Source organism: Osmerus mordax, chromosome 1 (assembly GCF_038355195.1).
Source record: "Osmerus mordax isolate fOsmMor3 chromosome 1, fOsmMor3.pri, whole genome shotgun sequence".
NCBI lineage: Eukaryota > Metazoa > Chordata > Actinopteri > Osmeriformes > Osmeridae > Osmerus > Osmerus mordax.
This window is the reverse complement of record NC_090050.1, coordinates 12,195,135-12,334,131: the sequence shown is the minus strand read 5'-3', so window position 1 is coordinate 12,334,131 and position 138,997 is coordinate 12,195,135. Positions and strand designations below refer to the sequence as shown.

Below are 138,997 nucleotides of genomic sequence, written 5' to 3'. Positions count from 1 at the left end.
AGAAGCATGGGTCCAAGCCTAGCCATCACACACCCCTAGGTCCCCTCTAGCAGAGTGGACATCTTCTGGATCTCTGTCTACTTGTGACCTGACACTCACCTGCAGACACGTGGACACTTTGGGACTCGCGTAATCAAGGCTGTTCTGAACGTCCGCTATGTGCATCCAAAGATACTCTGTACGCCAACTGCATTAAACATTAATAGCTGTCTTAAACACACACACAAACACACACACACACAAGATGTCTTCTCTCAGACTATTAAGCCTGTTAATGTACTCAAACACTCATGTTCAGCACCACTGCCAACAGGGAAACAGATTTTTTTTGCCTCCATGAAATTAGTGATTCAACACAAGTACCACAGTAAGTGCTCCTAAAACCCCTTAATGTGCACATACAGACTCACATGAACGCTCAAACACATACTAACACACACAAGCACATACACACATCTCTCTAAGTGTTTCTTTACTGTGGCTCCACATCTCCAGCTGTCTCTGGAGCTCTTGGTCTGGTCAGACAGCTACCATACCAGCCAGTCAGCCAGCCAGTCATTCCAGTCCTTCAGCCAGCTACCCAGTCAGTCAGTCCAACCAGTCAGCCAACCTGTCAGTCAGCCAGCCAGTCAGAGAGGCTGTCAGAGAGACTAGGACACCTCAGGCACTGAGGTGTCCAAGTCTGAAACCGTCTGCTCGCCTTGACACGTTTCAACTGAAAGGCAGGCAGTAGAGGATACTTCTCTGTCAGTATGAAAGAGAAGTTTTGTAGCAGTGGGTGTTGTGGTAGTGGGTGTGTTAGCAGGTGGGTTGGGCCACATAAGCAGTGTGTGTGTGTTGTTGTAGAAGTGTGTGTGGGTGGAGAACTGCACAGTGTGTGTCTGTGTTGTTCCTGTAGTGCCTGTGTGTTTTATCAACAGTGTGTTTGTTTTGTAGCAGTGTGTTGGTCATAGGAATAGTTATAGCAGCTGTGGTAGATGTGTGAGTGTTTCTGTGTGTCGTAGTGGCTGTGTGTGTGTGTGTGTGTGTGTGTGTGTGTGTGTGTGTGTGTGTGTGTGTGTGTGTGTGTGTGTGTGTGTGTGCTGTGACTGAGGGTGCCTTGGGAACTCTGTCCAACACCAGTCATCAGTCATCAGAGGTGCTTGCTGGTGAAACCTGGATGATCTCCTCTTACATCTCCTATAACAACACATCATTAATCACACATACATACTGTACACACACACACACACAAACTCACACACACATGAATAAGCACACACAGACACACTCACCAAAAAAATACAGACACACACAGGTAAATACACACACAGCCCACAGTCCTAGTGTTCTCTGGGAATGCCCGCAGTGAGAACACTGTGGTGCTGAGTGTCCCTGGCTGAAGACACCATCAACACCAGCTCTTCTGCTGCTAGAGAACCTGCTCCAGCCAGACTACTGTCTCTCTCTTTCTCCCTCCCTCCCCATCCCCTCTCTCTCCATTCCTCACTCTCTCCCTTCCTCTCTCTCTCTCTCTCTCTCTCTCTCTCACACACACACGCTCCCTCTCTCTTACAGACACACTCTCACTCTCATCCTCCCTCTCTCTCTCTCTCTCTCTCTATTTCTCTATCATTCTCCCCTCTCTCTCTCTCTTTTTGGCACTCTGTCTCTCTCACATATGCTTAAAACTCTATTTTTCTCACACAAACACGCTCTCTCTCACGCAGACTCTCTCTATCTCTCTCTCTCTCTCTCTGCTATCACTTTCAGACTCTCTCACTCTCTTTCAGTGTCTCTACTATCGCTCTCACATCATGATCCCTCTCTCTCCTCCCCTGTCGCTCTCTCTTCTTCACACATCCGCGCGCACAGACACACGCGCAGATATAGAAACAGAGTTAGAAGTGGTGCATTGCACAATACCCTTGATCCTTCGTCTGATGACCCCCAACCGGCACTTGAGCGAAACAGAAAACATCCTCCTCTCCTCCTCCTCCTCATCCACTCATCGCTGAAACAAGAGGGGGAGAATAGCTTCGTGGCGCTTAGTAACCAGTCACATGGTTCTCCCAGGAGCTGTCGGCTCCTCCACTCTGCTCACCGAAGAAAATGCAACACAGAGTTACTCTCTCCCTCTATGTATCTCTCTCTCTCTCTCTCTCTCCCTCTGTCTGTCGTCTCTCTTCTCCCCCTCCTTACTTTCGGCACGTAAAATCTCTCCACGACAAAGAAAACTTCAAGCGCTCTGAGACGAGGTGGTTCATGGCTGGAGAAGGAATGCAAGATGGAGAGCGAGGAGGACAGACGGAATGTACAGGGAAAGGTAGAGAGCGATGGGAAAAGACACAGGTGAAGAGGGAGGAGGAGAGGAAGGGAAAGGAAGAGGGAGACAGTGGAGGAAGAGAAGATGGAGAGAGGGGAAAATGTAAGGGAAGAAGAGAAAGATATCAAAGGAGAGGCAGGGGGTAAAGACGAGAGAAGAGAAGAGACCTGGAGGGTGAAGAGAGAGGAGAGTAAATGATGTCCTCAATGGGAGAGGAAGAGATAGGAAGGAGTTGAGGAAAGATGAGAGCTTAGTTTCGTTCACAGATAGGAGAGCATGTGCTCCATGTCATTCTGTCCTTATCAACACAGGAACAACAATCAATATTTATAAACCCTCCTCCGCTCAGTGATCCCCTCTACCTTGTTCAATCCTATCTCTCACTCTCTCTCTCTCTCTCTCTCTCTCTCTCTCTCTCTCTCTCTCTCTCTCTCTCTCTCGCACTCTCTCTCTCTCTCTCTTTCTGTCTCTCTCTCTCTTTCTCTCTGTCTCTATCTCTGTCTTTCTTTCTCTCTCTTTATTTATATTATATCCCTCCAAGGCACACAAACACAGAGACACACACCTACTCTCACACAAGCACAATTGATTTAAACATTTACACAGCACAAACATAACAAAACAAAGCAGAAAAGGTTGCTGCTGTAAAACTTAAAATCTATACGGAAGAAGTGAGTTCTATGCACAAAGCTCTTGCATTTGGTACTAGCTGGAACTGTCCATCTGGTAGCACCATCAACTGTAGACGCACAAACTACTTTACTCTACTCTACTTGAATCTACTCTTCCCTTCCCAACTCTATTCTTTTCTATTCTCCTCTCCTCAGTTCTGTTCTCCTCTTCTCCTATCCTCACCTCATCGCTTCTCTCTCCTCCTCTTCTCTCCTCTCTCTTCATCATATCTCCTCTCCTCACCTCTCTCCTCATCACCTCTCCTCACCTCACCTCACCTCTCCTATCCTCACCTCTCCTCACCTCTCCTCTCCTCACCTCTCCTCACCTCTCCTCACCTCTCCTCACCTCTCCTGTCCTCTCCTCTCCTCACCTCTCCTCACCTCTCCTCACCTCACCTCACCTCACCTCACCTCTCCTCTCCTCTACTCTCCTCACCTCTCCTGTCCTCTCCTCTCCTGTCCTCTCCTGTCCTCTCGGGGGTTATGGTGCAGGGAGGATCACAGAGCCAGACAGATGATCCCCCAGTATTTATTTATACCGTGCACAGGCTCCTCAACCCCTCCATGGCAGTATTATTAACACACACACACACATACGCACTAAAAGACATGAGCACACACACAGACTCCCACGTGGACATGCGCGCACACAGACACAAAAGGATACATAAACATACATTAACACAGATCCGACTCCTCTAGTTCCGCAGGAGCTGCTGGTTAAAAGGAGATCTGATTTAATCTGGGAGCTGGAAGACTGCTAACAGATACAGGTCGTACATGCAACCTCCCACCCCTGAGCCCCCCCCTTCCCCCTGCGTCCCCCACCCCACCCTGCCCCCGCCACACCTCCCCATCCCACACTGCTTCCCTGCAACCCTCACGCCCCCCACCCACCCCACCCTCATGCCCCCCCACCCTCCGCCCGCCCACTCTGTGAGTAAATCTGGGACATTTCTGGAGATCAACACAGAGGAACAAAGACGAGCGGGGAAGCACGGAGAGAACAATAAAGACAGAGGAGACGAAGGATGCAGGCGAGAGGAGTGGAGTTGAGGAGTGAAGAGGATGAGAGAGAAAGAGACAGAGGACAGGATTAGAACTGGGGGGTTTTCTGCATGCTGACAGCCACACAGTAGAAGGTGCAGAGGCTCATGTCGGAGTGCCATCAGAGGCTAATCTCAGGATCAGTCCTCGCTTATCTCCAATTCGCTCATGCTGTTTCTCAGAACCCATATCTCAAGCCATCCCATCTGAGCCGTGGCCTCCACCTCTCCCCTGTCCTCCATCTCTCCTTGTGCTCCTCGCTCCTTCAGTCGGCTCCTCTCCTCGAGCCTCCCTCCATCGCCCCCTCTGTTCCTTTCCTCCACCGCCTCCACATCCCTTCTGCTCACATCGGCCTGCTCCTCTCCTCCGATCTCCACCTCTCCTCCACCCCCCACGTTCTTTCCCTCCGGTCCTCGCCTCCGCTGCCCCTATCCTGCTCTCCTCCCCAGCTTCTCCTCTCTTCTCCTCCATTCTCCGTCCCTGTTCCTCTCCTCCCATCCAAAGGGTGCCTCTACCCCCTTTCTGGGATCTGATCTCAGTGATGCAATATCAGGCAACATCTACAAGACACAGTCTACTCTCTAAGATCATCATCAACGTTATCTAAGCATCCTCATCATCCTCTTCACCATCAGTACCATCGTCATATTCATCACCGTTATTATTTTGATCATGACCCTTTCCTGTTATTGATGTAGCCTACTTCCTGTTACAGTACCACCCACTTCCTGGAAGAGCTAGGGTGTGTGGGAGTTCCTCGAACCAGCTTTCCACTGGCTGTGTTCTGGACACCAAAGCATCAAACTGCTCCACTCCATCCATGCCAGGTCTAAAGATCTGTCAGTTTTGTCAGGGAACGTTAGCTAGATGATCGCATTTTGTGGGGCTGATTAGCAGGGGAGATGCGGTGATGTTGCATATGTGTACATTTCTCTCTCACTCTCTCACTCTCTCTCTCTCTCTCTCTCTCTCTTTATCTCCCTCTCCATTTCTGAGTCTGTGGGCTTGTATTAAATATTCATCAGGCCAGTGCTGTGTGTGGGAGCAGAGAAACCAGCTCTTGTTGGTTTAGGAAGGATCATGTCTCTGAATGCCTCTCTGATGCTCTCTGTAGAGCCTATGGTTATATTAATTCTACTTACGTATGCAAAATCATATAGACTGTACTTATACGGAGAATACACCATTGTTTCCCCGAAGAAGTGAAAATACTATGAAAATCATATTACTGCTAATGTAATATTACAAATGTTGGGTGCCTTCTTGGATTTCTTGTTGGTCATTTTGTCTGTACCCTAGTCTCCTTTAATGCATCCTAGTCCCCCTGGTCGTGTCCTAGCCTCCCTGTTTGTGTCCTAGCTCCCCTTTTTGTGTCCTAGCTCCCCTGTTTGTGTCCTAGCTCCCCTGTTTGTGTCCTAGCTCCCCTGTTTTATAACACCTAACTAGGAGACGTGAAGTCTAGGGACGGGAAGTCTGGGTGACCTGGGAGAGTTCTTGTCACCTGGGGAGGAAGAGACAGCTGGGAACTGATCAAGCTGCTCTGGCCCTTCCTGTTGCATGGGTGGTGTTAATTAAATACTTGTTTGAAGATGCCCACACAAAGGACAGTTGACCATTTGACTGATCAACTTCTGTGGATTTACTATCTACTGGTTTCGGGAGAGATGCCACATCAAAGAACTGTGGGACACTTGGTATGGAGTCAAACTGTCACTGAGCAGTGCTGACCAATCACAGAGTTTGCTACATTGATGGATTGACCATCAGAAGAACCATTTGATCTAAAGTTTATATAAGGCAGGGTTTTAGGGTTGTTCTTCATCACTCTTGCGAACGACCTGTGGCTAGCAACTCCTTCATTATGACTGATCACAAAGTACTTTGTTAATTCTTAATTTGTACAAGCAAAATAAATTTATTGAAACCGCCATCTCTTGACTATTCAAATCTACACAGTGCCACTAGAAATGTAGAATTCTGCCATTACATCCCCCTGCCCATCTCCTCTTTCTCTTAGCTGTCTCTGCCTTCCTGCGTGTCTCCTACTCTCTGTTCTAGTGTGAGTAAATATAGCATATTTTAACTTGTACTGGGCTGTGTCGTGCCTGCTGCTGTTGCCAAAACAGCTAATTGCTGAAACATCTCCTCATGACACAACTGTATCTACTGACAGACATCCTCACGAAACATTAACAAAAACCGCACAACCTAAGAGAAACATTAACATAGCCGCATTTGCTATCTACTGAAAAACTCTGACTTACAGTTCAAGACAAATCAAGAGTCTAAATTACCAGGTCGTTTTCAAGAACTGCAGTTGGGTGGAATAGGAAGGACCTCGAGCACCATGCTTAAAAACAGCTAAAACCGCTCTCTAAAACAACTGCAGGCCAGAGGAACATTTCTGCTGATTCTGAGAGGGGAGCGTTTTGTGAGTGTGCTGGAACAGAAGGGATGGGTAGGGTGAATGAAGTGGCCTGTGTGGTGCCTGTGACCTGAAGTGTTGAATCACGTCAGGGGTGAACTTAGTTCCTTGTGACATTCCTGCACGTGTGAGATGGGTGCTAGATGTGTGTGAGATACCTGTGATGCCCAGGTGAAACGTGTGTTTAAACTGCGTCTATAGCGGGTATGAAGCTTGCACATGGTGTGGGTGTGGGGTGTGTGTGGCGTGCATAATGACATGTTTGTGTCGCATATGTGCTGTGAAGTGTGTGTGTGTGTGCCTTTTAGGAGGCATGCCTATGTTGTGTGTGCCATGTCTGTGTGCCTTGTGAGTGTCGTGTGTGCCATGTCTGTGTGCCTTGTGAGTGTCGTGTGTGCCATGTCTGTGTGCCTTGTGAGTGTCGTGTGTGCCATGTCTGTGTGCCTTGTGAGTGTCGTGTGTGCCATGTCTGTGTGCCTTGTGAGTGTCGTGTGCGCCGTGTCGTATAGGTGCCGGGTGGGAGACGTGCGTGCTCACCGCTGAGGCAGAGGCCGAGGGAACACAGGCTGTCCTGGCAGCAGTCCTCTGGGCTCTCCAGCGCCCCCCGGGGGTCCCGCGCACGCCTGCGTGGTGACATCCTCCTCACCACCCTCAAAACACGACTCACCCCTCGCTCCATGCTGGCACACATCACCGGGCTGCCCTCCCCCGCCTGGCCTGGCCTCGCCCCCTCGCTCTCAGGCCTCCCCTCTCCTTCCTTCTCTTCTCTTCGGGTGTGTCCTCTCCTTCTCCTCTCCCCCTACCTCATCAAATAACTCCTCCTCTTCTCCTCTCCGCTCCTCTCTGCAGAGTTAGCAGGGCACGCGATTCACAGCGGAGAACAAGCGAGCAGGGAGTCTGCCTCTTCCTCTCTCTCTCAGAGCTGTGAAAAATATCACAAACCCTGCCCGTTTTTTCCTCTCTTTCCTTTTCCCTCTCCCTCCCTCTCCTCCTATTCTCTCTCTTTTCTCTCTCCCACCCCCTCTCCCCCCCCTTTTTCTGCCTCTCTGTGAAGCCCTATCCCACGGCTTCTACTGAAGCAGCCCTCCCTCTCTTCCTCCTTCCTTCCCTCCCTCCCTCCTTCCCCTCTCCTCTTTCCTCTTTAATCTTTCTCCCATGCCTCTCCATAATGAGCTCATCAGTGCACAGCGATGCTGATTATCAAGACGAGGTTAACCTGTGACCAGAGACCACAGACAGAGGGCCGGAGAGAGGGAGAGAGAGAGGGGGGTGGAGAGAGAGAAAGAGAGAGTGAGAGGAAGAGAGAGACAAAGGGTGGGAGGAGAGAGAGAGTCCAGATTGACAGAGATCCGAGAGAGACAGAGACAGAGAAAGGGAGAGTGAGCAAGAGATTGGGTGATATTGAGCTAGGGAGGGAGAGAGAGAGAGAGAGAGAGAGAGAGAGAGAGAGAGAGAGAGAGAGAGAGAGAGAGAGAGAGAGAGAGAGAGGAACAAAGAGAAAGCCACCAGTGCGAGAGAAACCAGCAAAAAGTGGCACCAGAGAGGGAGAGACCACAGAAACCACGGAGACCGATCGCCGTGGAGAGTTTACTAAGAAAGAACGTCTGAATTTCTCTGTGGGGATAAACTTCCGTCCTTCCACTTCAAACAAGACCAGAAACATGGACTGACCCACTTTCCAGCCGCTCATTGACGGAGAGAGTTAGAGTTGTGTTTGTCTGTGTTTGTGGACGTTGCATTTCCGTGTGGCTCACAGCGTAGGTCAAACATCATTTACAATTGACATTTTGAGGGTATTTGTCCCCCATCTGGACCCATCCCATGATGTCAACAACAGCATCAGTCTCCTGTTTCAACCACTTCCTGGTTGAGAAAAAGAAGAGAGGGGAGAAGGGAGAGGTTTAGGGAATCTAATTGACCTGACTGGGAGACGGAAAACGTATTCTAACTCAGGACTCTTCTGTCACACAGGAGACATCATTAAGAGATACAATGATCAGCTCAGATCACAGGAACTTGTTCCTGTTGAGGAACAACTTTTTGATTCCCACCAAAATCCATGAGCACAGTGTAAAGTGTGGAGCATGGCCTAGTTTCTTTCTCTCCTGCTCTCTCTCTCTCTCTCTCTCTCTCTCTCTCTCTCTCTCTCTCTCTCTCTCTCTCTCTCTCTCTCTCTCTCTCTCTCTCTCTCTCTCTTTCTGTCTTTCTCTCTCTCTCCTTGTCTCTCTCTCTCTCTACCCCCTGCTAGTCTAAAAGAGATCAGACCAGAGAAAGAAAAAAACTGAGAGGGAAAGAGACAGAGAGAGGCAGGATCGAGAGAGACAGAGAGAGAAAGAGAGAAGGAAGCAAAAAACTCAAAGTGATGGCTCTGCACTTCTCCACCGTTCTCTTATTTCCGTTTCTCTCTTTCGTTCCTGGTTCCTGCGAGGCATTCCTCCTCCGCCTGCGCTTCTAGAAGCTTCTCCCTGACTGTGATCTCCCGTGGGCCGCAGGAAGCCCTGGCAGGTGGCTGTCTAGTACACAACGCCAGAGTGCGAATTATACAATGACAATCGGGGGGTTACGATTACAGGTAATCATCAATGGCCAATCCTGGTTGATGTTGGATCCGTGCTCACATACACTTACACAAACACACACACAGACGAGCACACACACACTTGTACGCGCGCTCATGAACTCATACACACACAAACACCCTCCCTCCCTGGAGCTCTTTTCCAATGTTTCCACTGGCAGAGCAGCAATGACTGGAGCCCAGAACTGAATTGTAGATTGGTAAACTGTAGAACACTCTAGAACACTGCAGAACACAGTAGAACATGGAGAGGAGAGGTGAGGTGAGGAGAAGAGAAGAGAAGAGAAGAGAAGAGAAGAGAGGTGAGGAGAGGAGAGAGGAGAGGAGAGGAGAGGAGAGGAGAGGAGAGGAGAGGAGAGGAGAGGAGAGGAGAGGAGAGGAGAAGAGAAGAGAAGAGAAGAGAACAGAGGAGAGAAGAGGGGAGAGGAGAGGAGAGGAGAAGAGAAGAGAAGAGAAGAGAAGAGAAGAGAAGAGAAGAGAAGAGAAGAGAGGTGAGGAGAGGAGAGGAGAGAGGAGAGGTGAGGTGAGGTGAGGAGAAGAGAGGTGAGGAGAGGAGAGAGGAAAGGAGAGTTGCTGACACCTCTGTCACATACAGGCAGACTGTTAAGTGGGTCAAACATGTGTAGGGTAGAGATACTGCTGAGCTTCTCATCACACTGACACAGGCTGCACAGACAAACACACACACACACAAACACACACATGTACTGCAAAGTCTTACACAGATGCACACACACACAAAAACACACGTTGCAAAGTCTGACACACACACACACACACAAAGACCAGTACTGTGCTCAGCTCTGTTTCACACAGTAAGAACAGGTACTGTACTCCTGTCAGCTCTGTTCTAAAACCAGAGACAGCTACCCTATGCTCAGCTCGGTTCTAGAGGAACAGGTACTGTAATCAGCTGTGTTCTAGAGGGGTACTGTGTGAGGCTGTGCTCCTGAATGGGTTGTGATGTGGGTCTGACTGACACTGATCAGCGTGACAGGAACAACCCAGCAGCCCTTTCCTCTCAACGGGGGGGGAGGGTCAAAGGAACCCTTTCCTGTTTGTACTCTGCTGGAGGTAATGGACTGCAGGACCGGGGGTATAAAGAGACAGAGAGTGAGGGAGAAAGAAAAGAGAGAGAGAGAGAAAGAGGAAGGGGAAATAGAAAGAAAAAGTGCGGGAAGAAGGAAGAGAGACAGAGAGAAGAGAGATAGATGTGTAACAGGTGAGCCTCTCCAGCAGTAAGGGCGTTCCCCTCCAATGAGACGCAGCGGGGAGCCACGCCATCCTGTCCCCAGAGACGCCGTCACACGTACAAGCACCTATTTACTGTTCAGGAAGGGTTGCTCAAGCTGACATTGCATGTTCATTCAACAAGTTCACATCACAGTCCTCAAAACAACCAGGCTGTACCTCACAGAAATAGCAGCGTGATATTTATAAAAGGAGGAAGGGGAAAAGCAAGGTGGAAAGATAGAGAAAGAGCATGAGCAAATATAATGAGAGAGAAAAAGAGAGGGGAAATAGAGGCCGTATAGAAAAAGAGTAAATGAACCAATTGAGGAGAAAAAGATTTGAAAACAGAAAAGAAACTTCCATAGAGAGAGCAAGAGGAAGAGCAAAGAGTGAGAAAAAGAGAGAAGGAGGGAGAGAAAAAGAGAGACAGAGAGGGAGAGAAAGACAGAGAGTAGGAAAGAGTGAGAAAAAGAGAAAGAGAGGTAGAGAGAAAGAGAAAGTGTGCGTGTGTTTGTGTGAAAGAGAGAGAGAGAGAGAGGGAGAGAGAGAGAGAGAGAGAGAGAGAGAGAGAGAGAGAGAGAGAGAGAGAGATGAGCTCCCCAGCTCCACTGAGCTGCGAAGGCTTTTATATCATTTACATTCTGCAGTGGCATTGATGAAGACTTTCCTCCAGGAGACATGAATAGTGGAGGATGTGTTCTCTAGTCTGATCACAGAGCAACTCTATCTCTGCCTGGCTGCCCACAGGTCAGTCTCTGTGTGTTTGCCCACCCATCTGTCTACCCACCTGTCTGTCTGTCTACCCGTCTGTAAGTCCACCTGTCTGTCTGTACACCAGTCTGTCTGTCTCCATGTGTGTGTGTGTGTGTGTGTGTGTCTTGCCTGAAGATTGAAACACAGTCAGCACAAACCAGAACAGACACAGCTCCAGAGCCTGCTTCCAGGGGACTGCACCCTGGAGAGAACCCAGCTGCAACAGAGGGGTGGTGTGTGTGTGTGTCGCTGTGTGTGTCTGCGTGTGTGTCACTGTGTGCGTGTCTGTCTGTGTGTGTGTGTGTTGCTGTGCGTGTGTCTGTTTCATTCTTTGTGTGTGTATGTGTGTGTGTGTGTGTATGTGTAGAGGGGAACGGGCGATGGGGGCAGGTCTGTGTTTCTTCTCATCCTAATCTCTGAACTCTGAGTTCCACGCGCTAGCCTGAGGCTAGAACACCTAAGAGAGAGACAGGGTGGAGGAAGAAGGGGAGGAAGAACAAGAGGTGAAGGAGGGGAGGAGATGGAGGAGGAGGAAGAGGAGGAGGAGGAAGAGGGGGAGTAGGTGGAGGAGGAGGAGGAGGAGGAGGAGGAGGAGGGGAGGGGAAAAGAAGGGGACAGGAAGAGGAGGAGGGAAAGAGGAGGAAGAGGAGGAGGAGGAGGGGTGTAAGAAGGAGAAGAGGAGCAAAAGATGGGAAGAGAAGAAGAGAGGAAGGAGGAAGAGAAATGTACATTTGATCTGTCTTAAAGCTTTGTACATAAACTGTAAGTTTTCACAGGCTCCAAAAGTATGAGACCACCAGTCAAGATCCTTCTATTTTGCATTCATTTCGAACTTTTTTCATTACAAATGATAAAATCAGTTTCATAATTTGAGTAAAAAATGTACATACTTCTCAGAATATCTTCGTATTTGGTAGGTAACCCCTTTTTTGCTTGAACAACATTGTGCATGGACTCCACAGGTTTGTGCAAAACCTGATGACCCATCTTATCCCAGGATGGGCTTTGGATTTGGCAATGTTCCAAAGAGCTTCGTGTAGTCACAGAACACTTGGCTTTCTCACTCTTCAGTTCCCCCGTGAACCGTTCAGTGTGGTCTCAAACATTTGAACGTGACTGTGTGTCATATACTGCTGTGGCCCCTCCCCTCCATCAGCATGTGTTCCATGGGGAGATGACAACACACTCAAACATTTTATTTTCAATTATGATAGGTAATTGAACTCCCTGCAGTCACAAATGCGCTCAAATTGAATATGTCAGTCACACACACACACACGCACGCGATTATCATTAATCAGAAGATCCCATCCCATGTGTGTTTTAATGGTCCTCGTTGGCTCTCCTGGGAGATGCTTGTTCATGCTGAAGCTGCTTCTCCAGTCAACAGCCACGTCACATGACTCACACTGAGGATAAATATACAAACTGGGGCAGTGAGCGTGACTTCCTCTCGCTCTCTTCCCTCCTTCCCCTCTCTCTCTTTCAACCCCCCTCTGTTTCTCGACCTCTCTCCCTCTCTCGCTCCCGCACATACACTTACCCTATCCCCCTCTTTCTCAACGTAGCACCCCCACTTGCTCCCGTCTCCCCCTTCTTTGTTTTGCTACCTCTCTCTCTGATCTCTCCATCGCTCAGTGCCGTCGCACCAGCAGGGATGCAGCGCCCCCTAGTGGTGGAAGGTGCGGCAGTGCTCGACAGAGAGACCAGAGAACCAGCCAGGGCTCAGAGTGATGATGTGATCTGTCAGGCTCCTTCACACCAGGTGGACGGGGGGGGGGGGTCGCGACCCCTGGCCTCGTCTCCATGGACACCCGCCAGGCATTGGGAGAGAGCTGAGAGGTTGCCAGGCTTGAGAGGTTCCAGACTTCAACACACACCTGGACGTACCACCGGAGGAATTAGAGCTGACATTCTTCCGCATGGGAACCCAAACAACTAACCAGCAGAATGATAACACAAAGAGGACTAGCACCTTAAGGGCTAAGGTCGCGATTTTCTTCTTTTTTTTCCTCCAAGTTAGAATAAGGCTTACTCTTCCAAACCAGTGTTGCCCCCGGAAACTGCTGTTACACCTGTTAACCTACCAGGTGTGAGTTCCTGTCAGGTGACAAATAATAACAGAATAACAAATAATAATGCAAGGATCATTTTAGCCTTTCATCCCTCCCATGCATGTCAGATGCATGTCTGCCACATGTGTTTGTGTCTGCCTGCCTGACTGCCTGTCTGTTATGTGTGTGGGTGTGTGTATGTATGTGTGTGTGTGTGTGTATCTTAGCAGAGACAGAGGGAGTCAGAGGGCCAGAGGGCCAGCAGGCTCCCTTGGGGCTCGGGGACAGACAGGCCAGGCAGAAACTACCCCCACCTGAGACCAGGACAGATGTGACTGCTCCCACTGATGGGGCTACGCTGCTCATCTGCCCCGCACACACACACATACACACACACACACACACACACACATACACACACACATACACACGCACATACACACACACACACACACACACATACACACACACACATACACACACACATACATGCATACACACACACATACACACACACATACACACACACATACACACAAACACATACACACACACATACACACGCACATACACACACACACACACACATACACACACACATACACACACACATACATGCATACACACACACATACACACACACATACACACACACACACACACACACACACACACATACACACACACATACACACAAACACACACACACACACACATACATACATTATCACTGATAGACAAGAGCACACACACACACAATCACTCAAACGTTGGCACAGGCGCGCACACACACATGCACATACACAGGGACGCTTATACACATACACACACTATTCTACACGTTGAGGACAGAATACCCACAGAGACACATGCAGACACACGCAAACACGTTCACACACATGGATACTAACAAACAGTGGACCTTCAGTGATCCAACATTGTCTCAATGTAGACAGTTGGCGTGGATTGATGAGAGAAACAACAGATGAAGGTATTTGCTTTTATGGGGGCCTGTGTGTGTGAAGGAATAGCTTCGTCATTGAACCCATTACAGTAAAGCTACAGTTTCTACAGACATCTGACAAGGAGACACCGGGCTCATTTCTGTAAATCTGAAGTGAAAGAGAGGGGGAGAAAGCGAGAGAGGGAGAGTAGAGAGAAATAGATAGACTGAGAAAGACAGAGAGGCGAGAGAGTGAAAAAGAGAGAGGATAGGAGGGAGGGAAAGAAAGGAGAGGAAGAAAAAGAGAAACAGAGAAAGAAAACTAGGAAAACCTTTTACTTTAATGATTATCTGAGGCTGGGCACAGCTAGACCAGCACAGATTAGCAAAGTTCAGGCAGTACATGTGGAGCTCAGATGGGTAATGGTGGTGAAGTATGGTCGGCAGCTGATGGAGAATGATTTCAGAAGCAGCAAACAGAAAATATATATCATTTTAAGAGCATTTTAAGGATGAAAAATGAGGCAGTCAGAAAATGATCATTGTCTGGATTTGTCTTCTATCAAAATGACCATGACTTCCTCCTCCCCTCATAGGAAACACGCAGCCTGGAGACTGGGAACCTGTCCTCTTGTCTGGTCTGAATAGAGTCACCTCCAAACACAAACACATGCACGCACACACACACATCCACACACACACACCACATACACCACACACACATGCACACACACACCACATACACCCCACACACATGCACACACCACATACACCACACACACATGCACACACACACACACCACATACACCACAGACACATGCACACACACACACCACATACACCACACACACATGCACACACACACACTCAGGGCTCCCTGCTGTTGAAGGTCCTCGGTGAGGACGAGAGCAGAGAGATCGCTAGATGACATTTCCCCTCCACCTGCAGGCTTTCTGTTATTTCCACTGTTGTACTTAAATACCATGACCTCTCTCCAGCCCCTCTCTTTCTCTGTTTCTCTCTCTCTGTCTATCCCTCTCTCTCTCTCTCTCTCTCTCTCTACCTGTCTCTCTCACTACTTCTCTTCATCCCTTTCCATCTGTCTCGCTCTCTCCCTCCATCTCCATTCCTCTTTCTCTCCATCCATTTCTCATCCCTTTTCTCCATCCCGCCATGTACCTCTCTGCTCCCTTCCTCTCTGCCAGACTGACTAATTGTAGCAGTAATGCATTTATGTATTCATGCGTTCATGAAATAATGTGCCAGTTTGCTTCTCATTATTCCCCTAATTTGACTGGGTTCAAGTTCACTCCATTTATTGCGTGTGCATGTTTGTTGGTGGTGGTGGGGGGGGGGGGGGGGTGGAGAGGGAGGGGGCTCTGAACCTAGTGTTTAGATGAACACAGCACACATAATGACAAACACACACATACACACACAGGAAGCACACGCAGCTGGACAGACACATACCATCACACACACGCACAAACAAACAGAAAACACATGCGTAGGCTGATCCGCAAACACACACCCGTTGACACAGACAAATTGACAGGCACGCAGCACAATCACGCAAGTAAGATAGGAAGGACACGGTCTTGAACGAGCCTCTAAAATTCAGCAGTGCCTCCACATCTACAGTCCACAAGATAAACACTGTAAACCCCCGGCTCACTATCCTGGCCAGTGCCTCTGCAGAAACATCATTAATAACACAATCTGTAGATCGGCCTTAATCACGGTGGGAGGACACACCAAGGAATCCCGATCTCCTCTCTCCAAGCTTTTGTCCGGCCATCTAATAATAACCTCTCACTCAGGCGTCCGTCAAGCTGATCCGCCAACGCCAGTCGACAGCTCCAGTGTTATTAACCCGAATGTGGTGCATGGCTAACGTGCTAATGTACTGTGTGGGTAGAGCGTGGACTGGTAGGCTAGGCTAAACTCAGGCCTCTAGCGTGCGGTATCAGCTCCCTCAGACCCAGCTGGAACACTCTGCAGACTGGGGAGACCACAGGCCTCATACTGGATATACTACTTCACACTAGAGCGACCCCCCACTAGAGATACCTCACACTATAGATATGCCCCCCACTAGAGATACCTCACACTATAGATATGCCCCCCACTAGAGATACCTCACACTATAGATATGCCCCCCACTAGAGATACCTCACACTATAGATATGCCCCACACTAGAGATACCTCACACTATAGATACGCCCCACACTAGAGATACCTCACACTATAGATATGCCCCACTAGAGATACCTCACACTATAGATATGCCCCCCACTAGAGATACCTCACACTATAGATATGCACCCCACTAGAGATACCTCACACTATAGATATGCCCCCCACTAGAGATACCTCACACTATAGATATGCCCCACACTAGCGATACCTCACACTATAGATATGCCCCCCACTAGAGATACCTCACACTATAGATATGCCCCCCACTAGAGATACCTCACACTATAGATATGCCCCCCACTAGAGATACCTCACACTATAGATATGCCCCACACTAGAGATGCCTCACACTATAGATATGCCCCACTAGAGATACCTCACACTATAGATATGCCCCACTAGAGATACCTCACACTATAGATATGCCCCACACTAGAGATACCTCACACTATAGATATGCCCCACACTAGAGATACCTCACACTATAGATATGCACCCCACTAGAGATACCTCACACTATAGATATGCCCCACTAGAGATACCTCACACTATAGATATGCCCCCCACTAGAGATACCTCACACTATAGATATGCCCCCCACTAGAGATACCTCACACTATAGATATGCACCCCACTAGAGATACCTCACACTATAGATATGCCCCACACTAGCGATACCTCACACTATAGATATGCCCCACACTAGCGATACCTCACACTATAGATATGCCCCACACTAGAGATACCTCACACTATAGATATGCCCCACTAGAGATACCTCACACTATAGATATGCCCAACTAGAGTCACCTACCGCTAGAGATACGTCACACTGAAGATACTTCACACTTCCCCACAATAACTCAAATTAGAGATATGAGGTAAAGATGTCTCACACTCGCGATACCTGACACCAGAGATACCTCATGATAGCGCTCTCTGACACTACAGACACCTCAAATTAGAGATGTTGCCCAATAGACATACCGAACACTAGAGATACTTGACACAAGATATATTTCAGACTAGACATACCCAACACTAGAGATACCTAACAGTAGAGATAGCTAACACTAAAGATGCCTGACAGAAGACATACCTAAACAAGAGACACTGCTTCCATTGTCGTGTTGGAGAGTGTTGCCCACCTAACCCACGTTGTCTAGTTTCTGTCAGAGTAAATATACCGGTCTGGGAAGCAATGATTGGAACTACTTCAACACAGCGCGGAATGGAAGTCAAGATCCATTACAAGTGCAGTCAGCAGATCAGCTCCGTTCAGTTCTCATGAATGAGACATGCAGAGCAGGGTGTCTGGTGTTCTGAGACTGTTGATTCAGAGCTCTCTCCCAGATCGCCCCAGGCTAGCAGCCCATCTCTCAGCCTCAGGAGCATCTAATATTCATGATCCTTTTAATGCAACAGGCTGAGAGAGCTGCTGAAGGCTACAGGTGTCTAACCTCCGCACCTCCCCTTCTCCTTGTACCACCTCCTGACAAATAATGTATCTCTTGTCCAATCTATATCCACGTCTTCCTCTCCTCCTCTTTGCTTCCCATTACAGTGTTAACCTGCTCCCTCCTTCCCTAACCACTTCCTCCATGCTCATTCTCCTCCTCTCCACCTCTCCACATCCCCTTCTCACCTTCTCCTCCTCTCCATCTCTCCACACTCCTCTATTTCTCCTCCTCTCCACCTCCTCTCCACACCCCTCTACTTCTCCTCCTCTCCTCCTCCTCTCCACACTCCTCTACTTCTCCTCTTCTCCTCCTCCTCTCCACATTCCTCTACTTCTCCTCCTCTCCACCTCCTCTCCACACTCCTCTACTTCTCCTCCTCTCCACCTCCTCTCCACACTCCTCTACTTCTCCTCCTCTCCTCCTCCTCTCCACACTCCTCTACTTCTCCTCTTCTCCTCCTCCTCTCCACACTCCTCTACTTCTCCTCTTCTCCTCCTCCTCTCCACATTCCTCTACTTCTCCTCCTCTCCTCCTCCTCTCCACACTCCTCTACTTCTCCTCTTCTCCTCCTCCTCTCCACATTCCTCTACTTCTCCTCCTCTCCACCTCCTCTACTTCTCCTCCTCTCCTCCTCCTCTCTACACTCCTCTACTTCTCCTCCTCTCCTCCTCCTCTCCACACTCCTCTACTTCTCCTCCTCTCCACCTCCTCTCCACACTCCTCTACTTCTCCACCTCCTCATTGCCTCGCTTGGTCCTTTCAGCATTTACTCACCTCTGTCCTCTCCCAAATTTTTGTGTAACCGACGATTACACAAAGAATACATTTCAATGAGATAACTGTTAAAACGGAGTAAATGGATAAAATGTACCAAATATAAGTATTTGACAATACCCTCATGCACAAGAAGTAATCCAAAATACCTCTATGTGAGCTTTGCACTTCATGCAACTAATGCAAATATAGGCAGAAGAGGGCGACTTTAAAATGGTACTTTGAGCAAAGAATGTGTGTGAAATGTGTGTATGTGTGTTAGTGCCTGTGACCATTTTGCCTGTGAGCATGTGTGTGCGTGTGACTACTGTGCTTGCGTCGTGTGTTTTTCAGTATGTGTGTGTGTGTGTGTGTGTGTGTGTGTGTGTGTGTGTGTGTTTGTCGGTGTGGTTGTGGGTGTGTGTGTGTGTGTGTGTGTGTGTGTGTGTGTGTGTGTGTGTGTAACATAAGCTCTGGCTGAAAGCCTCATTCAGAGGGATGCAGGACAATAGTATGCTGCAGAGGCTGACTGCAGGGGGATGCAGGAGGTTCAGGAGCTGAACCCAGGGAGACTCCACTCTAGAGAGACTCTAGTGTATTCTACTGTAGAGACTATACTATATTATACTGTAGAGACTCTACTGTATTCTACTGTAGAGACTCTATTGTATTCTACTGTAGAGACTCTACTGTAGGGAGAACCTAATGTATTGTACTACATGGAGACTCTAGTGTAAGTAGACTGTATTATCTTCTACTGTAGGAAGACCGAGAATCCTTAATTGATCTCATACTGTACTGTGTCTGTTTTTGTGTCCACAGTGGAAACGGTTGTGTTCCTACTGTTAATGAGGGCATGTTTTCCACCTTGGCTGTGAAATGAAAAAGGGAACAATAACATGGATGGTTGCCGCAGCCAGAGTGTGGTCTAGTCCGAGGGTCTGCCTGGGCTTCTGCTCCTCTGTAGGAAGGCTGCGCGTCTCCCTCTGTTAACATCTTCCATGACCAGGACCACTCTGACATCTGGCCCGCAGCACACACACGCACTCACACACACTCACTCACACGCACTCACACACACTCACTCACACGCACTCACACACACTCACTCACACTCACACACACTCACTCACACGCACTCACACACACTCACTCACACTCACACACACTCACACACTTAAACACACTCACTAACTCACACTCACTCACAGAGGCCCACACATACTCACAAGGCTCTCGTGCACACAGGCACACACGCACTTTCATACACTGGCAAACATACTCACACACTCTCACACACAATGGCACAGACACACTCACACACAATAAGTCCGGCTGTACCACACACACACATATGCACATGCACGGTGTACAATAGACAAGATTGTTGCTGAGTGTTGCCGGGATGAAAGCCTGTCAGAAAGCTCTCGTCTGTCTGGGTGACCTCTCTAACAGACAGCACCTCCCGCCAGGCACCACAGAGATGTCCAAACACTAGACCAGCACAGCCATGGCATGGCCATTCCACACGCACGGTGTGTGTGTGTGTGTGTGCATGTGTGACTGAGTTAAGGGGACATCCGAGAGACCAAACGACTGGTATTCCATCTCCCTTGGTGTAAATAGGAATTTCAAAACGACATACAGGGGGAATTTGAACCTGGGACCAGCGCTGCCAATCCAAGATCAAACCCAGCAAACGAGGTACAGCTGTATTTTCATAAACAGCTTGATATCCCAGACTGGACTCCTCTCATACTGTTAAATCTTGCCCTTGAGCATCAGTGTCTGTCAACACCTATACACCATGTACCTCAAGGGGTGTGTTTGTTCCACCTCTCAGGGCGGCCCTAGTCTCAGCCCTACTGTGTGCAGCCTCAACTTTCACATCTCCTCCAGACCTCCAGTAAGCCCTCCTGGTGATCCTGTGTACACCTGTGGTGGAGCTTTGGGAACAGAGGGGAGTCTGGACACAGCAGGGGGTCCCCTCAGAAGCGCTGAGCTGCCTCTGAGACTGACACATCATGAGCAGTTTGGAGGAAAGCGTCCTCTATCCCACATTAGGCTGCAGTTGCAGAAGTGGTCATGTCATCCCCTCACTGTCTCTAACACTGTCAAATGTACCTCTATCTTTCTCTCAATTTTTTCTTCCTTTCGCTCTATCTTTCTGTCTGTGTGTCTAACACTGCTATATCTCACAATGGTTGTCTCTCTTACTTAAGAACCTGTCTCTATCCTACTCTCCAACACTGCCAAACTTGTTTGTACATCTCTCTCTCTCCAACAATACATCACACTAGCCTCATCCATGCTTCTTACTTCTCACTCTCTAAGCCTCTCTCTTGCACCTTTAAATCACTTGCGGCAGGTGTGACTAGCTTGTGTTTACTAAGTCTACACATTCTAAAGGGTTTTGTTTGTTCTATATCGTACTCCTGCCTGTCCATGTCAGGATTGGATCACGTCCTTCATTTCGTCCTTCCAGGTTGAAACGAGACAAAAATAAATAACACCTGGCTCTCATGCAGTCTTCACACCCCCCACTTCCCCTTCCCCCCCCCCCCCCAATCATCCTCCATCATGTCCTGTTTTGTCCTGGCAAGCAGCTCCTTTACATGTCTCTCCTCCTCCGCCTCCTCCTTCTCCTCCTCCACCATCATTATGGTGTCTAGATGACGGTCCTCTTTGACGTCTCGCCTCCTCCTCCTCCTCTCTCCTGCTGCCTAGCACGTGTCTCTCCTGCTCGAAGTCTCTCCTGCTCATTCTCTGCTCCTTCAGAGAGAGCGCGTCTGCATGAACACAGAGCAAGCGCCAAACAAACTACAAGAACACTATCTGAAAAGCCAGGCTACATCGGTTTTAAATTAAGCCGTCCATTCAATTCTCCAGAACTTTGTGACGAGAGAAGCTTCTCTTCCCCAGCAGAGATGATGCGTCCATCTTTGAACTTTAATGGAAACTAGAGAATTCTGTCATTTAAATAATTACAAGGACCCGCGGGGGGGAGGAGGGGGTGTTCATACTGTCATAATTGACTGTTGGAGAACATTGTTAGGGAATAATTAGCTTTCTTAATTTATTCAAATGGTCTCAATGAAAGCTAATATTACATTAATATATGGTCTAATACAAGGAGGCAAAGCTGAGAGAGGACAGACAACATGGCTTTTGTAAATAGTCAACATCCTATATATCCTTATGTTAGCACAGACACAGAGAGAAAGAGAGAAAAGAGAGAAAGACTAGAGAGTACCACCTATAGAGAAAGAAAGCAGGAGAGAAGGAGAAAAAAGAAAGCAAAATTGGGGAGTATCATTCACAGAGAGAGAGAGAGAGAGAGAGAGAGAGAGAGAGAGAGAGAGAGAGAGAGAGAGAGAGAGAGAGAGACAGAGAGAGAGAGAGACAGAGAGCGAAAAAGAGAGCGAAAAAGAGAGCGAAAAAGAGAAGGGACAGAGATGGAGAGAGACTGGAAAGCAGCTGCCAGAGGGAGGGAGGTTGTTTCATAAGTGTTGCTTCAATAGGCTTTATCGATTGATCGATTCTCTCCTCTTCCCTTCTCCTCTCTTCTCTTCTCGCCTCTCCTCCCGTCTTATCTTTTCTCAGGAAGTGGCCCTCAGTAGATTAGCCAATGAGAAGATAGCTTCTGAGGACAATAGGCAGCCTGTAACAAAGACTGTGTCCAAGACCAGCAACAAGACTGTCATGTGAATTCCTTCTGTCAGGTAAGTACGCAGTTTAGAGAGACGTGGAGTAAGAAGACGTGAGTTGGGCTCAGAACTGGGTGGTCTGTGCATCCCAGTGTGAGTGTGTGTGTGTGTGCGCGTGTATGTGTGCGTGTGTGTGCTTTGGTATGGTAACAAAGGCTAGCGAGGCTAAAGTCACCAATCAAAGTCCCCATCACAGTACTATCTCTACTGAAACATCTGGAAAGGATTTACTTCCTCTAACTTCCTCTTCATTCCGGAGAAAGACTGTCCAATCACATTTGGTAATTACTTTTACACTTTTAGACTCAGGGAGAGAACAACACTAGTTCTACTGCTTCAAGTAAAGTTCAGTTCAAATAAAACTGTCTGAAACTGTTTCTGAGGTTTCAAGGAGGTCCAGTTTCTTGATGATAAGGCCTGGTGTGTTCATGTTGATAATGAAAGCTGTATAACTCTCATGATAATGTTTGGTGAGTAATGTTCATGTTAATAGTCCATGGTGTGCTCAGTGTTGAGACAGCCTGTGTAGCAGTGTGGCAATGACAGGGCTGGAAATAATCTGTCAATAAGAGGCGAAACAAACAAACCCCCGACCATTCATCCAGAAACAGAGATATTGACTGTGTCTGCCTGACACCGACTGTAATTGGCTGAGGTAATGGCTGGCTGTTACTGGTTTAGGTGATGGGTGATTGTAATTGGTTTAAAGATGATGACTGGCTGAGGACACTTGTCTTAACTGTCCAATCAGGGAGTGCAAGTGTGGTAGACAGATGACTGGTCAGTGGGACCAACAGAGGAAGAGATAATTCTGGACTAGGACACACTCCCCCAGACTAGGGCTGAGACTGGAGCTGAAATGCAGTCCTTCAGGACTAGGAATGGGACTGAGCCTGGGACTGGGGCTAGTACTACAGCTGAAACACTCCTGCAGGAAAAAGGTTGGTATCATGGCTGGTACTACGACAGAAACACAGTCCTTTAGGTCTAGGACTGGGACAGGGCTAGTTTTAGGGCTGGAACACATATTCCCAGACTGGTGCTGGGGCTGAAACGGGACCTCTTTCATTACGACTGGAACTCTGAACACATTTGCTCCCGACTAGTACTGGGACTGGAGAGGGAGACGCTGAGAGGGGAAAGAGCTGGACGTTCTGTGCTTGTGGGACTACAGTTGAACAGTGAGGTTTGAGCTTTGGGACGATGCAGCCATATTAACAAGTGTTTATTGATGCATAGTTATCGTGGCTGGCAGGAGCACTTATTGGTTCTGCGAATCCAAATGGATTCCTTTCTGCATATTCATGCTATGACATGTTTGTGTACGCATTTGTGCATTTGTGCGTGTTTGTGTGGGCGCGTGTGTGTGTTTATGTGTGTGTGACATTTTTTGAATATATGTGGCGCACGCCGTGCACATGTGTGTGTGTGCAGTGTGTATTTGTGCATACCCAGGGGTGAAGAGTGTGTGTGTTTGAAGCTTAGGTTAAATCCAGTGGGCAGCCAGGCAGAGAGGCAGTCAGGACTGCAGGGAGGAGAGGAGGAAGGGAGGAACAAGAGGAAGGGAGGAACGAGAGGAACGAGGGGATTGGAGGAAAGAGAGAGGAAAGATAGAAAGAGAACCTTCTGCTGTTGTGACTCATCAAATCACATTACCCTCAGCTTATTAGTGACCTACATGAGCACTACTCGCTCTCTCTCTTAGGCTTACATGAACACACGCACTCAAACACACACACATTCAATAATACAGTGTTGACAATAATAACGCACTTTGCAGGACCAAGCCCTGGCCTTTCTCCTTCCCACTCTAGAGCCTTTAGAAAATGACTTCAGAGAGGCAGGAACCCACACATCCATCTATCATTCGATAATGGAGGCACCCAGAGAGATACTGGGGTTATACCGGTCTCAGAGGCAGGGCTAGTTATCAAGCATTGCTCCAAACCACACACATTCTGTACACACACAGATACATGCACGCTCGTCATTTACATTTACATTTAGTCATTTAGCAGACGCTCTTATCCAGAGCGACTTACAGTAAGTACAGGGACATTCCCCCCGAGGCAAGTAGGGTGAAGTGCCTTGCCCAAGGACACAACGTCATTTGGCACGGCTGGGAATCGAACTGGCAACCTTCAGATTACTAGCCCGACTCCCTCACTGCTCAGCCATCTGACTCCCATACACAAATCCCGGTCTCATTTGTGTATGAGGTGTGTGCGGCACCTAGCACCGACACGTGTCAGCTTGAAGAGAAGACATGACATATTCTGAAGCAACTGCCGTCAGTTTGAACCTTCTAGAACCACACACACATACACACATGAATACACACAGACACGCACCACATTGTGGCTGGATGAAACCACTCAGACTAAAACACTTACAGAGGGCTCTACGGGTCAAACATATCAACACACACACACACACACATTGAAGAGCTGTGTGAATTTATGCTCCAGTGATTAATGGGGGCTCTTGTCTCCTGCTTAAGAAATAAAAACGTCTGATTTCCTCTTTTCTTCTCAGGTCATTACATCTCCAGAGCCATGAGTAATGAGTTTTTCTCTCCTCTCATCTCTTCTCCTCTCCTCTCCTTTCATCTTCCTCTCATCTTCCTCTCCTCTCCCTTCATCACCTGCTTTCCTCTCCTCTCCTCCCGCTTCCTCTCCTGCATGAATGAAGGTGTATAATAAATTAATGGGATGGATGGTAGCGAAGTTGCCGGGGAATACTTTTTCTAATCTGAGACTGACGTGACAGGAACAGGTTCCTTCTCTCCAAAGCTCCCCAGTAGCACTACACCAAACACAGACCGACAGACAGACTGACAAGAGGACAGGCAGGACTGGGACAATGACTGTCTAATAGTCAGACAGGTACGCAGCTGCCATACGAGATCGTTAAAGACCGAGAACAGCTTTCCTTATTACAGTCAAGCCATTATGTCTGAGAATGTAATGATTCCCAAAAGACAAAACGCTTAAAACCCACGTTATTCAAACTCTCCACAGTCCAAAAGCATATTTAATCATGAACTGTCACTGTGAATGGATTGAGATGTCCTGTCCGGAGCTGAGTTAATACACCCTCCAGACACGGGCCGCCAGCCAGGGAAAATCAACACAGCTGGACCTCGAGGTGGTCATAATCAATAGCCTCCTATAAAACAGCTGGAGAGCAGAACTAAATTGAGGTGACACGTGCGCATTGCGCGCGGCTACAATACGACAGACACTCATAAAATGTTTCCACTTGGTGCAGGTTCAGCGTATTGAACCCCATCGGTCCACTTAAAGATTTTGGACACATGGACACGCTCAAGCTTCATAAGCAAACAAAACGCAGCCTCATCACACACAAAAAACCTTGTCTTACCTTCCTCGTGCATCCTCTGCAGACAAAAAGTCAGGTTTCTCCTCCAACCGGGCATGGTGCGCGTGACGAGCGTTTTTATCAAAGGGGGAGAATAATGCTGTCACACTGCAAGTGCAATGACGGCGACAGAAAAACGGTAATTATGCTGATAATGTGACAAGCGGCCGCTGCGGTGATGGTGATTGCACTATGATTCCCTCCGCTGCATTACAGTAGCAGGTGAGCCCTGGGAACTATAGCCTAAAACAAACCGACCCGGGTTAAATCTCTCGGTCCATTTCTGGGGTGACAAATAGTCCGTTTTTCGTGGCCGTCGCTAAGGCACAAACACGCACGCCGATTCAGAGGCGGGGACCATGACTCAAGGTTCACTGTCACAAATGTGCTTGGCAAAGTGGATGATCCGCGCCGATGCTCTGGCAAGTCTGCGCCGCCGATATTCGCTTTGACAGCCCACTGGCTTGAGTGCGTCGTAGAAGGGGAGGCATTCAACCTTTCTAACAAAATACCCCTACAAACCCTCCCAATGCAGCTTGGTCTTGACAGAATACAGTCACTCAACTGCGCAGAATGTTTAAAAGCTATAGCCTAGTATATCATATGACTATATGCTTTCTTTAAATATAACAATAATGCTGATTCATTTCATGCACAGGTGACGATAACAATTGTTGCTCATGGTTGATAGAAGCAGAATTAACAGTGTATTAACAATTGTATGGCATTTAATTATTATAAATACACGTGTGCATGGTGAGCGCATCGCTTAACCTGTAGGCGTAGAACCACAATGCAAAATGCGGTCAAAAACCATATCACATTATTGCCACCCATATTAAAAGTGTTTTCCCAGAGTTAATGTTGGTTCGTGTATCGGCTGCTCAGCCCCGGTCACACTGACGGTGATAAGGGCATGAACCCGACCACGCAGCTTTGTCGGGGAAACTACGACTCCTAGCGAAATATCTGCCCAGCTGCAGATCCGGAGAACGTTTGTTAAACTGGCTGTACATAAATGAACAAGGCACAGTTCTCTTACATAACCTTAGATGTGTACCCCAGGATAGGTGGACGAATATTCTTCTATACTCCTCTCTTACCCATCTACCCATGACAGATCAGTTGAGGAGACAGTGCTGTTGTCCCATGAAGACATGAGACTGTGCTGTTTTCAAGTAATTTTTATTCATTGAGAGATGAAAACATAACATTCTGAATTAAAAAAAAATGGAAAATATTTGACAAACAGTTTGGTAAGATTTATCTGTGGAGATCTGAGTGAGATTTTGTTTAAGGCAGATTCCCTAAGATAAATGCTCAGATCTGTTTCTTTTCATTCTGACAACCTGTTAGCACGAGCTTGGTAGGTCAGACATGTTCTACCATACAGCTAAACTTAAACCTTCTTGTCTTATATCCTGTATCCACACTTTGGGAGCCAAGGAGCAGAGGGCTGGGAGACGGTAGGGGGAGAGGGGCGACTGTTCTCCTCATTGAGGGAAGGAATGTAGCTGGGAGAGATGGAGGCTCTGGTTCCAGGATCTGGGGCTGAGGATCCAGGGGCTAGGACTGTCTAGGGCCGGGCTGGGGCTGGGACTGGAGGTAGTGGGGCAGAGCTGGAGGTCCAGGATAAGAGTCTCTGTTCCTGGATTCAGGGAGGTTTCAATCAGGGGTGAGAGGTCTGCTGGTCCGGGACAGGTTCTGACAGTCCAGGTTAGGACTCTGGGTGTGGAGGGGGGGGGTGTTGGGTGATCTGGTGCAGGGGACATGAAGTTTGTTGTCTTTTCTTGGATTCCGGTGTCGGGGTTCAAGGTCTGGACCAGTGGTGGGGTCAAGGGTCACTGCTCGTTCTGCTGTCCGTCTGTGATGGAGGACACGGCACCCTGGCCTTTGTTGACGTCGCTGATGCAGGCCCACTGGCCGTCTGCCGACTCCTTCCACAGTGTCACCTAGTAGCGACAGCAAGGAACGCACTCATTATTTACACACACACACGCAGAAATACAAACACACATGACCACACACACACACATGCTGACATTCCAACGCACACGTTAACACTCAACACACACACATGTTAATACACAACCACGCATTATTGAGGCAGTCATTTGCTTCGCGCTGAGTGGGTGCTGCACGTATCCTGCGCTAGGCTCCCTAGGCTTAGAGTGCACGTATACGCAGGGTGCAAAACCAACACAAGTCGGGGGTGGTAAATTTTGAAGAAGTTTGAGCCGCTGTTTCTGAGTAGCGGTGTCAAACTGCAGTGTATTGAGGCCTTTAAACACACTCATGTAGACATGCAAAGACCCACACACACACACTCGAGCCCACACATGCTGATTTGCAAAAATGCACACAACTCATTTCGCACACATACTGTCATGAAAACATACACATCCTCAATACGCACAAACATGCTGACCAACACACGCACGCACACACACCCCAACACGTAATTACACACACAACCTTGTTGTCTCCCCCGGACACGGCCAGGATGTTTCCGGTTATAGACCAGCTGACGTGCCAGACCACATCATTGAACTTGTGCAGCAGCTTGGCCGTCCAGGTGTTCCCCGAGGGGTCGTCACACGTCCAGATGAATACCCGGCCGTCCTGGGGTGGTGAGGGGGACGGGGTGGGGAGCGGAGGGGTGAAGGACGGGGTGGGGAGCGGAGGGGTGAAGGACGGGGTGGGGAGCGGAGGGGTGAAGGACGGGGTGGGGAGCGGAGGGGTGGAGGAGGACGGGGTGGGGAGCGGAGGGGTGGGTGGACAGAGGAAAGAAAGAGGAGAGTGAGATGAGACTCCATTATACTGAAGTTGTGTAGCAATGCTGTGTGTGTAGCGTGTGTGTGTGTGTATTACCTGGGAGCAGCTGGCGATGGTGCTGGTAGGCAGACCGATGGACGGAGCCCAGCCCACATCTCTCACCCAATCGCTGTGGGCCTCCAGCTTCTGATCCTCCTTCCATTGGCCGTCTTCCTCCCTGGAGGAGGAGCACAGAGCATGAAACCTCCAGTCAGAGAGCTGCATTCGCAAGCAAGCCAATGAACTTGTTTCCATTACTGTACAAATACAACATTCTTTCTACTCCTTGAGCTAAATCTCCCTCCTTTCTAGACAGGTGAGAAAATGCTACAGAAGGTGCTGTCCTCCAGTGTCAAATAGTGACGCTGAACATTGAGAGCCTCAGCCAAGCTCCAGGTCACTTACTTCCAGAGTTTGACCAGGTTGTCGCAGCCTCCGGAGACGAACCTCTTGATGTAGTTGGGCTTCTGGCCCGAGGGCTGCTCGATCAGGCTGCCTGGCACCACGGCCGGGGCCCAGCTCACCGCATTACAGCCGATCTGGAGGGCACGGAGGGCAGGGCTACAGGTCAGGGTTAGAGGACCTCACGGAAGGTCAGGGTATGGGGTCAGGGATTGTCAGGGTTTACGGTCAGGGTTTGTGATAGTACTGTCTGACGCAGGATGGGCCATCCATGTTGTCCACCAAACCTAGTGAGTATGTGTGTGTGTGTGTGCGCACTCACCGTGTGGGCATTGCTGATCTTCTTCACGTCCCACTGCTGGTCTCCAGTGAAGGTGAGAATGGAGATGGCTCCGTCTGAGCTGCCACACGCCAGGATCAGACCAAAGTCATACGGCCCCCAGCACACAGAGTTCACTGTGGAGAGACACACACACACAGCTCAGAAAAAATACACACTTGTTTAAATAAACCCACACACAAAATACCAGCACTCGCCTATAAAACAGGACTAATATATGAATAACATAGATGCAGCCATATGAATTCCCCCACACACAGAAAAACACAGGCGTGTGACTGTGTGTGTACCTGAGGAGTCGTGTCCAGTGTACTCGTACATCTTGTCCCAGGTTCCGTTCTCTTCCTTCCAGACGATGACCTTCCGGTCGTAGGAGCAGGACGCCAGCAGGTTCCCGTACATGGGGTGAGCCCACGCCACCTGCCACACCGGGCCCTCGTGGCTGCCAGGGCAACAGAAAGCATAGGTCAGTCCTATACACGAGGCAGTACATCAAAGCTTTCCTCTGTTACTGTGATAGGAAGAGAAAGGTTTGAACTCCGGGTCTGAAAACTGTCCATTGTCTAACTGCCACTGTCCATTTGTGAGTACTGTGAAACCTACTACAGTTGTAATTGTGCAGTGACATGATCAGTCCCTTGATCAACTGTCAGGCCACCCTCACATTTAACCCGTATTCTGTGTTTTCAGACTAGCTGTAAGGCAGCAACGAAGAGACCATTTGAAATTGTATTCATTTTTAGCAGATGCTTTTATCCAAATCAACATATTAATAAAGCTGTGCTACCAATGCTTTGGAGCATCTATCTCAGACCACCTTAACTTTAAACTCACCCTCTGAGATCTGCCACCAGGATCTGACCTCCATTCTTCACGTCGAAGATCTTGACTGAGCGGTCCGAGGAGCATGTGGCTAGCCGGGTGCCGTAATAGTCCATCTGAGCATCATGCTGCAGAGGGCTCGGTGGTTAGACACTAGCCAGACTCAACTCCAGAGCGTCGCACTGTCTTTAACATAACGCTTAAGGGACACTGGCTTACACCGTTTCCAAATAATATTGTTACAACACTGCTATCCGTTAACTTGATTGAAAAGGAGCTAGATTTTTCTCTGCAAACTCACGGACAAAAAAAGAGACTGGTGAGAGTAGCAGGAAACAGGGAGAAGGAAGAAGACTGACAGAGCAGGGTAGAAGGATACATCGACAGCTATATACGTTAGAGTTGGTTCAACTAAACATCAGTTACTTACGATCATGTCTTCGTGTGAAGTGTCCACCGTATTAATAACGGAAACCTGTATTTCATACACCAAGGCATGACACAACAGGACATTAGAATTGTGAATAATATTAAACAGACACAGCTCAACACTTGACAACTTCCCAAATGTCCCCGCCTGGGGATTACTAACGTTAAGTGTTATCTTATTTTTGCTAACTCGGAATTAACACTATCAGCTATCAAGCTAACTAGCAATGACAGGCGTTGACTGTGTTTTCATTGAAGTCATATCCTTGCTATATCACCATATACAGCACTTAGCTAGGATCTCAGAGTATAAAAACGTAGAGTATCTTGCTACTCACCATGGTTGCAGTTAAACGTCCGATCAATATTATGAAAAACCAAAGCCGGGTTTTCTAACAACACAGCTAACTACAGACGTGGCAACGAAAGTACACGGCGGCCAATACAAAGTACCACTTCCGAGCCTGGACGCTAAATGTAGCGCCCTATGGAAACAAGCAATTACCGTAAACGTTCCGCGAAACTGTTGTTCCTGTGCAGTCTGAAGATAGAGACCACCTGGTGGCGGTAGAAACAGGGCATACATTTGACTCCCCCTAGACTCCAACTTGACTAGCACCTATTTATATCGCACAAGTGTCATGTTTCCCACTAGTTTGTACTTGGCTAAGAGCGTCATTATTGCGCCCCGATTTCGCCATGTTGTCCGGTTAAAGCTCTGTTTCAGTCTTTCCTAAAATATATTGTGTAATACAAAAATCGTATTGACAGTGACAGTTCTAAAGAAACAAGATGTCGACTGTTTCCTACCATATCTCCAACCTGTTGGAGAAAATGACATCCAATGACAAAGACTTTCGGTAAGATAGTTTGCATGAGCCTGAGATGACACTGCATCATGCCATGACTGTCCGTTTGAGGTGGCTAGACAGTGGACATTTGAAGTGTTAGAAGTGGCTCCTAAATCTAATACAGTTGATTTAAATATATATATATGTGTGTGTGTGTGTGTTAATCATGATATAACTAAGGTTTTTCTGCCAAGATTGACATGAATATGAGGCATGTTGTATGACCATGGAATTCAAATGACATTGGCATGTTGCCTTTGATAATGAGGACAAGTTTTATGTCAGAAATGTGTAGTATGACCACAGTGGCGTTCTATAACCTCTGCAGGTTCATGGCAACCAACGACTTGATGGTGGAGCTTCAGAAGGACTCCATAAAGCTGGACGAGGACAGCGAGAGAAAGGTGGTGGCCATGCTGCTGAAGCTGCTAGAAGACAAGAACGGAGAGGTCCAGAACCTGGCTGTGAAATGGTGAGAGAGACCTACAGAAAGAGAGAGAGAGAACTTGTTAACGACAGAGAAAGAGAAAAAGAGAAAGATGGGACTGGACAGAGAGATAGAGAGAAGCCGAGGGATGGAGAGACAGACAGATAGAAGACTGGACAGAGAGTGACACGTTTTTACAAAAACATACATGCTTTTCTGTCTCTCTGATGCATGTATCTGTTGTGTTCTGTGTCCGATTGCTCCAGCCTGGCTCCTCTCGTGAGCAAGGTGAAGGACTACCAGGTTGAGACCATGGTGGACACGCTATGCTCCAACATGCTGTCAGACAAGGAGCAGCTCCGAGACATCTCCAGCATGGGCCTTAAAACAGTCATCGCCGAGCTTCCCCCCTCCTCTTCAGGTATAGGCCAGCTCCCCTTCCTCCTGTTCTTCATCATCCTTTTCCTCCCTCCTTCACTCCTTCCTCCTCCCATCCTTCTGTTCTGATCTGCCTGGACCTCTGGACCTCTGTCATTTCCTCCTCTATATAAGCAATGGGTCTTCGTCTTGTCCTCTTCCTCCTTCCCTTCCTCCGCTTCCCTTTTTCTTCAACTCCTCCTTCTCTCCTCCTAATCCTCTTATCCCCTTGTCATTTTGTGTGTGTGTGTGTGTTTGTGTTATGCCCAGGTCTGACGCTGACGGCCAGTGTGTGTAAGAAGATCACCTCTCAGCTGATTGGAGCCATGGGGAAACAGGAAGATGTTACTATCCAGCTGGAGGCCCTGGACATCCTGTCAGACATGTTGGAAAGGTAGGAGGGACATCCTCTCAAAGGCCCAGAATTGTATTCCACATTTTTGCATCAAGTTGCCTCAGGATTGTAGTTTAGGGTGTGACTTCTGAACTTTCACTTCTTCCACCAGCAGCCTTTTTACCTCTAGCCCACTCCCGTTCCTTCCTCTGTACAGGCTGAGCGGTGCGCTGGTCAGTTTCCACCCCTCGCTGCTCTCCTCTCTGCTTGGTCAGCTGACCAGCCCTCGCCTGGCTGTGAGGAAGCGCTCCATCCTGGCTCTGGGTCACCTGGTGCCCTGCTGTAGCCCCGCCCTCTTCACCCATCTCACTGAGCACCTTTTGGCCCAGCTGGCCCAAGCCCCACCCCCTCCCACCTCCACCACACGTACTTACATCCAGTGTCTAGCAACCGTCAGCAGGCAAGGTGGACATCGCGTTGGTAAGATCCCTTGGAAATGTGTTGCGTGTGTAAATGGACTGGATATATAGTTTGTGTGTATGTTATTATAGACCATTGATTCCAAACCACCGATGCTATCCTACATCAAAGTGAGTGTGCTCCTTCATGACGTGGTGTTTCAGGTGAGCACCTGGAGAAGGTGGTTCCCATGGTGATGAGGTTCTGCACTGTGGAGGATGATGAGCTGCGGGAGTCCTGCTTCCAGGCCCTGGAGGCCTTCCTGCACAGGTGACATTTACATTTACATTTATTCATTTAGCAGACGCTTTTATCCAAAGCGACTTCCAAGAGAGAGCTTTACAAAGTGCATAGGTCACTGATCATAACAACAAGATAGCCACAAAACATTGCGAGTAGCCAAAACATGAAGCACACATTGTGAACAACCAAAGTAAGTGCCAAAGGGAAGAACCATAAGAGCGTGTAGTTAAACAAGTTACAATTAAACAACATGAACTGCTATAAGTGCAAGTGTACCTGTGGAAAAAAACAAGCAACAATAATAAAAACAATATATCACAGCGAGTACAATTTTTTTTTTAATCAGTTACCACTAACCACAAGAGCAACAAGTCTCTGAGAAAGAGTCATTGTGATCCTTGAGGAAACTAACATCGGGTCAAGCGAACCATTCCTAAGTACCGTTGTACTCCCGGAACAAGTGCGTCTTGAGCCTTTTCTTGAAGGTGGAGAGACAGTCAGTGTCTCTGATGGAGGTGGGGAGTTGACACCTCCCAAACCATCACCTTAACCATGATCTTAACCCTGACCTTTACCCTGACCTTAAGTTTAACACTGACCTTAACCCTCGCAACTTTAACCCTCATATCAAGTCTGATCTTTACCACAACCTTAGCCCTGACCTTGAACTTTTCCTACCTAAATGGTTACATTGTCGGATTGACAATGATATATTCAATACCGTCTGTAGTTTAGTTTGCTGAATCTTTCATATAGTCGTGTGATTTTTCTCCTCTCCACTGATAACTGACAGGTGTCCCAAGGAGATGTCCCCTCACGTTGCCAAAGTGATGCAGCTGTGTCTCCGTTACCTTAGTTACGACCCCAACTACAACTATGATGCAGAGGAGGACCTGGAAGACGGCATGGAACAGGATGGAGAGGAAGACCCAGGTGCACACACACAGCTAAATGGTTTCTGTCGGGGATTATTTGCTGGTTTTTGTAGTGTGTGTGTGTGTATTTGATACCAATGTATCCTGCTGCCCACCCAGAGTCGGATGATGAGTACAGTGACGATGATGACATGAGCTGGAAGGTTCGTCGCTCATCCGTCAAGTGTCTGGAGGTGCTCATCTCCACGCGCAGGGACCTCCTGCTCGACCTCTACACCACCGTCTGCCCCGCCTTGCTCGCGCGCTTCCGCGAGCGTGAGGAGAACGTGCGAGTGGACATCTTCACAGCGTTCGTGGCGTTGCTGCGACAGACACGCCCTCCCCCCGGTCTGGTGACCTCTGACCCCAGAGAAGACTCCACCCTCGCCATGCTCCGGAAACAGGTAGCGACATCACCACGCTGTAGGATAAGCATACACACACCAGAGTACATGCACCAGAGCACACACACACACCAAGGAACACACCTGACAGCCACACACGCCTGACCCTCCCTCTGACGCTGTGTGGTCCCCCAGGTTCCTGTGGTGATGAAGGCTCTCCACAGGCAGCTGAGAGAGAAGAGCATGAAGACCAGACAGGGCTGCTTCTGCCTGCTAATAGAGCTGTCTACTGTCCTGCCTGGAGGGCTAGCTGAGCATATCCCCACCCTCATACCTGGTACACACACACACACACACTTAGACAGATACTCACACAGACCATATGTAACCTAGCTTCTGTCTCTGTCTCCTCCAGGTATCATCTTTTCCCTGACAGACAAGTCCACCTCTTCCAACATGAGGATGGACGCCCTGGCTTTCCTCAGTGTGCTTCTCCTCAGCCACCCTCCAGAGGCCTTCCATCCCCATATGCCTCTCCTGCTTCCCCCCGTGGTGCTCTGCGTGGACGACCCCTTCTACAAGATCACATCCGAGGCCCTGCTAGTCACCCAGCAGCTGGTCACCGTGCTGCGCCCCCTAGGGCCCGGGGTGGGGGCGTTCGACGCCAAGCCCTACGTGAAAGAAGTGTTCTCTGGGACCCTGCGGAGGCTGAAGGCCACGGACATCGACCAGGAAGTGAAGGAGAGGGCTATTTCCTGTATGGGCTACATTGTGTGTCACCTCGGCGACCAGCTGGGGGCGGAGCTGCAGCCCACCTTGCTGATCTTCCTGGAGCGCCTGAAGAACGAGATCACCCGGCTAACCGCCGTCAAGGCCCTCATGTTGGTCGCCAGCTCCCCGCTGAAGGTGGACCTGAGGCCCATCCTTGGGGAGGCCGTGCCCATCCTGGCATCCTTTCTCCGGAAGAACCAGCGGGCCCTGCGGCTAGGCACCTTGTCCGGGCTGAGGGTGCTGGTGTCTGGGTACGGCTCGTGCCTCACTGCCACCCTGCTGGAGCCCCTGCTCCTGGAGCTGCCAGCTCTTCTGGAGGAGAGCGATATGCATGTGGCCCAGGAGTGCATGACCCTGCTCAGCAGTCTGGCCTCTTCCTGCCCCCCTGCCCTTCCCCTGATAGCAGCGTCCGTCCTGCCCGGGGTGGTAAGACTGGTCCATTCTCCCCTTCTGCAGGGGGGAGCTCTGGCAGCTATCCAGGATCTTCTCAGGGCTCTGGTGCTCTCCAAGGCTAGCGGTTTGGGCTACACCCCTCTGCTCCAGTTGCTTACCGGCCCCTTCTTCACTCCACACAGGACCCCAGAGACAGACCTCATCCACAGACAGTCCTACTACTCTGTGGCCAAGTGTGTAGCTGCCCTGTCTGCTGCCTGTCCTAAAGAGGCCCAGAGCATGGTGTCCAGCCTGATCCGGCAGGTGAAGGACCCCCAGGCCCCTGAGCCGGCCAGGATGCTGTCCCTACTCTGCCTGGGGGAGGTGGGCCGCTGTGTCAGCCTGGGGGGCCACAAGGAGCTCCAGGGGGTCCTGATGGAGGCCCTGTCCTCCCCCAGCGAGGAAGTAAAGTGGGCGGCCTCTTCCGCCCTGGGGAACGTATGTGTGGGCAGCCTGGAGGACTACCTGCCCTTTCTGCTCCAGGAGATCTCCAGCCAGCCCCGCAGGCAGTACCTCCTCCTCCACGCCCTGAAGGAGGTGATCAGTGCGGGGGCCACGGCCAGCCTCACGTCCCACGTAGAGGCCATCTGGACTCTGTTGGCCAAGAACTGTGAGTGTCCCGAGGAGGGCACCAGGAACGTAGTGGCAGAGTGTCTGGGCAAACTCACCATGGTCAGTCCTGCCCAGCTCTTGCCCAGGCTCAAAAATCAGCTAGCAGCAGGTAAACAGATAGTCTGGTGAGTGAGTGAATAAATGATTGATAGTACAGGTATGTGTGTGTGTGTTTTAAGTGAATGATCCTGTGTGTTTCCAGGCTCCGCTCTGGCCCGCAGCACAGTGGTCTCAGCAGTCAAGTTCACCATCGTTGACCAGCCGGTCCCCATAGACACTCTCCTGAAGGACTGCATAGGTAAGTTATCACATCCATTTTTCCCAGACCTCCCTACATGCAATGTTACAGAGGGCCTCACAGCTGCCAATAATAAACAGAACCTGGAAAGTTGATTGAAAGCCACATAAAGAAAAAGGTATGGATGCCTTTTTATCTGAGCTCCTGCCCATGACAGCCTGGGACGAACATCTAATCCACTGATAGAACCTTCTAGACAAACACAGCATCTTAGTCTAGTGTGTTGTCTTAACTACCTAAACTCCACGTTTGGACACCACTGGTGTTGTTACATCCTCCTTGTCCCAGGCGACTTCCTGAAGACTCTGCAGGACAAGGACATCAACGTGCGTCGCGTTGCCTTGGTGATGTTCAACTCGGCAGCCCATAATAAGCCGGGTCTGATCCGCGGGCTGCTGGGCTCAGTCCTCCCACACCTGTACAGTGAGACACAGATCCGCAAGGATCTAATCAGAGAGGTATGCAGTCCAGAGCTCCTCAGGGCCGGAGGAATGGTGGAACTGAGATCATTAGACACTGAGAAGAACTAGAAACATGAATCATTCTGAATCATAATACAACTTAAGATATACGGATTTACTGTTTATGTAGGTGGTTGACCATAATTCAGCAAGTTTTTGGTTATTTTTATAACTGTTGGAATTGCTAATTCTGCTGAATAACTACTGAACCATGTCTGGACTGAAACGCAGACTGGCCCACGGCCGTGTATAATTATATATATTTGTTGCATTATGCCGCGGCCGTTTGACCGGCCGTTCGGGAAATCTCCCGACTCTCCCGACGGCCAGTCCGACCCTGTACTGAACAGTTGACAACAGAAGCTGAGAGCTGGTACCTGTTTTCTATCTGGATGGATTTCTGTGTGTGTCTGTGTGCGCCAGGTGGAGATGGGTCCGTTCAAGCACACGGTGGATGACGGGCTGGATGTGAGGAAAGCAGCGTTTGAGTGCATGTACACCCTGCTGGACAGCTGCCTGGACAGACTGGACCTGCTGATCTTCCTAGACCACGTAGAGGAGGGTCTCAAAGACCACTACGATATCAGGGTAGGAACACAGACTTCCCACTGTGACACCAGGGGGAGAACACAGACCCAGGCCACTACTGCAGGGTTTTTCCTGGCTCCAAATAGGCTTATGTGGCATGCTAATAGCTATAGCCCTGGGCTGGTGGGATGCCCGAATTGCAGTAATTCAAATAAAAATAAAAAAATTGTGGGCGATTTCTGCTAAAAGGCTTAGGTGAGGTGAGAAAAGCCTTTGGCAGGTCACCTTAGCCTTTTCAATGCAGGAAAAACCCTGTACTGTTTATGGAAGAGCCACACACTCACCCTCACACAAAGTATGGCTTTTCTTTTTTATTGTCATCAGTGTTGTTTCAGTTTAGTCAGTGTGTGGTTTTCTCTGTGTGTGTAGATGCTGACGTTCCTGATGCTGGCCAGAATGTCATCTCTGTGTCCAGATGCTGTGGTCCAGAGGCTGGACAGACTGGTGGAACCCCTGAAAGCCACCTGCACCACCAAGGTTAGCTCGCATACACACTCTGTGGTAGGCTAATACAGACACACAAACTCCAAGGTACACCAACCGTGATCTGCCTAGTGACGAGCTAGCTCGTTATGACTAGCAGTAAAGGTCACATTTTCCTCAAGGTAGTGTCCTCGGTGCTACTAATTATAATCATCAGTCAATTGTTTCCAGTTGTATCCCAGTACTCATGTGAGCCCTCTACCCCAGGTGAAGGCTGGCTCGGTGAAGCAGGAGTTTGAGAAGCAGGAGGAGCTGCGACGCTCCGCCATGCGGGCAGTGGCAGCCCTGCTCACCATCCCCGAGGTGGAGAAGAGCCCCGCCATGGCTGACTTTGCCAACCAGATCCGCTCCAACGCAGAGATGGCCTCCATCTTTGACAGCATCCTGGGAGACCCCTCCTCTAGCTCCGTGGAGAACATGGATACTAGCTAGAGCCCTCAGAACATCAAACCTGCTTACTGAACAACACAGAACCCCAGGGATAATGGAACATAGCTGGCTAGAACCCTTGTTATGTTAGAACACTCACTTGCTAGAACCCTCAAAACACACAACTCCATTGGCTGGAACCGCCAGTACATGGATCTTACTAGTCTAGAACCAACTTGTAAAATACGTGGTGTCGACAACCTTGTTGTACTGCAGTAGTAATACACAAGGGCCACAGCCATACAGCCTCAGTGTTATGTGAATGAACAGACTCTACCCTCGTGTCCACATCACCATACCAGAAGTGCCTCTAAGCCATTCAACATGGTATTAAAAACAAGTTTTGGAAGCCAGTTGCATTATGATCTGTTTTTTTCAAGCTTCAAATACAGCAACAACAAAAAAAGCTACTCATGTTTGTGTGATGTCACCACTAAAGCAAAGGCATGACACATTTTTAATAAGCATTACTTTATTTTGCAATATTCATATTGTTTCACCTTGTCAATATAATTTCACCTTCCAATATCACCCACCAACTCCACCACTCTTATCCAACTTGCACATGTCCCTGGGAAGCACGTGTGCACAGATACACCAAGACAGACTGCAGTAGCAGCTCGTCCCTCTGGCTATGGGGTTGGTGTGACAACCGCGTGACGCTGACTGCTGCTCTACTGTCAGACCAGATGCCAGCCATCTTCAAACATGCCTTTGGGAGCAGGTCACAGCGCATTGGCTTCAGGAAGGTCAGCTGACAGCTCATTGGCTACTGGGAGATCAGTTGACGAGCCCGGTGCATTCTGGATGGAAATTGATAACCATAAGGAATGTCAGTCATAGGGCCACTAAATTAAACATACAGGTTGTACATTCTAGTACACAAGGTCTTATATGAACTATACACACACACACAACTTTAAAAAAAGTGTACAGCATGCAGTTACAGTAAAAATAATTTTTTATAAGGTCTGTGAGTGCATTTGTTGCAGGTTCTCTTCCACCGCAGGGCTATGGGCAAGCTCAGGGTGGAATGGGTAATTCCTCTGCCTGGCTCTACCTCCTTGTTCAACACCTAGCCAGAGTATGGATGACTTGGCAGGACTGATTGAGGAGGCTAGTACAGCTACCTGGAATAATATTTGCAAGCAGACTAACAGCTAATCACTATGCTAGCTGAGTACACACAGCAATGCTAGGCAGAATTTAATGGATCAAAGCTTCATTGCACTCATCAATTGCTAAGCTCAATGCTATACTAATTCACAAGCAACAGCTAAAAGCTGTCCGGACATACACATTGTGGGTTGGAGACCTGCCATCTCCCTGGTATCATGCACCAGACGCTTGACTTGCGCAGGGGAAGAACCTGCTCTTTCCTCCTTCTGCTGTCATAGCCACAGGTGAAGTTCATCTGGTTCTTGACCCATCCCTTTACCTTCTTACTGGTGGCATCTCATTGGCTGCCTTAAGGTCATCTGTGCAGGTCAAAAAGTGAAAATAGGTTTAATGCAATAGTGACAAGCCAGGTGGCTGGGTTTGAGTGACTGAGGTTGTAGGTTAAACATTCTGCTTATGACTTAAAAGTTCAGTTCCCTGATTATATCAAAATCGTTTAATAGGAGCGTTGGATGACAGCGTCAACTTTGTACAAGAAAACCTCCCTGAGTCACCAAAAATGCCACTGTGACTTCAAATCAAACGGAATCGCACCTGGGCTTCAATTTCTGGGTCTGAATGACCACTTGTTCTTCTTGACTGGACATCATTGGCCACGTCAGCAGGAGAGCAGCAGAGTCAAATCTGTTAAGGAATGCGCCAATAAATATTAATCAAGCTAGCGATTCTGCAAACTGTGACATATTGCCCTACTGGTGTCAAGTTCACTAGCTTAAGAAATTGACAGAAGGCTTACACTACTTCGTTTGCTAGCTAGCTAGAGTGCTCCATTTCTGCATTTTCAGCATGCATTTAAGCACTTATCAAGATATATATACACACGTTAGTAGTTTTACATTGTTTGCAATGTAAAAGCAACGATGTAATCGTAAATTTTCAATTAACGATTATTTAACGAGGTGGATTGACCAAAACTAGCAGCCAAGCAAGCGATCACTTCACATGGTCCTCTCAACCATCATCAGTCATCTTCACTAACTATACAATAAGCTAAATCAGAACCTTAGAAGTACCATGTGTTATTGTATTGTGAGAATTACATCAGTTTTCAAACAGGATGGTGTTAGATTGTAAACTCTATGAATGGCCTACTTACCGGTTAATTTGCGTGACCTCTATTAGTTCGATAGGAAATAATGGTCTTCTTCCATAGTGTGACGTCTGTGACAGACTTTATATAGCTGTGTAGAGCGCATGAGTTTGAGCTGAGGTCTCCTGTCCTTCTTCATTGGTGCAAAGCCGTTCATGTCCCTCCCCTTGTACTTCTCCTCCAATGCGCGTAAAGGAGGTTATGGACGCGAGGAATCCAACAAGGAGGTATAAACTGAGGTTATAAATAATATGCAAGGACCAGAAAAAACTGATCGATATAACTGACTTTTCTTAGTCCATCTCAAACCTAGGAACGAGGTTCTTGTATTACATGTCAAAATCCGGTAAACCTCACAGTTTATATTAATATATGTGCACAGCCTAATAGGCTATTCACATTGAACGAGACGAGGTCCTACCTCGCGTTGTATCATGGGGTTTAAGCAGGAGGATGTTGAAGATCACGATTAGAATGAGATAATTTAAAAAGTGACGTACTATTTGAGGCAGTGTTTTACCGGTTGATGACCTGCAGGAGAGGGTTTCTTCACTATGAAGATTAACATAAATCAAGATAGGAATAGGATTCCAAACATACAGTACCTGCTGGCAGGCCAAACGATGCCCTTCAAATGAATGATACTGTATAGGCCTATCATTTTCATAGAATAAACAGCTGATTTGCACGGTGTAGGTTAGGTGCCCACTCTCCCTCCCGCTCTTGAAGGGGCGGAAAGAAGAGAGAGAGGGCGGGGGATAAGCACAGTCGGCCACTTGTTGGAGGTTCCCGTCAATTTCGTACGTGCCATTTGCTTGCATTGACTCGAGAGATTCATGATTGGGTTTGTGTAGCGCTATTGGAGCCAATCAGGGGAACCGGGCGAGCGAGAAACGACGACAGGCTGCACGGGTGAGGAGGAATAGGATCTGGTTGCAGGGGATTGGTGTATTGTTGACCAACCAAATTACTAACGCTAGAAAATACAGGAATTAAAACATTTTGAAACGGTTTGACCGAATGATTCTTGTGATCTGATGAGTTTTATCTTATAACACGAGCCGATGTTGGCTACATTTTCTAAGTAGCCTATCAACCAAGCCCGCTTAAATGTTACTTGGCCTAGCTAGCCAGCCATTAGCTAGCTTACACAAGGCGGCCAGAACATTGCGCGAAAATGACGAGGTTGTTAGTGCTAGCTATATTAGAGCTAATGATGTACACAGATATCCTTTAGCTGGAAAGCTAGTAATAATAACTACAATCGGTCTACCAATGTACCACACACATTCAACAGACATATCAAACATGAATACGTGACTTAAGACCACAATGCAGAAACAACATGCCACACAAAGGAAAATGGTGGATAATCTAGCTAGCCAGCTAGCTAGCTAACGTGAAGCTAATAGAAGGCTAGTAACAATGTACACCAAACAGGCCCTGTCCTGTTGTGTAGACACACAAATGATAAACGTTTGTTCAATAAAGTTGTTTAACGTATTATTGATGTGAAATGTCATGCATTACAACTGTGACGTTGTTAATATTTGTGTTGGTGGCTACTCCTTTGATTAACAGTTGAGTGTGATTTGAAGACCTCAAAGTGCAGTGACCATGGAGCAGTACACAACCACCACAGGGGAGCAGATAGTGGTACAAACAGCCAATGGTCAGATCCAACAACAGGTGAGTCCTTAAACACAAATAGTATGTTACTACTGTATATATAATTGTTCTATTCGTTTTCAGAGGGAACCTCAATCAAAATGTTCTGCCTGTGGTATTCTCTGATACAAGATATAATGTATTTCACTGACTCAATACAGGGTAAATGATAATGGTTCATGTGTATTTTATCTAATACCACTGCATTTTTCCTGTGTTTATAATTCACATGTTTAGTGGGGCATTAGTGAGTCTTAGCCTGTGTGTACTGTACATGTTTTGCCTGTAGGGCACTGTGACGACGTTGCAGTTGCAGGCTGAGCCAGCTGCTTCGGCCCAGCAGGTTCAGACACTCCAGGTAGTGGTGGGATCTCAGAGCCCATATCGAGCCCCTGTCCCCCCTGTCACACACCCCTGCATGTCCCCATAACCCACACGTGTCCTCTCTGGTGCTGCAGTCTGTGGATGTTAGCTACCATGACATTGTCATAGTGAGTGAGCGGTCAAATAGGTTGCCAAACTCCACCGCACGACTTGTCACTCTTCAACTTGCTGTCTTGTGCACCCTCAGGGATCTGACAGACTTGACGTTGTTCTAATTATGTCCCACAGGGGGCGCAGGCGTATCAAATTAATGCTGTGTTAATTGTACATCAGCCCAGTATCAGGTCATAGTGGAAGAGGAATACATAGTCTTTATTTGCTGCTTCTTTCAAAACATCCACCAGACTTTTCCATCTTCTCTCATAACTATCCACCAGAGATCTCACTCTGAAATGTGTCCATAATGTAAGTTTGTGTTCTGTAAATGACTTGAATGGGCATTTGTAGTATGTTGGTTGTTACTTTCCATTATGTATGTGCACACCCACTCAACATCATGTTCAGAGGAAACCTACTCAGGAAATAGGCGTACCATCTCTCTTAGCAGCATGTTGACGGTTCAGGTTCATGCTAGCATGCTTTGCAAACCACAAGGCCTCATCTGTTTCATGGGTTCCTCTGTGACACACATGCTTTGCATGGAAGCTCTGTCTCTGACATTCAGAACAGTAGCGGTTCAATTCATCCTCACTGTCTGACACTCTGGATTGCTGTCCCTCTCCCTCCTCCCCCAGGTGCAGGGACAGCCTCTGATGGTGCAGGTGAGCGGGGGGCAGCTCATCACCTCCTCTGGCCAGCCTATCATGGTGCAGGCCATGGGGGGGCAGGGCCAGACCATCATGCAGGTTCCCATGGCTGGCACTCAGGGGCTCCAACAGGTGAGCTGACCACAAAGGACCCTCAATGTTACTGAACCTCAGAGGATCTGTCTTCTTTAATATAAAATATGAATAAATAAATACAGCCATGTCCGACCTAGCCACGTAATAGTTTATACTGCTGATTTGTGTGGGCTGGTTTGGTGAGATGAGTGTGGTCTCTGGTGCAGATCCAGCTGGTGCAGCCAGGGCAGATCCAGCTGCAGGGGGGGCAGACTCTACAGGTGCAGGGGCAGGGGGGGCAGACCCAGCAGATCATCATCCAGCAGCCGCAAACCGCAATGACCGCTGGGCAGAACCAGGTAGGGTGGATGCATTCTTTCTCTCTCGTGTACACACGTACCTGTACATACAACATATACATGCAGCTTCAAGCCTGTAAATAAAAATTGCTAGTTCTCCAAGACGACATAATCGAAGTTGCAGTTGTGGATAGCTAAAGTGTGTTAAATGCTGTTGTTGCTTGTCTTTCAGGGCCAGCAGCAGATTACAGTGCAGGGCCAGCAGTTGGCCCAGACGGCTGACGGCCAGACCATTGTGTACCAGCCAGTCAACGCTGACGGCACTCTTCTCCAACAAGGTATCGTTTTCACCTAAAAGCTGCAATCTCTGCAGGGACTCTCTGTGTTGTATTACAGGCCATCGAGGACAACAGAACCTTCTCATGTTTCTACCCACTTTGGTTAATCTTTTAGCTACCTTTTTAAACCTTTAAGGTCAATTATAATACCTCAGGTTCCTCTAAGTGAATTGATTCAAATGCTGAAAAGGAAAATAAATGAGTAAAACATGTATTAAAATGTGTCAAAAGACGTAACACATGTCTCTCCTCTCCCAGGGATGATCACCATCCCTGCGTCAAGTCTGGCAGGAGCTCAGATAGTGCAGGCAGGCAACAACACCAACACCACCAACAGTGGCCAGGGCACAGTGACTGTCACGCTGCCCATGTCTGGGAACATGGTCAATACTGGGGGCATGGTCATGGTGAGTCTCTAGAACTCACTGTGTTTATGGTTGTGTGTGATCATTAAATGTGTGTTTTTGGTTGGCTTTCGACTACCCCTTTGTGTCTTTGTGCTTTTGTTTGGCCACGAAAGGTGTGCATTAATAGGTGTTTCACACTAAATGTGTGTTTTTTTGGTTGTATTTGACCTGTAAATGTGTTTTTGGGCGACCAGATGGTTCCTGGTGGAGGCACGGTACCAGCCATGCAGCGTATCCCCCTGCCCGGGGCTGAGATGCTGGAGGAGGAGCCTCTGTACGTCAACGCCAAGCAGTACAACCGCATCCTGAAGAGACGACAGGCCCGTGCCAAGCTGGAGGCCGAGGGCAAAATCCCCAAGGAGAGAAGGGTCCGTATGTTCAGGAGAGGAGTGTGTGCAGTACCTGACTTACTAACAGAGAGCACAGCAGTGCATGTGTTGTTAAGAGATGTGTGAATCATTTGTTTGTGTTTTTTTGCAATGTTAGCATGGGGGGGGGGGGGGGGGGGAGGGGGAATGTGAGCAGAGTGTGTTAATAGAGAGTGTAAGCCTTATCAACGCTGTCAATGCTGAATTTGTGTTTTTCTACATTCAGAAATATTTGCACGAGTCACGGCACCGCCACGCCATGAAGAGGAAGAGAGGAGATGGCGGACGATTTTTCTCGCCCAAGGAGAAGGAAGAGATGGCGCTGGCCATGCAGGTGAGCGGGTTACAAGGCAACTTCAAGCAAGAGGAGTATAGGGATTTCGTACTCAACTCACAATGGACAGTCTCTAGCGCTCCGTCCCTTGGCTAACCAAATGCTTGCATCAACCCACTCTCCTGCCTTCATCACCTATCCTATTTTTTTTGGGGGGGGGGCGGGGTTTGTTCGGAACTACCTTGTATTTCAGGCTGCGACAACTTTTAGATGCTAGCAATTGGAAGAGTTCCTATGTACCTTTTTGTTCTGTTGCTTTCCTTTCTTGAAAACCACAGACTGCCAAATCCTCTGCTGTTTGCACATTTGGTCTAACTCCCAACAGAAGCCCATATGTCTGTCTTTGTGGCTGCCATGATCTTACTGTCAGCTATCAGAGCTTTTTTGTCACTGTCTGTGTTCCTTGTTTGGTGTTGTACACTGCTGTGCCTCTGTGTTTTGTTATTGTTGCCATGCTGTGTACCCCTGTCCTAACACTTGTGTTCATTTAACAGTTGCAGGGCTAGGATGGGGTGGTGTAAAGGTACTGTATCAATTTCTCATGAAAGACAAAATGGCAACCACAAAAGAAATGTATCTTGCAGTTAGAGCCACCCAAACCCCCATCTCAGATTATTTTCATAAACAGTTTAAATATAGAACATGATTTATGGTCATGCAACCTGCTCAGAGGAAAGCCAAGGGAAGTCATTCATGCAGTATTTATATGCCCGCTAAGCCTTAGATCCCAGTTGTTTTATTCATGTTCATGTAAGGCTTACTAGGACTTGGCTTTTACTGTCAGACTAATCATATGAATGCAAAGCTTGTGTGTTTCTGTGTGAAGCCTGTTACTCTTTTTAGTATGTGTGTTAGCATTGCACTTGAGTTAGCCATTTTTCGAAAGATTTTTGTCAGTTAAGTTTCTAGTTCAAATAAAGCTGTGCATTTGTTTTTTGTATTTTAATTGGACCCAGGAGCGTCTTAATGGCCCTTCACAGAACACCAACATAAAAAATTACACAAATGGAATAACTGGGATGTCAAGTTCATATATATTCCAATAGCGACATTAAACAACCATTTGGACCCTGAGCACAGAATAGAACATTAATCAGTTGTGCCCCTTGGATGTCTCAGAGAACAAACGGACAGGTCTGTTGTCAAGACAGTTTTGGCAGGCCTGTTATTCATGCTAACAGTACTTCCTCCTCTCTCCAGGTACAGTCAGAGCTCCCACCAGCTGGAGAGGAAACCGTGGTGCAGATGATTAGTGTGTCCTAACCCGTCGCTAGCCCGAGGAGGCTTGTCTGTATGTTTGTGCGCTTGTTTCTGTATGACAAATGTCAAGTGGAAGAGGGAGAGGACTCCTACACATCTACCAGTGCATCTTTCTGGGGACTTACTAAGAATTCAGCAAGCTGGGCTGGCTCAGAGCACAATGTGGACTAGTGGAGAGTTTTCCAGCTTTAAGTGCACACCAGATACGTTATTCAGTACTACACGGTAACCATGGAAACACTGGAGAGCAATCGGGACCCTAGAAGACGGAGGCTGTCTGTTATGTAATTGTGATTTGTACGGACATTGTTATAACTCTGTATCAAAGTTGCTTGATTTTTAACGCAGTTTTCATATTTATTTGGAACACCTTACTAAAATGGGTAGCTGTTTGTTCCTGTCCTCTGCTTTAGGTTTTCAGGTTTTGTCTTATTTGTTGCTGACAGATTTCATGTGAAAAGCAATAATCTAAGGGCTATAACCCAAACACTTTTATTCTTCTTTTGTTTTAGTATTTAATAGGTTTTTGCATGATCTACTTGAATTGCAAGTTTAGGCCACAGCAATACCAAGTTAGTGTACATAGGTAATGTGTGTATCGTACTGGGCCACATTGTATAACATCAGCTGGGGCTGCCCACACCTTTTCCAGGAAAGCTACCCTCCTGTAAGTTTTCACTTAATTTAAGTTGTAACTAACCTGCTTCAATTTGTCAGCCATTGAATTGTTAGAATCAAGAACACTAGGTTGGGGTTGGGAAAAGGGTTGGGTAGCCCTGATGTAAACTGAATTCCCTTTTATATAACATGAAACATGAATAAAACAACACAAGTCAACTGTGTGTGCATCTACTCAATATGCTCAGGCCTGTCTGAAACTGGTTGAGAAATATGTAGAAATTAGGGTGAAAATTATATATTGCTCCATGTCTTCACTGCCAATTTCCCTTTACCTCTTTAATCCAGTCAGCCATCTTCTCTGGACTCTCAGAAATTGCCTCAAGCTTATACTCAAGTAAATAACCTGTCTAATTCATAATTGAGAGTGCAGGCCTCAAGAGTGTCAGGTGTTTTCATAGACTTGATCTACTCATAATACGTGCTTTTTACTGTTAGTATTGTATGTTTTGAGGTTAGGGTCAGTGGTGTCCTAAAGGAATCCAGCCGTCTATAGTCCACAGGCCAGATGCAGCGACAGGTCTTAAAATCAATTTCACAATTTAGGGAAAAACATATTTTTCCCTAAATTGTGACATTTAAAATGCTAACCAGAAGTGTGATCCAAGGAGAACACGGACAACCAGAAGTGTGATCCGAGGAGAACACTTCTGGTTAGCATCCTAGAAGGGATCGTGATGTTAGGAACAGCTGCTCATTGGCCTTCTCGCCGATATTTGTTGTGTATGTGACCAGGTGGAAGAGAATGAGACAACAGAGGCACTGAAAATCTTGAATCTGGATGTCTCCAGTAGTAATAAGTAGAGACACGCCTCAATCTCCAGCTCCGCCCACCACAATTTTCAGGTGACAGCTCGGGAAACTAGACAGTTCACTGTTTCGGTACGCGAGGATACTACCCATGTCTTTTGATAGGAATTGCTTCTCCTCCAAATATTATATTTTCAGTTAAGTATACAACGGAATAGTTTGTAATCCTCCGTCAGTGTTTCTATTGTATCGTCTGGTAATTATCTATTTTGAGCTGGCTAAACAGTTAGCCTGACTGTAATTGTAGCCTACATCTAGCTTTCAATCATCGTTGATAAAAGGAATTGATCAGAATGTCTGACTCCACGGTGGACGGAAAGTCGGAGCTTAAACAAGCAAGCAAAGAGGTAAAGGAGAGCGAGAACGTGGCGGAGAAATACTCAGCCATGACAGTGAGCAAGAATAGCGAAATGACCATGGGCGAACTATCCTCTTCTGCGTTCAGCGCGGTCCCTACCCACAAGCCTGTCAAAAAGGTAAGACATGACATACCATGATACAAGTTGTCTTGTGTTCAATGTTAAAATACTTTCTGCGTATCGGTTACCTTTTCATTTGTTCGTGCGACATATGTCCTATTCGGGATGTCCCATTTCCTGACGTCAATGCCCGGTGTGCTATCAATCTACATTTAGTTTGGCAGGCAGTCCGCAACATGCAAGAGGGAAACGAGTTAATAACCTACCAGCATGGCTGTTACGGCATTATATTTCCTCTTCATAGAGTTACTGCTTACACACACACACCTGTACTGCATTAAGGCTTTGAGCAGTCTGCGTTTTGGAAGACCACAGAGAGGTGCAGTAGAAACACAGCATTATGCCCCAGGGCTCCGTTATAAACCCGTCACTGGAAATGGCTTTTATCCCTGATTAACTTTGTCAAAATTCTCCATTTCTCCACCCCACACCCACATTCAGACACATCACACTCAGACACGCACAATGGCCCAGTTTCCCAGACTAAAAAGCGTTTTCAATGGAGATCTTCATTTAATTGTTCTCCTACTTTAGGTCTAGGTTTAATCCATTTCTGAGAAACTGGGCCAATGTGTTTTTATTTTTGCTTCACCAGGTACGTTAATTTGGTGGGGTGTGTGGATTTACAGACTCCAAATAGCCCAAAACTCAGATTGATCCCTGGATGTGTGTGGCATTGCAATAAGCAAACTGGCTAATGGATTTAGCTCAGCTTGGAACTGGAAACCCCATAGTACAGGGCCAACTGTACATCTGGGCATTTTTATTTATTTAAAGAGATTAAGGATATTGAGATTATTGCTTGAGCTGAAATTATTATTATGCACAGGCACAGGATAATTGATTGTGTTTATCCATTTCTGATTTAATGTTTGATGGAGTACAACTAGGCACTATCTTTATATTCCTTTGAGATCCGGTTTCATAAAAGTTTTTGCTGGAGAGGATTTAAGTGAAATCTATAGCTCGTTCCATTCAGTGTTTTTGCACTGCTAGGATGGGGTGGACCTTTATTTTCCCATCCGAAGTAATTAAGTAGCCTGTCTGCTTGGTTATACTGTATAACCGTTGCTGTGGTGTTCAGTATGGTGAAGGGCTTAGACAACAGCTGTAAATCAGTTAATCACATAGCCCATTGGATGATTCCGATTTCCGTTTCCACACAGAGTTTAGTAAAGCTGTGTTATTTTAGCCGTAGTGAGATTGAAGTGAGATTGCTCGGTCATGTGACTCATGGACAACCGAACCTGCTTTACCTAGTTACTCGAGTACTCCAGCTAACTGGAGGGAACAGTTAGAGTAAAGCTGTTCAAATTCAAAGAGGTCTGAAAGCCTAACTGAACTCACCTGGTCAAACTTGATGTGGTTATTATTACCTTTAGTTCTGGTCCAGGAAATATCATCTGAAAATACCTTTTTGTTTGATTTGTGTGTTTGCCATTAGAAGGGTGTGACTTTACAATAGAGTTTCAACATCGCGCTCTTAAGGAAGTAGAAAAAGTTGGAATGTTTAAAGCCAGTGTCTTCTGGAAAAAGCCAACATTGATTAATCTGTTGTCACCTCTATTAGACTATTTTGTAACTGACAGTTTCTTTGAACACTTTATTTTCCTTTGGGATTAACATTGAATGTGAATGAAATTATTCTTCCTACAAGTTTGGTAGCCTATATTGGGTCAGTTTTGCTGACCAAATTGGCCCAAGTGTAGGTGGAAGGCCTGTGAAGAGAAAAACCTGACATGGGTGTATGATGTGCTGGGTAGCACCGCCGGCACCAGTAGGCTATGACCTTTACCAGGTGCCGTTCATATCTCAGTGAGGTGCTGAATCACACCAATGGCTAGCTACATTTGGCCATGGCAGACCCACTCTTGTTAATTTCTCTTTACAGTGTATTTATCATGTGTTTCTGCTTCTAACCCTCAAGCTGTTGACTAATCTAGTTCTGAGTCACCGTGCTGTGGATTTGTGTACTGTATACTGTTAACCAACAATTGATAGATGGTACTTGTTGTTTACTCAGTCTGAAACCACATACTGTAGTTTTGTTTACCTGATACATTGAGCCTGTGTAGCCTAATAACCCCACAGGGACAGTCAATTGTATGGGGATAAATCACTCCCAAAACAGCACAAGGAGACTATTGACCTCTCCCAAGGATAGGAAAATAGTGTGTCTTGTTATTGCCATCTGATTAATTCAACAGCTTGCCATGTGCATGTTTCCATTGACTTAAACACTCTCTGACATTTCTCTCTCTCTTTCTCTCTCTTTCTCTCTCTTTCTCTCTCTTTCTCTCTCTTTCTCTCTCTGTCTCTCTCTCTCTCTATCATTCTCTTTTTTTCTTTCTCTATCGTTCTATTTTTTTCTCTCTCTTTTTATCTCCCCTCTTTCTCGCCATCTCTCTCTTTTTCTCACCCATGATGAAACATAAAGGAGTATGCTTCTGTTACCCTCCAGAGCAGCCTGGCATGTTATGCAAGGCGGAGGTGTAGCATTTCACACACTGTTGTACACACGCACATAAAAATGAAAACACAGAAAAAAATGCACACTTGGTGGCCATTATGCAATGCTGGTTTGGATCCAACAGGAAGTACTGCCTTCTGGGCTCCTCAGAGACAGAGCTGGAGAGATGAACTGACGGATGGACAGGCAGACAGACGCAGGCAGAGAAAGAGAAACAGAGGAAAGGGAGAGAGAGGGAGAAAGTAACAGGGATATAGAGAAACAGAGAGAGAGAGAAAAATCAAGAATACTCTATCAGTTTCAGTTCAGTTTCATATACAGATATTCCTGAAAGGGTTCCATTGATTTTCTGTTCCTGAGATGCCCACAGCAGCGAGGTGTGAACAGGGGAAAGAGATAGGCGCATAGGGAGGGGTGGATGAACTGTAATGAAGGACTCAACTCAAGCCGTGTGTGTGTTTAGCCAGTTGTTTTGTAGTCTAACTAACTAACTTTGTAGTAAACTACTTGTAGTAGTTTGTTAGCCTAATTTCTACTGCCAAACGAGATTTTGCCTATAATCTCTTTTTTTTTTTGAAAAGTCAAAATATAGTCTGTGACGGTGAGTCTGTGGATTTGTGAGAGAGAAAGTCTGTGAAAGAGGGAGCTTGAGAGAGGGAAATAAATGCTATACATTATACTGTATGCCCAAACACCCTATATATATACTGTGTATATTTGCAAACCTAACCCAACAACAGCAGAAGAGTCTTCCCTAAAGACAGCCTGCCTGATTTGGGGATTAATCCTGCCGTCATGGAAACAGATAGGTAGGGCCTGAGAGCTGACCTCACTGATGAATGGAAGCAGGCACCTGTCAATCGTACTGGACAGAGCCAATAATTACTTAGCCATTAGAGAGGGCAACCCCAAAGGATGACCTTGACTAACCGAGGACGCCCCTGACCAGAGCCAAGCTATATAAAGCTCATCACTGCTACTGCTAATTCCCCTTAACTATACCTAGAAGCCTGTTCTTCTCTTCAAGTATTTCAAGTATCATTACATTATAGAATGCCTGGTAAAGTGCGTTTCACTTGTATAGAGAATAAAAAATTCAACACTTTGCACAGAAAGATTGCATGCCTCATCCATGAAACATCATGCGCTTATCCTTTTATGTGGAGTCGATGCTTTGACACAACAAGTTTTATCAACCTGCACAGCTTACCAGGTCACGCACAGGCTACAAAATACAGACTACATTAACAGGGAGTATATAGGCCTATGACTGACTCTTTATTGTAGCAGCAGTTGAAATATTGTGTAATATTTGGGATTGAGGTCACTGGGCTCAGCAATGATCCCCACTTTAGCGTAGCATAGCGATTGACTTCTGGGGCGTAGGCTTGGTGGCCAGGTGTGGGGATTAGTGTTAGCTGCTTGGTATTAAACCACGTAACACTGACACTCCTGGGGCTATCTATAGTGTGCCACTACAACCTGTGCTAGCCGGTATTAGCGTAGCATGTAGGCATGTTGGTGTGGTTGTGTGTTTGGATGGGTCAGGATGATGACGTGTATTTTTAGGCTACAACGGATCTGTTGACAGTGCGTCGGCTGTGCTTTTAGGCTTATGGCAATGGGCTTTAATTCCCCCTGAATACCTTTCATTAACGGCACACGCTCAGTTTCTATCTGCAGATATCTTACGGTAGATTACACAGGATGGAGTCCGAAACAGAGACATAGATATCTACCCAAATCTCAGCCAACAGATCTTCTTCACAAAGAGAGAGAGATACTGAACGAACCATTGCCTGAGAGAGGTACACCGAACAGAAAAAACAGCGGCGGAAGAAGAAAAGGAGTAGAGAAGAGGAGAGCAGCTTTTAAAGAGGATGGCAGCAGGCGGACACTGTGACCTGTTCCTGTCCCGCTCCCTGTTGCCGTGGAAATTGCCATGAGAGCAGGCTCTGGAGGTGAAAAGCTGGAGCGCTGGCAAGGGATGCACGACTAGGAAGGAGCCATGGCACAGAGACACAGTCTGGTGAGTCAGGCTGGCCAGAGAAGAGAGACAGAAGCAGAGAGAGAGAGGGGGGGACATAATATATGGACATATATATATATATATATATAGAGAGAGAGAGAGAGAAAGAGACACAGAGAGATATTCAGCCAAAGGGAGACCGGTGAGACCGTTAAGGTCTTACCAACCAGCCGTGGCAGCTTGAGCAATTCATTTAATTGAGTTTTAAAAAGGTTACCTGTTTGTGTGCGCGCATGTGTGTGTGTGCATATGTGTGTGCGTAAGTAGTCGTTATGTAGCATGGGCTTGATCTTGTGAACTATGTGCAAATTAACTTGATAAAAAGAACAGCATTCCAAACATAGACTGGTGTAGGGTCAGCCTGCTCTCAGCTCAGTCCTTCTGGCTTCCAGGAGGACATGCAAGGGGATGAGGTTGCAATCCCTCCTATAGTGAGGTATTCTTTGCAGTCTTTGAAGTGTGTGAGATTCCCAGCTCTTCATAAGAGGGTTTCTGGTTTGGAAATCAATTTCAGACTGATGTTGTGAAAATATTAAGCTGACAACAGGGGAATAAAGTAAAAGCCACAATAGTGGCTCATGTTTATCAGCCGGTGTTAACTCTGGTGTCTCCAGGAGAGGCATCACAGGCCAGACTCCAAACTCAGAAAGAAGGTCATCACCTCCAAATCCAAACTACAACTCGTACTACACACACACACGCACACACGCACGCACACACACACACACACCTCCACCACCAGCACACACACATACACACATCCGTCTCGCCACCTAGCCACAGGCAGCCCGACAATAACAAACCTTATGAAAGTGGTTCCAGCATGAGTATGCCACTGGTGTTGAAGGCCATGGCTGTTTGAGATAAGGCTTTGATTGAACTGTTCTACTTACTTAACTTCTTACTTATTTTCTCCAATATTTTTCAGGTCACTACTTTAGGTGCTTGTTTGTCTGGTCCTCACATACAGAATGTCCTCATGTTAGCATGAGCTCATGCTGGTGGCTGATTTCTTCACGAGGAAGCTTTCAGGTCAAAGGTCACAAGTTGACCAGACATAGGAGGAAGGACTTCACTTAGTGTTTTCATTCTCCCTCACTTATCCCAAATCCATGTAAAGACCCACTGGTATGTTAAAATGCATACTGTTAGCCTACATATCCAGCAACCCCACTAGCGATTAAGCTTATGTTTACTTACTGGATTCTTTAAATACTGGGGGATTAGACTGAACACGTCCAGGCTTTTGTGTGGACATCTGAGTCCTGGGCAGGACATAAAGGCTGTGTGCTTGGGCATGCATTCTAGGACCTAGCCCTAGCATGTCTTGGCTAACATTGTGCAATACCAGCCTAATCTACTTTGCTACATGTCAACCTCCAGTGATGTGGGAAAAAATCTATTTTTTGAGTCCGAGAGGGAGAATACTGTTGACATTTTGTACGATAATGAACCTTTTATGAGTGCGTGCTGGTGCAGGATTTCTGTCCTCTAATCCATCTTGTTAGAGTCAATCTTGGTTGGCCGAAGATTCATTAGTTCAATTATTGTGATACCTGCTGTCTTTCTATCCTGGCTGGCTAGCAGTAGATTGAAGCCAGAAGATAGAAGAACCGTGGTGACATGAGAAACGCAGTGATGATAATGGCCTCCATTTAATGGATGGTTGCATTTTAACATACAAAGGAACACATCATTTACTATATCATTTATATACATCATTTACATTTAATAGGCACGCCACAAGCCCATCCAACACTTGTCAGTCTTGAAAAGACCGCTTATTGTAGATGGCCACTCTACCACCTATGCCTGTGTCGACACAACGATTTGCTCAGTATCTGATCATAACTTGTGTGACTTATCACATTTTCAAATCTGGTTTGTGTGCTGTCCAGTGAGCTTATTTTCTTCTTGTGTCGAAACACCAGAGAGATGACACACTTTACTTTTTCACCAAGCGTGTTGTGTTGACATTGCAGTCATGCTCAACGTGCTCGAAGAGGAAGTGGTTTTGATGCTTCCCTATCAGGAGCCTGCTTTCAGAGCCTGAAATGGACTGAAGACATGGTTCTCTCTGCGTTCCACTGCTGTACTGCTGCTTTTAAATGTCGGGCGATTACAACAGACAACAGTCACAAGTCAGACTTGACAGAATTCCTATTTGAGAGAGTTCAAAGTCTTCAGTCTATTTCAATCCACTATTCTTTGCAGCTGGCCTAAAAGCCGTTATTAGAATAACATGACCTGTCGAACAATGGGCGTAGCCATTTATTATCATTCATTGTATCTGTTCTTTAAGTAATGCTATGGACACCACAGCTCAGTATCAAAAGCATTTTTGGCAGTGTGGATACTGGTTCATCCAGAACTCATGAATGAGATGTCATTATCACTCTACGTACACAATGCCTGTTTTGTCACGTATTACCATCCAGTTTTGGTTGCAGTCAGCAGTAAAAAGGTTCACATTTCAAGGGATGGGAGTCACATGGTTTCCATCCCATAATCTTCACTGTACATACAGTACAGTTCTCACCAGATAACAACATACTACTTTCCACTCTTTTATTTAATCTTCAATACGTAGATTAGGCGGGATGTAAACAAACAAGGCCTTGAACGTAAACCTGGTTCAACCTTTCAGGAGAGTTATAAGTGAATGTTGTCTTTTCCTCTGCCCCTGCAGCAGATCCAGTTCGTGGAGGACAAGCAGGAGTTCCAGAGGTTTCCTACCAAGGCTGGACGTCGCTCCCTGTCCAGATCTATCTCTCAGTCATCCACTGACAGCTACAGCTCAGGTACACACATACACACGCAGACACACACATATTACCCACACTACACATACCCATACACGCAAGCATGCGAGACACATGCAAACCCTCTCTCCCACACACAAACGCACTCTCTCTCCCACACACAAACGCACTCTCTCTCCCACGAACACACACATTCTCTGTCTCACACACACACATAATAAAACTACTTCCGTGCCTTCACACCTAGCTGCCTCCTACACAGACAGCTCCGATGACGAGACGTCCCCGCGGGAGAAGACGCAGGTCAACTCCAGAGGTTCCGGCGACTTCTGCGTCAAGAACATCAAGCAGGCGGAGTTCGGCCGCCGAGAGATTGAGATCGCAGAGCAAGGTGGGGGACGTCCTGACCTGCTGTTCTCTAGGGACCAGATCGATGGACACCAACTGAACGGCTCACCCTAAACTGAACAACGTGCTGTTGTTTTAGCATTATTTGCTTGTCGTTCTTCAGTCTTCTCCTTAGGGTTCTGTGGTATGGCACAGTGGTGTGTTGGTCACTGTCCAATTTCGTTGAGTGTGATTTACCACGCAGGTTTGGGGCCTTGTTGTAGTTTACAGGCTCTATTGGCTGAATTATCCAGGTTAGGCCTGATACTTTGAGCTTAGATACAGTCATTAGGCAATGCTTTTATCTAAAGCTATTAGTTCTATAACAGTATTTCGGTGGTCAGAGTGCAGTCTCTTGCCAGACAGTGGTACAACAGGACCTCAAATATAACATGCAGAGGACAGGTTTGCAGGTATCACAGGAAATGATGTACGGCTAAATGCTACTTTTGGTGCCCTTAACCCAAGCGAACAGTAAATTATGTGAATGTTTATAATAGTACGAGCTTCACTCAGTTCTGTGAATGTCTGAAATCCTGTATTCCCTATCTTGCTGGCTATCCATATTTATATCGACACTTGCCATCTTGCTGACGCTTGCTGGCTGCTCACAGTCTAGGCTTTAGCTCAAAGACTGCTTCACGGTGTTATTTTCATGACATTCGCTAGTCTTTTGATATGCAAATTACTTTAATAAGAAAGGAGGAAGTAGATATTTTATGCTTGGTAGAAAGTTACGTTTAGTTTAATTCACCCTCATCTAAGGAATTTGCTTCTCCTCTCTCTCCTTCCCAACCTTCTCTTTGTCCCCCTTTTTAGATATGTCAGCGTTAATCTCTCTCAGAAAGCGAGCTCAGGGGGAGAAGCCATTGGCTGGGGCCAAAATTGTGGGCTGCACCCACATTACCGCGCAGACTGCAGTAAGTTAGGAGAATCTTTATCTCTCTCTCTCTCTCTCTCTCTCTCTCTCTCTCTCTCTCTCTCTCTCTCTCGTGCGTGCCCTCTCTCTCTGTCTGGGGACACTGTGTACTTGCACACTATTACATAAGCTTCTTTTAAAATCCCTCTACACTCGCAAAGGTTGTGCCGATGATAAAATAACTTGATTCATTTCCTCCTTCATACGTCAACCAAATGATATGTAAATCAAAACTAAACTGTCAAAAGTATTTTGTTTACTTACGTTCCAGTGCCTTCCCCCAATCCCATCCTTGTGTGTCGGCAGGTGCTGATTGAGACTCTGATGGCGCTAGGGGCCCAGTGTCGCTGGACAGCTTGTAACATCTACTCCACCCAGAACGAGGTGGCTGCTGCCCTGTCAGAGAGCGGTAAGAAGCTCCTACCAGAACCAGAACACCACCCAGAACCAGAACACCACCATCCAGAACCAGAACACCACCACCCAGAACCAGAACACCACCACCCACAACCCCACCACCCAGATCCAGAACACCACCACCCAGAACCAGAACACCACCACCCACAACCCCACCACCCAGATCCAGAACGCCACCACCCAGAACCAGAACACCACCACCCACAACCCCACCACCCACAACCAGAACCACACCACCCACCACCCAGAACCACAACACCACCACCCAGAACCCCACCACCCAGAACCACAACACCACCACCCAGAACCAGAACCCCACCACCCAGAACCAGAACACTACCATCCAAAATGCCACGCAGGCAGACCTACCCAGATCAGTGTGTACCCACTGACTGCAAGACTGACTTTGAACCTTTTATTTACACTTTAGTCTCATGTGGAGTCTTTTCATACATGGAGACAATTAAGTAGTGTTATTTTATGTCTGACAAGTGGCTGTGGCTGTGCTTGTTTTGGATGGAGTTGAAGGGCTAATGTGATAAATGACACCACTAATGGCGTGAGGCTGTGAGTGGGGGAGGCGTGTGGTGAGATTCACTCCCCTGTGCCCTTTAGAAACCAAGGAAACCTGTTGTAAATGTGCTTATTAAGCTCCGTAGAAAACCCTCTGCCCTAGAGACAACACTCTGCCCCAGAGACAGAGAGAACGCATCAAGTATCGTGCCAGTCAATAAATGACAGAACCCAGACGACCCTTCTCTGGTTGCCAGGGATTCTCAAGTCTGTCTGCACTGACCACCGCAGGGATCCGCCGGTCTTGCAGACCTGGTTACCTTCAGAGGTGGGGAGCCAGGGAGGGACTGTTCGACATGAGAGAGGGGATTTGTGTAATTAGATTTGGTTACCTGACAAATACACACACACAGTAAAGGAGACATTGAGATGACACCAGAGAGCGAGCAGGTCCGATGATCAAGTAAGCAGAGATGGACGGATTAAGAATCTATATAACTAACTTGCTCGATTGCTAGCGAGATAGCTGGCTAGATGAGCAGTGTGCTCACCGAGGGAGGCTGAAGCAGGACAGACGGTGTTCAGTGTTGTCAAACAGAAGAGCACAGTGTGGTGGGGTGGTTGTGTTGCGTTGTCACCTCATTTAGTGTTTCCAAGTGCTCCCTGCAGCAGGGTCAAAGGGGGCAACATGTTCACTTGAGCGTGAGGTCACGCTAGCGTGTTTGAGCTATTCACCATCTCTCCACCCCACAGCGGTGTCGTGATTCGTTTAGTACCACTATTTCTGTGTTAAAAAAAAAAAAAACTCTGTCCTTTTACATAAGCTGTCTCTTTCTGCCTAGGTCTTTCAAGCCCCATCTGTCAGTGTATCCCTTTCTAATAAACAGTTGTTCCAGATTTTTATGCAGATAAATCCCCCCGACAAACAGATGAAAGGGTATGGTACCCTCTGTCAATCCCTGGTTGGAACGACCCAAGAGCTGTTCCATTCCTGTACCAGCTGTTGCGTCAAGCCATAACCTGCTCATTCAGCAGTCAGCAGAATCAGTGGGGAGAAGTCGGAACACAAAACAAATGCACCTTACTGTTGTTTAGGAAGCCAATATAGTGCTTAGCGCAGAGTCTTTGGTTCATAACAGATGGTGACAACTTGTGCTGATGCAACCAGTAATTCCGGACTAGCGCTGATATGATACATGAGCTCCCATACTTATGTCACAAGTTGTTTTTACAACAAGAATGTTATGGCCCACTTCTATATCAGATTTTCACACCTGCTTTGCAAAAGGTTATGAGAGTATGAGGTGAGCTTTAATGCTACACTGTTGCTGGAGTGTAGCGTTGAGAAGTAAAGTCGCCACTGTGTATGTGTGCGTGTGTGTGTGCACGTATGCACACCGCCACTCCAGATGTCTGTATTTAAGCCGTCCTTCATATTACTAATATGGCTTTAAAGCAGATTACTACGACATGGAACACCGATGTGATCAAACATGTTCCCATTGGGACTAGTTCCTCGACTGAGGCCAGATGCTGGTGATGTTAAAGACTCAGTACTAGTTAAAGAAAGGGCTTAGTGGTTGTCCCTCTGTCTCTGTCCTGTGATGCCAGAGTCAGATTTGGACTGTTAGTCCAACAGTGTGATGTGTTTTTTGTAGGTGTGGCTGTTTTTGCCTGGAAGGGCGAGTCTGAGGATGACTTCTGGTGGTGCATCGATCGCTGCGTCAATATGGAGGGCTGGCAGCCTAACATGGTAATGACATGGCCTGGATTCAGTGGCAAGGAACCATGCAGCAGTGCCCTTATGTTCATCCTGTAACGTGTGTGTGTGTGTGTCAGATCCTGGATGATGGAGGGGACCTGACCCACTGGGTGTATAAGAAGTACCCTAACGTGTTCAAGAAGATACGAGGCATTGTGGAGGAGAGTGTTACAGGGGTCCACAGGTGATGGGATGTTCAGAGGGGTTTACACACACACACGTGCGTGCGCACACACACTGCTATCCACATTGACACACACGCACACACCGCTGTTCACTTGGTCATGAAGAAGTCTCAGACACCAACACTGCAGTTCTCTTCTCTTCCCTGCAGGCTGTATCAGCTGTCTAAAGCAGGCAAGCTGTGTGTTCCAGCCATGAATGTGAATGATTCTGTGACAAAGCAGAAGTTTGACAACCTCTACTGCTGCAGGGAGTCCATCCTGGACGGGTGAGTGAGCTCACGCTGGACTCGAACTTGGCAGAGTACCATCAAATCCAATGGAATAATCTTTGCACAAAGGATTGTTGTGGATTTCTGTTTTTCGTCACCTATTTTCAATGAGAAATGATGTTCACTGCACAATACACATACTACTGTACACTGTGCATAATGTAAATATACAGTCATCATAAGTATACATTTATATCGTATAACTGTGCAGCTATACTCTACAGTTGCCCCTCTCCCTAGCTGTATGGTTCTCAATGTCCCCAAAGCAGAAGATGATGCATTCTCAGCATATCTGGCCTTTTACTGTGTAACGACAGGCCCAATAAATCAGTGGAGCCACTCTGTGTGGCCTGATGGCTTGGGAGTTAGCCTTGATAGACCATTACAGCATGCGTCCTCCTGGAGGATGAGCTATCACACCAACCCTCTTTACCCTCTCACCTCTTCTCTCTGTTTCAATTTATCTTTCTGTTTCTCTTTCTCTTGATGTCTCTCTTTCGCTTTCTCTCTCTCTCTCTCTCTCTGTCTTTGTTTCTCTTTCTCTTGATGTTTATCTCTTTCACTTTCTCTCTCCTTCTCTTTGTCCATCTGTCTCTTTCTGTCTCTCTCTCTCTTTCCCTCACTCTCTCTCTCCCTCTCTCTCCCTCTCTTTGTCCTTGTTTCTCTTTCCATGTCGGCAGGCTGAAGAGGACCACAGATGTAATGTTTGGGGGGAAACAGGTGGTTGTCTGTGGTTATGGAGAGGTGAGAGGATACATCAATCAATTCTACATGTCCTGTTAGTGTGGGTGTACATTGAGAATTATATATGGAATGATATATTCACGTGTGTGTATATGTTCAATACCAGTGTGTTGTGCTTTCTCCCTGCAGGTTGGAAAGGGTTGCTGTGCTGCCCTGAAGGCCCTGGGCTCCATCGTCTACATCACAGAGATCGACCCCATCTGCGCCCTGCAGGGCTGGTGAGGCACAGGACACAGGAAGAAGGAAGCAGGAATGAGGAAGTGCTGACTATTTTAAATGTCACCCACTGCTGCTGACTGAGAGAAATATCAGTCTAAAAATAGACACAGAAGCAGTTGTGTAATCCCCTTCTGAAATGAACCATGACAGCATCTATTCCTCCTGCAAAGTGTAAATGACAAACACACGTTTGGAAATGTGGCCATTGTGACGATCCTGAACCCCAGAATAGACAACGAATACACTGCCATTGCATTGGACTCATTGGCTGTGTAGAGAGACTTCATGTCACGTGACGTACTGCTTCCTTTCCCCATGTCTCCTACAGCATGGACGGCTTCAGAGTGGTCAAACTCAACGAGATCATTCGCCTGGTGGACGTCATCATCACATGCACCGGTATGCATCTTCATCTTCCTCATCAATGTCCCAACCACGGTTTACTGGATGTAATCACTTATGTACCATGCATACATGGACCGCATGTACAGAAGTATATGATTATAATTTCGTTTTTGACATGGGATTATAGTAATCTATGCGTTTCCAATCCAGGCCTGTCTGGCTCAATCAATGAATGCATTTAGGGTCATCTGCTGTCCGGGACCTCTTCATTGTTTAATCCCCTTTAGGGCAGTTATTGTTGGCAAGGCCGTGACGTGGGCTGGGTCTGTTTGGGTCTCTGTGTAGGGAACAAGAAAATGGTGACCAGGCTGAGACTGTTTTGGTGTTTCTGTATGACTGTTTTGGCGTTTCTGTATGACTGTTTTAGTGTTTCTGTATGACTATTTTGGCGTTTCTGTTTGACTGTTTTGGTGTTTCTGTAGGAAACAAGAACGTGGTGACCAGGGACCAGCTGGACCGCATGAAGAACGGCTCCATCGTCTGCAACATGGGACACTCCAACACGGAGATCGACGTGGTGAGGAGAACAAACCCTCACTGCCCATCCCCAGCAGACTGACGGCTCGATACCTCAGGGTTCAGCTCTGATGGAACAAACCCTCACTGCCCATCCCCAGCAGACTGACGGCTCGATACCTCAGGGTTCAGCTCTGATGGTGTACAGTGGCCGTGTGTATCTGGAGTGATGGATATGTGGATGTTAGGGCTGTGGTGGGGATGTTCAGTGTTCTTGTACAGGAGGGTGGGTGTGTGTGTAAGAGTTAGCGTTTCGGTGTGTGCCTGTGTTTGCATGCGTGTGAGAGAGGGTCAGCGTGTGTAAGAGTTGGTGTGTGTGTGTGTGTGTGTGTGTGTGTGTGTGTGTGTGTGTGTGTGTGTGTGTGTGTGTGTGTGTGTGTGTGTGTGTGTGTGTGTGTGTGTGTGTGTGTGTGTGTGTGTGTGTGTGTGTGTGTGTGTGTGTGTGTGTGTGTGTGTGTGTGTGTGTGTGTGTGTGTGTGTGTGTGTGTGTGTGTGTGTGTGTGTGTGTGTGTGTGTGTGTGTGTGTGTGTGTGTGTGTGTGTGTGTGTGTGTGTGTGTGTGTGTGTGTTGAGGTGTGTGTTGAGGTGTGTGTGTGTGTGTGTTGAGGTGTGTGTGCTGACCGGTGTGATCCTGTTCCCCAGGCCAGCCTGCGGACCCCTGAGCTCACCTGGGAGAGAGTCCGTTCTCAGGTGGACCACGTCATCTGGCCTGACGGCAAGAGGGTCATCCTGCTGGCTGAGGTTAGAACACACACACACACACTAGCAAACTAACACGCTTGTTTTACTATACGAATGACGACCTACAATTCACTCCCATTCAAAGTCGTGTTATCCCTAACCCTAATCTTAACCCTTAATGTAATTCTAACCTTAACACTAATTCTAACCCTAACCTGGAAACAAAAACCTAATCCCCCCCTTAGCCATAGCACTTGAAGTTGTGAGGACCAGGAAAATGCCCTCCATAGTTCTGTTCTTCCTTCATGTACTGTACTAGTGGTGACTTTGGGTTCTCACCAGAATTGTCAAACCTATACCCTCGCACACCTGTTCCTCCACACACTGATGCTGGTTCCTCAGGTGCAGCTGACGCAGGTCTTGTCTCCTTCAGGGTCGCCTCCTGAACCTCAGCTGCTCCACCGTCCCCACCTTCGTCCTGTCAATCACCGCCACCACCCAGGTGACAGGGGGCTCCACGCGTGCCTCACACACATAACACACGTATAATGGCTTCATAACGTAGTCATTTAGCAGACACTTTCATCCAAAGACACACACGGAGGGGCATTTGAACCTGCAACCTTTTAGATCTCCAGTCATACGCTCTACTGCTGAGCTATACCCTTCCCCTACACGCATACCACACACACCACACACATACAACCACGTGCGTGCACGACACACACAAATACATCCACACACGCACTCATGTTCTGCCTCTGTCAGTCGCACAGCCCAGTGAGTTGCTCCTACCATCTTCCAGCCAGTGTGCTTCTGGCACTTGGTCTCCTGTTTCCTCCTGTCTCCTAGTTATGTTCATTAGCGGTGTGGTAGGAGATAACAGGGTGTATTGACCTGATAGTGCTAATAATAACTTAGCTGGCTGATGAGGACTTAAACCTCAACTGGCTACATCTGGTTTAGATTAAGGCTAAAGTGAGGGGAGCACACTGTCGATGCCCCTGCTCAGATAACATCAACTTCTCTGCTACTTTATTTATCAACGTCTTTTTTTTCTTCATGTTTAGGATACTTCTCTGTGTTTTAAGTATTGCTGTGTGCGCTCGTGTCTTGGTTCATGTGTTGATTCAGTGCGTGGGCTGTGTGGTTGTGTTGCAGGCTCTTGCCCTCATCGAGTTGTACAACGCTCCAGAGGGCCGTTACAAACAGGATGTTTACTTGCTGCCCAAGAAGATGGGTGAGAATGTGTTCTCAGTGTTTTGAGTATTGCCTGCTAATCTTTTTTTTTAATTTTTTTTAACAACCTTTAGTGGTGGGATTATTGTTAGTGGTCATTCAATCAGGGTTTATGATTAAATGAGATCACATGCTTCAGCTCATAGACATGAGTATCTAGCCGAGAGATTTTCCCTACCTTCTTGACGTTATCGAGTGTATTTCTGCAAGCTAGTTTTACCAGTGATGTGCAGAGGCCTTATTTTAAAGGCTTATATATGCTTCTGCGTTTTTCGAAAAACGGACACATGGGAACGCCCTCTTCTCCGAGGAACGCCCTCTACGAGCTCTCCGTCAGCCCTCGGAGAGCCCCGGAGAGCTCGACGTGCACCTCCTGAATTTTCTAACTATCCGTCGTGAGCTACGGAGACCCCCTTGGCTGTGATTGGTCAGTATTAAGAATCGCTTGCGTCAGGGGCGGGGGCGGGGTTGCCGGGATAAACAGGACGAACAGAATCCTTTGACCGCCATTGCTGTAAGTTTTCACAATTCATATTTCAGCTAAACTGTACATGTAAATCAGCATCTGAATTAAAATGTGACGAGAAATGGGCACTGTAGTTGCTGAAAATGTGCGTATTTTATTGATGAAACGGCTAATTTGTAAATTTGCTCCGACTTCTCGATAACCTACGTAAATAAACACTCCACAACGATTTACAAAAAACCGTTGCGCCACTTACTCTTCTGGCGGTGAATTGTTTTCAGCACCCACAGCCTACGGAGAACCATAAACGCAGTCTATCCGTCCGTATCCGTCCGTATCCGTCCGTATCCGTCCGTATCCGTCCGTATCCGTCCGTATCCGTCCGTATCCGTCCGTATCCGTCCGTATCCGTCCGTATCTGTCCGTATCCGTCCGTATCCGTGCGTATCCGTGCGCCCGCCTATCCGTAAACGGAGACGCAGAAGCATATTGCAGTCTTAAGCCTTGCACATATCCTCTAGTGTTTGATAGGTGTCATTACAAGTCTTAGCAGTGTTACTGAATTAAACAACTGAAATAATACTAGCTACAGGAACTTACTACTTGCTACAGAGATAGTACTAGCTACATGGACATAATATTAGCTGCAGGGACATAGTTCACAGTTTCATGTTGTATGTAGATGTTTGTTTGTTTGTAGTTTAGAATACCTGCGGTGAACCCTGCAGTGAATGACTCTTTGCTGTGAACGCTTGTTCACCTCTTATGTAAGGTACCTGTTTGTGTTCCAGATGAGTATGTTGCCAGCCTGCACCTGCCCACCTTCGACGCCCACCTGACAGAACTCTCCGATGATCAGGCCAAGTACCTGGGCCTCAACAAGAATGGACCCTTCAAACCCAACTACTACAGGTAATCACCTCCCCTCCGACAAGATACAATAGTATTTGTCAATAGTATACAAAACCCGTAACATTTCAACTGCAGCACTTGTACTGTATGTGCACTTTTGTAAGTTCTTATGGATAAAATCGTCTGCTAAATGGATTATGGGAAATGTGATGTGATTAACGACTAACATTTTAAATGACTGTTTGCAGGATTTAATAGTTAACTCTATTTTTCCTTTTTGTCTTCACAGGTATTAGTGGGCCACTGTCCACCATCAGGACAAAACTACCAAATGGTCACAACGTACGATAGAATGGTAGAAGACGTATTAAAAATATATATTTTATATTTTGTATTTTAAAAACGTTTCCCAAGAGGCACAATAACACAATATTATGTATTTGAATGAAGCAGTTGAATAGTCCTGTCGCCACACAGAGAGTGTCCTCCTGCTTCACTTGCTGTTCCGTGCACTGAGAAGAAGAAATTATTTTAGTTTTGTTTACACACATGTACATAACCACACACCTCCACAGCAGCTAGACAGATAGGACCTCACTGGTCATGAATGACCAATTACAGTACAGTACCTAATGCCTGCTGTCTACTTGAGGTATTTCCTTGCACACACATACTGTATCTCTACCGTATTAACTACTCCCTAGAGTAGCCCTTTTTAATCAAGAATTTAACTGTTAGGGGTACTTACTAAGTGTTAAGAGTATATATTATAATGTTAATATATTTGTGCCAAATGATTGTTAGGTGAAGGGGTAAATTGTGGTAAAGATGCACTTGCTTTTTGATTGGATGTCCCTGCATTCCGAGTATTCATTCCAGGAGCATGAGGCAATGACCTCTTCATAAAAGACTTACGACGTTTCACACACTTTCTTCTCTGCTTGAACATTTGAAATCCGACACCTCTGTCTTTCGTTTTAAGATTTAGAAATCCAAAGCTGTGCAGTGATCGCTGTGTAGTGGAGCATTGTCTGCCCTGGGTAGATGTACCAAGGCAGTTACTGTACATACAGCATGTGTTGGTACTGTGTTTTCCATGCAGCTCACATTTTGCTGGTTCACAGTCAGTGTTTAGGACTGTGATATATAAGAGCCTTGGTATAAACATGTACTGTATGCATAGAATGGAAATGCAAGTGCTGGTTTTGTACCAATGTCACAACCTCTAGATCAAAAACAAAATCATTCAAAACGTTTTGATTCATTTTTTCTGACATTTTCTGACTAACGGAGTAAGAGTTGCCTCTTATCCGTTCTTAGTATTTCATTATTCACAAATCTAATTCTATTGGGGGGTGCAAAATCTGTTGAGTTTTTGAATTGACGAATCTTTTTCATAATACTGTTGTTTTCTGGTTGTTGTAGCGTTACTTTGTGTGACTTAATACTTTAACCCTCCTGATCACCATGTTGTCCTTCTGTGTTGTGTCTGCATCCACATCCATGTTTTCACGCCGTCATCGCATAGGCAGCAACTCGTACTATCATCGCTGTTAACGGAAGAGAGACTATACATCAAGTTTGATAGATTTAAATTGTGACAGTTCATATGCCGGCCTCAGTAGGGCTAGCTCCCAGAGGAATCCAGAAGGACGAACACGTAAGTCCTCCACTCGCGTATGTGAGAACTGAGGGGATTGCTTCGGTTTCAGATTATTTTCTTATCCTCTCACTGCTTTGGTTTTAGCCATATGAAAAATACACTGAAGAGATATATTAGCTAATTCTACTGTGAAGTGAACTGCTTTTATATTTGCACTATAACCAAGGACTTTCGAGGAGGTGGTTGTTGGCAGGTATGGGTGTTGTAACTATGGTTACCGGTCCAATGACAGTGCCTTGTGACTCATTAACTTGTGTATATTCCATCACCCAACTGGATACTGTTCCCTACAGTATAGAATTGCCCTTCATGGTTCCTACTCTGCAATATAATGGCTATGCACCAACATGGGCATACATTTTTAGTGTGAAGGCTTTTTAGTTGTTTATGGTACCAAACGGCTTTTGTCTAAGCATTTTGATAAAAATGTTACTTGAGCTATAACATGACATACAGGCACAGTTTTAGATTCTTGGGAAACTACCTCTCAATGTAGAGACTAGTTTAGTATTGTGTATGTTATTGGGTATTTTTAATGTACACTGTCCCCCTTGATGTTCTCTTCAGATGCACTACCTAAAGGATGTCATCACGTTAATGATGTCATCACCTAAAGGATGTCATCAAGTTTATGATGTCATCACCTAAAGGATGTCATCAAGTTTATGGTTCAGAATATTTGCCTTCATATGCATTGGCTTGATTAGAATGCCTATGATGTCAAATTAATAAAGTGTTCCATAGGAATAGTGTCGTTGATGCTGTCAAAACCATTACAATTAAATGAATGTGTCAAACTGACAAATACTGCTGGTTAGAAAAATATTTTGTTGGAAAACATTTAGTTTTTGTTCACAAAGGTATATATTTATCTGTGCAGTGAGCTGATTTGATGTGTTCATTCAAACTATTCAAAGCAACTGTTCCTGTGATTTCAGTGTTGTAAAGGTTGCAGGTTCTGTCATATTCCCGCACAAATGTAACAGTTTGAGCATTGCTAACACAAGATGCATAGAGTGTAGTCTAGATGTCTGTTTTTCTATGTATCATATGAGTGAGCTGTGATTCGAGGCTTCTACTTCAGTTTCTTCATTTATCTGTTGGTTGGTGTGCACTGATCCCTTTAATAAACTTTTATGTGTCTGAAATAAAATGCTTCAGATATTGTATTATTCCAACTGTCCAGTTGTAGGGTATGTAAAGCTAACAAATGGGTCAGGATTGGTTATATTAATCAAAACTGATAAACATCTCAGATACAGTAGTTATGAAATGTAGCTTTAAGTCATTGGCAAGAACTTTGTAAAGTACCATGAATAACCAATTTATTGGGTGTGCTCAAGCCTTCGGCGAGAGCACAACCTTTGTTCTCACATATATATTATTTTTATTATTCTTTTTGCCCCCCTAAAACTCAGTCAATATTTGGCCTACATAGACAACGTAGGTGTCAAAAGTTTCGTCTTGGTAGCGATTGAGTTGCTTCTATTGGAATTTACGTTCCGTTGCATGGTTTAGGCTTAAGTTAAGTTTTTGTGGCGAAAAGTGAAGCTAACTGTGGCTAATTTGCTAGCCACAGTCACTTACGTTACTAACGTCACTACGTCACTAACGTCACGAAAACACGCGTGACTACCTTTGGCAGAACATTCGTTTCGCATCTGTTAACTTGGGGGATAACTAGGCTAACTGTAGCTTTACTGCAAGGCAGCTGCAGAAACGCCACAAGCAAAGAGGCTAGGGTGATAACTATTTACTCATTTTACTTTGTGATATGACACACAATTGTGATGTGTAATGTACAGTATAAGCTGATATTATTAAGGAAGTACATCTACTTTCGGAAACAGTAGTCAACTATTTCACTGAAGTATTAGCATCATGACATTAGCCTGTGTTGCCCGGGCAACACATACTACAGTAGTCTATGATGTAGCGTTATCTGTTTTCAATCGTTAAAATAAACATTCCTCACATATACATTTTCGTTGTAGGATTTATTCTGACATTAGTAAACGAAATTACTCAGACTTCATCTGAACCTCCTGGGAACGCGAGGAGGCACGGGGGACATGGTTACGGAACACACGGAGGCACATGGTTACGGAACACAAGGAGGCACGGGGGACATGGTTACAGAACACGAGGAGGCACGGGGGACATGGTTACGGAACACGAGGAGGCACATGGTTACGGAACACGAGGAGGCACATGGTTACGGAACACGAGGAGGCACGGGCGGACATGGTTACGGAACACGAGGAGGCACGGGGGACATGGTTACGGAACACGAGGAGGCACGGGGGACATGGTTACGGAACACACGGAGGCACGGGGGACATGGTTACGGAACACACGGAGGCACGGGGGACATGGTTACGGAACACACGGAGGCACGGGGGACATGGTTACGGAACACACGGAGGCACGGGGGACATGGTTACGGAACACACGGAGGCACATGGTTACGGAACACGAGGAGGCACGGGGGACATGGTTACGGAACACGAGGAAAAGTCGCTCGCCATCTACACTTGTACAAGGTGTGGAGGAAGACTCGTGCTGCTTGTGCGAGAGCAGGAAAGAGGTCTTTATTGGCCTTCCAAAAAGCAGTGGCTGTCCGTGACTGTTTTCGTTCGAATGCGGGTCTCACAGAGTAACGTCGCACATGTGCGATTCTGAAAATTCCAACCGACTATTTTCCGATAGGCAAAAACTATGACAAACGCTATAGTATGGCTTCAAAATGTACAATTAGAGGCTAACAAGTAACACTAGCAGGTAGTAGCATTGCTACGAGTATTATGCTAGGTTGCTAGGTAACGGAAGCTAACTAAAGCTAGCTAGCTTCCGTTTTGGAAAACAAACTCTGGTGGAAGCGTCGGAAATATTTAGAACTCACGCATCTAAAGGTTAAAGAATCATTTCTTACCATTGGCGGCCTGAAATGCCTATCTAACGTTTTATTGAAACGTCTCATAGTAGTTCTCGCAGATTTTATGTCATCTGATCGGCCATGTTTGATTGGCCGTTTTGAGAACACCGATCAAAACCGATAATGGGAATATCGGCCGATATGGATCGGCGCTGATCAGATCGGAGCATCCCTAATCCAGACATTTCTCTCTACTGAAAGGTGACACTTACAGCCATCCCATCCACTATCCAGACCTACCCTGACGCAGAGTAACTGTAGCATAAAACACTTTATACTGCTTCTTTCCCCTTCTTGAAACGAAACGTTGTACATACGAGTCAGAACAAGTGCTACTGTGGAAAACAAGTTTTATAAAAGAAAAACTTTTCACATCCATTTTCACACCCACATATTTACAGCTCCAGCTTTTCCAGTGTTTGAGCGTCATGCCAGGCGTTGTAGCAGTCACGTTTGGAGACAAAGCACAACGCCATGTCACAGGAGGAGCACTTCACTGGCGTCTGTACACCACAGTGCTTGCACCTCTGCCGACCTTTGGTGCTGTCTCCACAGATGTACACTAGCCTGTGGTGTGTCTTATCTGGAGCAACAGATGTCGTGTTTGGAGACGAAGAGCCGGGATCGGCCGCGTATTGACAGCCCACCTCCGCCAGCTCCTCGACGAGGGTCTCTCTGAAGATCTTCTGCGTCAGAGGTTTCTCTCCTTTACGCTTTTGGATGTCTTTGTAGAGGATGAAGGCGTTCACAATCGCAATGTCCATGAAATGATACAAGAAGGTCTTGTACCACCGCTGGGTCTTGTGCCTGACTGAATAGTACCCTATCAGGGCGTCAGAGAGGTCCACTCCACCCATACACCTGTAGGACAGAAGAAGAAACAACATGCTGAGAGAAATGTATCAAAACACACATGTATATAGATCTATATATATCTATCTATATATAGATATCTACCACACATATTACATTTTAAAAAGCATAAAACACAGTTGAATATATAGTACATACTCGTTGTACTCCTTTACCACTGGTGGAACTGGGACATGTTTAATCTCCCAGCCCTGATCGGCATTTTTGACCCTCCTCTTGACGGTGTCCCCCGAGTGCGCCGTGTGGAGCGTGGAACAGAGCGACACGTCCCTCGTGTCTCGCCACTGGACAAACAGGAGCGAGTCCTTCCTGATCCAGCGGATGCTGCCCCGGGGAGATTTCGAGTCCAGGCCGTTGGCGCTCGTTCTCGGGAATCCGATGGTGTGCGTGCGGATGGTCCCGCACGCCCAGATCCTCTTCTGAAGGAGGTCGCGGAAAAGGGTGGGACTCGTGTAGAAATTGTCGACGAAAAGTTTGTACCCGGTGCCCAGCAAGCGCGTGTCCGCCAGTTCCATTACCGACTCGTAACTCATCCCCTTGCCGCTGGTTCCCGGAACCTTTCCCTCGTAGACAAAAAAGTCCCATGTATAACCGCTCTTGGAGTCAGCCAGGACAAACAGTTTGTATCCCCAGCGAACAGGCTTATTTTTCATGTACTGTTTGAGCCCAGTGCGGGCTTTGGAGGCAACCATCCGCTCGTCGATGGCAATATCCTGGTCAGGGTGATAGTTCCTTTGGCAGGCCTCTCTAATCTCTTGGTAGAGAGGCTTTATTTTGCAAAGACGGTCGTAGGCTGCTGTACCTTTCTTCTTGTCGTTTGCTGCATCCTGCGCTATGCTACTGATGTGAATGACTCGGGTGATTCTGAGGAACTTCTTACCGGTCATTACCTGTTTTGGGAACCGCAAGTTGTACAGTTTATTCCTTCGCCAGTAATCAGTCAACGAACTGCATTTGACTAAACCCATGTAGATGACCAGGGACATGAAGGAAAACATGTCCTGCAATGTCAAGTCAATCCACGGTTTAGTGGATGTCGAGTTGTGAGTGGAAGCATAACAATTGGTGTTTTGAATTATCCTCTGTAAAACAGAGTTAGTAAAAAACAGTTGGTAAAGCTGCAGGGCGGTGTAGCTAGCTGTCCGGATGAGCTGGGGTCCAGGTGGGTTGATGGGTCTGAAGGTGGGCTGTAGTGGGGTTATATCCGGAACGTCAACATCATTCCATTTCTCTCCAAATGTTTTCGTTGGCGTTCCAACTCTGCCGCTGTTGCCCATCCCCCGTGCTCTGCCTCTCGGTCTTCTCTTGCTAGCAGAGCCTCGCTGGGGAGTTGGGGGAAGGGGCCCCTCGCTTGATGAGGTGCTGTCCTGACGCTTAGCTTTACGTGGTCGCTTGCTGGGCGAGGGAGAAATTTCCGGCTTCCAATCGCTATCTGAGTCTCCCTCAAATAATTGGCTATAATGAAAAAATTAAGAAATAACAAAGAAATAACAGTTGTTTACAAAGCTTTTCCATCTTTTCTGTATTCTACCTTTTTACAACACGTGGCCTCACATATAAGCAGTTCACACAATGAGACACAACCCTCTTCCATGTCAACAAAGGGGTATTATTTAGGATATCATTTTTATGTAGGCTATCAAATCCGTCTCCGTTTTCACAGTTTCAAACCTTCGCGGATACAAGTTTTGAATACTCATAACTGAATTGTTGTGCTTTTCAACCTTGAAAATTTGTACTACAAACTTGCACATTTATTTTACAAGCTTGCAAAACTGTTCTTTCCGCATCGTGGTGTTACAAAGCGTGTCTTTGAAGATTTCAGAATTCTGACACTAATCTCACCTCATACAAAATGTGTATGCATAATTCAAATGCTGAATATAAAGTAATATGTTATATAAGAAAATACTTGTCGAGAGTAATGTCTTCTCCCTCCAGAAACATTTCCTCTGCCTCTGAGAAAACGTTGGATTCTTCAGAACTCAAGTCTGAAGTTTCATCCCAAGACTCATCGCTTTCAGTAATTTTTTTGATGGGTGTAGCAGATGATTTTGTTTTCTTCGTCTGTTTCGCCATAATTCAAATTCCACAAGTGTCAACGGTTACAAAACTATAGCCTACTTTTCACCTTATGTGTATGGACACAAAACCCGGGGAATTAGTTGGCTAGCAGCCAGCTAGAGGCATGGATTTCTTGCAGCTTTAAAACTTCCCACTAAATCGGCATGTGATTGTTTTCAGAATTCCACTGGTTACTGATGTTGCCAGTCATCCACATAATCGGATGCAATTGGCTCGATATTTACCCAAAGCAAAGGGGGGTGGAACCTTCTTTCAATCCGCACTCTCGTTGGCTATGGACAGGACATGGATGCTCCTATTGGGTCGAATGAGGTGTCAATCGAAAAGTTACGCCTAGATATCGGACGTTTATATGCGAAAAGGGAGGTACTCCATCAATGTCGATTAAGGAAAATCCAGACAGGATTTTCACAAAGAACACATTTCGGCAAGAGTTCCGTCCCATTACTGTGGTTTAATGGTGTCCCAGTTAGACTAAGTAACCAAGATCATTTGTACCGCTGAACTAGGCTGCTCCGTAGATCCAGCAATCCAGTTGAATGTCCAGCTGAATCTGAATGTAGCTGTGTTGCAAAGAATTTCAAACTGGCGGAAAAATAATCTCAAAAGACAGTTCCGTTAAGTGTCTTTTTTGTCCTGTCCGTGTTCGGAAACATAAGGAAATACTTCTTTCTCTCAATATGACCCAGCATTAATTAATTTACGTGTCAATGTAAATAAACAAGTTAAGAAATTATGTCACTTAAACTGTGGGGGGGGGGACAATGAGAACATTTGTGGTTTTAATAGGATCTATTTTCCGTGGCTGTCCTGCACGTGTAACGTGGAAGCACCAAAGAGGGTCTGGAGTCGGAGGCGCGCTCTGGCTGTTGTCTCGTTCAATCTAAACCAGCTGGGAAGGACTAAGGTTCTGCACGAGACCCAACACTGAACTCAACCAACCCAGCACAGGAGCTCCCATAAGGCTACTGAGTTTGTGAAAACACTCATGCAGACAAAAAAAGAACTGTCACCAACAGTTTCAATCCCTGTGTTTGAGTGTGTTCATCCATTATAGGTGTGTGTGTGTGTTCATCCATTAAATGTGTGTGTGTTTGAGTGTGTTCATCCATTATATGTGTTTGAGTGTGTTCATCCATTATATGTGTGTGTGTGTGTTCATCTATTATGTGTGTGTGTGTGTGTGTGTGTGTGTGTGTGTGTGTGTGTGTGTGTGTGTGTGTGTGTGTGTGTGTGTGTGTGTGTGTGTGTGTGTGTGTGTGTTCATCCATTATATGTGTGTGTGTGTTTGAGTGTGTTCATCCATTATATGTGTGTGTGTTTGAGTGTGTTCATCCATTATATGTTTGTGTGTTTGAGTGAGTTCATCCATTATGTGTGTGTGTGTGTTCATCCATTATATGTGTGTGTGTGTGTTCACCTGCAGCTTGCTTCTCATTTTGGCGATGAAGCCGTTGAGGGGGAATATGAGGATCACCGTGGCGATGCCCGCCAATGCGGACGGGCCCAGACGCTGTCGCCCGGGGAAACGGAGAGAGCGAAACGAGAACAGAAATGTGGTCAAAGTAAAAAGAAAAAAAGAAATATCAGAAAGAAGGATAAGAAACAAGCCAGAGAGAAACGAGAGAGAGAGAGACAGGACTTCAAATGACCAGACATTTTATTGATAAGGAGGTAGATATTACAGTGTGTGTGTGTGTGTGTTTTGCTGTTACCTGCCACAGGAAGAAAAGGCAGAGGCCGATCTCGATGGGAGCGACCCACACGGCGTTGAAGTAAACTACAAAGTCCATGAGCTTCTGGGTGTCGGCGGACACCAGGTTAACGATCTCACCCACCGTGCAGGAACGCCGCGCAGCGCTGTTAATCACTAAAGACTGGTGTGGTGTGTGTGTGTGTGTGTGGGGGGGGGGGGGGGGGGGGGGCAGGTGGATAAAAAGGGCTCATGGATGGATGCACGAACAAGTGAATGGACCAAAAAGATATTCGGACATAAACAAATGAAAAATTACTTGACGGTCACAGCACAGCTCCCCCCTCACCCCCCCCTCACCCCCCCCACGGGATCATGGGAGTTGCGGTCCCTCTCCTTCCTCACCTTCCTGTAGACCAGGCCCATGACGGCGGTCTTCACCCTCATGCCCACGGTGAAGCAGCAGTACATGTACTGGTGGTTGAACAGCGACTGCAGGCTGGACAGCAGGAACATGAGGAAGGCGTACATGTAGCCCTTCCACAAGGGGGCGTCCTCGTCTCGCATGAAGCCCAGCAGCAGACTGTGGGGGGGGGGAGGTTAGGATGGCTATGGGATGTCTTTGTTTTGTATATTTCCTTTTTTTTGGGGGGGGGGGGGTGTTATCGCAATGGCTTGGTTGTTTACAGACGGTGTTGGGTCCTTGACACACACTCTTACAACCTCCCTCCACACACACACACATTTAGTCATTTAGCAGACGCTCTTATCCAGAGCGACACACACACAGACACACACACACACTCAGGCCGCGGCTCACCTGAGCACCTGTGGCAGGGCGAACATGAAGGCGTCGTGGATGACGAGGCAGAGGGTGCCGGTCAGGAAGTAGGGTCCGAAGCTCTGGGCCAGCGTCCGGAGGAGGCACGCCCCGGAGCTCTGCTCCCGCCTCAGCTTGGTCAGCAGCTGGGTCTGCTCCGTCAGCCTGGGAGCCCCCGGACCCCCCGCGCTGCGCTCCTTCCTGGAGAGGGGGGGGGGGGGAGGGAAGGGGGAGGGGGGAGGGGAGAGGAGAAGAGGGGGAAGGAGAGGAGAGGAGGAGGGAGGTGACGAGAGGAGGAGGAAGGAGAGGAGTGGAGGGGGGAGGAGAGGTGAAGAGAAGAGGGGGGAGGAGAGGAGGGAGGTGATGAGAGGAGGGGGGAGGAGATGAGAGGAGAAGAGGGGGAAGGAGAGGAGGTCATGAGAGGAGAGGAGGGAGGTGACGAGAGGAGGAGGAAGGAGAGGAGTGGAGAGGAGGGGGGAGGAGAGGTGAAGAGAAGAGGGGGGAGGAGAGGAGGGAGGTGATGAGAGGAGGGGGGAGGAGATGAGAGGAGAAGAGGGGGAAGGAGAGGAGGTCATGAGAGGAGAGGAGGGAGGTGACGAGAGGAGGAGGAAGGAGAGGAGTGGAGAGGAGGGGGGAGGAGAGGTGAAGAGAAGAGGGGGGAGGAGAGGAGGGAGGTGATGAGAGGAGGGGGGAGGAGATGAGAGGAGAAGAGGGGGAAGGAGAGGAGGGGGAGGAGAGGAGAAAAGTGGGGAGGAGATGAGAGTCAGATGCAGCACTATGGTATTTTGTAAACGATAAACAGTACTTTCTCTCTCTAATCTGTACTATGGTGTGTATATAGTTATATGTAGCACAGCATTGGGTGTGTTGTCCTAAAGTCTCACTGCTGCAGCTTGGCACACTGGCGGGTCCACTCCCTGTCCAGGTCAGAGATGATCCTCTCTGAGCTGTCCTCCTCTCTCAGGGACCACAGGTCCTCCGCCTGTAGGGGAGAACGATAGCCCTGCATCACCAGCCTGGGGGAGAGGGGGGAGGAGAGAGAGGGGCGAGGAGGGGAGGAGAGGGAGAGGGGAGGAGGGGAGGGGGGAGGAGGGGAGGGGCGAGGAGGGGAGGAGGGGAGGGGGGAGGAGGGGAGGAGAGAGAGGGGGGAGGAGGGGAGGAGAGAGAGGGGGGAGGAGGGGAGGAGGGGAGGAGAGAGAGAGAGGAGGAGGAGAGAGAGGGGAGAGGAGGGGAGGAGAGAGAGAGAGAGGGGGGAGGAGAGAGAGAGAGAGGAGGAGGAGAGAGAGGCGGGAGGAGGAGGAGAGAGGGATGATGAAGGGAGAGCGGTAGAGAGGTAGAGAGGGAGGGTAAAGGGCTTTGAGTGCAAGAAAGGCGCATTACAAATAATGCATTATTGGGTGTGCTCAAGCCTTCGGCGAGAGCACAACCTTTGTTCTCTCACATATATATTTATTATTATTTATTTTGCAGCATTTTAATCAGTTAGCTCCAGGTCATCTCTAAAATACATTTCAGACCTTTTGAAACCTGAGCAAATGACTTTCTACTAAATTTTCAAATTCTTCTGAATTATTTCTCTTTTTGCATTGTTCTTCTCTTTTCTGTAGTTTTATGCCTTCGTCCAGCTCCTGCCCCTTTCAAAAATACCTTTCGGGCGCTTTGAAGCTTCAGCTTATAACTTTCGACTAAATTTTCACTATTTTCAGCTTTTTTAGCATGGTCAGCTATCCCCATTCAGGTTTTCAGCATTCTCACTGCTGTTTCGCAGGAACAGCCTTTTCTAGTTATTATTTATTTTCGCCCCCCTATACTCAGTCAATATTTGGACTACATACACAACGGCGGTGTCAAAAGTTTCGTCTTGGTAGCGATTGAGTTGCTTCTATTGGAATTTACGTTCCGTTGCATGGTTTAGGCTTCAGTTAAGTTTTTGTGGCGAAAAGTGAAGCTAACGGTGGCTAATTTGCTAGCCACAGTCACTGACGTTACTAACGTCACTGCGTCACTAACGTCACGAAAACACGCGTGACTACCTTTAGCAGAACATTTGTTTCACATCTGTTAACTTGGGGGATAGCTAGGCTAACTATAGCTTTACTGCAAGGCAGCTGCAGTAACGCCACAAGCAAAGAGGCCAGGGTGATAACTATTTACTCATTTTACTTTGTGATGTGAAACACAATTATGAAATGTAATGTACAATATTAGCTGATATTATTAAGGAAGTAGGCCCACATCTACTTTTGGAAACGGTAGTCTACTATTTCACTGAAGCATTAGCATCATGACATTAGCCTCTGTTGCCCGGGCAATACATACTATAGTGGTCTATGATGCATCTGTTTTCAATCTTTAAAATAAACATTCCTCACAAATACATTTTCGTTGTAGGATTTATTATGACATTACATTACAAGTAAACGATTTGTGGGTGAAATTATCATTACCTGTGGTTTCAAACCAGTGTAGCTCACTGCAACGCTGTCTGTAGCCTACGTGAGACACTACAAAAACATCCACACAGCTGTAGGAAGTCAAACGGCGACAGAACATGTTCGGCACTCCCCTTACTTAAATCAAAAGTCTATCTAACTGCTAACCTTAACCTCATTGCCACAGCCTAAACTTTGTCAATCTGTTCATGAAAATAATTAATTTCAGCCTAAACCGTACAACGGAACGTTCAATCCAATTCAACCAACGCAATCGCTACCAAGACGAACACAGCAGTAGTCTACTGTACTGTAGTAGTACAATATACCGGGGCAGCTTCTCCACACAGGGATAGCGCACTTTGCGTTGTTACTGTTGTTACTTAATGATCGCTACCAGTGAGCTTTTCATGAAAGCGATTTTCCACTAAATAAATGTCAAGTTTATTTACGTTTTTGGGGGCATATTTTCAGTTAGAAGATGGTACTGTTTGAATCGCGATTCAATCTTCTACTGCCGGTAACGCCGTAGAATAATCTTCAAAGGGGGTTCTTTATTCATGAATGAATGCAATGAGTAGGCTAAATGCATGAAAATATCACGAGAAGGGAAAAACTAAAAAGGACGTTTACGTCATAGAGATTATGGCAATTTTTACACCGGTCTGCCAAATTTATTCGTTTTGATTCAACGATGAGGATGCCTTTTGCAGGGGAAATAAGATCTATTTCATTCTACACTTCACTCGTATTTTCAGTTGTGAATGAGCAGCAAAAAAAAAATGCTTTTAAATCTATGTAATTTTTATAAATAATAAGTATGCATTTTTATATAAAATATACAGAAATATCAGTTTTAAAAATGTCATTCAAAAACGGACCCCTGTGCAACCGACGCAAGCAAGCACACCCTACAATTTCCCCTCTCTAGTTCATGTAAGTAATGCTTCCAGTCAAGAGTCGCTAATACAAATATGGTAGCTCAAGTCCTTTTCAGTAATCCAGAGCAAACAGGGTGCAGAATCAAATCCAGGTCAGTGGAGTAGATGCCTATTTCGCCATGGATGCTTTATAATAACATGTTTATGTATGTACATATATACATGCAACGTGAAAAGTGCTGAATGACAGTGTTTTGAGAAGCAAAACTTGTATAGGTCGGTTTCTAATCAATTGAGTCTGGCTATGATTTGTGTCCCTCTTTAAAAATTTTTTTAATAAAATTATTTTTGTAAACGCTCCAAATTGGCTTTAAGTTTACTTATCTCCTCAATGCTTAGATTTATTAAGTAAATATTTTAAAGCAGATGAACAACCAGCTGTGACAACTGAGCGCACCGCAACTCGTTAGAAATACTCTCGCGAGAGGTATTACGTTAATGTGTCAAAAAAACTTTACTCGTGAATCAAAGATGGACGTCGGTGGAAATGGTGGTGGATTGATTGTCAACAATAAACAGAGAGCTATGTTACCTAACAAGAGCCGGGGAGAATTTGTTCGCAATCAAAGAAAAGATTCCGAGGTATGGAATGAAAAATTCTTACACATTTTCTTCCGCATGGACTATGTTGAGGCGATATTGTTCTGATTTGTCTTAAGCCTAGTCTAGCAGCTAATACAGCACGCTAGCATAGCATATACATGGAGCAAACGTAGCTGGCTAGCTATTTTAGCTAGCTAGCAGCAGGGCAGTGGACTGATCAGCTGCTGTAGTTTCATGTAATTATGATTAGGAAGGTTTTTATGCTAGCTGCTTTCTATCTTTGCATACTATGTTCTTAGCTAAGAATGTTAGGATTTCTTAGGTCGCTTACTTTTTTGACTGATCAAGCAGCGACTTTAATCCTGTTTGTATTTCTTAATTAATCCCTGCTATGACGTGTCTGGCAGTGTAGTTAGGGTATTTATAACATGAAAATGTATACTATCTATATATTTCAAATGTGCTTTTACACAGGGATTCTCCGAGTCTCCGGATCTTGAGTTTGAGTATGCCGACACAGACAAGTGGGCGGTAGAGCTATCAGGTGTGGTCTTTCTCTTACGTCATTTGTCCATAAATAATTTCGTGTCGTACATCGCCGTCTCAGTATTTAATACCAGTGTATATTACTCTTGTCACTGTGTCTTTTAAAATGCATAATTTTCATTCTTTTGTTTTTAGAGTTGTACAGTTACACAGAGGCACCAGAGTTTGTTCTCAATAGGAAATGTTTTGAGGAAGACTTCAGAACCCACGGTGAGCACACCTGTCATTATATTATACCCTCTTTAACAGCCCCTGGGTTATAGATGTCTGGCAACACTTAGTTGCTCCTTCACTATAATGCTGTGATGTCACCTTATTTTGGTCAAAATGCCCTTAAAACGATCACTGATTCTATTCGCTTTATGCTTGAATGCAGGATGTAACAATTCATCTTTGTTTTGTCTGCTGTCTTCCAGTTTCAGAGAAGAAATGGACGGAGCTAGATGCTGCTCAGCACAAGGCCCACGCCATGCGGCTCCTGGACGGTCTGGAGGTGATCGCTCGGGAGAAGCGTCTGAAGGTGGCCAGAGCCATCCTCTACATGGCCCAGGGTGCGCCCCCTCATCATGTCCAACTGCTGTCACCTGTCCCAGTTTTCAATTATTTAGATGATTTGATATCATATTGTGTCATTATAATACCAGAATGATGTCATCATATATGATACTAGATTCAAGATTGAGAAACATGGAGCAATTAGTGAAAGCTTGGGCTTTTCATTCAAATCTATGTAGCAGGGTAAATAAATTACATTCCTGTACAGTAGAAAGGAGAGGGACATGAGTTGCAGAGACTCAATGAAAATGAGTTGCCCATCGAAACAAAACCCCTGTAAAGAGACGAGTCTCTCTTGTTAATGCTGACAACGTCCTGTGAGGTTCCGCCATCATGTTCTCCTGCCCGTGGGTCTGCAGGTGCATTTGCTGAGTGCAGCTCCGAGGCAGAGGTGCAGCACTGGATGAGGTACAACATCTTCCTGCTGCTGGAGGTGGGGACCTTCTCTGCCCTGGTGGAGCTGCTCAACATGGAGATTGAGTACGTTTGTTTTCTCTCTCTCTCTATCGAAAGTGCTGGAGAGATTTATCCAGGGTGAAAATGATGGTGGATTAAGGATTTTCATGTCTCTCACAGCAACAGCGCTGCCTGTAGCAGTGCAGTGAGGAAGCCAGCGATCTCCCTGGCAGACAGCACAGACCTCAGGTGTGTGTGTGTGTGTGTGTGTGTACGCCCACGTGCTTGCGTCTGCATTTGTGTCGTCTCATCGCTCATGGATGTGTTCATCTGCTGCAGGGTGCTGCTCAACATCATGTACCTGATGGTGGAGACCATTCAGCAGGACGACCCAGCTGATCCACCTGAATGGAGAGCCACCAGGGAGACCTTCAAAACAGAGCTGGGTAAGAGTGTGTGTGTGTGTGTTAGTAGCACTGTGTGTTAGTAGCAGTATGTGTGTTGCGGTAGTGCTCACACACGGTTGCTGTTGCACCGTTTCACATCAACACCCATGAGCAGACCAGTCTTGACCGCCAGATGTCTCCTGTGTCGTCGCTCTCCTCCAGGCTCTCCCCTGTACAACAACGAGCCCATCTCCGTCATGCTGTTCGGCATGGTAACCAAGTTCTGCAGCGGCCACGCCCCTCACTTCCCCATGAAGAAGGTGCTGCTGCTGCTCTGGAAGAGCATACTGGTGAGAGAGAGAGAGCTTCCAGCTGTCTGGTAGATCTGGTTCCACCGCGGTATTGAGCTTAAGTCTACATGTTCGCAGCAGCTTATTATCTGTCTTTTGTCCGCTTCTTAGTTGTCAGTTTCAGTGAGAATTACCATTAAAGTGGTCAGCGGGGATAAGCTTGATAAAGCTCAGCTGTGGATATATAAACATACCTTCTTTAAAAAAAAAAATCAAAGCAAGTTATGAATAGTGCATATACTAAGTGCAAGCAGAGAATTAAAGTATCGGTCTGTTCTTTTGAATGTTTTGATTGTAATCAAGCGTTCTCCATCGCCTGTTTGACTAAATACAGACCTCCCTGTCCCTATTCCTAGCCCTGACCCTTAACCCTGACCTCTGTGTCGGCAGTTCACCCTGGGAGGCTTTGAGCAGCTCCAGAACATCAAGGTGCACAAGCGCCAGGAGCTCAGCCTGCCTCCCCTCCCAGAAGACAGCATCCGGGTCATCAGGAGCATGAGGGCGGCCTCGCCCCCGGCCTCCGCCTCCGACCTCCTGGAGCAGCAGCAGAAACGGGCGCGACGGGAACACAAAGTACAACTTCCACTTCCCCTCCTACCGCACTGCCTGGAGATACTCACTGATTTGGTTTGACGAGACTTAAGTGTTAGAAGACACTTAATTCTACCCATTTTAGTTCAGTGTGACCGCTTAGAGATGTAGGAATGATGCATGTTCTCAGTGTGCCGACAGGGCTGTAGCCTTTGTCTAACACGCACAAGGTTTCAGTAACCCATGGTTGTTCACGATATGTATTTTAAAAACACTTCTTCAGGAACAACACAACAACAATAATCTCATAGTTTCTCCTCCTCACCCTCTTCTCTCCACCCCCCCCCCACCCCCCCCCCCCCACCCCTCAACCCAAACCAACAGTCTCTGATCAAGCAGGACAACCTGGACGCCTTCAACGAGAAGGACCCGTACAAGAGTGACGACCCTCGCGAGGACGAGGACGACAATGATGACAACGACAACTCTTTAGAGGCGGAGCCTTTTCCCCTGGAGAGGGATGAGGTCATGCCCCCACCCATTCCTCACCCCCCCACAGAGAGGGTGTCCTTCCCCAAGGGTCTGCCCTGGGCCCCCAAAGTCAGGTAGGGAATGCACCCCTAGGAAAAGTATCTCTGTCGCTGTCTGTCTGTCCATCCATTCATGCTGGTTTTTACTCATCTAAAAAGTACTAAAAGGTTTTAAAGTCAAATGTAATTGTTTGTTGTGCATTCTCAAGAGGTAATGTGTGTCAACATTTTTATTCTAGCAGTATAAGATGTGGGTTTTATTTTACTGCGTTGTCTTGTTTGTCAATAAAAATGTGTATAGATTTGACCTTTGTCTACACATACAAATCGTATTTTTTTGTTGTTCCTGCAGGGAAAAAGACATAGAAAATTTCCTGGAATCAAGTAGAAGCAAATTCATCGGTTACACACTTGGAAAGTAGGTGGAGTGCAGTAGTTGATCAGACTTTACAACAACCTGTCTTTTAAGGTTATGAGTGATTTAAATGATAGGTCTTCCATCAAAGTTTTAGCTACGCATGGCCTGTTCAATGGCCTACCTCCAATCGTCCTTTATGTATTTTGTGTGTTGCAGTGACACAGACACGGTTGTGGGCCTGCCCAGACCTATCCATGAAAGCATCAGGACCTTGAAGCAGGTACACAGGAAGAACAGTTCCCTCTCGTTCCCACCTCGTGTTTTCTCTCACCAAGGGAACGTACCATTCGACGCACAGCTCAGTGATGTTGTGATGTTGTGTCTCTGCAGCATAAGTACATCTCCATCGCCGAAATTCAGATCTCCAAGGAGGAGGAGTTCCAGAAGACGCCTCTGTCCGGGGTGGGTACCAGGGGCACTCCTCAAAACATAGTGTTCTTTCTTCTCAAAATATATATTTTTGGACCGTGTGTGTGTGTGTGTGTGTGTGTGTGTGTGTACACAGGGGGAAGAGGATGTGGATATGTGCTCTACTGAGCTACTTTATCAGGGCATTTTGCCCAGCCTTCCTCAGTACATGGTAAGAAACCACATTCCAGCTACAAATCCACTAAGTTGAAATGAAGTCTGGATCCACTGGGAGGGTTTTAATCTGTGTCTCCCTGGCTGGTCAGATCGCCCTGCTGAAGATCCTGCTGGCTGCCGCTCCCACCTCCAAGGCCAAGACTGACTCCATCAACATCTTGGCCGATGTGCTGCCCGAGGAGATGCCGTGAGTTCACCTCAAACCAGCGGTCACTTCTCACAGGGCTTCTAACATCAGCCCGAGGGCCGAATCCATACCGTGACTGTACCACAGGCAACATTTGGCAGGAGAGTAAAGTGTGTATGTTTCTTTGTCTGGGTGTTTGTTGCTCTGCAGGACCACAGTGTTGCAGAGCATGAAGCTGGGCGTGGACGTCAACCGCCACAAGGAGATCATTGTGAAGGCCATCTCCGCTATCCTGCTGCTGCTCCTCAAACACTTCAAACTCAACCACATCTACCAGGTGCTGACCCAACGCCCTCACACAGGACACACACACACACACACTCTCTCAAACACACACGGTACAACCCATACAGGACACACACATACAGGGGGACACGCATGACCCACACACGCCTCTCCTCACGGTCTTTTATGTCGTCCCTCAGTTCGAGTACATGGCCCAGCACCTGGTGTTTGCCAACTGCATCCCTCTCATCCTCAAGTTCTTCAACCAGAACATCATGTCCTACATCACTGCCAAGAACAGGTACGCACAACATGCCCAGGGAGACCCTGTTCACCAGGCATACGGATGTGGCCACACGGGGAACGCGTGGCGTTGCTCAGGCTCCCGTCTCGAACGCTGTGTCACCCTGTCTCGTCTGTGTGTGTGTGTGTGTGTGTGTGTCCTCCAGCATCTCCGTGCTGGACTTCCCTCACTGTGTGGTGCACGAGCTGCCCGAGCTGACCGCTGAGAGTCTGGTGAGTTGGAGCCCCTCCCTCCAGCCCCTCACAGTGTGGACCTTCCCTCCATCCTTCCTGCCTTCCGTCCCTCATTTCCCGCCATCCAGCCCTCTTTCAAAGCTTCCAGGGTGTGGATCTTGCCTCCAGCCGTTCCTTCTTTCCTTCATCCCCTCCCTCCCTCATCCCCTCCCTCATTCCCTCCCTCCATATCTCTCTCGAAGCCCATACTATGTGGGCCTCCCCATCTTTCCTTACTTCCAGCCCTCGTTCCCTCCAACCATTCTTCTCTCCAACCATGAGTGGTCCATCCATCATTCCGTCCATCCCATGAGTTGAACAATCGATCAACAGAGTTGTATTAAGCTGCCACCATCAGTGGTTAGAGACATATTAATCACTTGCTGCAAAGTATGACATGTTGCCGTGACTTGTCTGTGACGTGTTGCATGTTCTGTTGGGCTTCTACAGGAAGCAGGAGACAATAACCAGTTCTGCTGGAGGAACCTGTTCTCCTGTATCAACCTACTGAGGATCCTCAACAAGCTGACCAAGTGGAAGCACTCTAGAACCATGGTGAGAGAAACGCCTACGGCGACCAGGCATAGCATGGACCTGGGAAGAGGGAAAAAAAACACATTAGGGACAGTAATGTCTACATTGTAGAATAGTGTAGTTTCAGTAGTCAACCTAAAACATGGTCTGTTTACACACAGCCAGAACTTTCAAAGGCCGTGCATGTTCCAGGCGTGACACACTATGCATAATACATGTCTCCTAGATGCTGGTGGTGTTCAAGTCTGCTCCCATCCTGAAGAGGGCGCTGAAGGTCAAGCAGGCCATGATGCAGCTGTACGTCCTCAAGCTGCTCAAAGTCCAGACCAAGTACCTGGGGCGCCAGTGGAGGAAGAGCAACATGAAGACCATGTCAGCCATCTACCAGAAGGTCCGCCATCGCCTCAACGACGACTGGGCCTACGGAAACGGTGAGTCATCCTCGGCCTTTCTGTTTCCGGTAGGTTCCGGACCTCACCTGACAGAGATGACTGTGTACGGTTAGGTGACACTGCATCTCTGAGAACAAAGGGTGGTTGAGTGGCGGAACCCAATGCTGAGCGTCTGTGTTTCCCCGACAGCAGACCTGGACGCACGGCCGTGGGACTTTCAGGCCGAGGAGTGTGCGCTGCGGGCCAACATCGAGCGCTTCAACAGCCGGCGCTACGATAAGAACCAGAGCAACCCCGACTTCCTGCCTGTGGACAACTGCCTGCAAAGCGTTCTGGGACAGCGCGTAGACCTGCCGGAGGACTTCCAGATGAACTATGACCTCTGGCTGGAGAGGGAGGTGTTCTCCAAACCCATCTCCTGGGAGGAGCTACTGCAGTGAGAGAGAGGAGAGAGATGAGAGAGGAGGAGGAGGGGAGAGAGGGAGAGGAGAGAGATAAGAGGATGAGGAGGAGAGAGGAGAGGGAGAGGGGAGGGAGAGGAGAGAGAGGAGAGGGGAGGGAGGAGAGGAGAGGGGAGAGGAGAGGGAGCGAGTGGCCAGGTCTTGTAGGTGAGGCTGATGAGGGATCTCCTCCTTCTCACAGACCTCTGCTAACACACTCGTCAGGGAGCAGCGAGGTCACTTCCTCCTCCTCCTTACAGCATATCGGCCAAGAGACTCAATCCTCACTGCGTCTGGAAAGGTCCAAAGCATTATCCCTGCGTCACCCTCATACAGAAAGGACAGCCGGCTGAAAATGGACCTTGCACATGAACTTCCCCCAGAAAACTGGACCAAGCCCTGTTCTGCTTTTACCCAAAGCAATTAAACGATTTAATTGCCTTGATTTAACTCGCTTTTAGGTTGTATTTATCTCCATAACAACCGTTGATGACACATGACATACCCGATAGCCATCCCTGAACTGAACGTTACAATACAACCCCAACTCTTAACACCATTAAGTTCACCTGTTGTGTTCCGTTGGTCCATGGGACCAGTCAGTCTGGCTGCCCAACACTACACAGCAGTGTTCTCACCAAGTGAAAGGACTGCTTTGAATCAAGTGCAAACAGCAGAAAGGTGTAAGCGTGTGGAAGTAGTGTGACTGTTTTCTCAGTATGTTTAGGTATTTACATGATGTTGTGGTTACTGCTTTAATCTCCAGTTGACCAGGCTCTACCCTCTCATTGGCTCATTTCCATTCTGATTCCATTACTCTTTTGCTATTGGCCGATTGGCTGTTTGAGGTTAGGAAATGTGACCCTTGGTATATAAACTGTCCAGGAACCACAGCCTCCGTGTTATTATGAGCAGCACTAGGGTGCTGAGGGGGAAATGACTTGCTTTGACCCGTGTTTGCTGGAGTACGCTAATAGATGGGCGAATGGCTGTGTGTGTGTGTGTGTTAAGATTTTTACTCAAGGGAACAATTTTGTCCAAATCCATTTTAACATAATTTTACAGTTGCTCTTGTGCTTTTACTATTTTTTTTGTTTTTATTATGACGGTTAAGAAAAATTTATTGACCTGATTAAAAACCGTAGACAATGTTTCGATGTTGGGAACACCCTTATTTATGTATCTTGGCGGTTGTCATTCGGTTTTGCAATGGATGACTTTATAAATACTGTAATAAATATCCACACAGATGAGCAGATTTGAGCATTCAAATTTTTTTTTTTTGTGAATCGCTAGAAGACTGAATCAGGATTCATGTCAATCAATTTTTGTGTCCTTCCACGAGAATTGCAAAGAAGAAAGTTTGGAAGTCTTTAAAGTATATTTTATTAATTTTTGCTCTTCGACTTGCTCTTCGACTTAAATAAAACTCGACATAAATAAAAATGATAAAAGGTACATTTATTTTTAGACTTGGTTGAGCCTTTCCTGGTAGGACAGTTTGGTACCTGGAAAGACAGTTGGGAGAGGGGATCTGGACAGTCGGGGAGTGCGCTGCGGTTACAGGGATCTGGGCCCATGGATGTGTTAGGCACTATGCTCTGTGCTGGATTTGAATCCAGGTCATTGTGGTTTAGGCCCTTGTTCTCAACCCACTACACCACGGGGTCCCCCTTCTTTATACTTGGAAATAACATATTACTTGACTGATATCAGTTAAATGAATTAGCAATTGGTCTGAGCAAGATTTGAACCAAAGGTACCGTGTTTGGCAGTAGACTCGATGGTACACATGCTTACCCACTGAACCACAGAGGGTTCCTGCAAAGTTGCTTTCTACAAGATGGTATAATTGCCCTTATGACACTTCTAAATGCCAAAGGACAACATGTTTTGTTTATGCTAATGCCAAGTTATTAAACAGAATACTCTGCCTTCTAATCATACATACGAAACAAGTGAACGTTTGCTGAAGGATTTCTAAGAACTCGTTCACGAAATACAGTGATAAGTACTTTTCTTTAATACATTCTATGTTCATACACAAAATATTTTAGGGAGATTTGAGCATCTCACAGGGAAAAACAAGACTAGTTGGTGGATTTCCAGTCTTTAATTTGTTTTCTCATTGGTACAAAGTCAATTCTCTCTTAGAGTCTATAGACTGAAGTGTAGCCAAGGCAACCTATTAGGGACCACAATGCATTAGCTGCACATATCATTTACTATAAAAAGGTTAACAGTTAATATAGTTTATTTACAGTATATTTCATGCTATGAGAAAAAAATGCATAAAAGTACTGAGTAGTGAAAAACATGAAAACAAACAAGATGTGATGATTAACATATAGTTATAAAGTTAAGGCTTAACTGTATAAAAAATAGCAAATTAATATTTAGACATGAGAAGACAAGAAATAGGGCTTTTGTACATAAATATATCTATACACTTAACGAACACCCATCAAGAATACATGTTAAGTGCATACCCCAGCATCAGTCCTAGAAAAGTCTTGGAGATGACAAACGCTTGGCACAGTTTAACAGATCTAAACCGACGAGCACCATTCTGAGGCTGGCGACTGCCATCAACTCAGCACCATTCTGAGGCTGGCGACTGCCATCAACTCAGCACCATTCTGAGGCTGGCGACTGCCATCAACTCAGCACCATTCTGAGGCTGGCGACTGCCATCAACTCAGCACCATTCTGAGGCTGGCGACTGCCATCAACTCAGCACCATTCTGAGGCTGGCTACTGCCATCAACTCAGCCCTCTTGGTGGGACAGTTTAGAAACACTGAGGTTGAATCTGAGAAGTCTAGCGTCCCATCTCCTCGCCTCTCCAGTCAACTGCAGTAGAAGCTGGAGGAACATGAGAGGTTAGATCTTCTCCTCAAACACTAGAGGAGAAAGAGGAAGGGACAAGTGTAACAGCCTATACACTCCAGAGATACAACTATGAACTAATAACATCTTTCCCATGATGCCTCGGTTTCAACTGTAAAGTATACTGTTCAAGGACGGGTCTATTCAGGGTTACATTCTTGCAGACATGAGAAGTATCCTTGACATATTCTGAGAGATGTCCTCCAATATGGAAAAAAGTACTTTACCGTGGTAAGAAGACCAACATGCACACCTGACCAAGACATACACACAAGCCAAGCTTACAGGACAGAGGGTTCACACACACGTACAACAGAACACATGTCCAACAGAACAACTTGTTTGAGTTTGAACAGTGTGCACATATTGTATAGCATTAAGAAATACTCATTCAAAATCTCACTACATGGCAGTGCATATTTTAAGTCCAAATACTTTAAAATTCCAATTATATTTTGGTTGAGGATTGCCTTCAGCAAATATTCGTTTTTTTTGAATGTATAATACAAATTTAAAAGCAATAAAACATTTACCCTACAGTTGAGAGAAGTGTGTGTGCATTGCAGACTAAAATGTAGGAAAGCTTAAGTGAAAACATCTTCAAACAAACGCAAACATTGACTGGGGCACATAAACGACTGGATAAATCCAACTCACATTGTTATGGTCATTGGTCAGTTGGCCAGCCTAAAGGAAGATATAACTTCCAGTGCAAATATATTTTTGCACAGAGGATAGAGGAAAACAAAATAGACAATATGAAGAGCAAGTGAGAGTAGTACTCTATAACAAGAAGGGTTGACATTTTAGCTGCCAGGAACAATACTTTTTTTTTTTGTCTTATTAGACTAAAATCTTTTTTGGGCCAGTACTCAAAGGCCTGAAAGTGCTGTGAATTCATCTTTGGATGTCCCAACCATTCCCCGTTAATACCATCAACATCTAGAATGATACAGAAGGAGAGAACAATATATTAAAAAGAAGAGGCTACCTTATAATGAGGTACAAATATTTGCGCACATTTTAGACCCTGTCAAGGGGAAAACAAAACGACAACAACCGTCATCTGGGATTGGTCACGCTGGGCTGAAAGTCGGCAGACATCACAGAGGAATCTTGCTCGATGGACCAGAGGGTGGGGTTGCTGGGTGACGGGGTGGAGGCGGGCTGTCCAGTCCGACAGGAAGTTGTCAGATGAGGGAGATCCGTATAGGGATGCTGGGAGACTCTGTCCTCTGAGGAGAGTGGTGGGACACCAGGTGTTCCACCACCGTGTGTTTCGACATGTGCTTCATGAGGTACGTCTCCTGCAGGAAACACACAAACATCAAGGCCTGTCACGAGGCTCACACACACACTGCAAGTTTCATACTACACACATCGGAACCTCACACACACACTGCAAGTTTCATACTACACACATCGGAACCTCACACACACACTGCAAGTTTCATACTACACACATCGGAACCTCACACACACTGCAAGTTTCATACTACACACATCGGAACCTCACACACACACTGCAAGTTTCATACTACACACATCGGAACCTCACACACACTGCAAGTTTCATACTACACACATCGGAACCTCACACACACACTGCAAGTTTCATACTACACACATCGGAACCTCACACACACTGCAAGTTTCATACTACACACATCGGAACCTCACACACACACTGCAAGTTTCATACTACACACATCGGAACCTCACACACACTGCAAGTTTCATACTACACACATCGGAACCTCACACACACTGCAAGTTTCATACTACACACATCGGAACCTCACACACACACTGCAAGTTTCATACTACACACATCGGAACCTCACACACACTGCAAGTTTCATACTACACACATCGGAACCTCACACACACACTGCAAGTTTCATACTACACACATCGGAACCTCACACACACTGCAAGTTTCATACTACACACATCGGAACCTCACACACACACACTGCAAGTTTCATACTACACACATCGGAACCTCACACACACTGCAAGTTTCATACTACACACATCGGAACCTCACACACACACACTGCAAGTTTCATACTAGACACATCGGAACCTCACACACACACTGCAAGTTTCATACTACACACATCGGAACCTCACACACACACTGCAAGTTTCATACTACACACATCGGAACCTCACACACACACTGCAAGTTTCATACTACACACATCGGAACCTCACACACACACTGCAAGTTTCATACTACACACATCGGAACCTCACACACACACTGCAAGTTTCATACTACACACATCGGAACCTCACACACACACTGCAAGTTTCATACTACACACATCGGAACCTCACACACACACTGCAAGTTTCATACTACACACATCGGAACCTCACACACACACTGCAAGTTTCATACTACACACATCGGAACGGACAGCCGTCGACAGCGGGACTGAGAGTGTGTTGTCAGCAGCACCTACTATACTGCAGTTTATGCACTATTTATATGTGACTTTGGCTAAAAAAAGATCTACTACATACATGTAAATGTGTGTGTCAGTCATAGAACTGATGATGATGATTCGTGGTAGTACTGAGAGAGCACTGTCTCAGGCGCTGGGCCGCCGGGCTGGATGCTACTCACTGAGGTGTAGGCCCTGCCACACATGCTGCAGCAGTAGGCCTTGGCGTTCTTGATGGCGTGGGCTGACAGGTGGATCTGCAGCGAGGCGGAGTCCGAGTACGCACGGTAGCAGTTGGAACACTTGAAGGGCTTGTCTTTGTTATGCTGTCTCTGGTGGGACTGAAGATGACAGAGAAGATTCAATCAAACAGTACAGCAGTTATTTAACGAACGCCATTTATGGAATTATTTTCAGTTTTCAGTTGAATAGTTTTAGTTCTGAATTTCAGTCTATATTCCACATTGACTAAATTGTAAGTGAATTTGGTCAGACTGTAGAAAGATCTGTCTGTAGGTCTCACCTGCAGGTTGGAGAGCTGAGTAAAAGCCTTTTCACATCCTGGATGGGCACATTTATAAGGCCGGTCACCTGTGTGAATTCTGCAGGAGGCACAATGAAAATAAACTTGACCCAGAGCATCATCCGACAGGCCTATTCAGTAACACTATCAACGTTAGCTAGCCGAAACAAAAATGTGAGAAATGCATTTCTACATACTTCCTGGTCAAATCAGAACATATCGTTGTCATCAACCATTAAAACATGCTCCATTTAGTGCCTTTCTGCTCTACCTACAGATTTAACCCCACAAGTACAGTACGCACTTGGTACCAACCACTGTTAAGCCGTTAGAACCGTCCTTGATAATCTGCTGCACTTACTATATACATTTTCTGTACATTGCTTTGGATAAAATCATCTGCAAAATGAATACACAAACATAGGGAGACAACCAGCCCAAACAGCCTTCTCACATCTGTGTAGGAAGGTGAGTCAGAGAGCGTTTGACAGAGCAGTGTTTGGGCAGCACGGGGAGGGCTGGGTCTGACCTGGTGTGCTGCTGGAGGTGGGAGAGCTGGCGGAAGCACTTCTCACAGTAGGAGCAGTGGTAGGGCTTGACTCCCAGGTGGATGCGCAGGTGCTGGGCCAGGTAGGAGGCGTTGGCGAAAGACTTGGAGCAGTGGGGACACTTATGGGCCTTGGCCTCCGTGTGCGACTTGGAGTGGATCTGCATGTCGGACTTGGAGAAGAAGGTCAGCGGGCACACTTTACACCTGCATGAACACACAAACACACACACACACATGATAAATGGATCTGTAATTGTACTTGTCCCCACTGACAAATACACAATGGCAAATAAAACAACACATGGTCAATAAACTGTACTGAAACGGAAATGTGCCATTCCCCAAGGAGAGGGAGGAGGAAGCATGTCAGATGAAAGCATGAAGCTCTTGCCTGTACGTTTTGCCCTCTTTGGCAGTGATGGTGAGGCAGGGCTGGTCGTTTCCAGGGGCCAGGAGGGGGTAGGGCACCACCAGGAGAGGACCAGCCCCGTTCTCAGCCTTTATCTTCTTACGCCCTCGCTCCACTTTGGGTTGGGGTCCTAGAAGTCCAGCCAGGCCTCCGTTGCTTTTGATTGGCTCCATCCCGTGCCCGCCGGCCAATCCCGCGATGAGGCTGGGGGCAACCCCTAGCCTGCTATGGCTGCTGGAGGTGGGTGTGGTCTGTGTGATTGCCTCTGATGTGTTGTGATTGGCTGTCCGAGAGGAGAGGGTCAAACCTGATTAAATCAGACCAGGAGAGGTGTGGTAATTACTTCAAAGATATGGTAGTTTGGCTACTGAGTCTTAAGTAGTATCTTTACAAACACTACTGTATGTGTATAGTCTCAAGACTGTCATGGCAATACGATCTGACTGGCTATATAAGATAACCTGAAACCATCTACATGGTTTAGATAGATGCTCTAAAGTACAGGGTATTCCTCCATGCTGTGGGGGCCAGTGTGGGAGAATTCTTCCAGGAAGATTTCGTAGGAGAGCTCTCTTGCCTGAGGTGACCACTGAGTGGTGTCATTAAATCGTGTGTTTACCTGACAGGTGGTTTGTTCGAGAGGGTTGGTCTATGATTTGACGCAAATGCCAGTCCTCCCACAGTCCTCTAGCCTTTATAGCTGTCTTATCGTCCAGATTCAAGTTTACATCACCAAGAATACGCCCTGTTAGAGATGTGCAGAAAATTCACAGTTTCACCCAAAAAGAAGATATTTACATAATTTAACTTTTCACCACAGCTCTTAACTGGAGAGGGGCCGTGGACTGATAATCGTACAATTATAATATCGAACAACCACAGAGAACATCATTTCCATGTATGAAAAAAACGCCATAGTAAGTGAAGAAGCTTGCCAATATATCACAAGCCACTTCATTGTTTTTTTTCCCCCTAAGACAGGACAGTCATAGTATGGGGATCTTTACTACATACACAGTGATCCCTCTCCAGTGATGCAGGGAGGGTGAGTTTCATGCACATCACTAACTAAGGGTCTGCCCCATTCCACTAAGCTACCCTCTCCCATGAGACCTGGTGTCCTGTCTGAACTGCCAGGTAGGGCTGCAAGGGAGGGAACAGCTTGGAAGAATCAGACCCTAAGGGTGTCAACACTGGCGGCAGGTGGGTGGAGGGTGCATGTAGGGGGGGGGGAGGGGGTTAGGCCAAGTGTAGACGCAGTGAGAGCATAGCTACCTGATGGGTAAGGGACCAGTGAGGGACCAGGGTAGCTACCTGACGGCTGAACGAACAGGGAGGGACCAGGGTAGCTACCTGCCACTGTGCTGGAGGCTGGCCGTGCGTGAAGGGCGATGTCTGGCTGAGACGGGCTGTGACTGTGGCTGTGGAGTCCCCCGCCCATCTGTTGGACCTTGGGACCGGGCATACCGTGCTGCCCGCCTTCTGTCTGGGTGGCCGGGACCAGCAAGGGCTGCTGGGAAGGGACTGTGGTGGAGGGCAGGTGTGGAGGACGTATCTTCTCTGCCATCAGCTGCTCCTTGATTTTATTGATCAAGACTAGGTTATCCAGCTGACAGCCAGGATAAGCAACATACCGCAGCAAGAGAATATTCACCAGTTAATATCAGGGAGGGTTTGAGGGGTTACGGTCAGGGTGGTGCTGTTAATCTGTGATTTGGTTCCCTCTAGAGGCCTGAAAGGGCAAGTGCCCCGCACAAGGAGTGGAGCCGACATGAACCATAATGTTCTTAGGGAACCTTTGTAAAATATGTCCTATAGAAATAATCCGGTGTTGCATGCATTGCACAACAAATGGGCTTAAAGTAAATACTGTTTCAATCATCCAACAGGCAATATTTCCTCAACATTATTGAGAAAGCGAGAGAGCCAAGGAGATGTTCTCACCTGACCAGGCATGCTTGGAGGCGGAGGCCAGAAGTAGGGGTTGTTAAAACGAGGCTCAGCCATCCTGAAGTGGAAAAACAACATGAAGCAACATTTTCAATGGGGTTAACGCTGCATACCATCCACGGCAGAGCTTCTAACTAACAAAACAACCGAGTTGCTTATTAACTAGGCTAAAAAAGGTGTTTCACATAGCTGGAATTGAGGTAATTTACCAAGTTCATGAAACAGTGAGGGCTTTGACTGAAGAAATGATGACAAGTAACTATGACAAGTACACACATTTATCAACCTCAAGTGTTGCAGCATGCGTAATAGCTTTAGTAAGTGGGCCATCTGAAACAATTGGGAACTACTCAAAAGAAAGTAAGAGAATGTAGAGAATTTCAGTGTAATGGTCTGTAGATACTTTTCATTCTCTACTCGGCATTGGATTCTTCCTTTAGCTCTGAGAGGAGAGTGTGACACCGTTTGACAGTGGCACTTCTCCATCCCCATGTTTGTCTGAGTCACAACATCAGCAACAGCCACCCAAAGCCAGCTACAAAAGTTGTCCTTTTTTAAAAGGAGCTATGGAATCAAGTCAGCAGGAAATTCTTCAAAGAAAACCAAAAGTGTGAGTCACCCTGTGCTTCTCTCTGGGATGGAGGTACTCACGAGGCAGCGTTCATACTGCCTCCCTGTCGGCTTCTGCACAGGATCTACACACACAGCCAGCACCTTCACTTTCACATGGAAGCCACATCTTGTTTAAAAAAAAAAGAAAAAAAAAGCTCTGATATCAGATATAACAGAAATGGTTTAAGAATTCTGCCAGTTGGTGGCTCGCATATTAGGCAAACCCCTGCTGTCCATGATCTCTCCCTCCCTCCCTCCCTCTCCTCCTCTTCTCATCGCCTTCCCCAGTCCTCTTTTTCCTCCTCCTCCCCTTCCTTATCCTCCAATTCCTTCTTTCCTTCATCCACACAGTACAGGCGGAGGACAAAGGTTGTCTTTTGACAGAAGCACTCAAGATTCTCAACCTACCCTTTATCTGAGAGGTGCACTGCGTATTTCCCCACAGGGATGTAAAATAATGCCACCAAAGGGATCAAAGATCATGGCAATCCATCAGGAACACCATCAAGCCAAAACAAGTGACTGTTAAATTAAGTGCATTTATATAGCGCTTTTCTACCTTAGCAGCGCTCAAAGCTTTGCCTCTCATTCACCCATTCATACTCACACATACCGACGGCCGCGAGCTACCATGCAAGGCGCTGGCCTGCCCATCGGGAGCAACTTGGGGTTCAGAGTCTTGCTCAAGGTTACTTCGGCACATGAGCTAGGAGGAGTCGGGGATTGAACCGCCGACCTTGCGATTAACAGACAACCCTCTCTATCCCCTGAGCCCCAGCCGCCCCCAAACTGTTGGAGACTTGTGTGTGCTTGTTCTTTTAACATAAGGCCCGTTGAGGTCTTTCTTTCCATAGCTTCTCTCTTCAGAGCTTATAAATTCCTTTATACAACATTTTGTGTTGCGTGCTTTGGCACAGCTCTCCGTCCTGAAGTCTGTTTGACTTAGCAGCAGCATAGCACAGTCCACAGGCCGGAGCCAAAAGAAACAAAAAGGATAGGTCCAGCCGTATGAACCTAAACCCCCAAAAATATTTCCCTAATGATGCCAATGGGTGTCCATTTCACTTCCTGCAGGCTCTCTCCTGGGATTCAACAAAGTGGCCAGACAGCCTCTCTCAACACAAAATGACATCTTTGTGAGATCTGATGTTTCAATCTGTCTATAGCCAAACCTCTTTTTAACGCATCAAAGTAATGCATCAATACAGCAAGTCTTAAGATCGAGGTAAAAGCATATTTTATGGTGTTTATGAACATGTAGCACCTACTGCTAATGCTGCTGTAACGCACAACATTCAGGTGTATTATAGGACATAAGACAAATGTTATTGACTTTCACTGTGACCTACTGGACCACTTAAATTCACATAAAGGTTGCATTATGGTTAAACTATGATAGTTCTATCAGATCAGATGTCAGGCGAAACAAAATATTACATTTAGTCATTTAGCAGACGCTTATCCAGAGCGACTTACAGTAAGTACAGGGACATTCTCCCCCAAGGCAAGTGGGGTGAAGTGCCTTGCCCAAGGACACAACGTAATTTTGCACGGCACGGACCTTCAGATTACTTTAGATAACTAAAATATGTACAGGTAAAATCCTACATCTTTCAACTGTTCTAAAAGGAATTCAACGAACACTTTACAGTGATGGTATGTTGCTCTTTGATGAAAGCCTTTCACTGTAATATTAATATTCCTATATGAGATTATAGTATCTCCAATCAAAAGTGATCCGTCTAATTTTCTTTGCATCACCATGGTGTGTAATGTAAAAAATATATATTTATTACAATAAAATTGGTTAAATATTAAAAGTCAAATGTAAACTACTAAAAAGATGGTGGACATGAATATTCTATAGCCAAACTTTTGTTTAACTGTTTCTTATAATTTACTAATTTGCTAAATCAATGATTAAATATATCGTTTTGACAGAATAGACAACCAAGAGAAAGAAACTAACAAAAGTTGGGCTGGGTAACTTTCCCTAGCTACATTTATTTGAAAAACATTGTGTTGCCAAACGTTAACAACAGAATTATTATGGGCAATTGGTTTCAGAAACTGCGCCATCCCCCTCGAAGCCTCACTCCTCTAGCCTCTCCCACATTCTCAGACAGTTTTATTAAAAAATTTCAGACAAAAGAAAAACAAAAATGGCAGCCTGTCTTATTTTTATAAGGACAGGACGCCATATTCTGCGAATCCCACATTACAGTCATAATTCGCCTACTGAATTAAACCAAGTGCGTGGCCTGCAAATGTGTGATCCGTTTGTTTGCGTTAAGTGTACGAATGATTGTTTACTTTGATTTGCAGGTTTGAATAGCCCGGCTCGGGGAGAAGAAAAAAAAAACTAGACACTTCCTACAACAATCATCATGCTTTGAAAATGCATCGCGTCCAAGCAGCTGTGTGCATTCACTATCCTAGTCAACAATTTTATTCCTTGGCATTTTGTGCTACGTGCAATGGAATGATGTTAACGCAACCTTTGCAAACCTGGATTAGCAATTGTAGCATATATTTTTTATTTGAACTTTTTCGCGTCTCGAATGGTAGAAATACCTATTTCCGAAAAAAGCATTAGGACAGCAGAACATTTCCTCATATAACTCATAGCGTTAGGCTATAATTACAAAGCCAACATACCTGTCACCTCGCTGGAATATTTGGATGTATTTTATAAATGGTTAGAATGTTCTTTCTTCTCGCTTTCAGACGGAGTTCAGGTCTTCCGGGTCGCCTACTGTTCACTTCTGGGTGTTGCAGGGAAACAGCAATTTCTACATTATAGATTTTTCACTGAGACATGCAGATTTAGGAAAATATTCAAATAAAAACATATATCAAGTTACAGTGTATATATTCAATTCGTTTATTGCCATATATTTGTCCTAACTTGTGTCTCTATAAATAGAAAACGACAGGACGACTAAAACACTATGCAAATTAACTTTAAAGACTTGTACAAATATTAAAGCTGGTCTTGCCCCAAATATATGACATGTAGGTGTAGGCTACTCATAAAGCTAGCATAGCTCCCTCATCAAACTTATCAGAGGCCTGCTCAACTAATCTGTCTTGTGCACAGCTCAGCAGGAGATGGCAGCCCCCCCTCCCCCTCCCATCATACCCTGCTTGAAGCTGTTCAACTGGTTTTTCTTTTCTGTGATCTGTGCAAACACTGACACACCTTCTAAACGCACATGTGCTCAGTCCCTCCCCGCCACAGGTGAGAATCTAGCAGAAGAGACCGAACAGGTCCAGGGGGAGGGGTAACGGAGGTGGGGATAGAGAGAGATAGAGGCAAGAAACCAGTTTAGCTCATACAGTCCTAGAAGCTCCTGCTTGCACAGGTAATATATTGACCACCAACTCCTCTGCAATTTCCTCTGTTTGAAACGTCTTTACGTTTCCCTGGTCATGTCTTTAGCTGTCTCTGTTCTCAGCTGTGCAATTAGACTATCTGGGGTAATGTCACAGCCAGAGTGTTATGAGTTGGGTTTTGCATAATGTCGCTGAGGCTGAACTGTAGGTTTGCTACACAAATTGGTTTAGGAAGGTGTGTTCAGTGTAAGCTTGAGCTCTGCTACTGATTCATTCCATGGCTGCTGTTATACAAGTAAGTATGACATGATACGACTAGGCCTTTTGAATCTGACTAATTTTCAGCGATCAAGTCTACAGACTTTAACCCCAAGTCTGTGTTTATTGAAATTCCAGTGACCAAACATGACCAGCAAGATAGACCATGCTTGACACTGTTGTGATGACAACATTTTGATCCAATACATTTTCAAATGATACATAAAAATACATGAAGATGCATGCGCTTGGTTGATCTTGTTTAGCTTGTTGAGCTGTTGGAATGTTCAGGTTAAATTCCTGATTCTCCCTGAGGCGGTCGAAGCGGAGGAGAGGAAGAAGAAATGGAGCGACAGAGAGTTTTGTAATATGCTGTTGTTTCCTCCTTGTGTCCGCTGTGTTCTGTCCCAGCCATGGATGGCGTACTGGAGGGAGCCGCTCTCCTTTGTGTGTGTAAACTGGCCTGCAGTCTCCTCTGCCTCCCCGCGGTCTCAGCCTGTCGCAGCCCTATGAGCTTCTGCTGTTGTTGTCTGCTCATCTTCACCGACATTGCTGTCACCAGTAGGTCCCCTAAACGTTTCACATAACTCTCGGTGTTTTCTGTTCTGTGCGTCAGTAGTACCAACCGCCGTGACTCACTCACTCACTCACCAAGTCACTAACTCATCCTCGTGTCTTCTACCTTGTTGTGGTTTACTTGATTGTTTGTTTCCTTCTCTCCTAGTCTTCCTGGTCGTCCTCTGGATTTCCAAGCCCTGGCTTCCTCCGCTGGTCGTGTCTGCTGATGTCATCGCCCTGCGCTTCCTGCTCTTCCTCAGCCACACCTACGGAGCGGTGCTGGGGTTCACCATCACTCTGGTGGCTGTGGAGACGGTGATGAGGTTATACTTTCCCAAACGGTTTCGTGGATTGGGGCTGGAGGGGGAGGAAGACGAGGAAGAGGGGGGTGAAATCCCAGTGGGACAGAAGGATGCTACCTGTCTGGGCTGTGTGGCAGTGAAGGACCAGGACCTGACCCATCTCCCTGACTTTCTCTGCTGTCTGCTGGTGTGGGTTCTGTCTGGCCTCCATGGGTCCCTGTGGAGCAAGACGTCGGAGGAGCTGTTGGCTGAGGTCTGCATCCAGACCACCGGCTCCCTCCCCCTGTGCCTCCCCAGCCTGTTCACCTCCCTGTCTGGGCCGAGGGAGCCCTGCTGGTGTGTGGTGGTCCTGGGTCTCCTCATCGTCCTCATGGTGGTCCAGGGCCTGATGCTGAAAGTCAAGCAAACTACCCTGGTCGACCAGCCTACAGTCCCGCCACAGGAGAGCTGCAGCGCTGACATGCAGAAGTTTGACCAAACACCAGTCCAACCTCCATCGTCCAAGGCTGTGGACCCTGGGCTGTTGACACTCACGTCAGCCGCCGAGTTTTTTGTTGACTCAGGAAAAACACAGAGCAGGTGCTGCGCTCCCAGCGTCAATGAAAGGAACCCGGCGCAGCTGTCTCAGTGTCACCATGGAAACTCTGCCACCTCCTTTCGCCTGGAGTGTTTGCCTTCAGACGGGGGACAGGAAGCTGGCAACGCAGGCATGCCTCCTCCAGCCGTTGTGGAGGAACGCACACACCTGGACACAGACGGTTCCTCGTTACACGAAGCAGCTAGCCAGCGTGGGGGGCAGGGCGAGTTCTTTCCCTCCCCCAGGGCAAGGTTAATGACAGGGCTGGTGTGTTTGTTCTCTCTCGGCGTGCTGCCTCTCAGCCTCAGCGTTAACATCCTGCTGGTCTACAGCGTCGAGGCCATGCTGGAGTGGAGTGCACGCCCTCTGCTGACCGCGCCAGGCGGCACGGACACCCCACTGACCGAGGTGTCTCACTCCACGTAGCCCTGACCCTGGTCAGGGTGAAACCATGGCCAGGGCAGGGCCGTGGTTGCGCCAGACATTCCAAACTCTTTGAGGCCATGTTGCAAGAACAGTTTGTTGTCTTCTGGGCTCCTGCTCCTAAACTGTGTGTTGGGACTTGACTGTGTGAGGAGAGGTGGATGGAGGAAGGGAGGGAAGGAGGGTAGATTTAAGCCCTGAGCAATGGATCATCAGATTATTATTGCATGTACACAGACAGCTGGTCTACCTGTCAATAGTAGTTAAATAGACAGCAAACGACTCACTCCTCAGGCTTGTTCTGGTGTGCACAGTAATCTTTCCAAAGCTGCTGAAATGTGCTGAGAATGCAGGTTGAGACGCGTCACTGAGGGACACTGTAACCGTAATGAAATACATTGAAAAAATACTGCCATCACCTCTTGACACTATGATTTGTTTTTATTTGAGCTAATAATAAAGTCTGTATTTTCTTATGACTGAAGTACACACAATTACTGAAAGGGGAATTCTGTTCCTGCCCCATGTGGTTATTGATGCGATACAACACCAGAGGGCACTGTGCCTCAACACGAGCCTCGGGCAACACACGTCCACCTGTAATGAGACTCCTGTGCACTCCTGTGGTGGAGGAATGACAGGCTACACATTCCATACATCTGAAACAGGAGACAGATAAAGGGAATGCAGTTCACGTCTGAATCCAGTTTAGACTCTGAGACGGCCTGAAGGCGAACGCTAGCTTGGCTGAGTCAACTCACAGCACACAGACAGGCCGACAGGCTGGATCACCACCTCCACCACAAAAGTATTCAGACCTGTACAGACATATTCAACCGCATCAGAACGTGCAAGACGACCAAGAGTGCAGAGGAGACTGATGGTAACAGATGGAAATCAGTTGCACAGGCGTCATGACTGTGTGGAAGGCTGTGTGCTTACCGTCCTCAGAGGACTGAGGAGAGATGCCATGGGTCCTGCTCTAAAATAGATTGTTTTTATCATGTATGGTTTATCATGTATATGGTTCGTGCGTCAAGTGAGATGTGGTTATAGAAGGGGAACCACTGAAAGAGATCTGATGTGTGTCAGAACTGTTGAGAAGCTGCAGTCAGTGTTTGTGAATCAATGATCATGTATTCCTTTTAGCAGGTGCTTTTACACAAAGCAGGGATTTGAACCTGCAACCTCTTCAGATACAGTCATATGCTCTGCCACTGATCTAAACCCATACCCCGTATGTGTGTGGTTGTGTGTGTGTGTGTGTACAAACACAAGCACCAGGAGGACACAAGGAACAGAAGGTATGATGCAAGATGAAGGAAATGTCTTGTAGTTGCCACAGGGTAGTTTTAATGACGTTCTCATCACGTCTCTGCCGAAGGAGCTAAGAATCATCATCTGTATTAATATGAGAGGGCTCAAATGGAACATTTGGCACAGGCATCATGTTAGCCTGAGGTACGCTAGCAACTAGCAACTGTTCTCTCTCAAAGAAGGTGTAGAATGGCACGGAGCACCCCCAACACCTCCTCCTCGACGATGCAGAGGTGGGTGAGCGTCGTATGTCCGTGGGATGTTCCTGCACGCTTCATCTGCACGTGTCTCGTTGTCAAGCGATTCCACCTCTGAGGTGATACAGGGGCCCAGGTAAAAAACATGTCATACAATCACTGCTGCGCTCTCATCATGTTCTGTAGGGTCCAGATGGGAGGCTCACATGTGAGCCTTGAGGGTACTGTCTATCAGAAGTTTCTCTTTTCCCCCCAACACTTGGCTCCAGATGAGAAGCTCACAGCCCCCCTGCCTGAAGGACCCTAGTCGACTATTACCTGGAACCCAGGAACCAGGAAATGATTTTGAAAAAAAACTGTCTTGTTATATTGGTGAGAGGTTTATTATTGCACATTTTCACCTGAGGTGAAATGGTATCTGTTCCAGGAGGGAGAGGAACAAGAGCCGCTTTGAACCAGACACCCAGGGTAGCCAGCAGAGGTTGCTGATCTCCAGTCAGCCCGGGGAACTGACAGGAACAAGGAGGTTGCTGTTGCTTGCTGCCTGCACCATACAAATTAATATATTCACATCCGCGCTTATCTCTGTGGCCTGCTCTGATCTCTGCTCCAGTTCCTCTGCTCTGAGGGCAATCTGGAACACATGATGCAACTACAATCAATCGGCCCGGCATTTATTATGGCTAATGGTAGATAAAGAACACAATCCCTGCAACAAAGTTGACTGTATGTATGAAATTGTACTGTATATATTTTTAAATCTACGTCATACCATTTAGGATGGCTGGCTCCAGGGATTAAAGCTAAATAGACTCTTGATGCAACTCAGTAGTGTCAGAAGTCAAAGTTCAAATTGATACTTTTTTGCATGAGGAAGTAAAAGACTTCTGTTGAAAGGGATGAATTTGATTCTTGGTGGTGCATATTCCAACACAAACAAACTCCTAGCATCTACATCCTTGAGTTTTCCTGGAACAAACCCCCCGCATCTCAAGTTTCCTGAAGAGGTTTAATCAAAGTTTCTATTTGATCTATGCTTGTACTTTGATGAGGAAAAAAAAACATCAAATATCAGACGTGAAATATGTAATCAATCACTTATTTAGTTCAAGGTCAATATATTTATTCATGTAACCTCATGCATGTATGCATGTAATAGGATCACAACTGGAGCATCCACATTCGTTTTCTCACTTTTCCATCTTTCTCCGATGGAGTGGTGCAGAATGCTATTATGGAGGTGGGAGTAGAATGTGCTGAGGTGGTTTGCTGGGGCTTTAAATATGTACATGTGTGGAATGGAATGGGATGTCTACAGTACAGATGAGACAGTATACATGTGTACCATAGTTCCATGTATGTATGTTGGCATGAGAGTACGTAGATATGGGATGCCTATAAGCCTGAGTTCTGTTTTCCAATGTATCCATCTAACGGTTAGTCAGACAGTGTTAGGAAATGGATTAGTCAGTTAGTCATTTCAGTCTTGAAGCATTACAGGAAAGTATCAATGCAAAGAAACAGGTTTTGGTTTTGTGAAGACCTGCCTCACTAAAACACCCATTTGCTTTATACTCCGCTCTCCTCTGGCCCTGGTTTCCATTTCACACATTCACTTCATACAAAGGTTTCATTAAAAATGAATGCATCATTGATCTTCTGTCTCCTAGCCAACCTTTTCCTCCCTAGCCTGGTGAAAGACAAACATCAGATGGCCCCACTGGCAACGTTTCTTTTGACAGGAAATCGCCGAATGTTTGTGACGGGATGGTTCAAAGCCGTGGACAGGGGAAGCTTGACGTGACCAGCCATGGTACCTCTGACCTACCTCAACGAACAGAAGGTTGCTCTCTAAACCAGACCGACGACCTCTCTCCAGCGCGTCCTTCTCCTGCAGGGGGGCTGTGAATGTGTCTCGCTGAAGCAGGCGGCTCAATCCGTCATATGCTTCATCCCTGCTTGTAGTTTGCGACGTTCAGACAGGCCTCAGAGTGAGATGATGACTGATGTCAGGACGGAGAAACAAAGAACAAAGAATGAGTCGAGCCCGCAGCCTTTCAGCGCTGGCAGAAGGCTGGCACATCTCAGCTCATCTCAGAGACACTCGGAAGGCAAACGGGTACCGACTTGTCAGACCAGGTCATGTCTTCCATACAGTACAGTTCCAATATTGCCCGGACTTTTGTATCATGCTGTGTGTGCGCGCGCAGTGTGTGTGATTGGTATCACGCTGAGTGTGTGCGATTTGTGTCGTGCTGTGTGTGTGTCAGAAACAATCACGCAGAGACATGCAGGCCTTGGTTTCACCAGTCATTTATTGTACATTAAAACAAGTTCTGAACCTCTAGCAGCAGAAGCACACCAGAGTGCCTTCATACTCGTGACGGGTCCACAGCCACCATCGTCCACACACACACAATCATCTTTCAAAATCCTACAGTTCCACCACTAACCCACCACCACCACCAACCCACATAAAATGATAATCTCTTGCTATATATAATTATGTATATATATATATATAACCAACATCACAGGGCTATACCAACAAGCAGGGTCCCGAGTAGCCAGCTGAATGTGAGGAACCACACGTGTATAACAAATGATGAATTTGATGATTGTTAGGAATGTCAAGCTCACAATCAGTTTGTTCGATCGTTTCCTTGTGGCGTCACACATGTGCGCTGTTGTGTGGATCCTCTGGGAGGGCGTCAGACTAACTCGTAGCCCCTGCTGGGGTGTAGACCTGTGGAGTCAGTCGTGCTTCCCACAGACAGGCTGCCCGGAGGCCTCAGACTGCACATACCGGAACACACTGGCACGTCCAACATCACAGGGCACTGCCCCTTCAAAAGGATTTCATGTGAAACAACACAGAAAAACACACAGAAAAACACACCGAGCCACAACAACAAAGAGGAGAGGAGGGGTTAGAGGGGGCCGGGGATTAGGACAGAACCGGTGGTGCAATTCTTTAATTTATTTATGTCATAGTTTTTGTTGTTGTTCCCCTTTCCACTTTCTCCCTTTTCTCACACATTCACTGTCTTGTTAGAATGACTCTTGCGGTGGTTGACAATGAACCCCCAAAGGAGCATGTGCTCGGATAGCCCTATATTTATCTCTCTCCCATTTCCTCTTTCTCTCCCTCCCACTCGTCTCAATCCCTCACTCTCTGTCTCTCTCCCTCCCTCCCACTCTGTCTCAATCTCTCTCTCTCTCTCTCTCCCCCCCCCCCCCCAACTCTGTCTCCATCTCTCTGCGCTTATCACAGGATACAGGGTACTCGTCTAAAATCACCGGATCACAAACAAGAGCACTTGAGGCACCTGGGAGGAGTCAGTCTGCAGAGAAGCACAGATGTTTCAGCTGCGGCAGCGACATTGCCGGCCCTGTTCACGGCACAGGGACAGCAGAGCACCATCCTTCTTACTATCCACTTACACTGGTATTACAGAACGGCATTACAGCAGTCAAACAAACATATTTGGTGTTTGTAGCAATTCTTGAATAATAATAAAAAATAAAAAAACAGGTCGAACGACACAATGATTCATCTGGAGGTTCATGTGGTGTGATGAGTCACGTTGCACGGTTCCTTTCCTTCTGATTGGACACACACGAGGACACAGATCCGATTGGACAAGGGAGGGAGCAGAGGAATGGAATGTTCTTGAGTGCCATCATGACCAGTATAGAGTGAACCAGGTACAGGTGGAGTTCCACCGCTGGAGGTCCACAAGTATCCATGATCCAATCGAGGAAGAGCAGCGGAAACACCAGCTCTGACGAGTACTGTTTAGACACACGCTTCCCCTCCCATCTCAAAGCCCATAAATCAGGTGCACTTGATATAGGTTTTACCCAGTAGCATGAGAACAATGCAACAGTCCCAGAAGTGCAAACTCTGAGACAAATCAAGCACACATCCTGTGTTCCAGTTTCATGTATTAGAACCCAGGCGCAAGGACCGGAGAGAGGGGTGGTGACATTCTCCTTACCCAAAAGTGACACAGACCATCACAGTTGTACAGAACAACAGACTGTCACAGATCAGTCAGAGACATCGAAACACACACACACATCCTGAGGATAAAACAATAATCATTTGATCATATATATTCAATAACTGTGACATCATTTTCAGGGAGACAGAAGGCTTCAACTGCTCGCTGTGCCAAAGGAAAGGTGCTGCCCTTAAGACACATTACACACACACACACACACACAGCCAAGTCAACGACACAGAAGACAGTCTCTAACATCCGTCTGTCTGTCAGCGGAGACAAAAGGTCGAGTCTGTCTGTCTGCTTGTCTGGGGAGACCAGCAGTGGATCAACAGGAGCCCCAGACCTGTGCAAGGTGGGCCGGTCTATGCCTGTCACAGAGGTCCCGTAGGCTCATCCTCCTCCTCGACAGCAGCTCCACATTAGTCTGAAGGGCTCTTGGTTCCCTCCGCAGCCCCTGCCTCTGTCCCAGGGAAACCCCACAGAAGAACTCCCCAGCCCCACAGCAGGGGACGAGGAACCAGAGAGCAACAAACACATACACCCGACCGAGGGAACTCAAACTCTTTCAGAGCAGTTTCAAAACAACCACCCAGCCCCGCCGTAGCGGTCCTGGGTCGTTTCTCACACGACTCGTAAGTCCTTCCGGAGTCAACTTCTAGCGTGGACGCGGCCCTCTGTCGCCCGGCCACGCCTCAGAGCCGCACGGTGTTGATCCTCAGCGGCTGGACGTTCTTGCCGTTGGCGTGGCTCTGCCCGGGGCTGAAGTACGGGTAGAGCTTGGCGGGGAACTTCTCCCGGTAGGTGTACAGCCAGGACATGTCGTCTGCGTTATAGAAGACCAGCAGGCCCTTGTGGTAGTCCAGGTAGACGCCCACCTTCTCCAGCTTGCTCTTGACGTTGAGGCGGGTCCAGGGCTCCGTGCAGGCGCTGTACTGGTTGCCGTCGTGCATGACGATGCAGTAGAAGCCCCTGCTGGGCTGGATCTGGATGCTGCCCTTGCGGCTCACGCTCTCGTTGGCCACGCCGATCATCCACTGGGTCTTCTCCGACACCATCACCTCCCAGTAGTGCACCCCCGAGCCGAAGCCCTCGGCCCCCAGCACCGACACCTCCACGTCGAACCGCCGCGGCGAGTCCTGGAGGGGCTGCGGGTGCAGGTTACCGTAGGCGACGATGGTGCAGTCGTCGGAGAGGATGAGGCGCTGGTGGGCGGTGATGGGGTCGAGGGTCAGGGCGGCTGGGACTGTAGGGAGGAGGGGGGGGGGGGGGGGAGAGGGAAGAGAGAAAGGGGGTGGAAAAAGTCAAACACAACCAGAAGACAGGAATTTATGGTATGAAGGTAATTGAGTTCCTGTAGATATAAGGTAATACATTAGTTACGATGATAAACAGCCTGTATACCGAAATGGATACAAAATAAGTACATAAATCAATCAAATCAATTCCAGGAGGACACTTTCGGAGCTAGAACTGCAGTGTCATTCTTCTTGCCCCACACGCCAAGCTGGTGAGCTTAATGCTGAGGTATTGGAAAAGCCAGCCAGCCAGTCTTGAAGTATGGAAATGAAGCCAACTGTATGCGCTGACTTCCAAAATCATAGCTCTGAAAGTGATTCCTCAAGTGATTTAGCCCAGTTGGTGAAAAACCGAACACACTTTATCTTTGAAGATGTTGAGCAGTGAATATGTTTTGAAGTCGAGCTTGGATCATGAGCATAACTAGTCCGGTTACGGCAAAATCCCCGGTGCAGTTCAATTTCTGACACCCGTTTGTATCCAGATGGGTGCAGCTACAGCCCTGAGAAAACCAGTTTGCATCCAGACAGTCACAGCTACCGTACGAAGACAACACCAGTTAGATCATGGGTGCTGAGAATTCCAGACAGCCAAGGTTGTGTCCTCGTATCTATGCGGATGACAAAAGAAGGCCAATTTTCGGCTGGTGACTGATCCTGAGGTGCCCAACGTTAGTTGGCTCACATTTCAGTGAGCTCAACCACCTCATCATTACCTACAGGGCTGTGGGACTTGAGACTTGGAAACTGAAGTTGTTTTGTACCCTAAGCAAAACATACAAAGATGAATGAAACAAAGTAAAATATACAAGTATAAAAGTTCCTCCAAGAGTTCTTCCAGAGTTTGATAGTAGAGAAGAAATGGCCATCTAGCGTGTAGGTATGCAATCCTGAGCCTAGGGGAGGTTCCTGCCGTGAGAGGGGCAGAGGGAAAGCTGGCTGGGCTGAGCTTCACCTCAGGAAGCTGTGCAGGGAACCCTTCAGACCCAGGTGCTGGTAAGAAGCATTAGTTCATCGCAAATAAGGTCGTTAGTTACTCAAATGTGTAAGCTAGTAAATCTTCTCAACACACTGTAATGTTAATCTGCATCTCACATTATAAAACGAAGTAGTATAAATTGGCCTTTACGTGTTAACGTAAGCTTATCTCATCTTACAATGACACTATCCCTAAACCTAGCCCTTCAGTATATCGTTAACATTTACATAGTCTTATTAACACATATCCATTATCACAGCATCTCCTAAGGACCTTGTTCCCTATTGGCTAATGCTTATTACCAGCACCTGGATCTAAAGTGTAGGTAACCGTAGGACACAAAGTAACTGTAGTTACTTTGTGTTGTAGTTCACTTTCTTTCTCAGACCTGATAGAATGTGACTAACTAGAGGAAGAACAGGACAGTCCTCCCTCCCTTCCCCATACCTAAATACTATAACCCTCATTATTTCCATGATGGCTGGCTTGATCCCAGCCTGAACAATGGCTGCTTGTTCGTGCCCTCTCCCTCCCAGCCCTGCAGGTCGGGGGGAGAGGGAGAGAGAGAGAGAGAGAGAGAGAGAGAGAGAGAGAGAGAGAGAGAGAGAGAGAGAGAGAGAGAGGGAGGGAGGGGGAGAGGGAGAGGGAGAGAGAGGAATGTGCTCCATCTCTCCCTCCTCGGTGTGTGCAGGCCACTAGCAGCTTCCTTCTCAGCCTCAGCGTAAACACACACGGAGCCTGGCGCCGGGCCAACACGCAGGTCAATGTCATCTCGACATCACAATGACATGGGCAGCATGTGCTGCGATCAATTCTTTGGAAACCTCAGACGCTCGCTCCCGCCGACACCCGAACGACCGGCGTACCTGCACGAGCGTGCACAGATGACGCACACGCGCACGCACGCGGGAGGAGACGTAGATTGAATAAGCCCAGGGTCTGGGAGAAGATTAATACCTTGCCTGCCTCGAATCCTGCAGTAGTATGAAACGCAGAGAGAGGGATGGTGAGAGGAATGTCTTTGTGCCGTCACCGTCGCTGCCAGCGATGATGGATCAGAACCAATTGTTCCCTTTGGCAGCCAGTCAGAGGAGGCAGAGAATCCACCATGCACAGCCCCCCCCCCCCACCCTCCCTTAACCTCCCCCTCCCTCCCCACCTAAACTAGATGAGCCCCCAAACATGGGAGGATTGATTGAGGGAGTGAAATACTCCTGGGTGCATTATTTTAAATAAGCCTCTGTGAGAGTGAGTGATGGGCTGAGACAGGGAGGGAGACAGACAGGGAGGGAGAGAGAGTGAGAGTGAGAGAGGGAGAGGGAGAGAGAGAGAGAGAGAGAGAGGGAGAGGGAGAGGGAGAGAGAGCGGGAGAGAGAGAGATGTTCATCAGCTCTCCTCCCGTCACAGAGAAGGGCATCTCAGCCCTCCGGCCCCCACGAACAGGGAGCCGTAAACAGGAGCGGGAGCTCACACTGGCCGCCTGCTATGTTAATACAGCAGAATTAGAATAAGCCCGCCTGCACTGTTTCATCACGCAGAGATTTTCCTCCCAAGGCCCTAAATCGGCACATTCCATCCTCGTCACCAGGTGCCACACCGAGGGAGAGAGCAAATTAACAGAGAAGGTAGTGCAGGACTGTGGCTGTTCCAACAATAATTGAGAGCAATTCGATGCACTGGGCATGCCTCAGTTGCCCGTTCGCCGTAAAACACCCAACCCCACAAGCGCAAACCCCACCCACGTGGCTCGATGCGGAGCAGGAATTCCAACCAACACCGTCTTGATGCCCTCCCCCTTTACCTGGCGAGATGTCTTGGAAGAGAGACTTCCAGATGGTGTACTGGAGAGGTCCCATGTACTTGGACGTGGGGAAGTCTTCGTAGGTCAGGTTGGTCTCGTGGATCTTCCCCTTGATCCTGCAAGGAGACACACACAGCAGCTGAGCACCTGCCGGACCAGCCGCCGGACCAGCCGTCACGCCGCACTGAGCAGGGGATCACTGCCTGGCTCAGCACTGATGCCGTTACAGGATCAACCACAGACACCAGACACCGTATCCGCCTCCATGATACCCACCGGCATGCACACAAACAACTGTCCTCCCTTTCAGGTGGAGAGCTGGGTTCAGGGAGGAAGAGGAGGGGAGAAGGAGGAGGTGTAGAAGGAGGAGGAGGGAGGGGTGTGTAAGGACGTGAGAGGAGAAGTGAGGGGAGGAAGAGATGTGAGAAAAGGTGGATGAGGGGGAGTGACGGAGGTGGAGGAGGGAGAGGGGGAGCGAGAGGAGGGAGGACAAGTTATAGGAGTGCGACGAAGCGCTGAGGAACCATTCTGAACTAGGAACTAAAGCAGCGTCAAGAGACGTAAAGCAAAGACGAGAACACAGTTATCAAACCAAAAACAAAAGGGCCAAGTCATGCAGCAAAACTATTCATGCTTCCCACGTAGTCAGAGACGGCTTCCCAGTAGTATCTGTGAGGAAGTAACAGAGCTGGAACAGCAACCCTGTCGAGACCCTCCCGGACAGCCTGCCTCCACCTACATGTTTCTGATCCCCGGAGCTCCAGAGGTCTAGAACCTACCGTGCATCCATCCCTGTGTTTATCCCCTCGTTCTCCGGCCACAACCCACTGAACTGACGGTTCACCTAAAGCAGTAAATGTATGTACTATACTATCCACCCCCACTCCCCTCACACACACACACTTTAATTAATGGACGCCCACCTTCAATAAAGCTCCTCTCTGAAGCTACTTCACTGTACCTGCCAACCTCCTATAAAACCTCTCAAGTCCATCCACCCACCCCCTCGAGCCCCCGTCTTCCAGATTAAGACTAAAGAGCCGTTTAAATTGGCCCGAATCAGAGAACATCTGCGCAGGGCCTGAGGGAGGTCTGCTGTGCAACTCTCTTCCTCCTCCCAGACAGCCGTCTGACCACACGAGCAGTTCACGCGACATCAGAGGCGTCGTACCAAAACACATCCACACTGCGGCAGGAAAAGCATTCCCGCCCTCTTTCCCCGAGGCACCCCCGGGGGTGCGCTTGATACGGCTCTTCCGGTCAGATCAACCCAATCGGTCGCGGCCGCCCGTGGCGCCGTGGACGTTATTACGAAATCGAAACGCGCCTCGAGTCGAAAAGCCGTTTCGGGGGAAAGGGCGGAGCGGGGAGCCTGCTCTTCCCGCCCAGAGCGGGACTGACTGTAACCTCAGTGCAACCATCTTACGAAGGCTTGTGACTGGGGCAGAGGGCTGGTCCCAGAGCAGCGGAAGCGAGCAGAGAGTAAGCGGAGCACCTCTCGGAGGTGAGGGCCACGCCCTCCAGGAAGTCGTGGCGTCCCGTCTCGTTGAGGCGCTCCTGCAGGATCTGGACGCCCTCCTTGACGTCGCGCAGCTGCTGGCTGTAGCGCTGGATCTTGCGCTCGATGTCGGCGAGCGTGCGCGCCGTGTCCGTCTCCAGCTCCTCCAGCATGCTCTTCTGGCGCTCGCGCAGGAACCGCTGGAGGCGCTCGAACGCCTCGCCGATGGTGGCGCGCAGGCCCTTGGCCGAGGACTGGAACACAGGAGACACAGGGAAATAGGGCACACGGGATTTGGAAATGAGGCTTCAAACGAGGACAGCTCAAAGCACAGGTTAAGGGGTTTCCTGTTTTCATTACGCTGAGGAAACTACTTGACGCTTTTTTTTTTTTTTTTTTTAAACAGGTGTTTCTGTTTGCCCAAATTGACACACTTAATTGTACAAGAGTCAACATCCCCAGAGGATACAAAGTGCTTAACTATTATGTAAATGTGAATTTATGTATTCGAGTTGGGTTCAACATGTGCCCTGATACGCTTCAAAGAAAAACAAATGCTTTCCCGCTGTGCTATCCTCTAAAGGCACAGCAGACAGCTTGATAGTCATTTCCACTGACTCTGCTGGTAGATGGTGGTTAGATAGCGAATCTTGTTCAGTAAAGGTTGATCAAAGAAGAAGGGAAAACAGCGTTTACATAGATGTTCTTCAGATTGCGATTAGAATGTTGTCAAATAGAGACTGGATATAGGAAGTCAATAGAGTTGTTTGAACTCGTCGCTTGATTGAGGCTGGATGGAGGAAAGAGTTGGACTTGGTGTTGTCTGTAGGAGGTGGTTGTTCAGGTAGAGAAGGACATGAGCAGTGAGTTTGTCATTAGAGAAAGACTCTAATGACCGTTCTCACCCTACCAAGGTCAAGTGAGAACGGGCCCGCTGTGTAAAGCAGACTGGCGGACAGGCAGATAAACTAGGGCTATTAGACAGAGAGGACAGTGGAGAGCTGGAGGGAAACAGAGACAGAGAGAGGGAAGGGTGGAGAGAGAGAGAGAGATAGAGAGAGAGAGAGAGAGAGAGAGAGAGGGAGGAGGGATGAGAGAGAGAGAAGGAGGGATGGAGAGAGAGACAGGGAGGGAGACAGGGAGGGAGACAGGGAGGAACAGGGAGGGAGAGATAGAGACAGAGAGGGAGAGAAAGAGTGCTGCAGAAAGGAAGCAATGTAGTTGAAACCAGAACCCGGGAAAAATCCAGGCAGAACCCAGGCAGAACCCTTGTCAGTCAGAGATCGAAGAAGGAGATTGGATGAGCCCTGGGGCAACCACTACAGGCCAAGACAGCCTCTGTCTGTAGAACTGTCTCCATGGCTCTGTCCCTCTGCCTCTGCAGTTTCTCTCACTGTACTGGAGAAACATTCTCTTCCCCTGGATAACATGTCAGTTTTCTCCTCCTCCTCAGCACATAGGAACAGGAACCAGGAGGAGGAGGTTAAGTAGGAGGATGATGATGAGAAACAGGAGCCATGGTGGCCAGATATAGACTTTATTACTCATTGCTTGAACTCCATCAATCTCCATCAAACAGCCCAGCCTCAGATCTCCTGGCCAGGGCAGGGATTCTCTGGAGCAGTGGGAGCTGAAAGCCTATTAAGATCATTTATCTCCCCTAGAGGTCCTCTGTGTGTGGGAGTGGGCTCACATTTATCAAGGTGGGCTGCCTGCCTGGCTTCCTGTCTACCATTGCCCACCTGGTGACAGTGTGAGGAGGGCTGGACACGAGGTCGGAAGTTGTAATTGGTTGACCGGCTGGGTGACAGGCTGGCTGATTGGATGACCAACAGACTGGTGTGGCGATCTGAAAGGCTAGCTCACTACCCTAACCTAGAAGGGGTTGAGCTCTATTCAGTGGTTCATCTTCATCATACAGCAACAGTGAGGCTGATAAAGACGTGTTACCGACATCAAAACAAACGCAGTGGAGATGGGCCGGAGGATCAATGTGCTCGCACTATACCAGCCCCTCTTCCAGGCAGTTGCACTTTGCACAAATGGATGCAAACCTAATGAGACGGACTGCAGTATATTGAGCCTGTAGGGGGTGGGGCAGGGTGTTTGGGGCAGGCAGGGAAGGAGGGGGGGGGGGGGCGGGGGGCAGAATACCTACAGCTGGCAGACGGGCAGCTAAAGACGATGGCAGGCAGGCGGGGGAAGGCGAAAGGGCTCCTTCTAAACGACACTGGAGGTCCTGAACACGCTGCTGTCCATGCAGTCAGGTGTATGGAGGAGGAGGGATGGCCATGCTACTGTGTGTAGACGACAGCAGGAGGAGGAAGACTGGCTGCACTGCACCTGCTCCAGGATGACTAATACAGGCAGGCAGCTCCCCCTCCTTCCCAATAGCACAGAATACTTAGGAGACTTACTGCTAAGAAGAGAGAAACACTCACACACAGTGTCTGTGTGAGAGAGAGAGGGCAGATAGCAGAGCATAGAGAGAGGTAAAGAGGTAGAGATGAGCAGAGAGCAGAGAATGAAGGCATAGAGAGAGACAGAGAGACAGAGAGAGAGAGAGAGAGCGAGAGAGCGAGAGAGCGAGAGCAGAGAGCTGGGGGGGAAAAAGCTGATATTGACTAGATGCTCTCGCTGGGCTGATTAAAACAAGGTGTCAAGATTAAAGAGCTGCTCAATAAACCGATCTGCTCGTTGGACATTCACTGTCAGTCCAAACAGTGACTGGACTGTGTGTGTGTGAGTGTGTATGTGAGTGGGTGGGTGGGAGATAGAGAGGCAACAACACACAGAGATTACAAATAAATAAAAAACGAGAGTACGATAGAGAGGAACTCATTATTCATTTAATTGGAGTTGTGTGTGTGTGTACCTACCTTGGTCTCTGTGAGTTGTCTCTGGAGAAGCTGCAGGGCTTCAGTGTGTCCCTTCTCACTGTCCTGCAGAGTGGCCAGCTGTTCCTTCATCTCCCTCTGCAACCACACGCACACACACACGTAAGCAACTGTACTGCAACACGACATCTCATCAAATATGACTGACTCTGGATTTAGTCCATGACTTTGTCAAAGGACTGGACTAGAGCAGCTCTCCTCCTCCCCTTTTGTTCCTCTCACTTGTTGTGAAGAAACAAACTGATTGCTGCCGATCTCAAGTGCACGCGAAGGTCATATTCAGACCCCTGCTGCCGGCTCAGAGGGAGACTCGGGTCTCTCCTCTCTCACCTCCTCCCTTTCGAAGCCTTTCAGAATGGATCAATCGAGGAGCTCGCCTCGCCAAAACCAAATCTCGGAAACACACAGGATGGAGGATGGATCTAGGAGGATGGAAATGAGAGGGTCTGCATGCCTGTTCGGCTCTGCCCTTCCAGCATCCCGGCCGGGCCCCTGGGTCAGGAGCACCCAGAAACGGATGAGGGAGTAATGAAGTCAAAACGGAGAGAAAGAGAGTCTAAGGTTTCCGGAAGAAAAACCCCAGAGGTGTCCTTCTCCTCTCGTCTTTCTCTGGTTTCGTCTTTCCCTCCTCGTGAAGGCACACAAACAGGCCTCTGGTGCCGACCAGCACCAGGGCCGCACGACGACAGCTCAGCCCACACATTTCCTCAGCAGAGATGCTTGGGTAAAAAATAGACTGAGCAGCATAGAACAATACCTAAAGCACTGTTATCCATCAAGGCACTGGAATGCAACATTTGTCTTAACGACCAGTTATTTTTGCTTGTAAATGAGCCAGAAAGCCTGAATGTCGTAATTGGTTGAAAAAGACATAAAACATTCATTTGAATGTTCCCAGGGACACAAGGAGGTGTGACATGAATCTCAGTCAGACAGCGTGAGACTGCATGCTGATCCAATGGTTTCACATCCCTCAACAACACACAGACGTCAAGAACAACCTTATGACCAATTGCGTGTGGGCGGACTTGCTTTTTTTTTGTCTCATCCTCCACGAGGTGTGTGTGTGTGCGTTCATGTTGGTGATCTGTGACTGCAGCTCTCCAGCCCATCTCAGCTGGCCAACCAAAACAGGACATGACATTTTCCCAGGATGCCTTGCTGCAGGGTACAGGGTCAAAGCTAGACGGCTATAAATCTAAAACTCATTTTAACGTGTCTTCTTTTATTTTCCACTCCCTCCCTACATCCCGCATGCTCGCAGCTCCAGGGTACAACATCTCCAAAAATGTCATTTCTTAAACACACACAAGGGACTTTAAATTCCTCCAACTTCCAACACAGCTGGGGGCTGAATTAATTAAATCAGCTAGCTAACTTCAAGATGGTTATTGGCTTCAAACTGGAAACCCTGTTGAAGAACACGAACAAAACAAGAGGCAGAGTCAGAGTGTGAATGATGGAGCTGTTCTCAGAATGCTGATTCACTCTGCAACGCCGAAGAATGGTTTCCTCTGATTTCATTCCTATTCACTGATGTCAAAGAGAACTTTCAAGAAAGCTGCACTTAAGTGTACATTACTTCTTGAAGTACCTGCCAAACCTGAATCCTGCCATTCTGGTCCTTGATTACCTGATTACCACTTACTACTGTAAATGTAAAAATGTCCACTTTGGATGAAAAAGTCTGCGAAAATAAGACCAATTTGTAAATTGTAAGTTGCCAAAGCCTGCAGTTAGTATTATGAGGTTGCTATTGTGCGTACAACCTACAATCAGTGCATACAACTCCTTTTCACTCTTTTCTTTAACATAGGCTCATGTAAAAATGTAAAATAGAGTTGCTCCCTTTGTTGACCGTATTATAGTTATTCAACATTTGCAACCCTGACAGGTGTCCAGATGAGCTCCACCATCTGAAACAGCCCCCCCCCCCCCAAATGATGACATGGTGCAGCACGTTGGAGGCAGGGCCGGGTCGTGACTCCTTCAGTCTGCAGAAGAGGAGAGTAAACACTGGCAGGAGCTGAGAGGACAGCCAGAGCCCAGTACACACACACACACACACACATCCCCACACAGCCGGTCCCTTGGCCTTGCTGTGTAAATCACAACAAATAGGACAGCAAAGGGAAGGGTCGGTTTCTCACACTCACACACACACATCTCAGACCTATGCCGCAGATGCGTCACAAGGGTAACGACAGTATGATTCACAGTTGATCAGCTTTGGGTTGCCAAGTAGGAAAACACACAAAGCCTGTACACACACAAGCACGCACTGCTGTTTGCACCATTATCATTTATACACAGTAGTGTTTCAAACTGACAAATATTGATTTCTTCTGCCCATTCTGACCCAGAAAGACTGTTACAGTCCCTGTTAACCTGAGAAAAAACGATCTGTTACGTAGACAGTAAAAGAGTAGAAACCCAGTGGTTAACAGATACCATGATGTCATCGTGTTGACTACCTAGTTCATAAACAAAAGGTCTAAGAGAAGTGACCCATCATCGTAGGAGAGGGATGCACCTAGCTAGCTACCGCAGCACTGCCAGAGGCCTTTTTACACTGGCTTCCCAAACATGGCCTCCACATCCAGAGCAGTTTGTAGTCTGGTTCTGGCTAGCTGGATGCTACAGCCGTGGTGAAGTACTGTCTGGGACCTGCACAGCCCTGCCAGGCCAGTCAGCAGATTGTCATAATAAGATATGAGGAGCAGTGAGGCGGTAGCTGCAAGCTAGCTAGCCTAGCATGCTACCATGATAACATGAGGACCAGTGACACACAGTATTAGTTAGCTAGCCTAGCATGTTACCATGATAACATGAGGACCAGTGGCACACAGTATTAGTTAGCTAGCCTAGCATGCTACCACAATGGCTGTATGCTAGCCATCCTAGCATGCTGTCATGACAACCTATAGCATCTGGAGGCTAGGAGCACCACATGACACAGCAGGATCTTCCCTCACACAGCATGACCCTGCCGTTGCAGCACTCAGTGACACACATAGCCCATGTCCCAGGCACAGGATGGCAGGCTGGTGACAATGATTTGATGAGAGCATCCAGCACTGGCACACACGCCATCAGTTTCAGTATTAGAAAGCTGGATTGTTCATTACAGTGAACTCAGCTAACCGCCCTTACACGTAGGATGGAAGGAATGTTCTGTGGATTTCTGGGTCCTTGACTCACTGTTCCAAAGAAAAGTCAATTAGTGCCATGAATACGCTTTCAGGTATTTTTCCTTGTTGCATGATGAACCATTAACAGGTACGAAATTGGTTAGAATATTAAAAGGAAAGGGTGTGTCACTTTTGGACAAACTAAAGTGTATAGTAGAAACTGGCCAAATAGTGCTGTTAAACTATAATAACCTCAGAGCCAAGTGTGCCAGCTCTATCATGAGTCTCCTGGCCCCCAATGCAGCTTCCCACTTCCCTCAGGACCCACACACGGTATAAACTTAATAAATAACAACTCACAGTCAACAAAAAAAGCTGTGTCAGGACAAGAAAAGAAAAAAAAATGGGTCTGAGACATCAAATTGGGCTCAAGCTGCCTCCCCTGGCTGGCCCTGGCTTTCCTCCACCGTCAGCACAGCCTGCAGCTCTACAGCCTGCAGACCCTGAGGAGAGGAGGCTGGCTGCTCTCAGCAGTCACAGAGCTGCAGCAGCATGGCTGCATCTCAACTCTGTACAGCCTCACTCGTCTCCTCTCCATCATGGACAACAGTCTGAGGAGTCACTGCGCAGCGGCTGCATCTCAACTCTGTAGTCCAGAACGGAGAAGAGAGGAGCTAGGTTGTACAATCTGAGACACATGATGGATGGAGGGAACATGGAGAACGTCCACCAAAAATGGGGTCGCAAGAAGATAGGGGGGGGAGGAGAGAAGAAAAGTAAAAAAACTCCTTCTGAGGAGAGCAGTGGTGGTGATCCTGGAAGTCTTCCTCCAGCGAGGAGAATGTAGGGCACGTCATGTAAATGATGAATGTTGTGAGCCTGCTCCACTTCCAGCAGAGCACCGGGACATTCTGCATGCAAATCCACCCTTTACTCTCTCCGACTACAACAAACACGGGATTTAGTGGAAGCTATCTTTGGCGGAGGGATTGTGATTAAATTAGTCATTTAACAAAACATACTCGATTTGAGGTTAGAATAATATTCAGGGTTTTTATCAAATCTTCTGGGATTTCTTTATACTTTAATCCAAATGTTTGTATTTGTTTATGGATCTATTTTTAAGTTAAAGGACTAACACATCTTTTACAGAAGAGTAGCGCTGGCCAGCCTTGTGATAGATGCTAGGGAGGGGCTAGGCCCGGGGGGAGAGAGGAGAGGCGAGGGATGTTGGGAGAGAGGAGAGGCGAGGGATGTTGGGAGAGAGGAGAGGCGAGGGATGTTGGGAGGGAGAGATGAGAGGCGAGGGATGTTGGGAGGGAGAGAGGAGAGGCGAGGGATGTTGGGAGAGAGAGAGGAGAGGCGAGGGATGTTGGGAGGGAGAGAGGAGAGGCGAGGGATGTTGGGAGAGAGAGAGGAGAGGCGAGGGATGTTGGGAGGGAGAGAGGAGAGGCGAGGGATGTTGGGAGAGAGAGAGGAGAGGCGAGGGATGTTGGGAGAGAGAGAGGACAGGCGAGGGATGTTGGGAGAGAGAGAGGAGAGGCGAGGGATGTTGGGAGAGAGAGAGGAGAGGCGAGGGATGTTGGGAGAGAGAGGAGAGGCGAGGGATGTTGGGAGGGAGAGAGGAGAGGAACATTAGTCAACCTCTCAGGACACCGATGCTGTCAGGGCTACAGATCACAGGGACCCTGTGTGTTTGTGTGTGTGTGTACATGTGCAGTTGGCAGAGGACTGGAGGTCTGGGGCCCTGGCACATGACAGCATGTCCTGCTGCTTGAACTACGAGCAGTCTGCCTCCCAGTATTGGGATCCTGTTGAGAGCTGACACCCAGACTCTCTGCTGACTGGACCACTGTAATGCATGGAGGAGCTTGACCTAATCCTATCCCACCTATTCAATCTGCAGCGGTGCTTACATGACCATGCTGCTCATAGAAGCCGTTCCAGAGATCTGTGGAGCGAGGCCTCCTGACAAGGTATCAATCACCCAGGGAGGGGCTGGGCCTCATCTGGGAGGGGGGGATACATCATCTATGGTCTGCTTGATTAGGACTATTACACACACACACACACACACAGCTTTGTGCTTTTTGACATTACGTAACCCTCTAACAAGTCCTACTTCAGCAGTGGCCATAAATCAGCTTTCTAATTATTTCTGATGAAAGGGCCATTATTAATACAGGCTATATTTGGACATCCTGTTCCACCGAGTCATACAAAAAACATTGAATGCTCCGCTGTTCACCAACGGAGGCTCCCAAAAACATGGCTCTACATCTGTTCCAGCGATGTAAACAGTTCAGTGTTGGCTGTGTGTGGGATAAAACCAGATATCCCTGAAAAAGGGGATATGGCCTCCTAAGAAACCTAAATACAGAGGCTAACCATGCCCTCTCTGGGGGAAAAAGGCCACTTCTTCGGATTAGGAAACCCACTAATGGCCAGTATGTTGTGACGCAATTCTGTTCGTGTACTGTTTGGGTGTCTGGATGCCAGTGTCCAATAAGAATCAACATCCGACAAGCTTGTTGTTCATGTTGACAGAACTGTCTTCTTGCTCTGTGGCCAGAATGAGCTGGACCCAGCTGTGATCTGATGTCTGTCTGTAGAGCTGCCATTTAATTGCTTGGCAGCATTTATATTTGACCCACTTAAATGAGTGGTCCGCACGCATCCTCCCTCTCCCTCTCCCCTCCCCCTCTCTCTCACACACGGACACACACAGACACATACCCTACTCCCCTGAGGTAAGGATCATCACATACATTACATAGCCTACTGGAGTCCATGTGACACCATAGCCATCAGGCGGGAATTCCCCCCTACACCTGCACCAGCCTGAGAGCCATGCCCTGACTCTGCTCTCCACACCTCCCCTCTCCTCCTTTCTCCTCCCCAATCCTCATCTCCTCTCCTCTCCTTTCGTGTCCTCCTCTCCTTCTTTCTCCTTCTTTCTCCTCCCCAATCCTCGTCTCTCCTCCTCTCGTCTCCTTTCTTTTCCTCCTCTCATTCGACTCCTTTTCTCCGCCCCAATCCTCATCTCTCCTTCTTTCCTCATCACCTCTCCTCTCCTCGTCCCCAACAGAGAGATACCTGAGAGAGAGACTGTAAACAAAAGGGGGCCTGCTGCAGCCCCATCATGGAGACCTTTAAGAAGGACAGTTAAATATATCAATTGTAGCTAGCTGCAGTAACAACTCAGTTTCAGCCTGTTATTGAAAAACAGTTGATCCACACTGGGCCTTTTGACATGGCCTCCTATATTTCAATATATTTCAGGCAATATAAACTATGTTGCATTCACTTGGTTATTGTCCCCCAAAACATTGATACTGTATCGGAATATTGATGTTATATATATTATTTTTTTACATTGGAATCAAAGGCTTGCAGGCAGGCTTGCAGGCAGCGGTCCATCTTGTAGATACTGTGAGCCCCACAACCTGTCTTGCCAGGGGTCTATCTCTGACAGTGACCCCAGTGGCAGGAAGTCCTGGATTATGTGTGCCTCAGCGGAGTGTAGTGTTAATGAGGACCTCATATCAACAGCACGTCTAATTCAATCATCTGCAGCTAATCACAGACACAGGGAATTACAGCAGATTACGGCCCAGCCCGGCCCCGGCCTTTTAACAATGGCCTGTAATCTGCTTTAATTCCCAAGATAATCAGGAACGCACTGCTCACAATCCCGGGATAGGGTGGGGCAGAGGGTCCAGGGATGTCCATCGCTACACACAAATGCAGTACACATACACACAGTACACACACACACACACACACACAGTACACACAGTGCACACACACTCCTTTTCAACACTCGAGCTAGGCTACGTAGGATGGCTACATAAAGCCTCAAGATCAAACACAAGATACATACAAAACATCTTTCATAGCCACCCTTCCTGCTCAGAGGCATTCTCCTCTCCTGTCATACCAGTTCCTACACACACAGAACCCACACACACAGCACCCAGTCCACGGCGAAACAGAGTCACACCTTTAGTACTGATCTGAGAAGGTATTGTATACTATGTCACGCTACATCAAACCCGTGACCCTGCCGTATCTCTGCTGCAGGGTCCACGCTCATGTTAGCTGTGTCATCCTGCAGACCTGTTTCACAGCCCAGGAACACACAGGCCTGAGGAACAAAGCCTGCCGGGAGGAAGAAAAGGGATGTTTGCCCAGCAGTCAGTAAACACAGCCACGAGAAAGAGGTTTCAGTCCAACCCTTCGCCACGAGTTCTTCAGAGGAAAAACAAGAAGAACCAAAACCATGGCTGCAGAAGCCCAGCCAGGGTTCTGACAGACACACCTGCACATTCATGTGAGCTAGGTGAGATCTGAATGGGCTGTAATCACTGCACTGGCACGCTGGAAGGAAATTAGAGCAAATTCCTTCCGAACACAATTGAGTACTTGTCATGTGGTAAACCTGTTTCAAGTACGTTTTAATGGCTGCCAGAAGGTTTCTTTGGTCGTGTTTTGATCAAGCAAGGAGGGCTGAGTAGGCAGGCCTGGTTAGCATAACAGCTCTCCCAGTCAGAACAGCTCTCCCTATCAGAACAGCTCTCCCAGTCAGAACAGCTCTCCCTATCAGAACAGCTCTCCCAGTCAGAACAGTTCTCCCAGTCAGAACAGCTCACCCAGGCAGAACAGCTCTCCCTCTCAGAACAGCTCTCCCAGGCAGAACAGCTCTCCCTCTCAGAACAGCTCTCCCAGTCAGAACAGCTCTCCCTATCAGAACCGCTCTCCCAGTCAGAACAGCTCTCCCAGTCAGAACAGCTCTCCCAGTCAGAACAGCTCTCCCAGGCAGAACAGCTCTCCCTCTCAGAACAGCTCTCCCAGTCAGAACAGCTCTCCCTCTCAGAACAGCTCTCCCAGTCAGAACAGCTCTCCCAGTCCCAGGAGGACCTTGCTGAGCGTCTGTGCTGCCGGCTTAACTGAACCCGACTGCTCTGCCTCTCCCCGTGGCTTGATTCCACCTGAACGCAGGCGGCGTCCGGGCCACGCCACACACCAGCCTGGTTAGCATCGACAGGAGGGAGAGGCAGGGAGAAGAAGAGGAAGAAGAAAGGAAAGGCCTAACTCTGGGAACCACCTCTCTAAAGAATTAGTTAACGAGAGCAAGCCCTGACATTTAATAAAGCACATACCAAGGGAATGAGGAGAAGATTAAGAGAGAGGCATGAGGAGAGAGAGGCCAAGGGAAGGGGGAGAGAGGCAGAGAGAAAGAGAGGCAGAGAGGGAGAAAGAGAAGGAGGTATAGGGAGAGAGAAAAAGAGAGGCAGAGGGAGAAAGAGCGAGGGAGGAAGAGATGGAGGTATAGAGAGAGAGCGAGGGAGGAAGAGATGGAGGTATAGAGAGAGAGAGAGAGAGAGAGAGAGAGAGAGAGAGAGAGAGAGAGAGAGAGAGAGGGGGCGAGGACAAAAAAGTACAGGCAAGAAAAGAGGGCCGTAAACATGAGAGAGAAATAGGGGGAGAGAGAAAGAGAGATGAACGTAGAGGAGAGTGGGACAGGCCACAGGAGACGGCTGTGGGTGCCCTTGAAACTGCCTGACTCATTTACTGCAGCCAATAACGGCTGTTTACGTTTGCTGATGGGGGAGAAAGAGAGAGAGAGAGAGAGCAGGAGAGGCAGCTCTAAAGCCAGCAAGGAACACTTAAAAAAAAAAGGGCCACATTCTCACCTTTCATTCTCCAGCTTCAAATATCACCCCAGTGCCACAGCGAGCGGAAAAGATAAGGCAAATGTTAACACACTCTGCTGTGTGGCCTCTGTGGACCTGATAGGAAGTGAGGAAGTCTACCGGCTCTGGAATTGACCACTACCTGGGTACACAGGAGGTCTAATGAGAACTTACAGACAACCAAGGGCTGACTGAGATGGGAAGACGTGGCTTGACTGACAACGACAGGCTCCAGCACTGCCCTTCACCCCCTCTATGAAGCCCATGGAGCACTTCTGAACAGAGTAGAGTACAATAGAGTACAGACGAGCAGAGTACAGAAGAGTAGAGTCAAGTAGAGTAGAAGCAAGCAGGGGCCAACTGAGGCAGCTGCTCCGCTTCCTGCCCACGGATGGACGGACGATGTAATGACTGGCTAGGGAACAGTGCAGTTCTCATCTGGTGGAGCACAGCGGTCTGATGGCAAACAGAGCAGAAGAAGACGCCTGTGGCTATGCAGAAGTCCACCCATGGATCTCTCCAGCTCCGCCACTTCAGTCCCCCAAGACTAAAACTGAGACGAAAGTCGCCAAGGCTATCCAGTCAGCCCTCTCTACCACTGAGCTGAACTAACACTAACTCCACAGGAAGGGTCTAACCCGTCCCCGTACAGGCAGGTGGATGAAAGAAGCGCCCGTCGATTCAGCTTCTGCTCCAGACCGGACACAGAGAGGATTCAGAGAATTGAAAACACAGATGCGGCAAAGGTTTTAGCTCGACTGTTATTGTAGCACGTTATGTGAAAATAGTGCCGCTATTTCATATATGGCTGGTCTTGAACATTGTGGTGTTCTTAAACAAAGATGTTTTAGAGTTGACTGAGGACCTCCTGCGCAGGCAGTTGAGTCTAAGTCGTCGCCCCCCCCGTCCCCGTCCCCCCCCTCAACAGAGTGATTTTGTTTCCTGGGAAATCTCTGCTGCCTCAAGCCCGTGGCAGAGCTTCATCAAATCCTTCTGTATCCTGTCATATCCTTCACGTTAAGAGACACATGCAGGCGATGTGTGTGGGAGGAACACGGTCTGAGCAACATGGTGTGAGTGTGTGTGTGATCAGCGGTCGTTTTGACCGGTCCCTCCTCAAGGACAAACCTGGCGGTGTCCCTGTGGGCGAAAACCCTCCTCTCCATCCTCCTCCTCCTCCTGCTCTCAGCCCTGACAGCAACAAGGATGACGGCCTGAGGTCAGAGCACTGACATGCCAAACTAAGGAGATTACACTCCTAACTCCTGCCAGCCCTGCACAGACCAACCAAAGCTCTACCTCTGCTGTGGCCAGGAACACAGCTGGTCACAAAGTCAACTGGCACTTACTTAGCCTCTGTGGCACCAACTTAGTAGCCCACATTGAGAGAGATGGGAGATGTTGACCTTCTTAATGAGTTGGTGATAGAGCACAATGACTAGGCAGAGGACTGATAGGTAAACAAGGTAATGGCGGGTGGTCAGTATTTGTCTATCCAGGGCTTTCTAATGGACCACAAGCGGAGGCTGTCATCAGCTAAAAGCAAGCTGACACTATCACATAGACAAGAGATCATACTCCAATGTCAACTGTCGGTGCTTTTTAGAGGAATCTCAAGATGGATTTTTTTTTTTTTTTTTACAGTCGAAGCTTTTTCAGATGCCCTACCACAGCCTTACATCAGAGTTTTTAGTTTTAACACATTGACCCTACCAAATCTCTTTAGAACTTAGAGTGTGGTATTATCAGGACTTCCCCGTGTCAAAACTGACCTTTGTTCCCATAGGGTCAACAAACCTTTGCACATCCACCACTCAACTGCCATTCTGCTTTGAAATGTATGAAACCACCCTTTCGTTGATAGGCAACCCTGTCTGACACTCTGCTGTCCAAATGCTGGGCATCCAAGCACCCGAGGATGGGATCCTGGTCTAGCAGACCCAAACACCTGGACCGACCGCACAAACAGGTTCAGGTTCTGGGGCGAGGCGCGAAGCCAAGGAAACAAAACTGAAAGAATCATTGAGTACAGTTTCCCTGAAGCCGTAACAACAAATCCGAAACTGAAATGTGCCAAGCTAATAGGAGGAGGGGGGGTTGTTTCTGACTGGGTGCCAGCCTGCTACTCCCTCGGCCCTGTAGATCTGGGCAGCCTGGAAACCTCCCACCAGCAGAGGAAATGCCACGACACTTCATCTTGAAAAGACCTCCAGGGAGAGATGCTGTTGTAGAAACCGCTAGAAACCGTCTAAGGCAGCCCGGCAGAGCGTTGTACCAATTAATTCCGCATCGAGATTACATTGCATTGACCTTTTGATGCAAAGCTTCACTGTTATGGAACAAGGAAAACGTTGATGTTTGTGGTGCTCAGTCTATTATTACACGCTATCTAAACTGAATTACGAGGAAGGACAAGATAGAGGCTGCCAAGTCTTTTAAGCACCCCAACAAGTAGTTTGTGTTAACACTGGAAACCAGTTGCAGTTATTTCTACTTAGTAAAATACACTTATTTACGCCAGGATGATGTCGGTACTAATAACTCTCACAACCTGAAAACTTCTGCACAAATAATGTCAAAGACACTGACAAAGTGGAGCTTAATTTTTTTTTAATAAAGAATTATGATATTCCCATAATGTAGGCGTGATTTCTGAGATGGTAATAAGGCACTAACAAGTAACCATTAAAAGCTCAGCTCTGGGTCTTATCGTCTCTCACGCCTTGCCGTTGGCCAAACAGTAGGGATCAAGGGCTCCCATGTTTAACAGTATCAGAGAAGGAATGTCTCTGTCACAGCTGCTACAAAACACTTTGCCTATTTGTTCCCACACCTATCTAACAAATGTGCCTAGCGTGCAAGCTTGAATAGGAACTCACAGCAAGGTCCTCTTTTCGTTTACACACTGTTGTTGTTTTTGAGTCATGCGTAATCATGCAAAATCCTTTCAGTTGGGTTTTTTAACTGTACTTCCGTTTCAAAAGAAGTAGAAAAGTTGAACATTGCAACCATAAGTGGACTAGAGAACCTAAGCTGTTTACAGCCTACAAGTGTACATGGTTTAGCCTACAGCTCTAAAACCTGAACTGACCTGGATCTCCTCGTAGGCCTCGTCAATGGTGGTGACTTGGTGCTGCTCGTGCAGCGCCGGCTCGTCACAGAAGAAGCACACCAGGCTCTTGTCGCTCAGGCAGAAGAGCTTGACCTTCTCGTGGTCCTTACAGGGGTAGGAGCTCCGCTGGGCGTTCAGGATGGCGTCCAGAGGGAAGGCGGAGTAGCGCTCCACGATGTTGGACAGCTTGAGGCTCGGGGAGAGCAGAGGGTCGGCGAAGGTCCTCCTGCACTCCGGACAGTCTCGCGCCCCGTGCGGCTCCTGCCTGCTCCAGTGCTCGGTGATGCACTTGCGGCAGAAGTAGTGCTCACAGCCGAAGCTGACTGGATCCTGGTAGATACTCAGGCAGATGGAACACAGGAGCTCGTCCTTCAGACAGCAAGCCATTTGCAAGCACTGGGGTGGAGCTGCATTTAACTGCAGAGTGTAGGCGGGGGCCAATTGCACTAGGCAGGCCAGATATACTTTACTATACTTACTATATACTTTATATTTTACTATACTGTGCTCGGGCCAAGAGCACTTATTACATGAAAGAGGGTGCAGAAGGGAAGTTCAAAAACACCTGCTGCAGAATGTTTGATCCTCTTCTTTGGTTTCTCTGTTGGGAACTGAATAGAAATCAGACACACAGACATTAACTTGCAATGAAATCTTGAAGGTGGTCAGAATTATTCCAAAGCAATCAATCATTGACAAGTCTCAGTCAGTGATTCACTTTCATGGGTTCAGTGATACCCATGAGAAAAGTACTTGGCATCCTAGACCTAACTAGTACTGTGGCAAGCTATACGACTGAACTACCTAGCTGGAGGACTGGCTACAGTAACCTTAGCCAGAGCTGCCCTAATTCATGATGGAATGACTGACAACCGCAGCATTTCGACCTGCTAATGTCCTTCTTTCCGAACGCTGTCTTTTACGAATATTTCTGACATGTCAAGTGGTGTTTCTAAGACAAACTGACACTATGAATCAAAATTTAACATCAGCGAATATTTATATTCACAATGCAATTCTAGCTAATCTACATAACCCCAAACATGCCTGTAGCTAGCTAAGTATAATTGGCTAGCTAACGTTGGCAGGCTATATACTGTAGCAGCAGATGACTGTTTCTACTAGTACTGCAAGCTAGTAGCGCTAGCAAGACTGTTAGCTAACGTATAAAAAAAACTGTATCGAACATCGCGGAGAGATGCTTTCATTAGTTTCAAAACAGCGTGCCATGCCGGATATCAAACTAATCAGGAAGACATTTAAATACAGTTAACTAACATATAGGGCACTCCACTCACCGTTCCTTAGTGTGACCCTATCCTAAGCTCAGTTTTCCCATCAATAGCGAGTACAGGATCCCTTCGCTTCCTCTTCTCTCTGCCTGATCCCTTTGAGTGTGGGACTAAGTCGTGTCGGATCACAGATAGAAACCAACCCACCACCTGTACGGCGGTCCACTAGCGCCGCTATTCACGACTTCCTCTTTCTGTGTCATATGATCTACCCCTCGGGCCATCACAGACATCTCATGTAAATAATACAATTTCTTTACATTTGTTATTTATTATTGTTTTATCATGTTAAACACCGTACTTTAATTCTGGTGAAGAGAATACATCGATGGTAAATCCTTAACCAGGAGGGGGCGATAGTGGCTTATACTTGAGCCATGATGATGCTTTTGATCAGAAGATTAAACATTCTCTATAGCAGTATTAAGAAAATATGTAGACTATAGGTAAACTAGATAACTTCTCATATTTAAGACTACACTAACAACAACAATGTATACACTTTGTACATGAAATATATACATGAAATAACAGAACATTTGCTTCTTCAAGAATGTTCACTCTCCTGAACTGCGATCAACACCTCCTTGCCTTCCTCCTGCTGTGCCACGCTGACACACTCCTCTTCCTTCCCCAGAGGAAAAGGTGGGTTTGTGAAGTTATTTTGCAAAGAGTCTGTGGGCAGACTGGAAGGTGCAGAACAGCACCCATTCCCCATTTCCACATTGAGAGTGATGTTGAAGTTCACCAGGGGGCTGGAGGGCAGTGGACTCACTGGGGACTGGGGGCTGGAGGGATGAGGGGAGGGCTGGGTCTGATATGTAATCATCTGGGTAGTGGAATGAAGAGGCATGGGCTTGTTTTCCTGGTTGCCGGAGTAACCGTTAAGGGAAGGTTGTGCCTGACTGATGTTGTTGCTGTGGTGTCCTGTTGTCAGAAGACACTGCTGTTCTCGGAATATGGAGGTGAGAGACGTAAACGGGGGATCTTTGAGGTTCACCTGAAGAGAGAGATTGAGACAGAATAATGCACAATAATGAAAAAGCGGGTTTGTGTGAGATGTTTGTGTCATACAGTTGTCTACCACTGTAATATTAACAAAAAGAAACATCACAGAAAAACATGCTCTTAACCTCACCACTTCGAAATTTCCATTGGAATCTGTGTTGGAGTTGTTGATCTTATAATCTGTAAATTATTTGAGAGAGAGTAAATTAAAAAATAATTATATACAAAAGAGCCTTTACAGAGCTAGATTCTAAAGTGATGACTACATTGTACTATACATTTACGTAAGTATATAAAAACGTAATTTAAAACATTTAAAAGTAATTTAAAACATTTAAAAGTATTTTAAAACTAAATAATTATTTAGTATTTCAGTTATTTAAGTATTCAATTTATGATATTGGCCAGTGAAGTCGCTTATATTGGAATGTCTTTCTCTCAGAAGAAATGTAGTTTAAAGCAGAAAACATTCAAAACATTTTGACAAGCAAGTAACTATCTTATATGCAACACTTTACCTCTTTGTCTAATTTTGAATAACACCAACATCACAATTGTGAGAACAGCCAGCACCCCAAATACAGCGAAGCTCCATAATAATACATCTGTGATGTAAAAAAAATAATCAAGTACAAACATTTGCCAAAAGAGAATGAATTAACTAGCAAAGTGATCAGTGTAAAAATAACTTGATTGCAATGTAGTCATTTTAGGAACATCCTTTTACAAAACATCACACACTCTACTATAACAAAAAACCCAGATCACTTACACAGATAATTACCTAGCCCCTTGTGTGACAATTTTTCATCTGATGGTGCAAAAGTAGTCTTTGGTTTAGAGCTAGTTTCCTTTTGTGTAGAGGTTGTGTTGGGTGCTACTGTGGTGGCCTGTAGGGTAGTTGTCTCTGGTTCAGTTGGTGTCTTTGGATAGATCGTCGTCTGAGGGTTGTATCCTTCACACACACTGTCTGAGGTAGCATTACCCGGGTGTAGCATTACACTGCCTTGAGCCTTACAACTGGATATAGAAATAAATACAAATAAATGTTTGAATGCATTTATGTTATGTATACTTGTGTCTGTGTGTGTTTGCATTTGTGTTTGTTTGCGTGTGTGTTTGCGTGTGTGTGTGTGTGGTGGTGGTGGTGGGTTGTCTTACTCACTCTGTATGTCTCTGGCAGGGCTGGGTGTAGGAGAGCATGTCAGAGAAGGTCCCATCAGGGCATGGTGCACACTTGACATCCGAGTCAGCAGATCCTGAAACAGAGAGAACATTCCAATCCTTGGACATACTGTTTGTCTGAGAAGTCTTCCATGATTTATAACTATTCACATATAACTAATCTTGTTTTAGTCTTTTTACTCATAAAAAAACTTTAATTATTGTGACTAAGCCACAGGAAGTTGTCAGTAAGTATACAGGATATCCCCTTTTATTGCACAGGTTGCATTGTGTCGTTTTTTAACCAGTTTGGTTGCACCGGATGGGAGTGCTAAGTCTTTGATGTTTTCAGTGACTAAGAGGGGAGTCAGGTGGCTGAGCGGTTAGGGAATCGGGCTAGTAATCTGAAGGTTGCCAGTTCGATTCCCAGCCATGTCAAATGACGTTGTGTCCTTGGGCAAGGCACTTCACCCTACTTGCCTCGGGGGGAATGTCCCTGTACTTACTGTAAATCGCTCTGGATAAGAGCGTCTGCTAAATGACTAAATGTAAATGTAAGAGGGGCCTGAAGACTTTGTGACAGTGGAGTTACTCTTACTCAGCTAAAAAAAGTAATACTTTTTGTAATAAAAAAATACAATACAAATACAAAAAATACAATAATTGTATTGTAATACTTTACAGATTACAATACATCTAACAATTACATTATCTACTTTCTACAAAAAAAGCGGAAGCGTGAAGATATAGAGTCAGACTATCCTACCGTTTCTGGAGACACCATGGCCAGGCTTGCAAGATGTATAGCTCATGCACTCTTCACAGGATTTAAAACCAGTTATGCAGTACTTCCCAGGCTGGCATGTACAACGAGCCTGAGTGGTCTTGGAGCATTTCTGGAAATACTGCAAGCCTTTGTCTTTGAACAGAACACATAGATGCTCTTACTAGCCACATACGAACTGTCATTCATGTGAAGTCAACATGCAGTCTATGACTATGACGATTAAACATGATTAGATTGACAAACAGCTATGTTGGGGTAAAACAAATACAAGGAAAGTGTACACTGATTGAACCACATGCAAACATCCAAAATTGATGGCGTAGTTATCTACCCACCTTCATTACACTTGGAACACTTGAGGCAATTACGGATGTAATGATATGTGTCTATGTACTGGGTTTCGGGACACTGTTCACATTCTGTTTCTGTTGTGGCACTGCATTGTTTCCTGAATCGGGTCCCTGTCGAGAATTTAGTGAGATCAGTACCAAGAAGACAGGTTATGCAGCCATGGTCTCTGGCCTATAGGCTTGGTCATCATTAAGTGGGTGGGTATCTTAGTGGGAAATAATCTGACTCCAGGTCTAAACCAGGTTCAATTCCTGCTCTGTATGAAGCTTTGGATAAAAATATCTGAACATATGAATATGAATGAATACATATGAATACATTCTCATGGTCGGAACTCAGTGTGGCTGTCTCTTCCTTTTGGTTTATCGGCACATCCTTCCCTTGTTATAATGCACACCCTCTACGTACCTATTCCATAAACTTGACATCCAAGACTAAGCATCAATGGTTGTCTCTCTCTATGACTTCTATAAAATATATATTATAATTATTATTATTTCTGCTGCTGCTGGTGGTGGTGGTGGTGGTGGTGGGGGGGGGGGGGGGTAAGGAGTCACATGGTATTCCCAGTCTGGCTGTTGAAATGTGTAAAACAGACATCCTATTAAGGTCAACAGCTATTACCAGGAAGACATTTCTTGCAGCACAGATTAGAACCCTCTGGGACATATTCTGTGTTGGCGTTCTTGCAAGATCCACCAGGCCCGGTTTCATATGGTAGGCTGTGCACCTGCATGCAATGACATGAGTGTGCCACATCAGTGACTGATTATGTACAATTAATCAAGTGTTGTCACAAGCATTTTATATTAGAAGTGTCTTGGCTAGACCCAAGACCATGCTTGTCCATCACTTGCACTGCCTTCATCTAAATCCAGACGTAGGCCTATGTTGCTGACTGTCACAACCTCCTTGTAAGAATAGGAGAGGAAGTGGTTTGGATGAGCTGATGTTTCCGAGAAGCCTACAGTAGGCTACAAGCTTTACGAAATGTGAATATTGTGGTCGGACAATAGGTGTTGCCAAGCCCAAGAAAGACAAGTATCACCCAGCTTCCTCTCCTAGAATGCAGGTTGGGACTGCATGTTCTTGGCTGCGTTTAAGAACAAGCTTGTCGCAGAATCGTAACACTATGAATACAATAATCACTGGAACTGATATAAAACCAAAATTAACAATCCAGAATGACTCTGTTATAACTCCCCCAGCCCCAAGCCCCTTTACACAGACACGAACTACTAGATATGTTATGACATTCGGCACTTTCTGGTACAGCGAAGAAGAGCTTATGACCCAATTTCGTCAGAATGCGTGAATAGCAGCGTTGTAATGTCGTTTTGACAGGGCCTAGTATAAAAACGTTAGCTCGAAGAATTGCGCGTAGAAAAACGTTTAGAGATGCATATATATGTATATATTCAAACCGCAAAGAAGCGAAGTTCAATTGACAAAGTTTTTAATTAATTAATCGAGACTTTCCTCAATTCGCTATTCTGGGACACTTACCTTGTAAATTTCAACTGACAGCCGGATCGCCAATAACAAATAGTAAGTCCTTCTCATAATTTAAGATTATCATTGCCCGAAGTCAAAAACTAAAATGTAAGAGTGCAGCCCACACTTCTCAAACTAAAGCATTTCCTTGAATGCACCTCCTACTCTTAAGTTAGTTTGTTGTGCTTATCAAACCAGGAAATTTCCAGCTTCCTCCACATAGCTGGAGTAGAAATGGACAAACAATTGCTTTAATCAAATCTGACCGGAAAACAAAGTCTTGAAAGAGATTTTGACTACTCTACTGAGCTGTCAAGTGGTCGCAGATACTGTATGTCACTTTGAATTAAAGCACCTGGTAAGTGAAATACATTATATGCCTATTACAAAATAAAGGAGGGCCTTTTCATCTGCGGTCTATGACACAACATTGTCTTGATTTGCTTTCACGTGCCTTATTATTAACAGTAATTTCAGTGTAGTTAGTTCACAAAGCGCCATTTCAAAGACCACTCTGAAACAGTATGTAATGTAAATAAAAAATGACATTTCTACGGTGGGCATTTTGTGCATCTTTAAATGTTTTTAAAACACGAGAAACACGTCTTAGGGAAGATTCACCTGTCACCCACTGCATATGATTGACCTTAAAATATTGGAATCCCCCCCTCCTACACCTATCATTTAGATTAACTGTAATCGTGTGGGTAATTGAATATTATTCGTCCCCAGAAAGAGCTGGCAAACTTGAAGATCCGGTTTCATTTTTACAGTTCGCCCTCATTACTTTACACAACAGAAAAAAAGTAATCTTTTAGTAAATCAATGCCACAATTTTAGGACAAGAGGCAGGCACCCACACCACTCTGTCCATCCTGTTATGGGAAACTCACCATCTATGAGCTCAAACCCCACAGTCCAAAAGAGTGAGCTGCAGCATTGTTCTGATGGACATGGAAAGTCTACTTTAACTGTATGTTTCACAGTGGAAGACTCATTGCAGGGCCCCTATGCATTGATATCAAGTGATCTTATCAGTCACTGAGCAGTCTGGATTATTTAACTTTGGCCTTTTTGTTTAAGACCAGAGACAGCCACTAACATCCACAACACATCCAGTTATGGATACAGAAAATCTGTTTTTAAAGATAAGTAATTCAGATAATGTATTGCACTTAAGGTTTAATAATTATGACTCCACCATTACAAATAAAATGTAGTAGAGACTTTCAAAGTCAAGAAGTGAGAAAACAATTCTGGGTGTGGGTCTACATGCAGTGAGATTACTGTTTCCTCTCTAAATCAGTGTGTGACGCAACCTCATAAACATGCACTGCAGACTGTCTTGGCTTTCTTGACTCCTTCAAGAGGGAAGTTAAATTATTTTTCGCAGAAGTACAGTTCTTAACTTTGTCAGAGGGAAAAAAGGGAAAAGAAACGGGAAGTAGGATATGAGAGTTTCGGAGATTGCAAACTTCACTTCCTGTCCAAGAGCACAACTTTAAAAACATGTAGTTTTAATAGATAGCAATTTCAGTAGTACAAAACAAACAAAAAATTTCAACAGCAAAATCTACAACGCAGATATACAATTTTGTCATCAATAAAAGTTCTGTTTAACGTAAAAATAATGGTTTACAATGCTTGGTTTACATCTGCTTTTTTTGGAGGGTCAATTTGTGTCAAACTGTCCTTTTCAGCCCTTTCAAATACTTACTGTGTGCCTGATTGGGACTGCCTATTTAATATATGTCAAAAGACTACTTGATGGTGTTTACAGTGGGCGTTCAGAACACAGGATAGGAGGAGCTACATGGTGGCTTGTTAGCAGGAGGCAGACGCTGGATATGGTAGCGGGCCAGACAAGACACGTTCAACAGCTGATCGGAGCGTGTGCTACCACACACTCTGGACACAGAGAGATCCTCCTGAGGACGAGGTTCAGAAGATGCACATAAAGCTCACACGATTAAAGACTTGATAAAAGCTAGGCTTGGTAAAGGTGACCTGATCTCTTCACAGTGATACTGTACATTCAGGCTTGACCTATAAAAGGTTTCACTCCCTGACTGGCCATTCATGTTAGACAAGGTCAGAGGGAAGATATTTCGTACAGTTTTCCATAGCACGAGGTGTCTATTCCTACGTCGCTTCCGATAAAAGCGCCTGCTAAAGGTGGATGTAAAACGTCTCACCTGCTGGTTCCCAGGCTGTGGCAGCGCTGACGCCAGCCCAGTGGGGGGCGCTGTGTTCCTCAGGTAGCTCCGCAGGTCCAGGCTGCTGGCCAGAGGCAGAGAGCTGGGGGCTGGGTTCGTCCAGCCTGAGAGACAGTGCTGTGGGAGGGACACAACAATGCCACAAACCATGTCACGGGCTGGTCCCAACAGGCAAGCTCTATGAAGCATAGCTGAAGAATCAAAGCATTAAGTTAGGCGCCGTGGTGAGTGAAAATCTGATAACTGTAGTGTTGCTGCAGTGTAGGCCTGAGCAGGTTAACGACACGTGACTCAGATAACGGAGGAACGGCGTCGGTACTGTATCTTTAATTCAGTCAGAACAGCCTGGCATGGCTCGTCTCAGTCGCGGCTGTCTTCAACTCACTGAAGGCAACCCGAGGCTGTCTGAGGGGTCGAAGCTGCAGCGCCGGTGGGCCTTGTACTGGTAGGCTGGCAGGAGGGTGGACCGAGGGATGCTCACCCTGGGACACAAACACAACGACGACACATTCATACCACCCACAGCCTGCAGAGCTAAAGCGAGCCAGCCAGTCACACTACTGGATTATAATCCGAGTGACGGTTTCGCCAGATAAAATGTCTTCCGTCCTGATACGAGACCAAGCCGAATGGACATGAGCCGAGCGTGTTCCCTGTTCACGGGACATTTTTAAGATGGAGCCCTTTGCAATGATTAAGACGTGGGATTAACTCCATGAAGATAGGTTTTAGCTATAGGGCTAAGCACCTGATGAAGGCAGGCTCTGCTGCAGAGTGGGGGTGGTCAGCTTTGGGCATCTTACACGCGGGACAGGACTCCTGAGGGTCCAGAGAAGCTGGGAACAACCTGCCGTTGATCCTGTAACAGAACGTACCTGAGGACACACACCGAGCTATTAGTTGTTTACTACCCGTTATTTATGCACGGAAGTACATTTCTCATATACATTTCATATACATTTATCATTCATAACGGTGTAATGTCGAACAGTACAGGACTGTAGTAGCATAGTACAAAAACCCTCCTAATAAAAATCAACAGACGGCATCACAGTGTCAGTGCAAAGTTGTCTGTGGAAGGCGCAGCATTCAGGAGGCTGGGGATAAACAGTTCTCAGATGGCCTACGGTTGAGTCTACGGCATGGATGAATGAACGCGTCCAGTTTGAGTCTTTTGGAGGGTGCTCCACTCATCTGCAGCAGCACATGTAAGCCCAATGTGACCCAACGTCTGCTAAGGCCCACTTGAAAGGCCAAACAAACTGACTACCCGTCAGTGCCTACATGAGCCTTTGCATCCACACCTCCATGCATGCCGACTGTGTTGACTGACCAGGCGAACGTAGCTTGAGGACGAGTGGTTGCTAATGCCAAGTCTCTCACCTACACCTGACCTCCTCAGGTCCCTTTCATGTGTTAGGGGTACGGAGGTTGAATCAGGACTTACACTGATGAGTGTCTGTTTGCTCTGTTGTCTCCTCCTCTGCTGACAGATGCTGGGGAGGGACTTCATCCTCAAGTAATCTGTCAAGATGAAGTCAAAACATTTAGCGAACAAATACGTCAAATACGATCCATTTCCAGACCATCTTTCTCTCCTGTTGCACGACATCTTGGAGACATCTCACCCGTCGTTAATGCAAACTGCTGCAATGCTGACTACATGAACTGGTGTACTAACTGGCGAGGCACCCGACTCACCCTACATGCTGGCTGTGGACACACTGGTCTCTGTTGACCAGTCGGAACGTCCGCAGGTCACTGAAGAACTCCTCAGAGCGTTCTGCGAGGGAGCTCTCAGCATCCAGAAGACCTTGGGGGGAGGGGGGGGGGGGGGGGGGGGGGGGCGTACACTGCACATCAATTGGCATGGGAAATATTCTCAATTTCAAATTAATACTAGCCTTAGTTTCAGGCCACCAGGAGATAGAGAAAATGTGAAAATAAGAATGGGTGAGTGAGAGAGTGCAATAGACAGAGAGCGAGAAAGACGTCTCAACGAGAGAAGACGATTGAGTGTCCAGAGAAAGACAGAAGGAAACGGAGACCTCCTGAGAGAGGGAGATTGAGGGAAAGTGCAAGTGAGGATCACTGAGAGCGAAGGATACCTGCTATCCAGTCGTAGCCAAGTAAAGGCTGCAGGCGGCGTCTGTCAGAGGCTGTTCCCTGCTCCCGCCCAGGAGGCTGCTCTGTTCCCTGCTCCTGCCCAGGAGGCTGCTCTGTGACTCGGCCCATCTCTCTCTGCAAACACAAGCATCAACGCAAGTCACCACTTGTGGTCAGGTTATGCAGTTAAACTGGATTACAGAACCGAACTATGGGAGATGTCAGTGTTGTGGGTAACAGAAACACATTCTGATGTTACAGCACCATCTACTGGCAAAACAATTATCCCTAGCCTCGACCATCCTTCTTGCAATTTAATTCAACTATGTGTTATGAACTGAGACTGCCTGCAATTAGACCCTGGGAAAGAGGAATAAATATTATCTTTCTATGCTACTCCTTAGCTCACCCATACTTGCTCTTGGTTGTAGACAACGGGTCTAGCGCTGGATCTCCTGGAGCCTTGGGATCTAACGTGGCCTCTGGGCCGACTGTTGCCTCGATCTCGGAGAAGTCCAGTATACACCGCTTGACCATCCCCAACATGGCTTTGTGAGGTTTCAATCATCAGGGATGGTGCTGATGACATGAAATGTGTGGATTGTGCTGGAATAGATTCCACCGACTCGTCTACAATAACAAGAAACATTGGTGTGCATTTTAAAGATGTATTATAACCTTCATGCTAAAAGTTTCAATAAAACACTTACCAGCCGTTCTCAGTGGGGCTACGGTGATTATCTCATTGAACCGCACAGCGGGTTTTCCGAGGGCAGCCCGTGCAGCAGGACCACGGTTGGCGTCAATAAGTGTAACCATAAAGTCTGCTGGGTTTCGATTCTCTTCGTTCTGCTCCAACAAGAGGTGGCTGACTTCCGTTGTTCTACTGTCCTTTTCAACCACCGAACGTTGTCCACTAGTCATGTATTGTGCGGTTGCTTCTGAATTACTTCTGCTTGCTTCGGACCTCATACTTTTTTTTAGTCTTTCTGTTTGGTGCCTCAGCTGCAGCAACAAGTCTTGATTCCTCTCTCGTAATACATTCAAATGTTCAGCCGAAGACATTTTAACGTTAGATGGCCTTTTCTATATAACTGAATCAGCAGCAACAAATTATGAGTGAAAAACTTTTTCAAATCTTTGTTGTTTCAGCTTGGCTTTCCTCCCATAACAACGAGTTGAAAACACTTTATTTGATTGGCTACCCAAGTTACCCAGAATGCCAAGTGACAGACGAGTTGCAAAGGAAAAACAACAGGGGGAGCAGTTGGATTATTATGGCACGCCAAACCACAGCTATGATAAATATATACTTTAGATTTACATGTATTTATTTGAAAAATAAAATGTGTTTGGATAAATATATGGATCAAAAACAAAAGGCTACCTTAGTTTGCCTATGTGTAGGTATGTGGTGTGGTAGGGTTCATATGTAAGCTATATGACTAGTTTATTCATATATTTAAACTAACATTTAGTTTCTAGAAAAAGTGCTGGCCTTGAAATTAATCGCCATTAGATTCAACAAACCTTGGTAGAATTTTATAATGATAAAGTATTAGGTCTGTCCTCAGTCTTGTGCGTCTTCTGTCTTTCATCTTCAATGTTGAGTTTTGAGCTTTTCTTTGAGTTATAGAAAGAGAGTTTGGATCCAAGGATTTTCTGCAGGCTACTTAAAAACTGATAAAAAGGATCCTTTTGTTAGTTCCTTTTCTCATCATATTTTATTTTTTTAACAAGGTCAACACTTTTTTATTCTTATTATGTCCTTCTAAAAGGCCAATCAACGCTTGTAAAAACTGAGATATTGGTGTGTATTCATCCTCAACGGTGTGGCAGGAAGAGATTAGTTTATCTGCCGTTAAACCTGTCCATCCATGGTGACACTAATCATG

At 47.0% G+C, this 138,997-nt stretch overlaps 11 protein-coding genes and 1 long non-coding RNA gene across 23 annotated transcripts in view; 5 read left to right on the top strand and 7 right to left on the bottom strand.

The window, feature by feature from the left end:
- The window catches only part of grip2b (glutamate receptor interacting protein 2b), a 42,066-nt gene extending 34,936 nt beyond the window's left edge, over positions 1-7,130 (bottom strand). Inside the window, exon 1 of the mRNA XM_067236507.1 lies at positions 6,989-7,130. Within this exon, the coding sequence (XP_067092608.1) occupies positions 6,989-7,130 (142 nt within the window). The remainder of the gene's footprint in view (positions 1-6,988) is intronic.
- Positions 7,131-26,682: 19,552 nt separating this feature from the next.
- Positions 26,683-30,757, bottom strand: sec13 (SEC13 homolog, nuclear pore and COPII coat complex component). Its single transcript, XM_067237386.1, has 9 exons — positions 30,660-30,757; positions 30,323-30,367; positions 29,905-30,020; positions 29,361-29,512; positions 29,053-29,186; positions 28,734-28,867; positions 28,386-28,506; positions 27,990-28,136; positions 26,683-27,466 (listed from the first exon to the last, which is right to left on the bottom strand). The coding sequence occupies exons 1-9, from the start codon at positions 30,660-30,662 to the stop codon at positions 27,356-27,358; spliced, it is 963 nt and encodes a 320-aa protein (XP_067093487.1). The 5' UTR covers positions 30,663-30,757; the 3' UTR covers positions 26,683-27,355.
- Positions 30,758-31,058: 301 nt separating this feature from the next.
- cand2 (cullin-associated and neddylation-dissociated 2 (putative)) lies at positions 31,059-38,733 on the top strand. The gene is made up of 15 exons (XM_067239670.1): positions 31,059-31,181; positions 31,501-31,644; positions 31,866-32,020; positions 32,287-32,410; positions 32,568-32,830; positions 32,974-33,079; positions 33,846-33,985; positions 34,087-34,370; positions 34,506-34,647; positions 34,726-36,234; positions 36,328-36,423; positions 36,712-36,881; positions 37,308-37,472; positions 37,842-37,949; positions 38,163-38,733. Exons 1-15 carry the CDS (start codon positions 31,114-31,116, stop codon positions 38,385-38,387), a joined length of 3,699 nt encoding a protein of 1,232 aa, XP_067095771.1. The 5' UTR covers positions 31,059-31,113; the 3' UTR covers positions 38,388-38,733.
- A 121-nt stretch (positions 38,734-38,854) lies between these two features.
- LOC136945683 (uncharacterized) lies at positions 38,855-41,072 on the bottom strand. The gene is made up of 4 exons (XR_010876855.1): positions 40,660-41,072; positions 40,098-40,187; positions 39,682-39,862; positions 38,855-39,187 (listed from the first exon to the last, which is right to left on the bottom strand). It is a non-coding gene; the product is annotated as an uncharacterized lncRNA (long non-coding RNA).
- Positions 41,073-41,480: 408 nt separating this feature from the next.
- On the top strand, positions 41,481-47,369 carry LOC136943882 (nuclear transcription factor Y subunit alpha-like). 2 transcript variants are annotated; one of them, XM_067237375.1, is made up of 10 exons: positions 41,481-41,565; positions 42,235-42,342; positions 43,440-43,583; positions 43,754-43,885; positions 44,058-44,163; positions 44,422-44,570; positions 44,765-44,938; positions 45,165-45,272; positions 45,767-45,795; positions 46,473-47,369. In XM_067237375.1, the coding sequence occupies exons 2-9, from the start codon at positions 42,271-42,273 to the stop codon at positions 45,776-45,778; spliced, it is 897 nt and encodes a 298-aa protein (XP_067093476.1). In that variant the 5' UTR covers positions 41,481-41,565; positions 42,235-42,270; the 3' UTR covers positions 45,779-45,795; positions 46,473-47,369. The 2 variants fall into 2 exon arrangements, with proteins under 2 accessions (XP_067093476.1, XP_067093469.1); XM_067237368.1 differs by lacking the exon at positions 45,767-45,795.
- Positions 47,370-48,071: 702 nt separating this feature from the next.
- LOC136944150 (S-adenosylhomocysteine hydrolase-like protein 1) lies at positions 48,072-68,143 on the top strand. Of its 4 annotated transcripts, none has more exons than XM_067237806.1 (17): positions 48,072-48,496; positions 55,688-55,799; positions 56,023-56,151; positions 56,967-57,067; positions 57,373-57,475; positions 59,655-59,749; positions 59,836-59,942; positions 60,093-60,209; positions 60,893-60,956; positions 61,086-61,174; positions 61,504-61,574; positions 62,003-62,097; positions 62,738-62,836; positions 63,210-63,278; positions 63,938-64,016; positions 65,273-65,393; positions 65,623-68,143. In XM_067237806.1, exons 1-17 carry the CDS (start codon positions 48,314-48,316, stop codon positions 65,627-65,629), a joined length of 1,641 nt encoding a protein of 546 aa, XP_067093907.1. In that variant the 5' UTR covers positions 48,072-48,313; the 3' UTR covers positions 65,630-68,143. The 4 variants fall into 4 exon arrangements, with proteins under 4 accessions (XP_067093907.1, XP_067093890.1, XP_067093916.1 ...); XM_067237789.1 differs by having other exon boundaries at positions 56,008-56,151; XM_067237815.1 differs by lacking the exon at positions 65,623-68,143 and having other exon boundaries at positions 65,273-65,397.
- An 11,103-nt stretch (positions 68,144-79,246) lies between these two features.
- On the top strand, positions 79,247-85,964 carry strip1 (striatin interacting protein 1). Of its 2 annotated transcripts, none has more exons than XM_067237777.1 (21): positions 79,247-79,357; positions 79,793-79,862; positions 80,000-80,074; positions 80,281-80,415; positions 80,779-80,899; positions 80,996-81,064; positions 81,155-81,261; positions 81,424-81,551; positions 81,942-82,124; positions 82,467-82,687; positions 82,965-83,030; positions 83,187-83,250; positions 83,361-83,432; positions 83,536-83,610; positions 83,705-83,802; positions 83,953-84,079; positions 84,228-84,328; positions 84,477-84,543; positions 84,994-85,098; positions 85,304-85,508; positions 85,662-85,964. In XM_067237777.1, the coding sequence occupies exons 1-21, from the start codon at positions 79,247-79,249 to the stop codon at positions 85,907-85,909; spliced, it is 2,448 nt and encodes an 815-aa protein (XP_067093878.1). In that variant the 3' UTR covers positions 85,910-85,964. The 2 variants fall into 2 exon arrangements, with proteins under 2 accessions (XP_067093878.1, XP_067093868.1); XM_067237767.1 differs by having other exon boundaries at positions 85,659-85,964.
- Positions 85,965-89,869: 3,905 nt separating this feature from the next.
- On the bottom strand, positions 89,870-98,024 carry znf362a (zinc finger protein 362a). Of its 2 annotated transcripts, none has more exons than XM_067237748.1 (9): positions 97,956-98,024; positions 94,680-94,743; positions 94,089-94,344; positions 93,355-93,480; positions 92,718-93,042; positions 92,306-92,530; positions 91,777-91,855; positions 91,436-91,594; positions 89,870-90,104 (listed from the first exon to the last, which is right to left on the bottom strand). In XM_067237748.1, the coding sequence occupies exons 2-9, from the start codon at positions 94,740-94,742 to the stop codon at positions 89,988-89,990; spliced, it is 1,350 nt and encodes a 449-aa protein (XP_067093849.1). In that variant the 5' UTR covers position 94,743; positions 97,956-98,024; the 3' UTR covers positions 89,870-89,987. The 2 variants fall into 2 exon arrangements, with proteins under 2 accessions (XP_067093849.1, XP_067093860.1); XM_067237759.1 differs by having other exon boundaries at positions 92,718-93,018.
- Positions 98,025-99,331: 1,307 nt separating this feature from the next.
- si:ch211-193i15.1 (uncharacterized) lies at positions 99,332-101,211 on the top strand. Its single transcript, XM_067237734.1, has 2 exons — positions 99,332-99,452; positions 99,616-101,211. The coding sequence occupies exons 1-2, from the start codon at positions 99,401-99,403 to the stop codon at positions 100,752-100,754; spliced, it is 1,191 nt and encodes a 396-aa protein (XP_067093835.1). The 5' UTR covers positions 99,332-99,400; the 3' UTR covers positions 100,755-101,211.
- A 4,298-nt stretch (positions 101,212-105,509) lies between these two features.
- trim62.1 (tripartite motif containing 62, tandem duplicate 1) lies at positions 105,510-128,096 on the bottom strand. 2 transcript variants are annotated; one of them, XM_067237713.1, is made up of 7 exons: positions 127,983-128,096; positions 126,664-127,295; positions 114,728-114,823; positions 111,846-112,102; positions 110,351-110,466; positions 106,901-107,518; positions 105,510-106,618 (listed from the first exon to the last, which is right to left on the bottom strand). In XM_067237713.1, the coding sequence occupies exons 2-6, from the start codon at positions 127,069-127,071 to the stop codon at positions 106,968-106,970; spliced, it is 1,428 nt and encodes a 475-aa protein (XP_067093814.1). In that variant the 5' UTR covers positions 127,072-127,295; positions 127,983-128,096; the 3' UTR covers positions 105,510-106,618; positions 106,901-106,967. The 2 variants fall into 2 exon arrangements, with proteins under 2 accessions (XP_067093814.1, XP_067093823.1); XM_067237722.1 differs by having other exon boundaries at positions 126,664-127,285; positions 127,983-128,068.
- A 142-nt stretch (positions 128,097-128,238) lies between these two features.
- Positions 128,239-132,988, bottom strand: tnfrsf1b (tumor necrosis factor receptor superfamily, member 1B). 4 transcript variants are annotated; one of them, XM_067239191.1, is made up of 9 exons: positions 132,793-132,988; positions 131,911-132,016; positions 131,271-131,396; positions 130,915-131,067; positions 130,150-130,243; positions 129,757-130,004; positions 129,503-129,589; positions 129,115-129,164; positions 128,239-128,976 (listed from the first exon to the last, which is right to left on the bottom strand). In XM_067239191.1, exons 1-9 carry the CDS (start codon positions 132,847-132,849, stop codon positions 128,524-128,526), a joined length of 1,374 nt encoding a protein of 457 aa, XP_067095292.1. In that variant the 5' UTR covers positions 132,850-132,988; the 3' UTR covers positions 128,239-128,523. The 4 variants fall into 4 exon arrangements, with proteins under 4 accessions (XP_067095292.1, XP_067095300.1, XP_067095310.1 ...); XM_067239199.1 differs by having other exon boundaries at positions 129,769-130,004; XM_067239209.1 differs by lacking the exon at positions 129,503-129,589.
- A 1,324-nt stretch (positions 132,989-134,312) lies between these two features.
- miip (migration and invasion inhibitory protein) lies at positions 134,313-138,251 on the bottom strand. Of its 2 annotated transcripts, none has more exons than XM_067242475.1 (9): positions 137,813-138,251; positions 137,512-137,732; positions 137,105-137,237; positions 136,698-136,809; positions 136,444-136,520; positions 135,745-135,871; positions 135,382-135,478; positions 134,976-135,113; positions 134,313-134,708 (listed from the first exon to the last, which is right to left on the bottom strand). In XM_067242475.1, exons 1-9 carry the CDS (start codon positions 138,165-138,167, stop codon positions 134,568-134,570), a joined length of 1,401 nt encoding a protein of 466 aa, XP_067098576.1. In that variant the 5' UTR covers positions 138,168-138,251; the 3' UTR covers positions 134,313-134,567. The 2 variants fall into 2 exon arrangements, with proteins under 2 accessions (XP_067098576.1, XP_067098579.1); XM_067242478.1 differs by having other exon boundaries at positions 137,518-137,732.
- Between the last annotated feature and the right edge of the window lie 746 nt (positions 138,252-138,997).

Bases quoted from the DNA above. Each gene is read 5' to 3' on its own strand.
- sec13 (XM_067237386.1), bottom strand. The intron at 29,513-29,904 runs GTGAGTTTAAAG...TTGCCCTGGCAG, and splicing joins CTGGTGGCAGATCTCAGAGG to CCACGAGGGCCCGGTGTGGC. The intron at 29,187-29,360 runs GTACACACACAG...GTCTCTCCACAG, and splicing joins CACTGGACACGACTCCTCAG to TGAACTCTGTGTGCTGGGGG.
- znf362a (XM_067237748.1), bottom strand. From the start codon at position 94,742: ATGGCTGAGCCTCGTTTTAACAACCCCTACTTCTGGCCTCCGCCTCCA. The intron at 91,595-91,776 runs GTGAGACCTACA...TGTCATCTTCAG, and splicing joins CTCAGCTCTCCAACCTGCAG to TCCCACCAGAGACAGCATAA. The intron at 90,105-91,435 runs GTGAGTAGCATC...TGTTTCCTGCAG, and splicing joins GTGGCAGGGCCTACACCTCA to GAGACGTACCTCATGAAGCA.
- cand2 (XM_067239670.1), top strand. From the start codon at position 31,114: ATGTCGACTGTTTCCTACCATATCTCCAACCTGTTGGAGAAAATGACA. The intron at 33,080-33,845 runs GTGACATTTACA...GATAACTGACAG, and splicing joins CTGGAGGCCTTCCTGCACAG to GTGTCCCAAGGAGATGTCCC. The intron at 36,882-37,307 runs GTATGCAGTCCA...TGTGTGCGCCAG, and splicing joins GCAAGGATCTAATCAGAGAG to GTGGAGATGGGTCCGTTCAA.
- si:ch211-193i15.1 (XM_067237734.1), top strand. From the start codon at position 99,401: ATGAGCTTCTGCTGTTGTTGTCTGCTCATCTTCACCGACATTGCTGTC. The intron at 99,453-99,615 runs GTAGGTCCCCTA...CTTCTCTCCTAG, and splicing joins CACCGACATTGCTGTCACCA to TCTTCCTGGTCGTCCTCTGG.
- LOC136943882 (XM_067237368.1), top strand. From the start codon at position 42,271: ATGGAGCAGTACACAACCACCACAGGGGAGCAGATAGTGGTACAAACA. The intron at 44,164-44,421 runs GTATCGTTTTCA...CTCCTCTCCCAG, and splicing joins CGGCACTCTTCTCCAACAAG to GGATGATCACCATCCCTGCG. The intron at 45,273-46,472 runs GTGAGCGGGTTA...TCCTCTCTCCAG, and splicing joins AGATGGCGCTGGCCATGCAG to GTACAGTCAGAGCTCCCACC.
- trim62.1 (XM_067237713.1), bottom strand. From the start codon at position 127,071: ATGGCTTGCTGTCTGAAGGACGAGCTCCTGTGTTCCATCTGCCTGAGT. The intron at 112,103-114,727 runs GTAGGTACACAC...CCTGTGTTCCAG, and splicing joins GACAACTCACAGAGACCAAG to TCCTCGGCCAAGGGCCTGCG. The intron at 107,519-110,350 runs GTAAAGGGGGAG...TCCTCCCTACAG, and splicing joins CTTCCAAGACATCTCGCCAG to TCCCAGCCGCCCTGACCCTC.
- strip1 (XM_067237767.1), top strand. From the start codon at position 79,247: ATGGACGTCGGTGGAAATGGTGGTGGATTGATTGTCAACAATAAACAG. The intron at 80,900-80,995 runs GTACGTTTGTTT...TGTCTCTCACAG, and splicing joins CTGCTCAACATGGAGATTGA to CAACAGCGCTGCCTGTAGCA. The intron at 81,065-81,154 runs GTGTGTGTGTGT...CATCTGCTGCAG, and splicing joins GCAGACAGCACAGACCTCAG to GGTGCTGCTCAACATCATGT.
- tnfrsf1b (XM_067239191.1), bottom strand. From the start codon at position 132,849: ATGAGAAGGACTTACTATTTGTTATTGGCGATCCGGCTGTCAGTTGAA. The intron at 131,068-131,270 runs GTGGGTAGATAA...TTCTGTTCAAAG, and splicing joins GTGTTCCAAGTGTAATGAAG to ACAAAGGCTTGCAGTATTTC. The intron at 130,005-130,149 runs GTGAGTAAGACA...TTCTATATCCAG, and splicing joins CCCTGCCAGAGACATACAGA to TTGTAAGGCTCAAGGCAGTG.
- miip (XM_067242475.1), bottom strand. From the start codon at position 138,167: ATGTCTTCGGCTGAACATTTGAATGTATTACGAGAGAGGAATCAAGAC. The intron at 137,733-137,812 runs GTAAGTGTTTTA...TTGTTATTGTAG, and splicing joins AGCCCCACTGAGAACGGCTG to ACGAGTCGGTGGAATCTATT. The intron at 134,709-134,975 runs GTGAGACGTTTT...CCTCGTCCTCAG, and splicing joins CACAGCCTGGGAACCAGCAG to GAGGATCTCTCTGTGTCCAG.
- LOC136944150 (XM_067237789.1), top strand. From the start codon at position 48,314: ATGTCTGACTCCACGGTGGACGGAAAGTCGGAGCTTAAACAAGCAAGC. The intron at 55,800-56,007 runs GTACACACATAC...CTTCACACCTAG, and splicing joins CACTGACAGCTACAGCTCAG to CTGCCTCCTACACAGACAGC. The intron at 57,068-57,372 runs GTAAGTTAGGAG...GTGTGTCGGCAG, and splicing joins ACATTACCGCGCAGACTGCA to GTGCTGATTGAGACTCTGAT.